Raw genomic sequence first — 103,393 nt, 5'->3', positions numbered from 1 at the left:
GTTCTTCTTCTTCTTCACAAATCTCCTTTGAATCCAAACAAGGATTCACACATATGCTAATTAAAGGTCCTTATCCCCACGAGTAATTCACGTCATCATAAATATATTATTATACTATCATATAATAATATATAGCCATCGCCATCGGATTCATGCATGTTTAGGTCTACACTAGGAAAGTTGTGCAGTCGTCTTTTACTGTTTGGAGCCATTTAAAACAAAAGAACCAATGTGTCCTATTAGGCATAACATCTCAGTTTTTTTGACTATGTCTTCCTTCAATATTAAATACTTTTCTACTCTTTTCAATTCAATTCAACTATGCACTATAATATAAATATTTATTATTGGGTCCAGCTCCCACTATAAATACCACTACAACCATGCCTATTCGCTAACAACAAACCACACAACCCTCAATCTTTCTTTGTTACCCATCACATCTCGTATGGCATTCACAGGTTTCATAAATATTTTAGTAAATAAATAGTTATCGCCATCTCCATCAGAGGGTCAGCTAGGAAAGTTATGCAGTCGTCTTTTACCATCAAAATTAGGCACAACATTTCTACATTGACTCTGTCTTCCTTCAATATTAAATACTTTCTCATCTTTTTTACTGCCTCCACCTCCCACTATATATACACCACTGCACCCGTGCCTACTTCGCTACCCTCAATCTTTTTAGTTGCACATTGCTTTCTGTTCATAAACAAACTACACCCTTTGATTTCGCAGCCACAAATTAAGCATGCAGATATCAGAGTCATCCGTTGAACAAATTCAGCCTCCAACTTATGGAAACTTGGTAACCATTCTTAGCATCGATGGTGGTGGCATCAGGGGCATCATCCCCGCCACCATTATTGATTTCCTTGAGTCTCAGCTTCAGGTATATGTATATCCAAAACCTAATTCATTACCCATCAAACTATACTAATTATTCATTAATCAAGTTCCATTCATGAGAAATGAAATTAACTGACATGTTAAATAAATAATGATATTGATATATACATGTACACGATGAAAATGCAGGAGTTGGATGGTCCAGAGGCAAGGCTTGCAGATTATTTTGATGTGATATCAGGAACAAGCACGGGAGGTCTTGTAACAGCTATGCTCACTGCTCCAGGAAAAAACAATCGACCACTTTTTGCTGCCAAAGACATCAGGCCCTTTTACTTGGAACACTGTCCTAAGATTTTCCCACAGCAAAGGTCATTGTCGTTCATTAATGTTGTTGCATCATGCATGCATCTCTGTCTTTCCTTATTCATTTTTTTGATCATTTAAATGTACTTGTATATGCAGTGGCCTTGGTGGGACTATAATAGCAAACTTGGTAAGATCTTTGGGAGGACCCAAATACGATGGCAAATACCTTCATCAGGTGGTCAGAGAGAAACTTGGAGAGATTCGATTGCATCAGACTCTCACCAACGTTGTCATTCCCACCTTCGACATCAAATCTATGCAACCCATTATTTTTTCTTCCTATCAGGTTAACCTTCCTCTCTCTTTCTCTTTTCTTTTCACTTTTCAAAGGAATTTTCTTTCCACTTTCCTGGTGTTTGGGACCTATATATATTTATTTGTTTATGGTTCTCGTTGGACTCCTGGGGTTGAAATTTTGACTAAACAATTTTCCCCTAATAAAACAAAAATAGTTGTCTTTCAGTTTTTCAAAATACGTTGATGATATCAGTTTAGGAAAAAGTAAAACTAAGTTGGTTCCGGTCTTTTATTTTCCCTTTTTTTAAATGTATATGTCAATGTTAATATATATATTAACACCGAAGAGAATTAAATTGATAGAAAGGTGAGAAAGAAAGTAACAGAGTAAGGTTTGAAATGAATTGATGCAGATGAAGATGTCTACTTGCTTGGATGCTAAACTCTCAGACATATGCATAAGCACTTCCGCTGCACCAACTTATCTCCCAGCACACAATTTCAAGAACCAAGATTCTGAAGGGAACATACACGAATTCAATCTCATTGATGGTGGCGTCTGTGCAAATAACCCGGTACGTATAACCATAATTATTCACTAATCAATTCTTGTTTTCACATTTATTACTGTATATTGGAATGTATCAGTAACTTGTTTTGTTTTCCGAATTTGACGATGATGCAGACCTTAGTTGCCATGAACGAAGTTACAAAGCAAATCATGAAGCAAAACTCTGATTTTTTTCCCATGAAGCCTATGGAATATAATCGGTTCCTGATAATTTCAATAGGCACTGGAACAGCAAAAAATGAGGAAAAATTCAATGCTAAAATTGCAAGCAAATGGGGGTTGTTGGATTGGCTAACCTACGATGGCAGCACTCCCTTAACCGATGTTTTTACTCAGTCGAGTGCAGATATGGTTGACTTCCATTTATCTGCTGTCACTCAAGCACTTCGCTCAGAAGATAATTACCTTCGAATTCAGGTAATTAATTAATATTTTTATGAGCATGCATGCATAATTGGTCAAATACTATATATATATATTATGAAGCTAATGGATGAAGAACATAAATTGCAGGATGACACATTGTCTGGAACGGATTCTTCAGTTGACATTGCTACGAAGGAGAACCTGGAGAAGCTTAGTAGAATCGGTGAAAATCTGTTGAAGAAAGCAGTCTCTAGGGTTAATTTAGAGAATGGTCTCTTTGAGCCACTCAAAAACGGGGAAACTAATCAACAAGCTCTTACAAGGTTAGTTCAAAAACAACAACATTGTTCATAACAACTACATTCATCTGGTTGGTTTAGAATGACATCGATTGTTAATGGTTTCTGGTTTTCAAAAATACTGTCGCAAGAGAGGAGGCTCCGTCAAATGAGATCCCCACACACTAAGAACCCCTTCTAGTTCTCTTCATCATTCTATACAATTTAATCACTCATCATATTTTTTTCTACTAGTTTTTTTGTTTGACATTTCTTAATAGGCTTTCTTGTTGAATAAACTTGTGGGGCTAGTTTATTATATTTTAGTTTTTACTTGGCTTTAGTTGTAAATCAACTGAAATAATATAAATTCTTTTTCCTGATTTTATTGATATTCATCCTATAACATATTTTCTTTCATTAGTCAAATTTCGTCATTAACTACAGTGATGGTAATAGTATATACACATAACAAATTCTGGCAATATATGATCCTAGGATTATGGTTAGCATTAAGACCCTGTAACAAATAAGATAACAGTTAATATGTTTATAATCATTGAATAACAATTACACTAAGGAAAATGTTTTTTTTACAATTCTCGTACCATTTGACAACCCACTTTTTGTATTTTGGTCATTAAAAGGTTAACTTCTGTATTTGTAAAGAAAGAAAGAAATTAAAGGGTAAAATAGTAGATGCAAAATGTGTATTGAGAGTCAAAATAATAGTACTCACATTAATTACAATAATTAACATTATTAAAAAATAATATTGAATGAACACATCTATAGGGACCTTTATTTTTTTTTAGTGGAAGTTTAACCTTAGCTAATTAAAGACATTCCATAATGTAAATACTATTAATCTATAGTAGAAGCCATCTCATAGTGATCGATATAGTAATTACTAAATGGTATTACTAATGAACCTTTTATCAATGAAATTTTTTCTGCAACGTTTACCTACATATTTTAAGTGCTTCTTTTTTAAACTTTGACTGTAGCTGAAGTTGGTTTTTCTTGAGAATTATTTGAATAAGTTATCGAGTAAATAATTCATATACATTGATTCGACTAAGTTCTTAATTTATTATCTAGTCATATAAATCATATTGTGTGAAGCCAATAATCAAAATGTTTTTGTAATAAAAAGTATTCTGAGATTTGTAGAATTAGTTTCAGAACTCAGTTAATTTCATGAATAGTAAAATTGAAGGTGTGGCATAGACTTTTTGAAATTTTAAATTGTGGTTCCATGTCCTTGTATTTAGATTTATCAGAACTAAAACGTCAATTAGAGATAAAATAATTTACAACATATAAATAAAGTCAATTTTATAGAATTGAATTAATTTTAAAATCTAATTTTAAATAATTAAAAAAGTCTGCTAATAGGTGGAATCAGAAGAATGTTAAATTTTGGCTAAATATCCCAAGTAGGAAAAATATTAGGGAGATGCAAAGATAGTGAAAGAAAACACAAGAGAAGAAAAAAAAATCTGTATATTGGGAACTGTATCAGAAAAGAGTTACAAAAGACCAAAAATGGCAGCATAAATCTGTGTAAGCCAACTCTGTTTTGCAGAAAAAACATATATATATATATATATATATATATATATATAGATAAGAGTTTTGGTACACTTTTTATTGATTGCGAGTTGTTTATTGCATTATTTTTTTATTTTATTTTAGCCACAAGTTGCTGTTTGGTTATTCTGATATTCAACTTAATATATATATGCCATGTTTTAAATATAAAATGCACTCGTGTAGTTGAAGGGCAGATTTAAAAATAAGATGCATTCGTGTACTGGAAGGTCAGTGTAACCCAAACGTAACCATGGTATAGACTTTTATTCATTACAAGAAACCAAAGAGATAAAGTACATAAGAATTTCTTAACCCAAAATTAAATAAACATTAAGTTTACATTCTTTAACATAAAAATTATAATTAAATACAAAGCGTTTACATCACATAATTCAAGCTTGCAACAACACTCAATTTATTTGGATTAATTACTGTTAACCTAAGAACACCTATGAACCGTTGACCCCGGTTCAAGCACCTAGGCTTAAGTCACATGCACTATATTTAACACAACACTGGTAATAAAAAAGATATATAACACAGTACAAATCATAATATCATATTCATCATACAACTGTCTTTTGAGAATTTCCATTATTTGCAGACATCTCAGATTTTCGAAATCGCTTCTGTTTGGATAGTCGTATCGCAAATCTGTAGTCAAGCATAAGAGTTAGACAAGCTCATTCAAAATATCATACTAAAATTCAATATTTTAGGTTTAATTATTCTTTTGGTACATGTTTCGTAAAAAACTATTAAGTTTAGTCTTTTAATTTTTTCTAGTTTCAATTTAGTTTTGATTTCTTAAAAATTGATATAATTTGATCTTTTTTATTAAATTTATTGAAATAGATAAAAAAAATTTCTGTAAAATTAAAAATGTTGATAAGACTAATTTGTTTTACCGATATAATTAACATAATTTTAGTGTCAATTTTAATAAAAATCTCGATCCATTTCAGAAAATTTATCCAAAAAAATCAAATTACTTTATTTTTTCAAAAATCTAAATCAAATTCAGACTATAAATAATTAGTGTACCAACTTAATATTTATACCTGGTCAAGGCTTCTTTGTTTGTTTCAGAGGGTCTAGCAGATTCGTAAACTCCAGTCTTCAAGTTAATCCTGGAAACTGGTTTATCCAACAATGATTCCCCAACGGAGACCAGTTCATTCAAATTCTCCTCAGTGGCCATGTCCACAGAAGATAAGTTCCCAGTTAACGTATCGTCCTAAGAAAGTTGAATATTGGTGAATATGAGAAACACTATTTGTATATATTTCATTAAGTTAAAATAAAATTGATGAGAACCTGGATTCTAAGGTAGTTTTGTTCAGAATTGAGTGCTCGAAAAACGGAGGAAATGTGAAAATCAACCATGTCAGCACTGGCTTGAGTGAAGGCATCAATTAAAGGGGTGCTGCCACTGGTTGTGGAAACCCAGCTCAAGATACCCCAATCAGCAGCTTCTTTAGCACTGTATTTCGATTCCTGTTTCTGAGAACCTGTTCCCAATGATAACACCAAAAACCTATCGTATTGCATGGCTTCCACCTTCAAGCTACCACCTTGCCCTTCGTGGGAAATTTGGTTTGTCACTTCTGCCATGGCCACCAGTGTCTGCACCACCCAGTTAACACCAGATTAATTTGGTTCATTAATTTGGTTCATGTTATCAGGTTTGTAGAAAGATTTTCGATACAAGGATTTGTACTCTACTGAGTTAGTTTTTTATTAGGTTTATATAAGAGATTTTACTGGAGAGATACAATACCATGGAGACTTGAGCTCAATCACAAGACATTCACACTGTTCTCAACCCAAAACTTTAAGAAAATGGATTTATAGATCTTTATTTTTATATAGTGTTTCACTTTTTTATTTTTATCCAATGTAAAACTTAGACTCAGACTTAAATTTATAAGACATATGGTTTGAGATTTTAGTTTTTTTGGTTTGAAATATAGTTAAGATTGTGCATGTACCGGGTTATTTGCTGCGACGCCACCGTCTATTAGGTCAAACTTTCCCATGACATGACCATGTTGGGTTTTGGTTTCGAAGTAATGTGCTGGAAGATAGGTCGGAGCTGCTGAAGTTGAAATGCATATATCCGACAACAATGCATTCAAATCTGGCCTCTTCCTCAACTGTTACATAAATATTTTATATGAATGATAGAAAAAGTAAGAGGAACAATATTAATGTTAATCTAAAGTCTTTCTTACAAATATGAAATCACTGTTACAACAAAAATCACTCTAGTCAACAACATAAAATATTGAGTTAAACCACAAAAACTAAGTAAAGTTTGGACAACAATTATTTAGACGTAGTCTAGGTGAGCGTAGCTGTAGGTAATAGGTAATGTTTTTCAATACGACAATAATTTTAGAATCGTTGCTTAAAATTCTCATAAAAGACAACGATTTTGATGTACGTGTTTTATAAAACTTTACAATTTCAATATTGTGAGTTTTTGCCATTTTCAACCTAAAATTAAAGAAAAGGAAGAAAATTAAATTTTTTCATTTTTGGAACTAAGTTTTGCGCTTTCAGAAAAAAAAAAGAATGAGAAAATATTTCTAATATAAAAACTTTAATTTTTAGTGTATTTTAGACCACACTTTTATAAATAAGTCCATATTTATATAAATGTTGTTTAAGATAATTTTTAAGTCACATCTAAAAAAAATGTTACCTTTGTTATGTTTAAACTATATTATTTTACATGTTGTCTTGTTTTTGGTTGTTTAAAGTCATTTTCATTGCCGTGCAAATTAAGTTAAAAATAAATAGAAAAAAAACATTAAATCATTGGCATTATATAACAAAAATGGGATTAAACTTTTTGATTTTCAAATAAAACTCATTTTTTCCACAATAAATGAGTAATATATTTGATATAATAAATTAATAGTGTTGCGGGTGGCAGCAATTGTCCTGTGACGGAGGACGGGTGGGCCGAGTCACAATCGAATCATGATGCTTGGACTCATAAGTAGAAAGAATTACGTTATGACTAAAAGTTATAACTTTTAACGAAGTGGTAAACATTTTAAAGTCAGGAGTTCAATTCTCAACTAGCTCTTAAATAAAAAAAGTTATAGTCCGATTCAAAACTAAGTCATTGATGAAGTAGTAAACACTCGGTCGAGCAAACAGAAAGAGAAAGAACCTGGAAGGTGGAAAAGATGGTAGGTTGAAGGCGTTTGATGTCAAATGTTGGGATGACAACATTGGTCAATGTCTGGTGCAACCTTGTTTCCCCTAGTCTTTCCCTAATAAGCTGGTGTAAATACTTCCCATCGTACGATGGTCCAAACATAGTCTTGCTGAACTTCATCACAGAAGCGATTAAATTCCAGCACCTATATTAATTAGATTCCATTAAACTTAATTAGTACATGTTGATTTTGGCATGAAGATTATGGTAAAGTAAGGAACTTTTACTTGTTCTGTGGGAAGATTTTTGGAGAATTTTCAAGGTAGAAACGCTTAAGATCTTTGGCTGCATACAATGGTCGATTATTTTCATTTGGAGCGGTAAGCATTGCAGTGACCAATCCACCAGTGCTTGTTCCTGCAATCACATCAAAGTAATCTGCTAATCTTACATCATCATCACCATCAAGCCTCTGCACACACCATAATCACACATTAATTTAATCTTAATTAAGCTCCAAGAAATAGACTAAACTTAATTGGGTTAAATACGATTCCGATTCCTTAACTTTCAGTCAATTTTGGAATTAATCAATTTTGAAATTTTGGATCAATTTGGTCTTTCATCTTTCGAAATATGTGTATTTAATCATTTTAATCAAATTTTATTAAGTTTATTTGATGTTTCGTATGCATTTTAGGATTTTATTTGAGTTGTTTATACTGTTTGACACATTTTTACTTTAATGTTAAGTCAAATACTATTATAAAACGCGCATGAAATGTTTAATAAACTTAACAAAATTTGATTAAAAGAACTAAATCCACGTATTTCAAAAGATAAAGATTAAATTAGTTTAAAATTTCAAAATTGATTAATTCCAAAATTTACTAAAAATTAAAGGACAAAAAGATATTTAACACAACTTAATTTATAGTTTACAATAAGTTGCACCTAACATAATACTAAATAGAATTCCAGAAGGTATAACAATCAACCAAAATTGTTGCTTTCATGATGTGATAATAATTAATTATATTAATATAGCAATAATGCACGTCGTTAACCAATAGCAGACTTTAGTTAGCATTGTATATGGAAGGGATCAAATCCCCTTCAATAAATAAATGAATATAAACTTTTAAGCTTAATTATTATAATTAATTTGGTTTTGGTTCCTCTGATGCGGACAATTTTGGTCCTCTGTTGGTTTAATTATTTTATTTTTATTCGTACATGGCGACTAATAATTTATGTCTCCATAGTTTTAAATGACCATTTTTTTTCTTTGCATCTTAAAAATGAACAATTTTGGCTTTACTACTGTACTTTTCCTTTCGGTTTTTCTATTATACGAAAATTTAATAAGCTAATGGTCCAAATCTCTCAAAAACATTATTAGCTGACCAGTAATGTTTGACCTAAAATGTCTGCTTTTTAATTTGTGGGCGATAATGGAGTCATTAAAACTATGATAATTAATTTTTTTTTTAAATATATAAGCCAAAATTTGAACAATTAAAATTATGAAAAGAAAAATTGATTATACACTAATCTAAAGGACCCAAAAGTGAGATTAAATCAATTTTTTTATAAAATATAGTTTTATAATCTATCAAATGTCATATATTGAAATTTATATTTACTCAAACCTTCTCTATGATGTTATTTATTTTGTCTGGTTAAATAACAAGTACTTCTAAAACAATACAATAATAAAAATTTAAAATAAGTCTTCTTATAAATTAAAAAAAATAATAATAACAAATGAAAATGTGAAAAATTCTCATATATGTAACTATTTTTGAAATTTAATATTTCATTTATGTATAATAAGATAGTTTTGAATTAGGTTGTGAAAATGTTTAATAATATTCTCCTTCTTTTTGACAAAAAATTTATCCAAAAACACACACATATATTTATTTATTTATTCATTGGTTGTTGAAGATATTAATTACCTGAAGCTCTGATTCGAGGAAACCAAGAATGATTCCTGGAATGATTCCCCGAATGCCACCACCATCAATACTAAGCACAGTAACAAGGTGTTTCTCATCAGATTCTCTTGGAACTGGAGATACATGGTTTTTCATTGCTGCCATGGATTTGAATATTATGAGTATAAGTGAGAGAGAAAGAGAGAGAGGTTGAACTTCTCTGCAAGCTTATTGGTACTCAGAAACCCTAGTTTTCATGGCTAGGTTTGATGAGGAGAACCTGTATATATAGACTAACCAAACTTCACCAACATGCAGGGAAATCCTTCTAATTATTGACTTTTTTTTTTATAGCGTGTTAAATCAATTTTCAAATAACATGGATAATATCATTTTAAACTAAGAGATATTGACGTTGAATACTTCCACACTTCATTTGTTTATTGAACCTGCTATACTATTCTCATTTTAATCATGTTTTTTTATAGTGTCCACTGGCCAATCCAGAAATGCATCGATTTCAAGGGATATGAATCTAATATTTAAATTAACAATGATTCATCTAGATAGGTACTAAAACACTGAAAACGTGTATCTTTTTAAGGCTTTCAACCTCATAGTAATTTGAATACATCGACCCTTTTGTTGTTGCCTTGTTTCTAATACACATAGAAGATATACATATACAGAGTAGTTCTTCACATGATAATCGTGTCTTTAAAGTGAAGATATTCAAGAGGAGATGCGTGAGAGAATATTAAACCATTAAACTTAGATTAGGAACATAACTCTAAGTCCAACTCAATCCCACAAAATTAGTTTGTAAAGTGAGATTTGTACTCACTATACTATAAACTCGTCTTATTTGTATATACCATTGGTGATCTGGTAGTAGTCCGATAATGGATAATATGATAGATCAACAAATAGCAAATATAGCGACAACAAATAATACAATAGACCCAACAGACAACAAATCTTGTTAGGATAAGTTTTAACTCAGACTCTTATATCACATTAAGAAGCGAACTTTGTATAAGGAGTTGTAAGATACCTCATGTGTTTCATCTATATATAATATATTATTTCCTGATAAAAAAAAAGTTAGTGTATAGTCACAATTCCCGCTGAGTTTTGATGATAATATAGTCAAATCCATCGATAAATCCACCAATTTGATTTTTTTTTCTTTTTAAATTCATTAATAATATTTTTTTAATCTGTTTGTAAATTTGTTAATAATAGAATGTTTTGATAATTCGTTTATAATTCAATTTTTTACAAATTTATCAATAAATTCGTCCATAAAATATGCACCAAAGTTTTCTCAATATTTGTTATAAATTAGTAGGAAATGGATAAAAGGTTAAAAAAAGAAAAGAAAAAGAGAAGAAAAGAATAAGAAAGTGAAGAAGGAAGAAGAGGAGAAGATTGACAGAAGCGACAACAACTTTGACAAAAGAGAGAGGAGTGAAAGGAGAAGAGGATAGATGATGAAATAGAAGAAGAAAAGAATGAAAAAAAAAAATCAAATCATAATATTTACCTAACACTCAAAATTTGTCATTAAGAGAGATAATTGCCAACAGACTTTGATGGTAACTAGTTAATACCGAATTTTGATCATCAATAATTATCGACAAATTTTTCTTAATTATTGTAAAAGTTTTCGACAATTATTTATTATTATTATTATTATTATTATTATTATTTATTTTGGAAATTTTATTTCCGCTTTATCAAACCCTTGCTTAAAATTTGGCTTAAATCACTTTTGGTTTATGAACATGCAACTTTCATTTCCCATTTAATATAGTACCTGTCGAATTCATTTTCAAAACAGTTGTCTATTTAATAATACTTATTTGGAACAATTGTCTATTATTTAATACTTTATTTGGCTAATAAATAAAATAAGGCATGCTTTTAAAATAAAATGAATTTAGGTATAACCCAAAATGATTACATTACAATCCTTTGGTAACAGGAAAACAAAGAAACACAGAGCGTTTACAGCACATGATGCAATACTGTAAAGACACTCAATTTATTGTGACTCAATAACACTATGAAATGGATCATCACTCCAATCATATATCATATTGACCAACCAACAAGTTTTTCAAAAATTCCCATAAGCAGACAATTCAGATTTACGATATCTCTTCTGTTTGGATAGTCGTTCAGCAAACCTGACAAAAAAAATAGTCAAAGTGTTCGTAAAACTGTGATTTGAAGCAATACATTGTTGATAAAACATCGGACATATTTTAACTACTAAATTTTAATAATTTTCTTTTATAACATATGTCATGATTTTTAAATATTGAGAATGAAAAAAAATTACTTAAAAAAATAACACTTAAAATTATAAAAAAAAAATTGTTAAAATTTAATAATTGTAATTTTTATTTTATAAAATATTACATCTGTGTTTAAGATTACGAGATATACCTCTTCAATGCATCTGCATTTGTTTCGCCAGAATCAACAGTTTCATGAACACCAGTCCTCAAGTTAATCTGTGAAACTGGTTTCTTTAACAATTCTTCCCCAACTTGGACGAGACCCTTCAAATTCTTCTCCGTGGCAATGTCAACCGAAGATAATTCCCCAGGTAAAGTATCGTCCTACAAGATTTGAATACAAAGAATTCAAATGAGTTTCGTTTCATTTGCACACACATGATGAGAATCACAGTAGGTATATTTTTGAAAGAACCTGGATTCGGAGATAGTTGTTTTCAGAATGGCGTGCTTGGAAAACGGAGTAGATGTGGAAATCAACCATGTCAGAACTAGCATGAGTGAAGGCGTCGATGAGAGGAGTGCCGGTGGTGGTGGTAACCCAGCTCAACGCACCCCAAGTAGATGCCTCAGCAGCACTGTATTTCATTTCTTGTTTCTGAGCACCCGTTCCCAACGATAGCACCAAAAACCTGTTGTATTGCATCGCTTTCACATTCATCTTTCCGAATGAACCTTCACTGCAGATATGGTTCGACACTTCTGCCATCGCCACCAGTGCCTTCAAAACACCAAATTAACTTATCTATCAGTTTATTATCATATTATATTCTCCTTAATGGCATTGAAAAATGCATAATTAAGAATAATTAATGAGAGTTTATACAAATTATAATACCGGGTTATTTGCTGCTACACCACCGTCTATGAGGTCGAATTTGGAAGTACCATCGGGGGTTTTGGTTTCAAAGGAATGAGCTGGAAGGAAGGTTGGTGCTGCTGAGGTTGAAATGCATATATCAGACAACAACCCATTCAAATCTGGCCTCTTCTTCAACTGTCACATCATAGTAATAATTTCGTTACACAAACAATCATATATATATTCCTTGTTATCTACGAATTTTCTTCAAATGTTGTCTGTTAAAAAAAAAAACTGCAATTTTTATTTTCAAGTGAGTGACTTTTTGCGACCCCATAATAATTTAGAGGGAGAGACGAACCTGGAAGCTGGAAAAGATTGTGGGTTGAAGGGTTTTTATGTCAAATGTTGGGATAACGACGTTGGTTAATGTGTTTTCCAATTTTATGTTCTTGAGTTCTTCCCTAATGAGCTTGTGTAAATACTTGCCGTCGTACTGTGGTCCGGTCAGAGTTCTGCCGTACTTCATCGCCGTTGCGATTAAATTCCAGCTACTGTATTTGGGAAAATCACACGGTAAATTAGTACACAGTGTATTTAGGTTTGAATGATTTGGTACGAAGTTTATGGTATATATTTACCTGCTCTGTGGGAAGATTTTTGGGGAATGCTGAAGGTAGAAGTTCTTAAGATCTTTGGCTTCATACAAGGGTCGGTTCTTTTCATTTGGAGCAGTGAGCATTGCAGTGACTAATCCACCAGTGCTTGTTCCTGCAATCACGTCAAAGTAATCTGCGAGTCTTGCATCAGCACCATCCAGTTTCTGCATATGCACCATTATTAGTTACTTTCCTGCATTAATTCACATATAAACGTTTTCTCTTGGTTACCATAGATTATTAATTACCTGAAGTTCTGATTCGAGGAAAGCAAGTAAAATTCCGGGAATGATTCCCCGAATGCCACCACCATCAATACTCAGCACAGTAACCATGGGTCCATCGTCACTTTTGCTTTGAGCTTGAGATGCTTCCATGGATTTGAATTGATGACTTACTAAGACGAAAGAGAATGAGAGAGATGGAATGAACTGAGCTTAGGAAAGGGCAAAGAAAACTATGAAGTGTTACACAAAGTTACTCAGAAAAATCTGATTTTCATGGCTTAGTTTGATGAGGAGAAGGTGTATATTTATATATAGCTAAACCATGGAAAGAATGAACAAGTTGACGATTGATTATTGCCTTGTTCTTGGCGCGTTGAATTAGTTTTCACGTGACATTACGGTGTTTGATGATCACACGGTAATCAATAAATCTATGAATTAAGATTTTTTTTTTTTTAAACAACTGGTAAAGATTCTATATTGATCCATTTTGATCTTGATCTAGATTATAACTATTTCTTATTCAAAATTTTAATACAATTGAATTTTTTTTTATTAATTTTTAACTTATTTATTTTTATTTAGTATGAGAGTCGGAATTATATTTAGATTTATATTTATAAGAATATTTTGGTCAAGTGGGTGTCTTTTATTTATTGGTATACATCTTATAGCAGAAGAGGTATTTTAAGTTAAATATTTTTTACTTTTTATGTCATGTAAGACTTTGATATAAATGTACGTGAAACGTAAACCTTACGAATTTATATTAGACTTGATTGGTCCTATATAAATTGATGTTGGAATTCAACATAAACTTTGGAGATTTTCCTTCTTTTTAAAATTTATTTCGTTTTGGCTCAAAACAAACATAATGAAGTATTACAAAAAAATTTCCATAAAATATGATTTTCAAATAAAATTTCAGTAAAGAAGTATCATTTAAGATAAAAATGAGTTAAATAAGAAAATAATCTAAATTATTTTGTATAAGCTAAAGAGGAGGATTGTCCTTTATCCTATATGACTTAAATAATCAGTGTATTAATTTAAAAATAAAATAAAGATTTAGACCACTAATTAACTTCAATGAAGAACGCTAAATCACAATCCAATTGGACAGAAATATTTCTCATGCAAAATTACTCACATAAATAAAAGAAGAATGTCATTTGACTTATCGATACAAGAAAAGAAAAATGATGTCGAAATCGCGAAGGAAAAGTAAGAAAGAAGAAGATACTCATAGAGAATATAAGACATTTATGTTGAATTTTAAACTTTCTCATGCAAAATTACTCACATAAAAAAGATTGATTTTTTTTGTAAAAATGTCACGACCCATTTTTTAACCCTTCAAAATAAAATGTTAAATCTATGACCTAAATGAATCTTTTCTCATCCATTAATGATTATCTGAAATTTTAAGTACTTACATAAATAATCAATTATTAACTCGATTAAAAAAATAAATCATAAAGATTCTTCGTAATAAAACATGGGCTCATGTAATTATCCAAAAATTTTAAAAAAATGGATTGTATTTATAGTATTAAACTGATGCCACAGAAACTTTTTTTTTCTTTTATTACCAAGAACAAAACATATAAAAGAATAGATAAACATGGAAATGGAAAAACTATTGACATTTGAAAAAAAAATTCAGATTATTTTAAGGAAAATGGTAGTTTCACAAAATTTGTCTTAACAACTTTGACAAATTACCTATTATTAGATAAAAAATTATTATTTTATTATTTTATTATAGTTAAAAAATAAATAAAAAATTATTTAATTCTATTTATGAAAATTTCGTGAAGTTTGTCCATACAAAAGATTGTCAAAAGATAATTTTCTTTATTTTAAATCGTTTTCACGTGTTACTTATGTTTTTCTTTATGGTGACAGGACAATGAGTAAACGTATGGAATTTTTTATATGTTTTTTTATTATAAGCGTGGAATTTTTTTATACGCTAGCTAATACTAGAATTCAAACCGTACATAGAGAAAGAAAATAATAAGTATTGTTCAACCTTAGGCTGCTAAAAACAGTATCTTTGACCACACAGCTGAATCATTTTGAATGCTTAGGGCAACCCTTGTGTTCTTGTTTTTGCACTACATAAAAGGAAGGTTTTGAGAGTAATTTTTCACATTGTAATCGTGTATTCTAGAAGAGTGGAGAAATAATTCCAAACAACCAAACCCTAAATTCAAAATCTTTCTTAAAGTTGTTGTGTGTTTGGTTCGTCCCTAGATAATTAATTTTCCAACACAAAAATAATAATTAATTATTTTGAACATTTTTATCTTTTAACAGGTAGTGATTTTGTGTTATAAAATCAATGGTTAAATATGTTTTTGTCCATCAAATTTCAGTAAATTTTAGAATTAGTTCTTTTTCTAAATTTTATATCAATTTAGTTATTCATCTTTTAAAATGTGTGAATTTAGTCATTTTTACCAAATTTTGTTAAGTTTATTTGACATTTTAAACGCATTTTATAATAATATTTGAGTTAATATTAAAGCGAGAATGTGTCAAATGGGGTAAACAATTCAAATACTACCTGAAATGTGTTTGAAACGTTAGATAAATTTAACAAAATTTGGTCAAAATAACTAAATCTACGTATTTTTAAAGATGAAGGACTAAGTTGATCCAAAATTTCGAAAAAAAATTAATTTAACTTTAAAGACTTTAATTTGTCTTTCGTTAAAACTTTAAAAATAAAAAACATATTTAACTCTAAAATCAATTCTAATCAATTTTATATCACGCATAACCAAATAAACATTCTGTTAAATATACTATATATACGTGTTTATGTGGTAAATCAAGTTCTTGATTAACTCCACTTATGTTTTGTGACACAAGTTTTTGTTTCAGTGTCTTTTTTTTTTTTTTTTTTTGATAGAGTATGAAGATTACTTATTTCCATAATAATAATAATAATAAAAGAAAAAACTCATCATTAACGACAATAAGTGATATTCATTGTTAATACCTACCATCATGGACTTGAATCAATGACGAGTCAATGAGTCAATGCAAATACCTAAAAAATTGGAATGAAAGTTACAATATTCCAACCATCATTCATTAACTAATTTATTGACTATTATTTTATAAGGCGCGTGCTGGGATAAAGGACTTTTTAATTCTTGTTTTCTGACTTGTTTAAATGATAACTAATTCATTAAATTCTCAAGAATTATTGATTATTGGTTTATATTTTTTCCATCGTACTTTAATTTTATACACAACAAACTGTGAGTTGAAAAGACTAGTAGTCTTGAGGGAAAAAAGAAAGAACGGTTGAAAGCAAAATAAATATTGTTCTTATAACATGCAAGAATAAATGTCTTATCATGTCAATCCATCAAGTTTAATTAATGACTTTTGGTAATTACATCAATTATAATCACATTAGTATAAATAAAGATCAATTTTGACACAAATGTAATCATTTGTAATTTTTTAAAACAGTGATGAATTTAAAAGTATCAATCAAAAATAAAAATAAATAATACTCAAACTATTTTCAAATGGATCTAAATACAATATTATCTCTATCATAATATAAAAAGCAAAATTATATTTCATTTAAATATTTAATAAAATTGATACATAATACAAAAAAGTTTTATGTCCAACACCTCTAATCGGTTTAAATATTATTATGAAATTTCATATAACAAAATTTGATAAAACTGATAATATTGAATTAAAAATATTATATTCATTAATTAAAAAACTGAAATGTATTAAAATTTTGAATAAATATGAATTCAAATTTAAAATTTAAAATTACAATTTACCTATAATTGTCAGTTTTTTTTCCATGTAAAGCAACATTTTCCAACATCTATAGAGTTACTTTATCAAAATAAAGATAACAATAAAATTTCAAAAACAAAACAATATTATCCCAACGGTCATATGAAACAGCTAGAACTAAAATAATGGCCGATTTGAATTTTATGTTTTTTATTAAAAAAAAATATTGAATACATATAACTATATTTGTCGTCTCGTAACAAGTTTTAATTTTAGATACATAACTGTGTAAACATTCGTAATGAACATATTTGACCCCCGAAATAATTTTAAAAAATGTGAAATATAACAAAAAATAGGGTTAAATATGTTTTTGTTTTCCAAAATTTTAGTGAAAATTAAAATTAATCTTTTTTGAAAATTTTAAATCAATTTAATCTCTCATCTTACAATATATGTGAGGATGTAGTCTTTAAATGATATTTCTTTTAAGGTGATTTGATGTTTCATACGCATTTCTTAATTAACATTGCATATAAAATATGTGAAACATGTAAACAAACTAAAATACTATAGTAAAATATGTTTAAAAGTCAAATAAACATAATAAAATATTATTAAAAGTACTAAATTCACGTATTTATAGGATTGAGGAACTAAACTAATTTAAATTTTTTGAAAAAGATTAATTCTATTTTTTATTCAAAATTAAAGTTAAAGGAGTAAATGTTAGGTCGTCGTTCTTCTTAACGGGACACGCTTACCTGACCCACCTGACCCACACTGTCAGGAAGACTTTCGATACTAGGACCATACTGGTACTGCACTCGTCTAAGCCAATATTAATCATCGGTTTTGATACCACTCTCAACCCAAAACCTTCAAACAATGGGTTTATGAGTCTTTATTCTTATATAGTGCTCTACTTTTTCATTTCTGGTAAATGTGGGACTTAGACTCACACTTAGATTCCTATCAGTAAAAATATAGTTAACCATATCAAAAATATGTAAAACTCGTAACAACAAAAATGTGTTAAATTATTCGAGAAAGTATATACTATCTAACCTACATTAAACTCTAATGAAAAAATAACTAAATATAAGAAATTAATCTCGCATATAATACATTTATAAATGTTATTTCTTATATGATTCAATACTTCCTTTTTAACCGAACATATTCTTATTTAGATTTTCAACAATATCAACAAAATTAACTAAACATAAGGATTTCTTTTATAATGATATTATTACGTTATATTTTATATAGTGTGTTAAAATTATAAAATTTAATTATTTTTCTTAATTATCACACTTAAATTTTCAATAATGTCACACATTTATTTAAAATATTTATAGAATTATTATTATGCTATACTTTTTATAATATATTAAAATTATAAAATTATAAAATAATATTGACTTACATTAAAGAATATATGTTTATTAATATATATATATATATATATATATATTATTTTTCATGTTATAAATAAATTATTTTTTCATGCTATATTACCTATATATAATTGGTTATATTATAAATGTGAAAAAAAAACTATTTTTAATGAGTTTATTTAGATTAATAATATAATAAATTCACATAAGTGATATATACTTTTATGTAAAATAGTTTGATAAATAATAGACCAAAAGCACAAGGTAAATTGTTTGAAAGAAACTTTTAATACAACTATAATTATGTAAACTATTTTTTTTTTCTGGAGTATGGGCGTATAGAAACCCAATTCATATGAGATATATAACCCGATAAAGTAAAACCACTAATTACTATTTTAACGCACACGCGTCTTGCATGGTGAGTTTTATTAAAATTAGATAAATACACTAGGCTAATATATATATATATATATATATATATATATATATATATATATATATATATATATATATATATATATATATTTCTTCTTTTTCTGTACTTTAGTCATAATCCAAAGGGTTCTAAATAATTTTGAGTTGATTAATGTGTTTGGATAGATAGTTCTTTCGTAATTTTTAAGAAATTTAAATTATTTAATTTTGAAATATTTTTTAAAATAAGATGATTTAATTTTATAAATTTTAAATTTAATATCAAGATAAAAAGAATACTAAACTCAAAATATAGTTATTTCTATTTTGCATAAGTTATCATCAATAAAAAAAATATTTTTATCAATATTAGTTGAGAAAACGGTAATAAATAATAATTCAAAATAGTTAGTCATGTATCAACCGACATATAATCTTAAAAATATTAATCAAAAGATAACTTATGCAAATTGTTATGGGACTTCTTTACGAAGTCAGAAGAAATCCAAGATCACTAGTTTTGGGATTTTTATATTTTGCTTAAATATAGTTTTTCTTTTTCCTTAATATTATATGAATAGTCTTTTTTATTTTCATTTTAAACTAAATTAGTCTTAAAATTTTTTTATTTTAGTCATTTTTAATCAAATTTTTTGTTAAATTTATTTAAACTTTTGAATTATTATTAATAAATTAATATTAAAATATAAAATTCACACATTTATAAAGTTTGATTATTAAATTGAATTAAAGTTTGAAAGAAATATTAATTATAATTTTACTGAAAATTAAAGACAAAAACATATTTTACCATGTATTTCTATTCACATTTGGATAAATTAAAAACATATAAAATATTATTATCACCTTTTTCATTGGTTTTTCTTGATGGAAAATTATGACAGTAATTAAAAACTTCTTTATTATTATAAGATTGACTTTGCAATAAAATTAGATGAAAAAAGTTGCGGATACTTTTCCACTAACATACATTTAAGAATTATAAAATTAATTTGATGGAATAAAAAAAATGGTAAAAAAATTATGAGTTTAATTCTCCCACAAACATAATATTACTAACAAGGAATATTTATTGATTAAAACAAAGTTTTTTTTTCCTCGAGTCACACAAAAAGACGTTAAAGTAAAAGTAAAAGAGTGATCACTATAACAAAGAATTTAAAAATGATGATGTTTTCAAGTTGAAATTTATTTTAGCAGTAAATTATATAAGTGTGATGATATTTATGTGATATATATTATCTTTATATGTTAACCACAATGATTATATATCCTAGGTTTTTTTATTGTACTAGGTAACTTTTGCTAGTGAAAGTAGATAGACTTGTCTTGTTCTATATAAAGCCAATGTTGTACTTATTTATTTGAAAAAAATTTAGTTGGAAAATAATCCAAAACAAGACATAACTCCAACTTATCCTAAAAATTATCAACATTGTTTATTAAAACTCCCATCAAAATCAAATATATATATAATGGAGCTAAAATAATGGGATGGTGTGCTAGCACACTTATTTATGTATAAATATATACAATAATGCTATTTTTTAACTCATGAATGACAACTTGTGGAAAGCAACTTGTCTATATTATAAGTTTAGGGCACGTGCTAGATAAAATTGTTTATAAAAACTTCTAGAAGGAAACATTAACAGAGTAAAATTAAGTTATATTTAAGTAAAAATATAAAAATTTATTAAATTATGTTTAAGTAAAAAAATTAAAAAAATATGACAAAATTTGTAAAAATTAGTTATGAATAACGTGTATAAAGTTAGTTTATGTTTCCTTGTGGTTCATGTTGTAAAAGTTTATTTAAACATAGTTTATATTTTTTTTTTAAAGGACAACTCATGAACAACCGAAGCTGTGTCCTATGTTTATTGTTTTTATTTATAAGCTTATGATAGTTTCATTGATCATTTTTACAATTAAGAAATACAAATAGCATAGTATACGTACTAACAAAAAGAACATTATTATAATATATTGATACACATTAATTATTGTAAGACAAAAAGATTAGATTAAAATGAAAAACCTTTAGTGCATATAAAACAAGTAATTTATTCCCAACATTATTATATATTTTTTTTATCATTTCAAAAGTAAAATGAAACGTATATAAGAAATTTAAGCAATCGTGTACGTAGTGCAAATGCTCCATTAAGATGACTTTTTTTTTCTTTCTAAGATGTTGTCAATTATATATACTAAAATATCGAATGTTTAAATATATCTTTTACTTCAAATGTTTTACATTTAACTCTTCCAATTTTTTTTCACTTTTTTTGTGTTTGTAAAGTTTGTTTTTGGTTTTAGTCTTTAGTGTTTAATATTTTTAGTTTGTCTAAAATATTAATTTTTTATTTTTCCCTTCAATATATAAATTGTTTTCCTTTTTGTTTCTATTAAATGTTTGTCAAAGAAAATAACCTAACAATATAAAAACCATAAAGAAAAAATAGGACTAAAATAAAATAATAAAAAGTTGTAGATCCAAAAATAAAATACAATAATATTTCAAGAACTGAAACTTGTTATAAGTCTAACATAGACCAGTGATAATATCAGTTTAGAATACATAAATAGATGCAAACCTACCTAATAAAATATATTTGTTGGGATTGAATTAAACTTAAAGTTCATTTTTTTAACATCATATCAAAACTATTCTAGAAAAATTTATTGTTTGTTAGACAAATTGGTTCACCTAGTACTATCAAACTACTAATCAATGTCTAGTTTAATGTATATTATATCGGAAGTTACACTTCTTAACCAAACTTAATTAAATATAACATTGTCAAATTGTATATATTCAAGTCAATAAATTAAAATACACAGTAATTATTATTATTATTATTATTATTATTTATCTTATAGAAATTTAAATACAAATTTTAAAATTAGTTATACAAACTTGTATTCATAAACTTAAAAAACTCGTCGCTTACAATTAACTCTTTCTTTATCAACTATTTTTGTTATCATTAGTAATTTCTTTTATTAATTTTAATTCTGAACTACTTACATCTAATATTATTGTTTTATTATTAGCTAGAGTTTTGGTTAAGTTTTAAAAGAAAAAGTTTATTATCTTTAAATACAGACACTACAACAAGAATAGTCTTAGGCAACAAGAGGTGGAAGCCCAGTGCTCATAATTAACACAGTTAATGCTCGGTGATTTCTTTCCGCACCCCGTAGTTTCCATGTGCATACAATATGTAGTTAAAAGACCAAACTGCCCATCGTTGCCACAATTCATTATCGTCGCCACCCTCTTTCTGTCGGTGCCTTCATTCATTGTCATCGTCACCCCCTTTCTGTCAGTTCCTTATTTCCATTGTTGTTGTTCTTGTTTGTGTGTTGTGTTTGAGATAAACTCAAGGAAGAATGCATTTACGAATTGTGCAATGTAGATTATGTAATTTGAAAATAATTCTTTTTGTAAAAAAATATTTTTAGATTGTACTATTTAAATTTCTTTTCACAAAAAAAAAATGAATCTTACCATTCCGAAGTCAAGTACACCTCGAAAGATTTATGCTATTTTAAGTAAGGAAGAACACTTTCTATTTTATTTTGTTGAACATAATGTTGTATGGGATTTTTTTTTATTTTTAAATTGCTATCATTTATGATGTAAATTGAATTAATATAAAAATACATTTTATTTTATGTAAGTCAGACCTTATTTTAATTTAAAACCAATGATAAATTAATTAGTGGCAACTTAGTTGACCTTGGAAATTAATACCAACGAATTAATGTTTCATAATTTTAGAGTTTCACCCAAGTTTGATTTGAATTTGACTCTAATAATTAATGGTGTCAACTTTTTACCAACAATAAATATATTTTCTTAAAGGTTATGTTTTTCTTCCAAAGTATTAGGATAAGATTATGAGGAAAGTCCAACGTTAAACTTCCCACCTTTTACCATTGAGAGTGCAACTAAGGACGAATATAATTAAGGAAATAAATACAGGCACAACGGTACCTGAATTTTTATCAAAATTAACTTCAAAATATATTAAGGAAATGTGATGAGTAGATGAGAAAAAGTTAAAACAAGATCCATATAGATAAGATATTTTTAGCATAAGGACGAATCATTTTGCAGCCTGTGAATTCTGTGATGAACATATATTAAATGTGGACAAAGCAATGTTATTATCACTCCATTTCTTTCTTTTTCAAAAAAACTCCAAAACCTATACCTTCTTTCATTCAATCCTTACTTAAAATTTGGCTTAATCCATTTCTGGTTTATTAACATGTAATTTTTATTTTTCATTAATAGCACCTTTTAAAGGGTCGATGTATATTCATCTCGTACGTGTTTACTAGTATAGGTTCTAACCTAACTTTGATTTCATATTAGAAATGGGTTTAAGTCTAATTTAATCTCCATAAAACTGACTTATAAAATAAAGATTGCACCTATTTATATATTATGAATTAGTCTTATATCTGGTCTTGTCTGTATATAAATAAAATAAGGCATGCTTTTAAAATAAAATGAATTAGAGACAATATAGTGAACCAAACTGATTACATTGGTAAATGAAAACAAAGAAACACAAAGCGTTTACAGCACATGAGATTTAATATTGTAGGGACACTAATTATTGTGATTCAGTACAATGAATATATCTTCACTGTAATGAACACTACGAAATATAAAGAAAAATATATAAAATTAAGATAAACACTACACCAATCATTTATCATATTGGCCAAGCAACACGTGTCTCGTATATCTTCATCTTTCGAAGATTCCCATTCTACGCAAACGTTTGAGATTTCCGAAATCTCCTCTGGTTGGATAGTCGTGCCGCAAACCTGATATAAAAAAATAGTGAAGTGAAGTGAACGTGAAACTGTGATTCGAAGAAGTTACAACTCAGATATGGATTTCGTTTGATAAAAAATACGTTGTTAATAAAACATTAGTACGATGAACACATGATGTTTTTATTGTATATATACTTTAATTTCTTACACAGTTTTTCTTAAATTCTTTCCATTATCATGTGTGTGTATGAGTAGGGTTTTGATATATATATACCTCTTCAAGGCTTCTGCGTTGGTTTCGTTAGACTCAACAGGTTCATGAATACCGGTCCTCAAGTTAATCTTTGAAACTGGTTTCTTTAACAATGCTTCCGCAACTTGGACGAGGCCATTCAGATTCTTCTCCGTGGCCACGTCCACCGAACCTAAGTCCCCAGTTAAAGTATCATCCTGCAAAATTTGAATATAAAGATTGAACTCATGAGTTTTCATTTGCAAGCACGAGAATCATTGAAGATGTTTATATATATGTTCGGAAAGAACCTGGATTCGGAGGTAGTTTTGTTCAGCATGGCGTGCTTGGAAAACGGAGGAGATGTGGAAATCAACCATGTCAGAACTAGCATGGCTGAAAACATCGATGAGAGGAGTGCCACCGGAGGAGGAAAGCCAACCCACAAGGCCCCATGTCGATGCCTTATCAGCACTGTATCTCATTTCGTGTTGCTGAGAACCTGTTCCCAACGATATCACCAAAAACTTTTTGTATTGCAACGGTTTTACTTTCAAGCTTGCACATGACCCTTCATTGCGGATTTCGTTCGACACTTCTGCCATCGCCACCAGAGCCTGGAAAATGCCAGATTATAACATATCTATCACCTTCTTCTGTTATCGATTAAATTTATACTTGTTAATTATAGTGTTTGTGTGTGTGATTATGTTATGAATGATTAAGATTAGTTCTGAGACTGTATAATACAATACCGGGTTATTTGCTGCTACACCACCATCTACAAGGTCGAATTTGAAACTAGCAGTGCTGGTTTTAGTTTCAAAGCAATGAGCTGGGAGATAGGTTGGTGCTGCCGAGGTTGAAATGCATATATCAGACAACGCCGCATTCAAATATGGCCTCTTCTTCACCTGTGACATCATATTCGAGAGTAATAATTTCGTTAGAGAAAAACAAAAAGCTGCAATTTTTGCTTTCAAGTGAGTGACTTTTTGCAATTGAGAGGAGGAGGGGTGAACCTGGAAGCTGGAAAAGATGGCGGGTTGAAGGTTTTTGATATCAAATGCTGGGATAACGACATTGGTTAATGTGTGTTCCAATTTTGTGTTCCCTAGTTTTTCCCTAACGAGCTTGTGTAAATACTTGCCATCGTACTGTGGTCCCATCAGACTTCTGCCTTTCTTCATCGCTGTTGCAATCAAATTCCAGCTACTGTATTTGGGAAAAAATCACACTGTAAATTAGTACACAGTGTGTATTTAGATTTGAATGATTTGGTACGAAGTTTATGGTGTAAAGTGTGGTATTTACCTACTCTGCGGGAAGATTTTTGGGGTATGCTCAAGGTAGAAATCCTTTATATCTTTGGCTGCATACAAGGGTCGATTATTTTCATTTGGAGCAGTGAGCATTGCAGTGACTAATCCACCGGTGCTTGTTCCTGCAATCACATCAAAGTAATCTGCGAGTCTTGCATCAGCACCATCCAGTTTCTGCATATGCACCATTATTAGTTACTTTCCTGCATTAATTTACATATAAACGTTTTCTCTTGGTTACCATAGATTATTATTACCTGAAGTTCTGATTCGAGGAAAGCAAGCAAAATTCCGGGAATGATTCCACGAATGCCACCACCATCAATACTCAGCACAGTAATCAGTGCTCCATCATCAACTTTGCTTGGAGTTTGAGTTGCTGCCATGGATCTGAATTGATGACTTACTAAGTCAAAGAGAAAGAGAGAGACACACACAGTGAGAAAGAAAGAGAAAGAAAGAGAGATGGAATGAACTTAGGAAAGAGCAAAGAAAACTACTGAACTCTTACACAAACTTATTCAGAAAAATCTGGTTTTCATGGGTTGATTTGATGAGGAGAAACTGCATATTTATATATAAAGCCAAACCGTGTAAAGAGTGAAGATGTTGGTGAGTTTACTTGTCTTGTTTTTAGCGTGTTCAATTAGTTGCCACAAAAACAGGGAAATGGATAATATGTTTCCATGAAACCTATTTAATTGTCGAGAGCTTCAACATTATTTTAGTCCGTTTTCAAACGTGTTACTTATGGTGTTTGTTGGTGTTCCAGGAGTTGGTTTTTTTTTCTTAAGAGGGATTAAACTAGTAAAATTAGGTATAGTTTGTCTAAAACCTCAGTTAAAAACACTTTCAATGAATAAGAATTCTTCACTCACTTCAATCATAATTAAGGTAACCTATATAACATCATCTCCTATACCAAAATCTTAGCACCATGTTAAGTTAATTACCACAAAAACGTCGAAATGGATAATATCTTTTTTCTGTGAATAATATTGAACGTTCAGAACTTCTATGCTGACGTTATTTTTATCAGTTTTCACGTGTTAGTTATGGTTTTTTGATGGTGGGGCGATCAATAAATGTATGGAAGAGTTGATAGAGAATGTAATACTAGCGTTCAAATCATATAGACACAAAAGACAAGAATTACTATTGTTGGATGTATAATAGTAATATTCAAATCATATACACACAAAGTGTTTTGGACCACAGAGATTAATGAGATTGAATGCGTAGGGCAACCTTTGTGTTCCCTTGTTTTTGCAGTGTACATACTAGGAAGGTTTGCAGATCTGTGTTAAAGTCTCTGTTATGAGTTATATATGGTAAATCAAGTTTTGGTTTAACTATACTCATTTTTACTTATGTTTGATTAAAACTCTGCTTTTAACGGTCACATTTTCTCATGTTAGTCATATATACCATATATAAAATACATAAGGGGTGACAATTAGGATCTGGCCCGTCGGACCGGCCCGTAAATCCGCAGAAAAACGCATGGATTAGGTAATGTAAAATATGTTTATTATTATTTAACAAATATTTTGGACACACATTAAAAATTTCACTTTTAAATTTATTAAATATGTATTTTCTTTACCTCAAATTTTATTTTCACTTAGTTTTGATTTATCCCATGAGTATGTCCCATCGGTATTTCTTTCTCGATACAAAAATTTGTCTAAATAGACTATTAACCTTCAACTCTAATATGTATTTATGAGTTTTCATCTTTATATGATACTCAACTTTATATTTTTTTATTTTTTTTAGTGTAAGACTTAAACTTATATTTAAATTTTTAATTTTTTAATGAACAACAAGTTACTTTAAAATATCATATTTCAAAATACTACAAAGGTATTCTTTTGCAATGTAATTATCCATTGTTATAATATTTAGTATAGTTAATTCACCTTCAATTAATTATTAATAAAACCCATTTTTCCTGGACAATATTTTTACTTTGATAGAGTATTAAAATTATAAAAATAAATTATCATAGACGACAAAAGGTAATATTCATTGTTAATAGATGGATAGCAATGAACCATGTGTCAATGAGTCAATGAGAAAATATCTAAATAATTGTGTCAATGAACATTCCAACCACCATAATTAATTATTTTATAATAGCATGACTATTATTTTATGAGGCACGTACTAGGTTAGAGAACTTTATAATTTTCTTGTCTGACTTGTTTAAATTATAATTAATTCATTAAATTCTCAGAACTTTTCAGAGTCTCCTTAGTTATTATTATTGTCACATTCCCACATACCTACTTTAATTTCATACACAATAATTTCAAAAGACTGTAATTATAAGAAAATACTTAGAAAAGGATAAGAATGTCATAATTGCGTTTGTTTCTTTATTTGTCATATTCACGTATGCTCTTCACCACTATTTCAACCACAACTTAAAAGCATAACCATCAAATAGTAGTTGTAAAGTACAAAATTAAGGTTTAATCGTATTATTATTATTTTTTACTTATCTAAAATATTTAGAAAATATGAAATTTAAAAAATTAATTAAATTGTTTTATGTTTAAAAAAATGTTAAATTGAAACAAAATAATAAATACAAGGATTATATTAAGACTTTTCACATTCAATAGTGACATGTGGTACTATTACTGTCACATCACATTATCTCTAACATGTGACACAATGTCAGATTAACACATGATAATTTTTTTTTATTTTTTTCAAAAAAATTATAAAAAAAAATCACTTGCTGACACATGACACATAGTTAACATCGCTAGTGTAGTACTAACGAAAATGATCTAATTGCAATGAATTTTCCAAATTAGTAACTCAATTGAGTCAAATAAAAATGAGAAAACTTATTTGAGATTTCACTACAAAAATGAGAACCTTTATTTATTATTGATGCAATGTATTAATAATTAATTGACAACTTTTTTTTTCTTGTAATATAATTCACTATATATTTTTCTTCTTTGTTATCATTTTTCTATTCACAGTACTTTTAAGAAATTGAATGTAATTTTCATTCATTTATAAACGTTATTTCTAGTGTAAGTACCTTTCTTTAATTTAAAACAAAAATAAATGTTTTAGTATGTAAAAGTTATATATAATGTAAAACTAATTCACTTTTCAATTATCTAAACTATTTTATCTCTATAAAATACAAAGTAAAATAAAAAGTAGTTGTTTCTTATCCTTTCTTTTATTAAAGTATGGGGAATAAAATTTAACAGAATATAAGAAAAGTTTATCTTATTAAGTTTTGGTTTTGAGTAAACTTTTTATTTATTTTTTAAACTTAAGGCTTTTTCCTTATTTTGGTTGCATGTGAGATATTGAATGGTCACATTTGTGATTTGAAACTTTATAGGAATCTTTATTAATCTAGAATCGTAATGATATATTTTGAACGTGAATCAAATAATTGGAGAGTAGGTCAAGTATTTTCTAACTTCCTAATGTATTATATTTTATATAGAATTTGGAAGTTTATGTGGACCTGATTTGTTCTAAAGAACAGAATTTAGGTGCATAATTGAACCTTATAGGATCAATAATAGATTTTGGAGATTAAATGATAACTATTTGGAAAGGATTATGTGATAAAAAGTAATAGTACAAGTGTACATAATTGATGAATAATTTGTTTAAGTAAACCTTTGAGCTTTTGTGATATATAGTTTATTAGTTGAATTGTTTAGTGTTAGTTTGATTTGGTTTTCACCGGTAGAATATTTAAAAGGATAATACAACTTTATTTTTTTTATTTTTTGAAATATTTTAATATGGATCGTTGATTATTAATGTATTTTTATTTCTTGTTTTGAAAAATTATAATTAATATTAAATCACGTAAAAATAGTGGAAAGGAAAATAAATTATTATTTTTTAAATAAATATTTACTATAACTTGCAAGAATAAATGTCTGATCACATCAATCAATCAAGTTTATAAATGACTTTTAATAATTAAATCAATTAAAATCACATCAATATAAATGAAAGATTAACAGAATTATTTTGATACAATATAACCATTTATTATTTTTTAAAGCAGAAATAAATTATAGAAGTACAAATAAATAAATAAATAATACTCACTGGAATTACTTTCATCACGATGAAGATAACACTAATACATCAAAGCATTAAAGACGACATTAATGACACACGTCAAAACAAAAACAACAAAAGCTTAGATAAAGAATCGAGAAACACGAGGATTTCAATATATCCGTTAAAATATTAGGTACATAATTTATTTTTTTTTAAAAAACTTCCAATAAGAGTTAAAAGAATACGCATTTTCGGTAACTTTTATACTACTCTATTTATTAATTTTGATATTTAAACTGTTCCGACAACAAGTCTACAATATGATTAGGATTAATCACTATAAATGTTTTTTTTTTTTCATAAACGGTTAATATTTCGACCATAAGTTCAGTAACAGTATTATGATCAATGCCGCTGCGGTTTTTTGTCTCTATAGACAACAATAATGTTTAGATCACGTTTATAAGGTATCCTACGTTTTAAAGCGTAAAATTTAATTTTCACTGCCTTTCCCAGTCTAGAAAAACGCGGATTTAGATGCACTCAATGGAATTCATAGTTACAGGAAGAAGCCTTGTCAAATAGGGATTTTTTCTTTCGATCATTTTTTGATTGTTAATACACCATATAAGGACCGTTACTACAAAAAGTATTACATACTTGATCGTGAAATATCGATTGTTTATTGAACCTTGTGAATTACGTGAAAGTAGGATATTTCAAATTCGGGAGTCCAAGAGTTTTATAAAACTCTCTTGATGGAAAAAAATATGAATGAAAAATCCCGCTAAATTGAATTGGGTCCATGAATCTATTTGTTTTTAAGAATAAAGTTATATTCTAACGGTAAGTTAGACGACATTCTTAGAATCAATTATTATGTCTATGAGATATTGTTTATCTTAAAACATAAAATTCCGTTCAGACAATAAAATTTTAAAAGACGTTTCAGACAATGAAAGGAGTAAAGAATATTTAACTGTGTTTGACATCGACTCATGTACATAAGGTATATCAAAACAACAAATAATTATACAAAACAACTAAAACTAAAATAAAATCTTAAAATTTTGGACAAAGACAAATTTCAAATTCACGTTAAAATTATATATTAAAATTGTATTTAACTCTTCTTTTATTAATTGTTAATAGTGAAATACTTAATATTAACGTTTTATTTTTAACTAAAATTTTGATTAATTTTTTTTAAAAAAGTTTAATATCTTAAATTTCCAAAATAAGATGTCACAACCAATTAATTACTTATTTATTAACATTTTATATTATAGTTTTGAATTAAATTATAAAACATATTTTCATAGTTTTAAATATTTTATTGAAGTTTCTACGTAATCATCGAGTAATTTGAGTTTACTAAATTATTAAAACTTTTTTAAATGAAATCACAAGTTATCAGAACTTGTATATGCAAAATTTCACAAAGTTAAAGAATGTCACATTTAATCCTAGGGCCTTTTTCAGCAGATTATTTTTCTATTTCCTTAATAAAACTATATCTCCTTTTTAAATATTTTATTTTACTGTAATTCATATTTATATTTACTATCTTTGCTACTTGTGAATGTATGACAGACCAAGATATTTGACGGGTTTTTCTTATGCTGGGAAAATAAGATACTTTACATTTAATTAGACTATTCTTTTTAATAAGGCTCGATGCATCAAATAAAAAAAAAAGTGGCCTTAGCCCAAACAGCACAAAACCATAGCCTGATATAAATTTCGGGCATTTCTTTCTACTCCTCCATAATTTCTTCATACACCTCCGTAATTATTTTATGCACCTCCCTAGGTCAACTGAAAGACCATTTTACCCATATCTTATTCCAATATTCTTCCTCCTTGCGCACCCCTCTCCTCTCTCTTCCTTCTTCTTCACCCTCTTTCTCCTTATGCATTTTATAATATATTTTTTATTTTAGATTATGAATCGTGTAATTTGGAATACAGATTTTGTATTCAGGATTGTACGAGATTGTGTAATTTTAAAGTGTTGTGTATTTGAGGAAAAGAATATTTGTTGTTGTGAGAATATTTGTTATAAATTCTAAGGATAAAACTGGAATTCTAAAAAAAAGGGGCAGGTAGAAATGGACGAGGGTGGAGGTGGAAACTGAGGGGGTGCAGAAAGTAATTTCGTAATCTGTATCTACCTGGACAGAGACAAAATCGAAATCATTCCAAAGCATATTCCTCTAAGAAATTGCTTTATATAGAAAATTGAATATCATCCATGTACCATTTTTTTACGAAGAAGTGCAAGATATGCTCCCGCCATACTCGCCGCTTCCACCTTCTAAATCATCTTCGAGTCTTCTCTTTCTCATCCCTTCTCTTCGCAATACGCGAAACCAAAAATAATTATAAAAATTAAAATAAAATGTTTCGAATCTGTAACAGAACGCGATCACTTCTTCGCCACCATCTTCCTCGAACCATTTCTTCTTCGACAAAAACTTGCAATTCAACGAAGAAAAGCGTAGAGAATTCTCAAATTGCAGCAATCCACGATCGCAGCCACAAGCTCTCTCCTATCGCTCAGCATTCTTCCTCTCGTGCTCCCGTCGTCGCGCTCTCCGCCGCCGCCGCCATTCTCACCTCCGCCGCCATCCTCAACTCCGACTACGTCCGCCACCACTCCGATCGCGGCGGAGAACCCAATCTTCTCTACGAGAGAGCCGAGAACGCCACGCGCAAGGCGGCGGACTCCTTCGACCGGTTTTTCCACCACGCCAGGCGCACGGGCGTCGCGGCTGCGGTCCTCTGGCACTCTCTGTGCTCGGTGCTGTCGTCAGCAAACCATGAGGTGCGCTCCGGATTCGAGATTCGCGTCGCGGCCTTGCTCGCCGATATCGCTGCCGCGAACTCCGGCCGTAGAGCCTCGATCGTTGGGGCCGGTGGCGGCGCTGTCGTGGACTGGCTGCTGGAGGCCGTGACAAAAGAAGGCGGCGGCGGCGGCGGCACTCAGGCGGAGTCCGCCAGGGCGCTTGCTTATCTCATTGCGGACCCTAACGTGTCTGCGGCGGTGCTTGGGAGACCTCACGCGGTTCCGAATCTTCTGAGGTTCATCTTTTCGTGTCAGCCTCGGCGTTCTAAGAATAAGAAGGTAAATGATTCCTTTTGTTAATTGCTCTTTCTGTGTGAGTTGTTGTGCTCGCTTATTTTGCATTCGCATTTGCAAACTGAGCAATCAATTGGACTTTATTCCTAGTTTGCTTGATTATAGAGCCTCTTGTCTCATAAATAGGGTTTAATCTCTTAAATGTGATGAAAGATTAAACGAATAGTATCACGTATTTCGGTTGCGAATATATTAAATGTTGTACTTCTCAATAAATACATTTAGTTTGTTTATTTATTCATTGAGGATATTTTGTAAGAAGACTGAGAAGTTATATGCAATCCTTGGAGATGTCTTTTGAACTATCTTTCATGCACAGCGTGCCTAGAATAAAGTGTATGACCGTCCTTTTGTATATTTCAGATCTCCTGTTTAACATAATGTTGTTGCGTTTGAAATGATGTATGCCAAAATCTGATCATTGTTTTGTTTTTAGCTTGTATTTTCTTAGGGGTAGTGATGAACGTACCCCCAATTGGGGACCCGGGGGTGGGGGGTTTGTAGGTGGGAAAGAAGAGAGCAAGTAAAAAGAAAAGGGAGAGTAAGTAACAAATGTGATAAGTGATATGATAGGATAGAAGAGAAAGCGAGTGTATCACAGTAGAGCTATTGTTCTCTTAGTGCTGTGGCTATTCTAGATCTATTATATAAATGCAAGCTTCATTGAAGATGTTGACGATAGTGTCTTTTTTTTTATTCTGGCATTGGTGACATTATGCAAATTTTTGTGGCAGCAGCATTCAAGACGTAGTGCATTTGATATTTCTGATTCTTTGAAAGGCAGGAGCATGCTTGTGGCTGCCATTATGGATATTGTTACGTCCAGCTGTGACAATGCACAAGACGTGTCTTTTAACCCATCATTGCCTGGAAATGCTGAGACTAGAGACATCGCTGCTGCCCTACAAGTAATTGAGGAAGGGTGTTTGCAGTTGGATGAGCCACCTGAAGGTGAGGATGATGGTGGTGGGACAGGAAAGAAAGGGATTGGGATCAAGATACTTGAAGGTACCTCTGTTTTAGGGCTTTCAAGGACCAGCAGTGATTCCTATAGTGAAGAATTGAAGCATCAAACTCCTAAAACTATCACATATCAAAATAAGTACGACAATTCTCGGCAACAAAATCATGTATCCTCTTCTGTTGTTCCTGGTCTCTGGGACGATTTGCACTGTGAACATGTTGCTGTTCCTTTTGCCACATGGGCATTAGCAAATTGGGCAACAGCATCGGAATCAAATAGAACACATATTCAGGAACTGGATCGAGATGGACAGGCAGTCATGGCTGCTTTAATGGCACCCGAGAGATCTGTAAAATGGCATGCAAGTTTGGTGGTGCGGTTGCTATTAGAAGATCGCAATACACCTTTGAATGAATCTATTTCTGAATGGGCTTCGAGTATTCTTTCTACTATATCTCAGGCATCCAAGAATGAAGATGTTTCTTTGGCTAATGTAGCTTTATCTGCTCTTCTCTTATCTGTTGAGAGGAGCCCTGCAGTGCAGAATATACTGATGGAGAATGGTCTTAACCCAATGAGAGAAATCGCCAAACAGATGACAAAACATAAGCAGGTGCAAGAAGCAATGGCGAAGGCATTAGAGCTACTTTGTACTGGAGAGCTGCACTTGTCGCTTGAAGAGGGTCAAAAATGGTCAGGCATTCTTGTACCTTGGGTTTTTGGAACATTTTCCTCTGATACTATACGGTCTTCAGCCATAAAGATTCTTTCTCAGATCATGGAAGACTACGGTCCAATATCTGTACCACTTTCTCAAGGATGGTTAGCCGTGATGCTATCTAAAGTGCATAGTTCTATCAAGAAATCAAATGATAATGGAACCAGTCAACCAAAAAGTGATAATGTAAAGGTATGCAAATATTTTTTCTCATTCTATCTAAATGACCTTTCACAACATCTGATAGTGCTACTTCAATTCCAAGTCTTCTTTTGATGCACATTTTAGCTGTGTTAACCTTTTGCAGACCTTAATCAATAATGCGAATATTGCTTCTGCTGCACAAGTTGCCAATCAACTGTCCACTGCTGTTGTTAATCTCGCAGCTAAAAGAATGGGAGTTGCATCTAATTCTGGGGATGCATCCCCACTGGCAGATTTTCTGTCTCTGGAACCTTTAGCTGGACCATTTAAAAATTTAAAAAAAGATAATTTCCCTAAATTAGATGCTGCAGATTCTGCTGTGGCAACGCTGAAAGGAATTAAAGCTCTGACCGAAGTTTGTGCTGAAGATTCTGCTTGTCAGGACATGATAGTTGATTTTGGGATTTTATGTTTGCTGAGGCGCTTTATGTTGAGTGATGATTATGAGAAACTGGCTGCTATTGAGGCTTATGATGCATCATCTAGAGCACATGAGGGGAAGGAGCGGATATCAAATGTAGATGGCAAACCACCTGTATCAGATGTGTATAATTCAGCTAGTGTCCGAGTTCCACCCACTGCTCATATCCGCAAGCATGCAGCTCGGCTGTTGACCATCCTCTCACTGCTTCCCAAAGTCAAGAAGGTCATCACAGCTGATGAAACATGGTGCAAATGGCTTGATGATTGTGCTAATGGGCGAATTCCAGGTTGCAATGATCTTAAAATGCAAAGCTATGCTAGGGCAGCACTTTTAAATGTGTTTTGCAATAACCAGCCTAATAATGGAAGGAGTGGAAGTGGAGGTCCTTCTGACGGTGGTGTAAAAAGTTATAGGAATGCATGTCCTCGCTATGATGACATGATATTATTAATAAATTCTCATCTTCCCCACTGGAAATGTCCCAAAGAAACAGATCAACAAGAATCATTCTCAAGTATATCTCTGGCTCCTTCTGCTGATACTGACAATGGAACAGAATCCTTGAATAACAGCAACTGCTCTATTTCTAATGATTCAACTAAAATCAACCGAGATAGAAATTTGCCTCCACTAGACATAGTTTTTGTCCATGGGCTCCGTGGTGGGCCTTACAAAACTTGGCGTATAGCTGAGGAAAAATCTTCAACTGCATCACATTTGGTGGAGAAGGTTGACGAGGAAGCAGGAAAGCTTGGAACCTTTTGGCCTGGTGAATGGCTTTCTAGCGATTTTCCGGAGGCTCGGTTATTTACCCTAAAATACAAGGTTTGCCTTAGTAAAGTTGGGGCATATTTGCCTTAGTAAGATGAGATGTTTGGGATATGAATTGCATTCTTTTTGTGATGTTAGTTCTATCACCTTTTCTAGAGTTTGTTTCATGCGTGGTTCCCTTTACCTCCATCTAACTCTTTAGGTGAATGCTTTATGCAGACTAATCTCACACAGTGGTCAGGAGCTAGCTTGCCTCTTCAGGTTACAATTTTAAAACACCTCATTATTTATTATCCAGAAACAGCATTAGCTTTTATTTCTCTACCATGCTCTGCTTCTTAGTCATATAGGAGGTTGCTGATACTTGAATTTATAAAAACGGATATGGGGTCTTCATACTATACGAGTCTCGTTAAGGTTAAAGAAATTTATCAATTTTTAATGCTACAGTCATTTCGACCTGCATTACCATACAGACTTGCAAATTGCAATTTTCACATCTTCGTGCCTGGGGGCTGAAGCACCATTACACAGATTGTATGATCAGTATTGTTACCATTTTATGAAATATAAATACAGACATCATACTAACATTTAACCTGTACTTAAATGACTGTCAATGAAAGCTGTGCTTAAATGAACTCTTACTAAGTGAGATTTTGTGGATGAATATTTTCATGTTTCTGGTTTGCCTATTAGGGTCACGTATCATAGCTCTTAAAATTCTCTAAACTATACATTTATAGATCTACAATCAAATACTGAAATTCCTCCCTGCATATGGTTGTAGTTGACAATTTCTCTTGCATCCATACCAATACTTTCCTTTCACTTACCTACTGCCAGGCCTCTTTGTTTTGTAGTTGATGATATACTTGTTTATTTTGAAATTTGCAGGAGGTTAGTTCTATGCTATTGGAGAAGCTTGTTGCTGCAGGAATTGGGGATCGACCTGTTGTTTTTGTTACTCACAGGTTAGTCTAGCTTCCTAATATCTATATATGTATATGTGTGTGTGTGTGTGTGTGTGTGTGTGTGTGTATCTAAGCAATCATGAACTGTTAGATTAGGGAATTCATGCATCTCACTTGATTATTGCTTGTTTTCAGGTATATCATCTTAATGTTTTTTTGGTTTGATATGCTTTTAGTGTATCAATCCATCTAATGAACTGTTACATTGTTGTATCTTCTTCTAAAACTATTTTCTTAAAATTTTCCTGCAATATTCAATTCTTTGGCATTTTAGTTTCTGCCTATACTTGGTTTTCATTAACAGCTAATTCAGATATCTTGTACTGACAATCTCTTTGTACAATTTTTAGTTTTATCCATGTAAGCATGCCTTTTTTTTATTTTTTTTATTTCAATTTCTTTGTCCCTGAATCTTTAGCCACACCAACCGTTAATAGTAACCCTGTTTAATGACAAGGACTAATGCTAAAAAATTGAATATCACATGTAAGGACTATTTAAAAAAATTTAAAATACTGAAATAGGAAAAAGTAGTTACGTTATAGGACCTAACTCATATTTAAGGCATGCTTTAATCATAATTTGTTCTTCAATCACTCTTTCAATGGCACCACCGCAAAATCTTGAGGTTACTTTCGTTAGTGGTTATATACAGAAGGGTTTTAAATTTAAAAATTTAATATCATGATGATTCACGATCATACAGAGTTTTAGTTTGCAACATTTTTTTTTTTGATAAATATTGATAAATATAAACATGTCACATACTTGTACACCTTGCTTTGAAATAGAAGTAGCAAAAAAGATGCAGAACACATTAGTACCTGTACGTGTTGGTATGTAATCTATTTTGTTCTATTTTTGGAAAGAATTGTTGTGAGGTTGATGGATGTAGACGTCACTTTGTATGTATTAAGCACATGTGGTGACAAGTATTTTTGTGGTTTGTGTCCCAGCTGTAACTGCTTTTATCTTTCAGTATAGAGTTTAGCCTAGAAGTCCTTTTGGACAATGACAAAATTAATTGTCTATTTATCTATATATGTCGTGTAAATTGCATTTTTTTTCAAATGTCTTTTAGTCACCAAGTTATTTGTTTATTCAAACTTTACCTCACTTTGTTTTGTATGTGTGCTTTCCTATTGTTTGCAGTTTGGGTGGTCTGGTTGTGAAGCAGATTCTTCATAAAGCAAAGGAGGAAAGATTAAATAATTTTGTAAAGAATACAATGGGAATTGTAAGTATTGATTCTTTAATTAAATATATGCTTAAAGTATGCAGGTTTTTTAATGTTATTTTGGTTGCAGGTTTTTTATAGCTGCCCACATTTTGGTAGCAAACTTGCAGATATGCCTTGGCGAATGGGCTTCGTGCTTCGTCCAGCTCCCACGGTTAGTATTTGAAGTTACATACCCTTTTTCAGCAGTAGATTTTGGTTAACGGATTTCCTATTTCAATAATAATTTCTACAATTTGAAAGAGCGTTTTTCTCTTGGTTTTTAATGTTTAACAGATAGGAGAGCTGAGAAGTGGATCTCAAAAACTGATAGAGCTTAATGACTATATTCGTCACCTTCATAAGAAGGGGTTGGTTGATGTTCTCAGCTTTTGTGAGGTAATCAGCAATTAAGCTATTTGCTAGTATCTGTTCCGATGTCTTTTCATGACTTTGACTTGTCAGTGACTGCTTTTTGCAGACCAAGGTAACCCCAATAGTTGAAGCTTATGGTGGATGGGCCTTTCGAACAGAAATTGTACCAATTGAGTCAGCATATCCCGGATTTGGGGACTTAGTTGTAAGTATATTGTGAAATTCTATCTCATTTTATAAGAAAAAGAAAATGAAATGAAGATGTTGCCAAAGGCAACTCTACTACTATGATACGGAAAAAGGTTGCTATGTATTTTGTTTTCCTGATTTAGCGTATAATTTTGCAACAGGTATTGGAGTCAACAGATCATATAAATTCTTGCAAACCAGTGAGCCGCTCAGACCCTTCGTATACGGAGACGTTAAAGTTCTTGCAGAGATTAAAAACATGCCTTGACTCAGCTTATACTTCCGGAGAAGAGCTTAGCTAGGTGTTCCGGAGTGGTATTTGTATGTGAAAAAATGCATGGGAGATCCATGCCTTCAACTTGACTCATCTACAAGTTTAGCATAGTTAATGAAACTTAAAGGTGGACTAACATGTGCAAGCCTTGTATTAGATATGGCTTGCCTTAGCTTGTACAGTTTCCCATTCATCAACCATTCATTTTCTATTCATTTTCTCCACTCACCCCTCCTAGGGATTCTAATCAATCAATGTCCCTTGTACATAAATAGGAAACCCAAATGTAATTACTTTGTTGTATCTTCTTCTCTCATACTTACGGTTGACAACAAATTTATTATGTGAATAAACTGATTTATAGACTCATATTTACAAACACTTCGTTCAAGCACTTTCTTTTACGTGTATATTGTTTTTGTTTTATTATAAATTTAATTCAGAATATTTTAAACACTAAACTTTTAGTAGAATTTACAATATAAAAGTCAAATAATTAAAACTACGTGATATGAATTTAAAGTTAATTAAGAGTGACAGTGCAATTGAACAAGAAGATATTTATAAGATACAGTTAAAATTTGATTAAGAAAAAGTTTAAATCCAATCTGTTCTATCACGAACTTCGGAAATGAACCAATTTATTTATATTCATTTTCAAATAAAAAAAAAATTGAAATTAGCAATTTGTGATAGGATTAAACAAATAATTATCATTTAAAAGTCATGAGAAAATGAACAAGCATATTTAAAACTAAAATGAATATAAAGATGAAAATAATGAATACAGAATAGGGATAGTGAGTGGAGTTTGAAGGAAGAAGATGGGGTTAACAGTGAAAGCGATGCCACAGATACGATTCTCACTCCCAATCTCAGTCTCAAATAAGAGCAATTGCATTTGCAGGTTTTCCATAACAGCAACAAGCTCCACCAACACCACTCTCACTCACTCTCACACTACAACTCCAACTCCTAAACCCAAACCAAAGTCCCCGCTCAAGAAGAGGAAGAGATATCGGAAGTTGTATCCCGGAGAAACCACCGGCATCACCGAAGAGATGAGGTTCGTCGCCATGAGACTCCGCAACGACGCCGTTTCCCACGACCAACCGAATTTCGACGAGTGGCACGCCTCCATGGAAGGCTTCATCGCTTACCTTGTTGACACTCACCTCATCTTCGCCACTCTCCAGCGCATCGTCGACGAATCTGACGACGTTTCGTGTGAGTCCAATTCCAATTCCATTTCACTCATTGCATTGCATTGCATTGCACCTTCCTTTTCAGATTATTGTCTTCAAATGTAATTTTTATACTATTTAGTTACTCTTTCTTTTTCAAATATAAAGATTCATTATACTGTTCATTAATCAAAATTGAGGTTTCATCTGGATGATAATATGTGTAACAAAGGTTGACGTTGAGAGTCAGAGGTAGTTATCCAGGGGAACTTAAAATTAATGCCGAAAATATTTGTTCTAAGTAAACAGATGGTAATAAATGTTATATTTGAACTTTTAAAGGTCGGAAACGAATTATTTCTTTTTAGGTGGACAGATGAAAGGTGAAAAATAGAAGGATACGTGATTTGGATTTGAATTTGTTATGATGAGAATTTCATGAATTTGCAGATGCATACATGAGGAAAACTGGGTTGGAAAGATCAGAAGGGCTTTCGAAGGATCTGAAATGGTTGGAGGAACAGGGAAATGTGATTCCAAATCCCAGTTCTCCTGGGATTACATATGCCAAATATTTGGAGTCACTTGCAGAGACAAGTGCACCTTTGTTTCTATCCCATTTCTACAATATTTATTTTTCTCATATAGCTGCTGGTCAGGTGATTGGAAAGAAGGTGTGTACTCACTTCCTGTCTTACAAGTTGTTTATGAGGGAATACTATCACATGTCCCATTTTGGTGTTTCCTTTCTCTGTCTATCTAATTGAAAAATTAAATGCCTCAGCAAGATATATACGTTGTCGTTTGAAAGAAAAATGTTTTTTTTTTCTCAGCTATCATTTTTCAATCAGAAATACAGACAAATAAAGGAGATAGGTCAGGAGATAATAGAATAAACATACTGAATGATAGCTTGGTGTTCAATTTGTTCATAAAAATATGCTTGTAAGTGTTAGGTTTATAGAGGGAGTTTCACTGGGGAGATACAACACCAAGGAGACCTGAGTCCAACTACATAAGGAATTAACACCACTTTCAACTCAAAACCTTAAGACAATGGATTTATGGGTCTTTTATGGTGTTGAAGTTCTGTATTCAACATTGAATTAGAGCTGAAGAATTCTCTATCCAAAGAATTCAATTAAGTGCTTTTTGTGACAATCACCAGGGGTTGCTTGTGATTCTATTATTGTTGCTTTTAGGTTTCTGAGAAGCTATTGGAAGGTAAGGAGTTGGAGTTTTACAAATGGGAAGGAGATGTGCCTGAATTGTTGAAAGATGTCCGCGATAAGCTGAACCAGCTTTCCGAGGTTGATTACAAAGAATCCTACTATTGTGGCTTTAGTGTTATATTAGATGCTATGCCATTATTTTTATTGATGTGAGATTGTTGTTCATGCAGCATTGGTCTCGAGATGAAAAGAATAGATGTTTAAAAGAAACTCCAAAGTCATTCCGGTTTATGGGACAGATTATCCTTCTTCTTGTCTCATAAATGGACATTTTGTTCTCCTTTTCTTTTCCGAACTTCTCTGCCTTCTTTGATGGTAAGTTTTCTAATATTTCCTTTTCTTTCTTTTAACTTCTCAGGTTCGTGGCTTTTAATTGATCCGGTGTATGACTTTGATGGGACAGATTATTCTTCTTGTGTCATAAAATAAACAATTTAGTTCTTTTACATAAAATCATTATTATGAGTGTGTATTCAGTCCCTAAACCCTAAATTGGTTTAGTGTGAAGCAAACTGTTCTCAAAAAGTGATCCGGTTTGGATTTTTCTAAACGGTGTGTTTTTTCGCACACTATGTAAGGAACCAAAACAAATAGTTATCAATGTTATAGATCCTTAATATTAGGGCTAAAATGATTGATAATTGTTAACTTTGAAAGACTACTTTTTTCTCATAAATTTTTAAACTAAAATGACTGGTGATTATAAGTCTAGGGATTATTTGATGGTTTTCTCTGACTATTACTATTATCATGTCTCATCACTACACTAGTTTCTATGTTTTGTAGCTTCCTGGCCAAGGTGCCATACACCTTTGATGGATTTGCAGTCTTTTTTATAGGATTTTTGAAGGGCATAGCACAAGGGAGAGAGACTCGTTTTTTTTTTTTTTTTTCAATTAGAGATGTAGCATAGTAGGAACTACCTCAGGTTCATGAATCTGTCTTAATGAAATACTAATGCCTTCCCTCATATTGTATCCATAATTTTCTACCATTCTTTTTCTGTACCTGTTATTTAATACATTTTTTTTAACAATGCTTGAAAATCATTGTAATTTAAATACTATTCGGTTATGAAAGTTTCATTTTAGACATTCATTATGATCCCGTTAGGTGGGAGCTTGGTATCCATGAAATTTTCCTCAGTAGTTTTTGTTCTGTGTAAAATTGGCTAGGTGCTTTTATTCATTTACTTGTTTTATCGTCAACATCAAACAAGTTAACCGTGAACCTTCCATGGTGGAAAATATTGAAAATTTTGGAAGATTTCTGCGTTTACGTGTTGCAACATCTGTTGTTTATTTGACTTTGTTCGTGCTCCATTACGAGGAAATTTACTTAAATCAACTCCAAATTCTTTGAAATATTAAATACTTGGATCATATTTTCATTGGTTATTTAAAATTAAAGAAGAAATAAGCATTTGACCCAAGTCACGGTCAATACATGGTGTGACGTTTTTCGTGCCAATTACTTATTTTAATAAACCAGAACATAGTATAATTTGTTCAAGTATCTTAACTGTATTTTACGTTTTAAGTCAATATTACGCGAGTTCAATTATAATGTTTCATTAATGTGATGATTCTTTTACACTCTCAATGTATAAGAAATTATCTGTAATAATTATTTAAAAATAATTTTTAAGTGGCTCTCTGTGTAAGATATACATGGAAAACAGAGGTAAAATATTTGTTTCCTCAGCATCGAAAACAGAGGTTGATTCCTGATCCACATCGTGTTACTAAGTCAATGTTAAGTTTCAAAGAAAGACTATGGACCATTGTTTTGTTGTTTCACTTATGTCATGTTATTCATCATCTTCTATACTTTTTTCTGCACACACAAACAAATATATTTAAATCTTAAGATACACTCATGGGCGGATTTTAATGGGGGCAGGGAGGTGCCCGCCCCCCCCCCCCCCCCCAATTTTTTTTTTAAATTTATAATATATAAATAAATATATATATATATATATATATATATATATATATATATATAATTTATTAAATTGTAGTAGTATACTTTAAATATTGATAAAAATTAAATTGTGTATTTTTCCATTTATTTTATAAAGTAGTTAATAGATAATAAAATAAAATTAAATATAATAAAGAATAAAAATATTTAGGCTTAATTTTTTTGTTCCTTTTTTGTCAAAAAATGATCCTATAATAATGTTAATTACACCAACAAAGTAAACCATATATTAAGAGTTTCTATTTTAATAAAAAAAGTCATTAATCTGTTTTAAAAAATTTAATGAAATTTATCGTAAAAGATCAAATTGTATCAATTTTTCAATAATTGGGACCAAATTAAAACTAAAAAAACTGGAGGATCAATTTAACATTTTTAAACCAAAACATGAATCAAAAGAGTAATTAAACCAAATATTTTTTTAAGATAATTTTTATTTTCTTTCTTATTATCTTTTTAGTTCTTCACAAATTGTAATAATTTCTCACTCTAATATTATAATCATTTCTTACTCTCATATGTTTTCTTTCTGTTCTTGAAGAAAAAAAAAAGTTAGAAACAACCTCATTATTTTTGCTCTCATTTCTCATTTATCACATCCTTTTCTTGTTTCTTGTCTCAATAACGAAAAATATTATTTTTTATCTCATGAGCTCTTTTTGGTATATTCATTTTTTTTATGAATATAGAAGAAAAATAAATAATGTATTATGTGTTTTTTCATAACCGATTTTTAATTATGACTTGATTATAGTATATTTTTATTTTAATAAGTATGTGTCTCAATTATAAAAAAATACTATGATAAATTATTTTTTATTGTTATTTACAAAAGAAAAGTATATTGATAAAAATAAAAGAATAAATTCATTTTTTAAAAGTGATAAAAAAGAAATTATTAGTGAAAAGAAGATAAACTCTATCTCTTCACATATTTTGAAGCATTAGACTAATTATCAATTCAGTTAGAGAATTCATTTCTTAAAACATTATACTAATGATCAAATCTAATAATCTCAAAATTATATTACTTTAGTCCCTCCAACATTTTTTGTCAAGATCCGCCACTGATACACCGACACATACTTTAACATAAAATAAGCATATAATAATCTACACGCCGTGTAATTTAAGTTGCAGATGAAAAAAAAGATGCAAAGAAGAGAACCACTGCAAGACCATATTGCTTGAAAAACGCTGAATTTCACGTGGAAACTTCGAAACTCTGAAAACATAGAGAAGATGAAGAAAGAGATTATGGACATATAAACAGTGAAGGGAAGAAGAGGGTCTTTGTCGTTGTCCTTCATTTCCGTGAAACATGATTCAACAAATATTTGTCCTCAAGAAGGTGAGAAAACTAGGTGCCATCAATCATTGCTATTATCATCTTTCTTCTTTTTTTTTCTTTTTTATACTTTGTCTTGAATCATAATCACATTAGCTTACAATATCAGTGTGACATGTGTAACTGCATCATTTTTCAGGACTCCATGGACATTAAAGCTACTAAGAATTTTCCAGCAACATTGAGGTTGGTAGTTTTAGTCATGGCTGCAACATGTGGACTATACATTTGCTCAGTTAATTTAGAGAAACCAACAAGGGTTCGTGTAAATACCAAGTTGTTGGAACAGAAAGTCATCAACCATTCATGTCATACTTCTAGTGTAGAAGAATGGGAAGAACCCTACTTGCACTACCCACAACCCAAAACATACAACAGGTATATTTTAATTTAGTTATATAAATTCGTGCATATATCGGAAGATTTTTTTTCCGTAAATAAGTTGCTGCTTAATGATTATATATATAAAAATATAGTTTGAGGAAGAACAAGTTTTCAATTTGCCTCAGATATTTGTTATGTGGGTTTGATTATTTAGCTGTATAGAATGAATGATTGGTGGATGAACAGGGAAGAGTGTGCATGCAATCCTGTGAGATTTTTTTGCATATTGACAATGCAAAGATCAGGGAGTGGATGGTTTGAGACTTTGTTGAACAGTCATATGAATGTGAGTTCCAATGGGGAGATATTTGTTGTGGCCAAAAGAAGGGAAAATGTAACTTCAATTTTGAAGACAATGGATGAAGTGTTCAATCTTGATTGGTTCAGTGGTGCTTCCAAGAATGAGTGTTCTGCGGCTGTGGGCTTCAAGTGGATGCTTAATCAGGTAACTGAAGAGAGTTTCAATCTCATTGGATTTGGGTTGGTGATGATGATGATGATGTTGTTGCTTAAAGAGTAGATGCATATATTTTTGCAGGGTTTAATGGATCATCATGAGGAGATAGTGGAGTACTTTGAAAGGAGAGGAGTTTCTACAATATTCCTTTTCAGAAGGAATTTGCTTCGCAGAATGGTATCTGTTCTTGCCAATTCCTATGACAAAATTGCAAAGCCACTGAATGGAACCCATAAGTCTCATGTACACTCCAAAGAAGAGGTCTTTCAAAATCTCTCTGTTGCCATTTCTTTTTTGTGTTTGGATAAGACTATTGTATGCATTGATCATTGATCGCATTACTTAATTTACTTTCCAAAGTTATTGTGAGTTTAGACCCAAATGCAGAGGTTTTGGTTGAGAAGTATCTTTTACGTTAAAAAAATGAAGACTGGACATGTGCATTGATTGCAAATGTGAAGAAATGGTTGAATAGTTTTTTGTTGGCAGGCTGGAATTCTGGCGAAATACAGGCCATGGATCAATTCCACGTTGCTGATGACAGAGATAAAGCAAACAGAGGAGACAGTTGCAAAAGCTCTTCAATACTTTAAGAACACTCACCACATTGTTCTCCACTATGAGGATCTTGTTAAAAATGCAACGGTAAGTGTGAACCATGTGTTGTGCCTGCACCATCATAGAATTTTATATTATATTTTGATTATGTAATTATCATAAACTATCTATTAATTAAAAAAGTTTGGATTTTGAGTTGGTAATTCAATGTTGGATTTGGTTTTGGATGTCCAGAAGGTGAAAGATGTTCAAGAATTTCTGGGATTGCCGTTGAGAGATATGCACAGCAGGCAGGTGAAGATTCATACTGGTCCATTATGGAAGCAAATTGGAAACTGGGAAGAAGTGCGGAAAACGCTGAGAGGCACACCATATCAGAATTTTCTCTTCCCAGACTAATCAAATATATGATAGCTGATTTTGACACTAAAATACAAAATTCTTTGACTGGCAATTGGATTACTTTTCGTTCACCAGAGCCACCACTTGGAAACTTTAACCACAGTGCGGAGGAAGATTCAAATTAGCTTCTTGTATCTGAAGTTGATATTTTATGCAAGAAAAATGCAAACATAAGTGACAGAGTGAAAGCCTTTGCATGTGAAATGAATTTCTTCTCTCTCCTCTCGGTCACACATGAAATTAGTAATTACAATCTCAAATCAACTATAAAAAAGAAAAAAGAATATTCTGTCAACACATCATTTTCACCAAGACTGACGAAAACAGTTAGTTGATATCAATAAATCGAAACAAAACTCTTGTGTCTAACACCACAGCTATTGCTGAGGTCTATTAAGTTGTGCCTTTGAGCAATCCCAGTCGCTAATTCATATTTCCAATTACAAAGTAATCACAAAATAATCTTTTAAAGTTCTTATACTTTTCAAAAGAAATATTATTAGAATATACCTTTCTAGAATACCGTTTAAACCTTCTCGTAAAGCTTTAAATTTTACTTTTGAGGAAAAATAATACATAATAAAACACATTTTAAATTGTTTCATAAACATTCCATAGTAACAAATTTTAGTATAATATGGAAATGACTAAAAATCAATTTCCGATTAATACATTATTTTTAAAATACTTCCAAAACATAATTTAAAATCAGTTGACTCCAGTATTTCAGAAACTCGAATCTACAAAATTTCACTCATACTAATTTTAACATTAATTCAGCTTTACCTAATATGAGTCTTATTTTCCACATTTAGACATTTGAAGACGTTTAATTTACCAACTTAGATGGAATTAAAGATTACCACGTGGGACGCTCAGCGGCACCCTCGTCAGCGACTGCAATAAAGACCAATAGAGGTATTGAAGTATCGGCCCACCTAACTTTGCAGTAATAGACAAATATGCAGACACTACCATTCTTTTTTCTTTCTTTCATTACTTCAAATTGCTTCCTAAATAATGTTACAAATAGGATAACCAAATCAACAAATCATATTATTGAACTGGCCCGTTAAATGCAGTATCACAGTCAATGTTTTCAGTCCGATGAATAACGAAATGGTCAACAATTCTGACCGTCTGTACTGGATCCTGGTGGGCGGTGACTGCCCTCCATTTGCTGGGAAACCTTCTAAAATGACTCAACTCTTGTGGATGTTTCGCCTCTCCGTCCCAATCCGGATCAAGCTTCCACTCCTTTGGAACCTACACATTCAAAATGATAGCACTGAATAAGAAACAGAAAAAATTAATCAAATCCCAGCACCACAGCCAAACATTATACATATGAAATTCAATTTCTTTCTTCTCAAAACGCCCAAACATAGTTGCAGTCATCATATCTAAGCAGATCATTGAGTAGTTGGGCACTTGAAGCTTTCATCATTAATTTCGAAGAAAGAACAGTTGCTATGCATGTCTCTTTTTTACTAGAAATATGCTCAACTTTTCACTACACAAAGGAAGTTATTTAACATATGCATACTCAATTTTCTTAAATTTATTAATAATATTATTATTGAGACGTTCTCCGGCAGAAGAGAAGGGGTGTAAAAGATTGAGCCAAAAGTAAAGAGTTACCGAAGAATAGTTGAATAAGTGATGACTTCCTACCTTATCAACAGCCAGAGTATAAACTTCAAGATCACCATCATAATTGATGTGAAATCGAGTGAATGATTTGTAATTAGCTATTCGAAGGGACGAAAAGGCTTCATCAAAGTGTAAGTGAAGCCAGTTGATGCAAATGTATAGGTAGCTCCCAAACACCAAGGAAACAACAGGGGTCGAAAAGACCCAAAAATAAAGGAAGACAGAAGCGTAATATATTACAGCACCCCCCCGGGAAAGAGATTCTAATCCGTTCTTGCAAATATTGCTCCGAGAGACTGCCATGACCTGAGAAAATAATCTCTACGTGACAGGGTCCGTTTCAAGAAAAGTCAAAAATAAAATAATACAGAGAATTTTCTCACCTCTGGCACATCAAAAGCAGACATTAAATACTTGATACATGCCGGATAAAGTCCAAATGTCCATTGTTCAATTCGAGCTCTGAGTCCAGTTGGATCGGGGAAGTGCTCACTTTCCACTGATCTATACCACTGATATAAAGTGTGATAGCCTGAATTACACGCCAAAAGAATAACTCAGACATTATAACCCAAATATCATCACCATCACACAGACACAAGTTACAAAGAATTGAAATATTTTTCCATAATATATTTGTGATGAGCAATAGCAGATAGTCACACAGGATCCTGACCAAAACTCAGTAAATAAAGAGCTTTATCAATACCACCAGATCTATGGTCCAGCAGTTAGTTACAGACCTATTGAATCTAGCTCCCAGCATTGAAATATAAGCAATGAAACATGCCCTTATGGATATGTCAATATGAGGTGAATTACAAAATTGAAATTTTGTGAAACTAAAAGAATCTACAGTAATTAAGCTAAAATAAACAACTTGAGTGTAACAAGTTAACCAACTTTATATCATCATATAGAAAAACCAAACCTGAAGTTGCCAGCAAGTCATGCTGGATGCATATTTCAACGCCTATTTCAAGAAGCAACATAAGAATTAGTGCCGCAGCCAGGTGAGCAGAAACATGCAGAACTCCAATTATTGCTCGTTTCTTCCGTGTCAGTTTGGGTGGAACAAAAGAAAATGCCGCAAATAGTAACAGTATAAGTCCCCCTAGTGACACACACGAGTGCTGCAGAATATAAATAAATCCATTCCACACAGTACCAAGGAAACTCTTTATGTGGCCAGAAAATGTATCATCTTGGAGGATGTGATTCAGCTCACACTAGAAAACAAGTACAGAAAACAATCGTGTCTTTAGCATATAATAACCGATGACTGTACCTTAACAGATAAGCAAAATGCTAATCTCTAATTACTCTATGGGCCAAAGGGAAAAAGCAAGAATTAACATCTCAAAATTATAATTGGACATCAAAATGAAAGCATAAAAATAAAACTATAAATAAAAAGATATGGGGGAACTCACTTGTGGAAACATTGAAAAGACTAGCACAAAATATATAATGCCACCAATAAAATCAAATTGCCAGTTCTTCTTTCGAAATTTAAGAATATTTCCCAATGCAATCTGCATCAAATATAAAAATATATATATATATAATGAAATATATATATAAACAAGGATATGACTACAAGTTAGTTATTAACATTCTACATACCCTGCTCGAATCTTCAAAGGAAGGATATGCAGCTTTGCACTCATAGGTGACACCGTGAAGCTTGTTAAATTTACTGAAAACATGGGTAGGATGTAGAAATGCTCCACCACAACCATTGACGAGAAGATGATGTACATGTACAGGCCCATTTGACTTTACATGAGAATGACGCATGTAATGATGCAAGTCCCCAGCCATTCGAAGCTTACATCTTCCTTTTAAATAATCACAAATCAAATGTGAAATATTCTTTCCAGTAACATCATTCCAATACCAGTCAGTGATCCAATTAGGTTCATGAGTTATAAGAATCACAGAGTCATCCTCTCGAACCTAGACAAAAAAATGGTCACAGTAGATGTTGTGATCAATCAGATTGATTGCTGCAATTACTTCAATAGTCTAAAGACAAACCGTGAATCGAAAGAACAAAAACACCGTCAACAACGGCCAAAGACAGAGTTACAGTGATCCAATTAGATGTGAAATATTCTTTCCAGTAACATCATTCCAATACCAATTGATGATCAAATTAGGTTCACGGGTTAACAATGATCCCAGAGTCATCATCCTCTCGAACCATGATAAAAAAGATGGTCTCAATAGATGTGGTGGTCAATAATCAGATTGATAACTGACATTTACTTTAATAGTCTAAAGGCAAACAGTATGTTAACAAAAAAATCACGTGGCCATGAAAAACACTCGGAGACACAGCTAAAATATAACAAGATTTCAGAAAATACAGTTCAACGAATGAGTGTAACAGTCTGGGTGTTAAAGTTTAGTGTTAGGTTCAAGCTATTTTGAAGAAACCCGATTACTTTAACAAATTCCTTGAGAGCTTTTGCAAAATGAGATTATTTCCCATTTCCCCATAAAAGCATTACTGCACAGTTACTTAGATAAAAACATGGGAACAAAAGCATTAATGATGTAACTTCACAATTTCATAGAAATGAAGAGACAATAGATAACAGGCAGGATATTTACTTTCTTCGTTATCAATTCTGAAAAGAACTTGAATTGGTACACATCAATATCACCATGAAGAGCTAGATCGAGCCCAAAAACCCACCACCGTTTAGGGAGTTGCAAAGCAAAATAACTCTTCTTCTGGGGCATGAGCCATCCACCTAACCAATTTCTATGACATATATACCTCATGAAGGTCTGGAGTCCATCAAACCAGTCTGAGAAGAAAACAATTTTATCATTTATTAACCGCATTGGCATTAGGAAAAAGTGAGATGACGAAAAATAACAAATACAAATATCTCCTTGAAAAATAATAGATACTAAAAAAAGAAAAATATCTCCTTGAAAAATAACGCATGTAATTTGATAAGGCCCAATGCAGGAGCTAAAACTAACCATGGTTTCCAGGAATAACAAAACACTGAGGTCCATTGTACTGTTTTAATGGAGCTCCATAGGGTACCTCCGGCTTGTTCACAGCTATCTGCTCTGCTTTATACCAAGGAGGAGGTTGAAGAGCATACTCGAAAGGAACAAAAAGACGCCTCTCATATGTGAATGCTGATGGATTTGGATACCTACAACAGAAAAAAAAAAAAAAAAGTCATTCAAGGAAATATAGATATAGAACATTGAGATTGCTAGTTACAACTTTAAATGATACTACAAAGAAAAAAAAAACAGTTTTTATCTAAGATGACCTTTCAAACATATTTGGGAAATCTATCTAAATATTATTTAAGCCCCACAAGTATGGGTTATAAATGAGTTAAATTATGCATGAATTATTCAATTTCACCTTTTTAAATGCATAATCAAGCTCATTTAACAAAGCTAAAACAAACAACCCAAGCTTAAAGTTATGTTCCATTAAATGAACCAGCTTAAACTTTGCATAATTGACATTAACAGCCCATGATTGCGATGTTATTTATTTCATTTACCAGAAAAAAGAAAATATTATTGTATCATACGTATCATTTTCATCAAGATTGATATTTTAGGGGTATCCATAAACTAGAAAAATTATCATTGTCATCATTAAAAGTTTCATTCCAGTCTCAAGTCATCTTTTTTTTAATCCCTCTAAAAAATTTGAAATAGCTATTTTTGGTTCTTATAAAATGAGTAAATGTTGGGTTTAGTTTACGTAAAGCATTTTTATAATTCTAAACTTCGATACATTTTGCCTTCAATTTGTACACCATTACTTAATTAAAAAGTAGTTGCCGGGTAATATAAATGGAACATGATATCGCATCTGGTTGGTAGCCCTCGGCAAAAATGTAACGAAATGAAGTAAAGACTTGGAATTTCAATTTTCATGATTTAACTTCAGACCTTGGTATCCAAAATTCTCAATCAAGAACCATGGCATAAATGGTGTCAATGGTGTCAACTTATCATTCCAAAGAAACTAAGAAATCATAATTGACCAAATTATGTGATAATAACCACAATTTACAATAATGAGTGCAGCCAACTTACGCAAGATCACCCCCAATAAGTAGCAAGTCTCCACGTGGTAAGGTAAGCTCAGCATCATCTTTCAGTGTTCGAATGAAAGGCTTGGCAAGTAGTCGTGCAACAGCATAAGATGAGTTCCCACCATCACCAGTATCAGCCATAAAGTCAAACCAAAAATCTTCCTTCTCACTAAAATGATCATATAGAAGGTCATGGTGTTGATTTCCATCACTAACCCTACTCATTGCTGCCTGTCAATGAAAATAGACTCATTACTAGTGACATACAAGCAAAATGAAATTCCAGCAACAAGACTAAGGATGAACATAAGCAAACTTCTTCATATCATAGGAGAATAGTTGACTAATTTAGGTCTAATGCTTGTAAGTTAGTAATTACCATTTACTTAGTTTTGCCAATAAAATTGTTACCTGCATCATGCGCATGTCAAAACGCCCAACGAAGACAGTCACTGATACGAGGAGATCGAAAACAGTTTTGAATAAATCAGCAGATGTTCTGCATCATTTAGCAAGTGTAACCACACATTCAAAACAACCTTCAACACCCCCTTTGCAAGAAATAAAATTAAAAAAATAACTAGAGTAAAGGTATTTTACAAATACGTACATACCCAGAGTACCAAGGAACCATGTCTAAAAAGTCAGGCTTCATTTGCTTCTTCTTCAACTTCTCGTATTCTTTAACAGATAATGGGTGAGTAAGAGCCCACCTGACGATTTTTCAGACATATAAACGAATAAATTAAGAAAAACAATGGGGGAAAACAGTTGATACTCAATAAATGTAATTTGAAAATATGATACCAGCTATTATACTTTCAGTCTTATGGCACTGTTGCACCAAGTCTCATGGCCCCTTTGCACATTTATTTGTGCAGGGAAATATAAATATGATCTAGAATATAACAGCATTACAAAAATAAAATAACTAAATTACCAAAACAGACTAGTACATAAGAAAACTTAACTTGTGTTTTTTTGTTCTGAAAAATATGTTTGGATGGCTGAATAGAAGAAAAAATAATGTTTGCTAAAATGAAAAAACATACAAGAAACAGATGAAAATTTTCAATGCCAAGAATAAAAACTGAGTAATTTCCATTGAAATTTAAGATCAGAAAAAAACATATACTTTGAACAATTTAAAACATCAAACGTACTACAAGTAGGAAGATAAGAAAGTTTAGCACATCATAAAATCAACTCACCCTGTTGACCTCTCCACCACATAATTTGCAATGTAAAGGCCAATAAATGTAGCCCAAAGTGAGTAAATGGGAGAAATTTCATCTGATGAACCATGACACGATCCATTGCAAGCTATCTAATACATAAAAATAATTTTGGCATCATAACTTTTGTGTGTATACACACATACATACATATATATATATATATATATATATATATATATATATATATATTAAGACTGCAGACTTTATAATCAAATAATTGTTATTATAAGTACCTCGCCATAAATAACCCATTTTGACAAGAGAGGATAATCACTCGCAGAACCAACTGGAGCAAACCAAGATGAGCAAACCTGGTCTTTCAATTCATTCATCCGAAGAAACTTTGCAAGCCAGGTGTTCCCATCCCCTTTCTTCCAGAAAGAAAACCAGTTAGAATTTTTTCGGTCAAGTGTTCTCTCTCTTTGCATGGCACGGTTACCACAATGACTGTAAAATACACAGCATGCCACGCTAAGTACCTATTATTCATTAAAAGAAACAGCATCAGAACAATATTGCAACTTCAAAGGGCACAAGCAATCATCTCCAAAAACTTACTGCACAGTTTTGGAGAATCGTCAAGATCTCTGGTCTCTTTCCGGCTACACGTGAAACAAGGCCAATATACCATAGGCCAAGAAATATAATGTGGAAGACAAGAAGAAACAAGATGGAAGAGAGATATATGGTCAAAAACAAAGATAGGTTCATCCTCATATCCACTCCCATTGACTGAAAGCTAGGAAGATGATACACAGCTGCCACTAAAATCCAAGCAATGTACCTGCACAAATGGATGCCTAATTATTTCTAATTTTATAAAATGTTTCATAAAGATACACAATGGCATATACACATAAATGGCAACACATTCACCAAAGAAACTCACCATCGACTGAAATTTGAATAGCTCGGTTTGAAAGTCTTGTGTATAAATGGTGATGAAAAGAAATAAAAGAACCCAAACAGGCAGGCATACATAGACCACCATTTAACATTGTTGTCTAATTTTTCTACAAGAGTATGTATATTGTCAGATGAGATGAAAAAGAGGCAACCGATAACAACAGCTATTACAGCATGACGGGAATGCTCGTGAGGGTATGGATAAGTGTGGGTTAGAATAGTTCTAACCCTCTCCATTTTCAACGTATCAAGAATACGAGCAGACTGCTTGCTAGAGCCCATTCCTATTAAATTTTAAAAAATTATCTAATATTATGTATCAAATTTCTAGCAATGAAGTTCACTTTCGGAGCTCCAGAAAACCATAGAGAGCAGCACGAACAGAATCCTGCACCAAAAGTTCAGAAAAAAAAAAGGCAGTAATATCAGTATTTGTTGCAAAAGGGTAACCACATCATCGACATCAAGAGGAACAATAAAGCCATTCAATAAGCAATTAAACGTTCATTCCAGTAATGGCATAACGAGCAAGCATAAGAGGCTGAACAAAAGCAATAAAAACTTAGTGAAAAAACAAAAAGCAAAAACTGAAAATTGTCGTTTTCTTGTTTCAACAACAAATCAATCAATTCACGTTCACCACCATGACAAACTCTGCCTCACGTCTTCGCCACCCATCCTTCTTCTTTACCCTTCCTTCATTTTTCCTAATAATAATTCATTTGAATTCTATCGCACTTCCATATTCAAACATTCTCACACGTGCATGAACTTCACGCTTCTCATATGATCTCAGCACATGCGCAGAACCCTAACCGAAGTCATCAATATCAAATCAACAACACGAACCGGCAAAACGCAAAGTAAGAGTTACGAAAACCACGAAATCAACCTTATCAAGCAGTTAACTGAACTTCTCCGAATAGTTTATATATAGTTCAATGAATCAAATTAGGAAAGAGAGAACGAAGCCCTAATCTCAATCTCTCTCTGTTTTTTCTTTCTTCTTTCTTATTCTCTCCGTTATCGTTTTCCTTATCGTACAATATTGCGGCAAAGCAGCCAAATAAAGCAACACAACATATAACAGAATATTCAAACCACAAATATACGACGCGAAGCAAAAGCTAATCGAGGAAAAGCAACAATTAACGAAACCGTTGGAAGAGAAGTTGCAGAGATAATCAATTGCAAGCGACGTTCCCAATGTTTGAACGACGAAAAATCATTAGAGAGAGAGAGAGAGAAGAGGTACCTTGAATGGCGAGAGAGAGCGAAATGGAAAAAGGATCACAGGAGAAGAGCGTGCAACAGAAAGAAATGAAAGAGAAGAAAACTTAACAGGGGCGTCTATCTATCTATCTCTATCTCTCTATCTTTCTCTGTTTCTCACTCAGACCCACTTGGCATCTGAGAATGTCTGCGAGGAACATCGCAACGGCATATTCTCTTAAAAACCGTTAATTGCACGTTGACCCCAAACACGCCGCGAAACCAAGCTACTTTTTAATTTTACACATTGGACACGCCAACCGCGATTATTTCTTATTTTAATAACTTTCATTTATTTGGGATAAGATGGGAAGTACAATATAACACATTGTTTGGCTTCGCTTTCCCAAAATCAATCACACTTTCCATTCAAATCTTGTTCAAACTTTCTGCGGCTTCGTTCCGCGTCTCTCTCGCAAAGTCACAACTTACGTATTGCGTTTTCCTTCTTCCATCACCACCGTCCTATTAATTCATTCGCTGAAAATAAAGTGTAAAGCTTTCTGCAACTTGTAGGACGTTAACATTCTCTATTTGGGCCTTTCAGCCCAAATCTTGTATTAGAAGGCCCGAATTATCAACCCATATGCACATTTGTTTATCTCATACTTATATTTCAACAATTTCTTTTTCACCTTCATATATACTTTAACTGTTATGCTATCAAGGGAAAGTGAATATCCTCAAATCACTTTTATCATACTTATTTATACAAAATTTTATTTTAACTATTATTAACTGTAACAAGAATAGATTATACAAACGATTCATTATTAAAATTAAAATAATTCAATTTTTGCAATTATTCAAAGCACACCCATAGTCTATATATACCAACTTTCACTTTACAACTTATATATTAAAATAAGGAATTTTATCACGTCTTAGTCTTTATGTCTTCATTTTTTGTGATAGTTTTTCACATCACCTGACAAAAAAATATAGAATAAAATATAAAGATTAAAACAAAAGGCTAAATCGGGTAAAGAGAATTAATAGTTAATCAACAACAAAAAAATAATAAATGTAAAATAGAATGCCCAAACAGAGCCCATATCCTTTATTTTGATTTTGTCCTGGGCCAAGTCCAAGCCCAGATAGGTAGATCCAGAAACGAGAAAACTGACGGAGGTTCAATTAACAAAAGTAACATAACTTAAAATATAAAATATTTTAATTATAATGTTTTCTAAATATTATTGAAAATGGTTATTACCAATAAATTAATGAAATATGTAACATAAAAAAAGCTGATTAATTCCAAATTAAAGAAACAAAATCTTTAATCAAATCAAACCAAATCAAAACTCATAATCCTTAAGTTCAACCAACAAAACCAAAGCTCTTGAATGGCAAAATACAGAGATAAATACATAAATCATTCTTTCTCTTCCATGTTAATAACATTGGACACAACTTTCCCTGAACTTTCATTCAACACATTTTGACAATAAGTATCCGAAATTGAAACGAAATAATAAATTGAAACAATACAATAGTATGATCAAAGTCAAATAATTACCCTGAAGAACAAATTCATTTTTCTAACTATAAGTGAAGATAATTGCTTTCACAAGACAAAAGTCAATTCTTATATTTGTTAAGTATTTGAGACTCAATGCTAAATGAAGATTCAAATCTCAAAATATTATTAAAATGCTTAACATGTCTTTAACCATTAAAGATAAATTAGAAAATTTTTGACTATTATTTTTTTCACCATCGTAAAATATTTTGGTGCTCCAAATATTTGGTAATATTTTTTTTTCAAATATTTGATAATAAATTTTAAAAAAATATGAGAAGAGAAGGGGTGATATTTGTTCACACTCAACTGAGTGGACTTATATATGAACGAGTTACTAATATATATGATTTGAATTTAACATTATTAAAAGAATCGTAATTCAAATATACCAGCAAATCAACCCTCAAATTGTAAAGTGTAATCACAACTTTAATATTATTTGATTTGTTTTCTTAATAAAAAAAAAAAGCAGAAAACCTTAAATGAAAATTCCTTAAACCCTTCTAAGATTATTACAAAACTAATATCACAAAAACTAAAATCATGATATTGTTAAACTATTTTTCACTTTGTTACTTCTAAGTTCATTAAAATACAATCTCAATATTCTAATTGTTTTGTAAAACTATTTTTTATGTAACAATTTTAATTCTTAATATAAATTTCAAAATTATACTTTATAGTTTTAACTCATTTTATATTATATTATATTTTTTTAAAAATCCTTTAAATCATTTATGATCAATAATAATAATAATATAAAACTTAAAGTTTTTCTTTTATCTTTTATTCATTTTATTTTACAAATTAAACCATTATAGTATTAACAAATTTTATTCTTAACTATATTACAAAAACATAAAATAGGCTAAAAATTATTAATTATTATACCAATTTAGATATTAATTTACAAAATTAAAAGTTTTTTTTATTAAAATCAATATAATATTTAGTCACTATTAACCGATATAATATTTTCTCCAAATTCGATTATCTTTATTTTCCAATATATATATATATATATACATATATATATATATATATATATATATATATATATATATATATATATATATAAAAGAATTAAGCGAAGATAATTTATAAAAGATCATCTTGAGAGCAATGTTAAATAGAATTTGGTCAGTGTTCATGAATCCCAGTGTTGTTGCTTTGCGTTGCCCTAACCCTAGCATCCCTATAAACTCATTGATGTTGTTGCAAAATGATTTGACTCCACAAACATGAAACAGTGTCCACTCTCTCTATTCGGTGGTAAACGAACTTCCCTAGCTTCAGGAACCAACCACGAACTTCTCATGTGTCCTTAATGGACGGAGAAATCACCTTCATAGTAAACTCAAATCATCATCATATTCATTTGACTATATATGTATAACAATTTTGGTTTCTCACAGAAAAATCCTCATATATTCATTCTCAACCCCACAGGATCTAGTGGGTTTCACAAGTGCTTATACCTTTTCCTACCATTTCGTTTTGGTTTTTGCTTTTGGTGCGCAATTTGTTAAAGATAACTTGCACTTTTATAGCATATCTAGACACTGGGAGGACTAGGACAAGAATATTCTAAAGGGACTGTAGTGGCATGTCCATTCTTTTAACATAAGGAGAAATACTTATTGACAAGTAAATTATTTACCTAATTAAATCCGTCAAGAAAATTGTAAGAAGCTCCAAGTATATATAAGTAAGAGAAAGATTTTATAAAATTTTATAAACTAATAGAAAACCTGAATCACGAATTGAAAAGGAATTAAAACTGGTGCTATGTATTTATGATGGATTTGAGTTATAGTGCATTAACCATTAGTGCTCGACAAAATCAAGGTGACGAGTTTTACTAATTAATAACTTCCTCTACATAAGCTCTCCAGAAGAAGATGCTTTGGTCGAATTGCTTCCCGACAAATCTTTACTTAGATTCTCTCATAATGCATAATTAACAGTCAATTAGAGAAGTGTGTTTACGTCATCATAATTAACTAATAACCATGATATTATAACAATTATGTAAATGAAGTATGATTACCAATCCCACTAGCACAAACAAATGTATATCAATAATTAAATTAAGTAAATGCACACCTTCAAATTCTAAGAGAATCAAGAACGTAGAATTATTTTAGACGTATCGAAATAATATTGATGAAGAAAATTAAAGATTTCAAACATGTGAAATCCAGCAACAATGACGAAAAGATTGACACAGGAGGAGTCTAGTTTCTCTACTTCATGTTGTTTTTCGGTAAGCATTAAAAATACACTGTTATTGTATTTTAAAGATAATTTTAAATATATTTTAAAATTAATGATTATCGGTGTATTTTGAAGGTACATCACAGAAACAACAGTAAAAAATTCAAAATCGCACAAAAAATTTCACATTGGTTGTACGGTATCTTTCTCGGTAATTTCTAATTTAAAAGGAAAAAGTTAGTTTCACATTGAATTAAAAAAAAAATATTCATTGTATACTATTTTTAATAATATATATAATAATACGTACAAAGGATCTCCTCTTTTGTGTTCACATTTCCAAATATCAATTTTATCCTTTAAAATATAACTATTTATTAAATTTTTAAAAACTGGCCGTTATTTTTATAAACTTTTAAAAAAAATCGTCTATCTTTGCTTCTTCTCTTTTTCTCTATTAATCAACAACAGTTATTCGCTCATCTGATATATTTAATTTAATTTTTAATAAATATAATTTTATTTTATATATTAACTTAAAAATGTTACATTATCATCACCTACTAATATAATATCATGCATATTTAAAAAATGCATACACACAATCGTTGTCGCGTCTATGTGTACGCTAATATATATATATATATATATATATATATATATATATTAATTTTATATTAAAAAGTGATATATTTATAATTAAAATATTATTAGTTGGAATAGACTTTAATTCATAAGTCCAATACCAGATTAATAAGTGAATTTTAAATTTGACTTAATCTTACCAAATCAGTTTGAAAGATAAGATTTTCATCACACTTATATATTATAAATTGATTTTATCTCTGTTTGATAACATTTATTTTCTGGATATTAAATATCTTGTAATAAGACAAATTAAGCTAAATCACGATTCAACATTAAACGTACGTGAACGCCTATTCCAACAATGACTACATTCCGAACACGATTCTTCATGATTTTACTAGAAACTAGTGCGAATTGTGGTTTTGTTGACGTAGGGTTTCGTAGTGGAGTGAGTGGAGGAAGAGAAATTAGATGGCACTAACATGATGTACCATAATAGAGAGGGTTATGAGATTAGCATTTTGAATAGTTAACCAGCCAAATTGGAAAATGGAGGTTGAATTAAACTTGTTCAAAGTGTGTAGGACACTAACACTTCTCCATTTCTACACTTGTTCACTTGGGTGGCAATAACACGTGAAGTGTGATGAATGACATAGTTACTTTCAATCACAACTTCACTCTCTCTCTTCTCACTGTCTCCGATCTTCCTATGGCTGCCAACAATTTGGAGTATCAACTTGGACTCCCACCAGAAACGTCTCATCAGACCATACCATATAGTGGGGTGTGTAGTGATGTCCTACACTATTCATGGTGAATCCATTTTTCGTATTCTTTCTTATAATTTACTTTCTATATTTTTTTTCAGATTTCATCATTATTGCTTACTTAAGAATCAAATTCATTGAATTTTGTTAATGGTTGAAAATTTCGTTTCGACTAAAAATAAAATTAATTAAAATATAGGTTTAATTAGTCGGATGGTACTCATTTTTGTTTACATGTGTCAGTTTAGTACCCCGCTTTTAAAAATGTGTCAATCTAATCTCAACTTTTGAAAAAGTGTCTTAATCAGGTCCCTCTCAGACAAAAATTACTAAAGTCATTAACTTAATTCATGACTTTTACCACTAAATTTTAATATAAATATCATAATTTTGTAAGTCATTTTAAATATGAATATTGTTAACGATGTTAATAATTATTTACCGAAAAGGATCCAATTGAGACATTTTTTCAAAAGTTGGAACTCAATTGACACATTTTTAAAAGTAGGTACCAAATTGACACATCTAAATGAAAGTGAGTACCATGTGACTAATTAAACCTTAAAATATATAAGTGAGTGTTAACTTAACTTATATTTGTAAAATTAAATTAGATTTATAAAGTTTACTTATATAAATTTACCGTGGCAGATATATGTGTACATGAAGGTGGACAAGTGCACCCCTAATTTTTTAAATTATTACGAAATATCTTTAAAAAAATTATTTTGTTCCCGTTAATTCTTTTTTCTTTTATGGAGATTAAAAATATGTTTAATTTTTTAAATTTAAACTTAATTGTAAAAGATTGGTCACAGAATCAAACTCCACTTAATTGCACAAGACATACCTAAAATATTAGAGCACGTCATGCAAAAGAAATATTCAAAATAGGAAGAGTTGTACTGAAGATACTCTAAAAAGTGGCACCAAAAGAGAAAGTACCTACTGGACTTTTCAGTCAATTAAAGTATATTCTCCTTACATTCCTAATTATTATATAGGCTTAAATTATATTTCTTTATTTATTTGAAGGTTATATATTAATGTTTGAAAATTTTATCAACGCGAACTGCTATTACATATTTAAAAAATTACACTTTCAAAAAATTATATATATTCAAAATTTTTATATAAATTATATTTGTGAACATACACAGTATTTCACATAATTTGATAGTTTGAACAAGAAGTAAACTTGAATCGAATAATGTAAATAGATTGAATTGAATACGCAAAAAAGTGGGGTAACTGTGGTCTCAAGTTAGAAGATTCGCCATTGCTAAAGAGAAAGAATCTTGAGGGAACATAATGATGTACAAGTTTACATTCACCACCATTATGAATATTCTCTCACCGTATATTTCCTACGTTCACATTAAAAAAAAAAAAAAGATAACTAATTAATATTAACAACAATAATATACGGAAACCTTAATGGCCTATAAATAAAGACCCTCACACACAACATTTTGCAACCAATTCGAATCTAAAATAACTCTACAACAGAACCTCTCTCACTCTTTTCACAGCTCAATGGCCAATTTGAAGCACGTGTTCATGATCACTTATGTTCTTCTATGCTTGGTTTTCCTGAATGGAATTGCTTCAGCTAAGGCGAGGGCACTGAAAAAGGAGCACGTGTACGAAATGGGTGCAGTGGAAGACAACATTAATCTCCTGTGGCGGCGCCGCATGATCGAAAACGCCGCAACAGCGAGAACAAGAACCTTAGATTCTCCGAATAATGCTGGTGGATCCGACAACTGGATCGATGATTTCCGACCAACGGATCCTGGTCACAGCCCTGGAGCTGGTCATTCTTCCCCTACACCAAAGCAAGCTTCTAACAATGGTGCCCCAAGGCCATAGGAGTATATATATCATTATTCTCCTGCATATATAAAATTATTAATATTATATTATATATATAATGTTCATGCATTTATATTAATATTGCAGTATTTATTATTATGCAATTAATGTGGCTGATGAATATTAGTCATGTCACAGAAGATGTAGTTTCGATGCTTTGTGTGTGTACTATGTAAATTATGTCCCTATTGTTTGGAAAAGCAGTAGTGTTGCTGCTATATATAGGTCTTCTCAGCTGAATATTTATGTAAACATAACATATGTGATGTGTTAGTTTAATATTGTGTTCCCACTTCTTGGTGCAGTTTCAGCCGCAAGATTGAACTTTATAAAGATGCTTTTATAATAATAGACTATTAAAGATGAAAAAGAAAACAAAAGTAATTGAAGATACACGTGGGTAATAGTCCCAACACAGTTTCGTAAAGCTAAAAAGTTCCCATCAAAATAACTTCAAATGTCCTTGTTGGTAGATATTTATAATTTGAAATTATTTAGATACAATTTAATAGCTTGTATAACATTTTATTGTAATTTTTTTAGTACAAATATATAATTGCCGTGTTCCAATCCAATTAAACGTAAAATAATAATAATAAGCAAAATAATAAAATTTAAGTTTTTAAAAAAAAAAAACTCTTTAAATTTGTTATTGTTCTTCTTTTAGATTTTTCATTATTAGAATATTAAAAGAAAAACCAGATGAAGTGAAAATAGACTTTAACACTTTTACACTGATATATATTATAATTTCTGAGCTCGAGGCTGATTTGTGGTAAGATAATTTTTAATGTTTCTATAATCTATATCAAAAGTTGGATCTATTCTCAAAACCTATTTACATAACTTATTTTTATGCAACATTCATTAATATTCTAAACTTAATTAAGTCAACAAGCTATATATGTCCTACTAAACAATTTAATTACCTATATATATATATCAATTTTATTATATACTTTAACTATAGTTATAAATATAAATTAAGTAGACTTGATTATTTTTTCGTAACTTTCACTGTTTTGATTGGACTGAAGGCTACGCACGTGGTTTTTGTTTCTCTGGACCTTCACGTCTTATGGAGTTGTGTTGGGCTTTTTTTTCTCTGTAGTTAATTGATCTATGTTATACGTTCAGACTGGACCAGGTTTTCCTATTTGCGCCCATCTTTTCATTTCGTAATCTCAAAATTTTAAACATTTAACAATTTAAAAATATGGAATGAGATTTTAGTTTCGATCCTATACAATAAAATGGAATAATAAGTTTCGTAGTGCAAGACATTATAGAAAATAGTTTTCATTTTATTTTGTTAGCTTACAACTTTTTTAACAATGAAAGTACTAAAACTAAATCTAAAAAAATACACCTCTAAAAAATCTTATATAATTTAGCAAAACACTTTTTTTATATTAAAATAACAAAAACATTGACAAAACTTATGGAGTTGTGTTGGGCTTTTTTTTCTCTGTAGTTAATTGATCTATGTTATACGTTCAGACTGGACCAGGTTTTCCTATTTGCGCCCCTCTTTTCATTTCGTAATCTCAAAATTTTAAACATTTAACAATTTAAAAATATGGAATGAGATTTTAGTTTCGATCCTATACAATAAAATGGAATAATAAGTTTCGTAGTGCAAGACATTATAGAAAATAATTTTCATTTTATTTTGTTAGCTTACAACTTTTTTAACAATGAAAGTACTAAAACTAAATCTAAAAAAATACACCTCTAAAAAATCTTATATAATTTAGCACAACACTTTTTTTATATTAAAATAACAAAAACATTGACAAAATGATTTATTTTCCAATTTTAAGTGTGAACCAAAAAATTCATAAATCACCTCAACAAAATGCAAATACATAATATCTTAGAATCGAGCATGACTGAAAAGACTATCAATCAAATCCATAAAATATTTATCATACACATTTTTTTAACCTTGAACGTAACTAAAAAGATTAGCAATTAAGTAAACGTAAGCTCTAGTAATACAAAATCAATATGGTAAATATATTTTTCCAACTTTAGATTATTAATAAAATATTTTTCTTCTATCATAGATCTTTGGTCCCCGTAAAAACAATTCCAATGGAAGAGATGAGAACTAAATATTTCGAGTAAAAATATAAAAAAAAATACAAGAAAATATAATTATTTACCCTTAATATAATATTTTATATAAATATTAAATAATATTATTATTCATTAATTAAAATTAAAATTCAATTAAAATCAATAATATTATTAAATATAGTTTTTAAGAAATATAACTTATTCTAAAATATTAATAAATACTTATTCAATATTACTTCTTTTATTATTGACTTATACATTGAAAACTATACTATTTAATAAATATAATTACTACAACGCATAAACATAATTAAATTAATAAATAGTGTTATTTATTGTATTCCTTATTTAATATCATCTTCACATATGTATTTAATTTAATATTAATATATGAGTTTACAAAATACATATACATTTAATATATTTTACAAATATATTTAATATATCTTTCTTTTTTCGTATTCGATCTTTATTAATTTTTTTGGTTTATTGAGTATTTATAATTTCTATATTCGTCCCATAATTTTTTTTCTCTTTGTCCATACGTGCTGAGAAATATCAAATTTTATAAATAACATTAATCATGATTAATATAAAATAAATGAATTTTATTATTTTAATTAATATCATGTTGATAATGAGATGATCATGTCATCACCTACAAGATTAAGTGATTCTGAGCTTCACCACCATTAATGTAGGTGACCATGATGATTCTTTATTATTCAACTCTTCAATAAAAATAATAAAAACCATTTTGTATTTTACATAAACAATATTGTTTTGTGATTAATTAAGTTTATAGTAATTGATAATTTTTTGTTATTTTCATATAAGTCCCTATTAAATTTTATTTGCTTGTTGAATACTTAACATTTTTATATTCTTTAATTAATTTTGGGTTAATGTAAACCGACAATTTTTTTATTGTTCTCATTATTTTTGTGGTGACAAAAAACTATAATTGTCATCGTCATTGGTGTGACCCTTTCTTTCATTTAACATTGTAAAGAAAATAATAAAAGTCACAGTATCTACCATATTATTTTTACATTAAAAATATAACTTCACGTTACCTTAACATGTGGAGACAAATAAATAAAATAATCATGACACGATTATGTTAAAAGAAAAATTAAACATAAAAAAATCAATTGAAAAAAAAATAAGATTTTTGAATATTTGATCTAAAAAATCTAATGAAAGATTAATTGAAAATATAATAAAAATTAACTTAAAATATTAAAATTTTGGAAAACTTGAATCTCAATTAAACTTTTGTTTAATCGTGACTAATTTATATGTTTTTTTTAAGTGAAGTTTCTCATCCAAACATAATCTCTTCTATTGTTACAACATGTAAATATAACTTTAATCGACAAACAATTCTTATAAATCAATAGTCGTCTATTAATTTGATAGAAGTTACTCATATAATTGATATAATAATTATTTATATGATTCAAATGATTAATAAATATTTATATATTTGTAGATATTAACATGGTTGATATAATACTTACTCATAAGATTGATATGAAATGATGATATATGATTAAAATAAATATTTATGTTAATTATTGAATTTGCAATTTTGTATATAAATGAGACTTTTCTTATCAATAATACATACAAAAACATTGTTTCCTATTTTTTTATTATCAATTATTTTTTTCTATTTTTTTCTATTATTAGCTTTATTTTATAAATAATGATGATATTTTTATATTTTTAAAATTTATTAATTTTATATAGTCAAATGACGCTAACACTTTGTTGATATACTATTTATATGATTACTAAATAATATTACTTATCATATTTAATATAATATTTATGCACCCAATTAGTATTATTTACATATACGTATTTAATATGCTTTTAATCACTGAATATAATAAATACAATGTTGAATTTTTTTTTTCGACAATGATATTTAAGTGTTGGTTTCTGGCCATCTCGTTTTCTCTACGTATATATCACACACACAATTATAAACTAAATAATATCAAAAAGTAATAAGATTAAATTATGTTTAAATAATTATTTTTTTTGTTAAAACTGATTCATTTATGAAAATTACACATATTTTTACAAAAAATTTAATTCTTAATATACTTTTTGTTAAATTAGTGAAGACTGAATTTAACTAAATTATAAAATCTATATGTTATTATGTAACTACTTTATATGATGAAAAGTATATAAGATTTTTTTGAAACTATAACTCAGAAGATATTTAAATAATCACTATTTAATTTAAATCCAAGAGAATAATAATTTAAATTAGTGTCTCACAATAATTAGTAACCTTTTCTTAAACATTATAAATTTTGTGAAATTGGAATAATGATCGATATAAATCTTCTTCTGTAAATATGTATTAGAATAACAACAAAACTCTGACCATTATGTATGCATATAATTCATGCAAGCTTAACAGAAAAAACATTGACCTTAGGTGAATATGTCTGAACGTTAACAACACTGACACCAGATGCAGTACTAAAGATAACAAAAAACAGTAAAAACAAATTTAGATGCAATTTTTTTTATGTCAAAGAAAAGACAACCGAAACGACATTATTATCTAATTAATGAATCTATATATTTTAACCAATTTGTTTATGATGATGTCTTAATTTTTAAAATTAATATTAATACATATTTATTTCATATTATTTTATTTAAATTTAAGATATTACTCAAGCGATTTAAATTTAAATTCAGAGGATAGAAAGGGATTTGACGTCGCGTGTTAAACAGGATCAAATATATAGGTAAAGATATGAAAGTTATATCTTTCGCATATAGTTATAGGTAAAAATTAATTAAGCTGCATTTGATGTCCTTTTAATCTAATATTAACAATTTTTATACAACATGTATTTTTTTAACTTTTTTTTTCATATTTTATTCCTTTCAAGAAAAGAATACAGTTTTGTGTTATATTATTTTGGTTTAACCTTTTCCTAAACCTACACTATTATTTTAAATATATATTAGAATAATTTAGTTAATTAAAATACGATGATAAAATAAATAACTGTATACGGAATTAAAATTCGAGGCTAAAATTATGAATATGAATTTTAAAATTCGTCTATAATTTAGTTTTGATTTTCTTGCTACAAAAGATTAAAAGCAACGGAAATTGCAATGTAGCTATATATATATATTATATTAATTTAAAGAAATATAAGTTTGGATAAAAATGATAAGATGTTGGATAAGAGATGGAAAAAAGAGGAAATAAATATCCGAAGAGAGAAGAGTTAATTAGGGAAAGAAGGAAAGGTGGCGGCGGCACGGAATGAGATAGAAGAGAAAGCATAACAGTGTTGCATTCCAAATCCCTCGTAATTAGATCCAACGGCTGGCATCAAACCCAGTGGAGTGATCGAACGGGGAAAACGAGAGCCGCGTATACGAAGCCAACCCAGGAATAAGAATTCTTCATCCTCTTATACCCTTCCGTGCCGCGCCCACTTCTCTCTTCTTCTTCGTCTTCTCTCTCTCCTCGGAATTCCAGATTCGTTGTTTCTCTCTCTAGAAACCACCCTCGCTCGTTTCTTCTCCTTTTTTCCGTTTTTAGCTTATTCCATATTTGGCCTTCGACACTTCACTCACATCCATTTATAGAAAAAATAGACAGAGAGTGAGAGCGAGCGAGAGAGAAAGAGGAAGTGTTCGGTCACCGTTTATTGATTTTATCGATTGATTGGTTTTTTTCATTCGTCGATTTAGGATGCATCAGTCCAACGGTTCCGATTCCTCGTTGCAGTCGCAGTCGCAGTCGCAGTCGCAGTCGACGGAACAGAATGTTCCGCGGCAGCCGGCGGGGTCTCCGGCGATGGCGCGGCCGCAGCAGTGGCTCCCGTTGCAGTATCCAGCGGCCGTGGTAATGCCGCACCACATGCTGCCTCCGCAGCACTACGCGCCGCCGCCGTACATGTCTTTCCATCACCACCAGTACGCGCCGCCGCACGTCCCGCACCAGCAGCATCAGAACGGATCCAGCGGCGAGAACAAAACCGTCTGGATCGGCGATTTGCATCACTGGATGGACGAGAACTATCTCCATCGCTGTTTCGCCTCCACCGGCGAGGTACACACATTCATACTCGATATACATATAACAGACACGCAGAGAACGAATCTATGAGTACTGTTATGCGTAAAATTGAATGGAGATAATTGCAATTCTTTGTAGTTTAATTTTGATATAATGGTGTTTAATTTCTGAAACAGATAAAATTGCTTATGTTATGACATATATTTATATATATATATATATATATATATATATATATATATATATATATATATATATATTTATGTATGGACATATATGGGTTATAGGTATGATAATGCATTCGGATTTAATTCCTGTTTGTGTTTATTACGTATGCGGATGATTTGTTGTAATTATAATATCAAGTAAGAGTTGTAGTTAGCAATGTTCTATACGAGTGTTTTTTTTTTTTTTTTTTTCTTTTTGGCATTCCTCGTTATCAGCCGATTTCGATAATGTTGGAAAAACTCAATTTGTAACGTAATTTGATTTTTTTTTTCGTCTATTCGAGGGTTTTTAAAATTTAATTAGACTTTTATCTCGATTTAAGTGTCAGAGATTGTATCAGTGAAAAAAATCTAAGGAGTTCATTGAAGTTTTTTTTTTGTCTTTTTTCTTATTTTTTTGGTTGGATTTTGCTGTGTGATTTATTTGGGATGTTTGGCTGGTTACAGGTAAATTACATGTTTTTCTTTTTGTGGTTGGTGCTTGTGTGGGGTTTAATTCCTGTGTTACGCGGTACTATACAAGGTTGTCAACGCATGCACGTTTGAAGTGTCAACTTCATTGATATATTGAAAAGGAAAAGTTCTTTTTAGCACCGAGGGTCTGACTAATAACTTTAACTTGTAAATTTTATATATAAATTTACCAGTTATGTGATATTTTGACTTCTACTAAAGCTATGTATGGTTATGCTATCCAAAATTGTTTTTAGTGGAGTGAATGAAAATTTTTCCTTTGCAGGAATAAAATAAAATGGTCACACACATAATTGATGAATTTAAATTCGTACTTGTTTAATGGATGAAGAGTGGAAATAGAAATGAGGATGTCATTTATTTCCGTACTTGTGTCTACGTTAATGAACACTCATTAATTAGATAAAAAAATCTGCATTTCGTAGGCTTAATTTGTTAGGACAAAGATGTGGCCTGTGCTTCTCATATCCAAGCTTCTGACTTTTATATAATTTTACAGATTTCCTCCATCAAGGTTATTCGCAATAAGCAAACTGGCCTATCAGAGGGTTACGGATTTGTGGAGTTCTATTCACGTGCTACTGCTGAGAAAGTTTTGCAAAACTATTCTGGAATTGCGATGCCCAATACAGAGCAAGCATTCCGTCTAAACTGGGCGTCATTTAGCACAGGAGACAAGGGTTCAGATAATGTTCCTGACCTTTCTATTTTTGTAGGAGATTTAGCTGCAGATGTTACAGATAGTTTGTTGCATGAAACTTTTGCTAGTGTGTTTCCTTCTGTTAAAGCTGCAAAAGTTGTTTTTGATGCCAATACTGGCCGTTCAAAGGGCTATGGTTTCGTCAGGTTCGGCGATGACAATGAAAGATCCCAGGCCATGACTCAGATGAATGGTGTTTACTGTTCCAGCAGGCCTATGCGCATTGGTGCTGCAACTCCAAGGAAATCATCTGGTCATCAACAGGGTATCCCAAATGACATCACTTGCTTCTGATTTCTGATATATCTCTTTTCATTTGGTAGGGTAAAGGAAAAAATATGTACATAATGCATTCCGTACAAAAAAAATGCTTCCAGCCACTTATACCATTCTAAATTTTCAGCTGTTCTTCGGTTTGAGTACTACATTTCTTGCTCATATAAACAGAAATCAATGTTTTGTGCTTTAGATGACGATTTCAATGACTTTCTAAATGGCTGTAAATTCCTTGAAATATATGTCATATGTGATTTTTAGTTTTCACAGCAAAAGAAAGAAAAAAGACAATTACTATGTTTGTTTACTAATGTAAATGAACGTCAAATATGTTTGATGGTTTCATTAATAGGAGTCGGGGCAGTTAAAAATCATCCCATTTATTCATAGGTTCTGATTGTGTGAAGTGTACATTAGGTCCATTATGGTGTGCATGATATTAATTGCTTTTTTAAGCTTCAAACTAAACTATTCCAAACATATACTTGGTCGTTAATTTCCCCTTTTTTTTATTTAGACCCCTTCAATTTCTTTTTGATAATACATCTCCCTCTATTTTCCTCCAAATTTGTTTTTGATTCATGTTTAGATCCTCACCTAAGTGAAAAATTTTAGGTTATTGTTGATCCCACTTGTAGGAAAAGTCTTGGTTGTTGATGTTGCTTTTGTTTTTTCCATTTCTTCCCATGGCAAGAGTTTGAAATATTTCTACCAGCTTTGTATTTATTTTGTAAGTTTCCTTGTTTAGGAGGTCAGTCAAATGGCACATCCAGCCAATCTGAAGCAGATTCTACCAACACAACAGTGAGTTTTCCAGTTTTATTTGATAAAAATTTGCATTCTAGTGATTTGGTACCACTTTCCAATAACTAACCAATGTCTCGTTATAGATATTTGTTGGAGGACTCGACCCTAATGTTTCAGATGAGGACCTCAGGCAGCCATTCTCCCAGTACGGTGAGATAGTCTCTGTAAAGATACCTGTTGGAAAGGGATGTGGTTTTGTCCAGTTTGCAAATAGGTACAAATTCTGGTATTTTAAATTCTTTCCATATTGACAGATAACATACATAATTTTAGAGTCTTTATTCGTGTAATCACAACAACATTATTCTGATAAACTTTCTCAGAAATAATGCTGAAGAGGCATTGGAGAAGCTAAACGGGACAACAATTGGAAAGCAGACGGTCCGACTTTCTTGGGGCCGTAATCCAGCAAATAAGCAGGTAAAACCCTCGATCAGATAGAATCCCACATTCACCTTATCATTTGTCTGTTTATCTAAAACAAGTATTGTTTGATGACCAACAAATTATCCTAGTAAACGCCGTTTATTGTATCTCTTTAAAGAAAGTGGTTTCTATTGGCCTCTTATAATCATTTTAAATATAAATTATACCAACATCATCAATGAATTTAAGCTCAGTTTTGTGAATTTCATTTTCCCATAAAAAACTTTGGAAGTGGTACTGTACTGTATTGACTTCATGCTGCATGTCATTAAATTACATTTGTGATGATTCAATCTCAATTGGTATTTCTTTGGATTGCAGTTTAGAATGGATTTCGGCAACCCCTGGACAGGGGCATATTATGGGGCCCCTATTTATGATGGTTATGGATACGCATTGCCTCCTCGTCATGATCCCAGCATATATGCTGCTGCTTATGGGGCTTACCCTCTTTATGGTGCCCACCAGCAACAAGTAAGCTGAATGCAATGCGGTGCCATGCCGTGCAGTGCAACAGAGAAGTAGCTTTCACAACAAGTTACACAGAATCACTCTTCAATGTGCAAATTAACTTCTCTCCCTTTGTAACTTGCCTGATCTGTTGAATTAAGAATCCCTCCTAATTGTGGAGTGGAAATGAATTTTGATAGCCTGAGTTAGCGCTGTAGGGATTCAATTAGTCATTTGTTTAGGCCTTGTAAGAGTAATGACTAAAGAGGAGCTTAAACTTATTATAGGAATAATTGTCTTATGTATGACAGCTTGTGTGCTTGCGTGTATTTTATTTGTTTTTGACATTGAAGCTTTGCTTTGTTAGCTTTCAAGGGTCATTTCGTTTCTTATTTGCCAAATTTTACTTGCATGTCTGCTTTTCAGAAGCGATTATAGAATTCGAGTTCATCGCATGTAAGAGTTTCTGGATGTGCTTATGCATTATTTGGTTTAGTTTGAAATCTATTTCAAACTAATGTGGTTGGAGAGTGTCCTTAGGACTAGTTAGATCTTCACTTTTGGGTCCTCTAAAATAATTTCATACTCCTTTATTTGATTGTATTTTTTTCTGTTTTCTCTGTATGGTATAATTTGAAGTGCATCATTTTTTAGTTCTGCCCAATCCATGTCCAGAAAGTTTTGACGTTCCATCTCTACACCAAAAGATGGAAACTGTGCGCATTTTTTGTGGGTCAAGTCTATATATTTTTTGAGCATTTTTCCCCACATACTTGAACAATTAAATCACATCTTTAATTTGCATTCCGGAATGAAAAGAGGTGTGTCTCAGATTATTTTGAGGTGCCAGAAACCCCTCATTTATTCTTTCTACAGTACATGGAAATATGGAATTGTTCCACCTTTAAACTTAGAAGAAGTAAAATGGACATTGGCATAAATTTTTGGCCCTTTTTCATAACTCCTTAGTCCTTCTCTCCCACTAATTTCATGTTTATTTGGAAAGAAAGGGGACGGAAGAAGGCAGTGAAGACTTTGTAACTGAGTTCCTTTAGCTTAAACAGTTTAAATTTGGCAGACAAAAGTTTCATATTTTGCTGCTCGAATATTAATAGTTCATATAGGAATAAATGAAGTATTTCTGCAACTTACATAAACTTATCCTTGAATTTTTTTACCTTTATAAGAATATATACTGATCTTAGGTGCTATATTATTTCCTATTTAGAGGCGAAAATCTCATTGATGAATTTGTATGAAACTCATAAAATTTTCGCATCTATTTTAAGGATATTGAGACCAAATAGACCTAAGAGTTCAATTCGGGAGGAAGTTCTCCCCGAAGAAAAAACGAGATCATGGTTAACGCTCTCTTTGGTTGGTAACTTGGAACCATGTGCCCAGCTCCTCTTACAGTGATGAGGGTGAGTCCTTTGTACCCAATCAAGTATCCTCCAACCTGCATTTTGTATGTTGTTGATTACCTAGATGCTCTGCTTGAAATTGTGATTATATATGGTAAATGAAAATGCTTATTAAGTTATTACCTCATCTCCAGAATACCAGGGACGCCATGTTGTCTCCACTGGAAGTTTCAAGGAATTTACTGAATACCTAGATGATGTTATGGGAACGCGCCCATCTGTATCTCCACTGCATTATAGAACAACAATGTTACATAAAAGCCATGACAGTACTGTCTTGGATGTAACAAAGCAATTTGTATAGTGTGTATTATCTATCACCTATATATCCAGGTTCTTATGCCACTTGATATTATCCGATTTATAGTGGGTAGAACTGTTGCTGGGCTATCTGTCCATCCCACTCCACTGAACACAAGCGTCACATGCATATTGATTCAGGAAATACAACAGTTACAATTCACTCAGGAAAGTGTATTAAGAAAACAACACAATCAGAGAATTTTGTGTACCTGCAAGGAGACCATTCTGAGAGTTTTGCATGAAGAGCCTCTTGTACTTGAGCGATGTTTAAGTAGGATTTGGTATATTCGTCAGAACAAGGGTCGAAATTGCTGTCCTACAATGTTCGATATTCAAGAGTTTTATGCCTTAGTTTTCACCCAAATAATATTACTCCATTCATCTTTGCGTTCTTAATATTTTCTTAGTTTTCTTAATATTTTCTTAGTTTTCTTAATATTTTAAAACACTAATCTCAAATGAACTGTCTGTCAAATATTCACAAAGGCAATATACACTATATTAGATTGTATAAGTACTCCTCATTCTCACTATAGGTATAGGTAATTCCTCTGTATATTTGTATGATTAAATTTGTTTATTAGATATTTAAAGTTGCTTTAAATGTATGTAGATAGTTATCAATGTCAAATTTAATTTACATTATTATGGTTGACATAAATATAATAACCTTTTTGAAATTAGTTCTTTGTAAATGCCTTCGTTATATATCATCTTCATCACGCAAAAACCAACAATCAAATAGATGAATAAAAAATACATAGGAGAGGAAGAGCCATGGAACTTACAGAGTTAGGAGCAGAAGTTTGATGAGATTTTGTGGCAGTTGAATCACAAGGGGGACCATATATGTCATAAATGTCAATGACTCCAATCTCATTATCCCCTCTTATTTGGTATTCGTTGCATTCACTTGTCATGTTCCCACTCTCAAAGTCACAATGCCTTTCAATTCCTTCATGGGTTTCATCTGAGTTCAAAGCATGGGTCCAGAAATAGTCATACATTCCCTTTGCACATATATTATCATCTATCCAACCATTCCCAATCTGCATCAACAATATAATACCAAAACAAATGAATTATGGAATGATCTTATGATCTTCTTGGTCTGTCAGAAGCACTTCCAAAACGCAAAAAGTTGACTCACTCACCGCAATCCCTTTGAGGTTGATGACTGTGTGATTTGTAAGCTTATTATTAGTGAGAATAGTGTGAGCTAGCTGAGGAACATAATGTCCAGCATAGCTTTCTCCAGTGATGAACAAGTCTCGAGATTTGTAGTGTGGAAATCTGTGAAGCCAGTTTATAAGAAAAGTGTAAGAGTCCATGGCTGTGCTCTTGTCTCCAGTGTTTGTGTAGTCTGAAGAAGTGTTTGAATATGAAAATCCAACTCCTGCTGGAGATTCTAAGAAAATAACGTTTGCCACTGCCAATTGTTCAACAAAAAAGGTTCATTACAAATGAATAACATCAATTAGAAAGAGAATAACATCATGTCATTTTGTATGTAGTATATATGTGTGGAAATGCTTACCATTGTTCCATGCATATTCATTTCTGCGTAGTGTTCTTCCGTCACTGTTCACTCTGAAAGGTCCCAATTCTTGCATGCCTCCATATCCAAGGGATGAGCAGCCAGGCCCTGAAAATCACACGTTCAGTGATCTTTCCTTTTTCTTTTTCATTGAGGCTTTTGTTCAATTCTAGAAAAGGAAAAGATTTCCATTTTTAAGTTTAACTTATAATTCTTTTCTTGTTAAAAACTCATGAATTTTAATGTCTTATCCAGATAGATTCTACAGGATTCATCGATCCTTTTTTTTATATAAAATATATAATAAAAAAAAACGGAACAAAACCAAATCAAACCGATAAAAGAAATATAAAGCAATTTTCTAAAAAGTATTTAACTTGTAACTTTTTAATTAACTTTTTTTATTTAGTATTAAGTTATTTATGTTGAAGACCTTACACCGAATAAAGATAAATTTATGAATGGGTGCAAATCTTACTTTATAAGCGAATCTTGTAAGATTGAATCCATTTTTTAATATCATATCTAGCGAGATTTATTTTTGTTGAGCTTATTGTGATGGATTGTTATTGGGAGTTTGTTCTTTGTTGAGTTTATCATATCATTCACTATTAGACTTTTATTGGATTAGGGGTGTCAAAACAAGTTTGGCCTATAACAGGACATGTTACAGTTTCTGACCCATTTTTTAGTGACGGATAAGCTTGGTCCAACTCGTTTTTAACGGTCAACGGTGGAACAAGCTAAAATGGACCAACATTTCTATATTGGACAACTCATTATTATCTAATTTCATTTTCTATATATATATATATATATATATATATATATATATATATATATTAGTACGAAAGGTATGTAGAAATCTTGTATCAACTAAAAACAAAAAAAATTACAATATATAAATAGATGAAAATCTTACTTTACATGTTAATTTTATAATATTGAATTAATTTTAATAATTTAGTCTATTAAAAAAAGATTTTTAACTAAGTAATTTAGTTTAATTCCTCCACAATTTTTATTTTTAGTTTACTGTAATAATATAATAGATAATATGTTATGAAATGATGAGAGTGATAAGAATAAATACTAAAGATTACTGTAGTTTTTATGATATTAAGATTGTTGATATAATAATATATTCTTTAGTCCTGATTTGGACTTTCCGTATGAAATATATGAAACATGTTAACTTTCCGTATGAAACAAATAAAAAAGTTGTAAAATAGGAAATACATCTCAAATGGATATTTCCATTGAAGACATTATGACATTCGTGCTTCCAATGTCGCATGGACACTTATAACAATAAGAGTTTTCTAAACTCAAAACTTTTTTGCTAATTAAACTGCTAAATAATTTAATTTCTTTTTCGGTGGCACTCATCAACTATGGCTTCCGTGTTAGAATTCCATTACAGTGTATATATACAAGTTGTGTTGTCATTGTTGGAATCACACGATTGATTGAAAATATTAATCACCAATAAAAAATATTAGCATATTTAAAAAGAAAAAAACAAAAACCCTAATTGCCACCTTTACTATTTATTTCTACAAAGGGTGGGGTCATGGTGTCAAATTATTCATCATAATTGAGTCCACTTTATTTTTATTGGGGGGCAAAAGGAATACTTTTAAATAGGCTTTTTAGATTTTTTTTATTTGTTCATCACATTTTTTTTCTGTTGAAATATTCATTAATCATCTCTTCAATATCATGTCACAGAAATTACCATTTATATGTAATTTCTACTTATTACAGATTTCAAAAAATCTAACCCCTTAACAGAAAGTTGATTTTATTATTATTATTTTTTTATTACAGTAATCTTTCATATCTTGTAATAAAACTTTTTCTATAAATGTTTTAATAACTATCTTACCTTTGATTATTTGATACTATACATAGCATATTCAAAGAAAGAAAAGAAATAGTTATTACCTCCATTGAGCCATAGAAGAAGGGGCTTGTGAGAAGCATTTTGAGGTGACTCTACAAAGTAATAGAACAATCTTCTTCCTTTTTTTGCATCCACAGTTACATAGCCACCATATTGATCAAAATCAACACCTTCTGGTTCTCCTGGTAAACCCTTCACTTTGTCTTCTTCCATCAACACCACCCTTTCTTCTTCAACCTTCCAAAAATCTTCATCACCACCACCATTTTTGGCCACCATTGAAGCTTCTTCTGATGACACCACTTTCTCATCACCCCTCTTTGATCGAATCAACCTATACAGATATTCCCCTTGTTGGTTCCCCTCACACGACCAACACAAAAACATCAACCACACAACAATTTTTGTTGACAACATTGGACTCATCTTTTACGTTGTTTTCTGAGTGTTGTGTTGTGTGTATATATATACCTCTTTCGGGATCTCAAATCCATGACTTTAAATAACATTTTGAAAACTTGGTCCATACCCTTAAATAGTATTTTGAATAGAAAAAGAAATAAGATTCCGATTAATAAAAATATCTATCATTATTTGATAATGTATGAACAAAAATCAATGTATATCATTCATGGCAACTTGTCTGTTTCTCTTTTGCATGTTGTCCATGTAAAGAAAGGTGGTGATGAGAAAGTTATACTCTTGTGATGTGTTTGCGTTGTCAACTAAATAAAGTGATGTTACATGTATTATTATTATTATTATTAACTCTGTTTTTGTTGTTAGAGTATTATATTCAGCATTATTCACAACTTTTTTTTCTTTTAAATTATGCAAAACCTTTTAATATATTTATCTCTATTTAATAAACAATCATTAGTATTTAATGGAAGGCAGTTCAAACTCTGACTTTGTGCAAATACTGTTATTATATATCTTTATTATTTGGTAAGATGAAAGCATATATATAACTAATGAATTTAAATGAAAGCATGTCCCCATTGTTTTCAGTCTTGAACGTAAAAATTATAAAAGTGGTGTATATGTATACATCAATTAATTAGTTTTAAAGTTAATTTTTTAACATGTATTAAATTCATCGGTTAAAACCTATTTTAATAAGGTTTATAATTTGTTAAATTTATTATGTCATACGATATCACTACTAAAAAAAATTCATATTTTCTGTCAATTTTGTTTTAATTTTTTTTTGTAAAAAATACTTACAAATTTTGTTGTGAAAAAAAAAATTATAAGAAATTGTTACCAATTTTTTTACAAAATATTTTGTATAAAATACTTTTCGCAACAAATTTGGTAGAAAATACTTGTAAATTTTATAATTTTGTAGAAAATAATTACCCACGAAGGAATTACTTACAAATTAAAATTCTTAGTAGAAATGACAAAAAAAAGTATTTTCTTACAAATATTTTAAAGAAATTTGAAAAAAAAGTTTCATGCAATATAAAAATTTCTAATAACATATTATACCATTAATTATCAAACTATTTATTAATATCTATATATATATATATATATATATATATATATATATATATATATATATATATATATATATATAAAGTGTAAACATTGACGTGAAGCTGATATCATAAATTTAGGTTTTCAGTTTAGGCTTCTTAATGTTGAATATTCATATGAAAGTGCCATTCATTATCCAAACACAGTGCATTGGTGTCAAAAAATAAACCAAAGAAAATGAAAATTGCAAAACATTAGGCATATATACATGAATTTAGTTTCTAATGAAACCATTGTGTTTATTTTTGTGTCTTCTTTTTGTTCTAAACCTAACTGATATAATAATAATTGAAATAGAAAATGGATGAGAAATCCATGCATCGTGTATGTACATGGACACTATCTGTCCCATCAAGAAGAAACATTATGACTCCAGTGTTTTAATTTTTAAAGAAGAGAGTTATCTTATTATTATCTCAAAACTAATTTCGATTCTACAATATTATGAATTATATTATAAATTGAGTTTAAGTTAATTTATCCTCACATAATTAATTTGTAAGATGAGTATATTGTCCTTATTCATATAACTTGTAAGATAAAAATTGTCTTTTATATTCTGCAATTTAGTCTTATATCTTATAGATGAAATCTTCTAATCAAATTCACATTATTTATGGTAATATCATTCAAGTTTTCTTATATAAGAGTGATACACGTTTTTATTATATGAATAAGTGTTTAATTAGTATACTAATTCATCGTATTATTTATGAGTGATTTTGTCTTTTTCAAATTTTGAGCTAATTTTTGGTAAGCAATTGTTAGTGGAAGATTTGAAAGAGGTTTTGAGATGGGTATGATGATGTAGGCACATGTGGATATGAATATTTTTGGTTTAGCGTCTTTTAAAAGAAAGATTCAATTATTAATCACTTGTCTGTTTTACTTTACGTGTTTTGCTACTTTTATTTTAATGTAAAAAAGATTTATTCCTATTTTAATAACTTTTTACTTATATTTTTTATTTTTTTGAATTAAAAATAATCTTTTTCATAATTGAAAGTCTTATTTAAAATCCAGAATCTCAAATTTCACATTTTCAAATTTTGATACGGTAACTTGCCAAATAAGCTGGTTTGGTTTGGGCTCCAAATAACTTTTTCTTTCGGCCCGAATGATACTTTTATTAATGTTTCTTACACTATATATATAAGTATCTGCCTCTTTCTATCTATCTCTATAATTTATTATACATTAAAATAAATTTGTTATGTATTGGTTCATAAGATTTCTAATTTAAAACATAGAAACTAATATTTTTAAGTATGATACCATAGTTTTAATGATTTTACTTTGGATAAGACATTTCTAAATTTTACTTTGGAACAATTTTTTTTTTCAAATTTCAAGTCATTGGACGTTTGAGTGATAATGATTTATATTTACAATAAAAATTATCACTTAAAGAATGTCGAAACAACTAAAGAATTTTCAATCAATATGTAAAAAAAATTAGTATCTTACACAAAACAATTCTAAAATCAATTATACTATTTTCATATATTCTAGCAAGTTTTATTCTTAAATTAATGTAAAACATTCTATTTAAATGTCGTCATAATATAGTTATTGAATGAATAATATAATAAATGAAAATAGATGGAAGAGGATGATGAAATTGCATGAAAAGGGGAAGAATTACATTATTGGGAACGAAGTTTAGTGTGAATTGTCTAAATACATTTTAATATGATATCAAAATTATAAGTTAGGGTCTATGTTGGAAATAGTTTAAGTGTTAGTCAGAGTCTCACATTGGATTGAATAGACAAAATTAAACAATAGAAAAGGACACCCTTGAAGGAAGATTGTTAGGAATAGTCTAAATGTAAGTCGAAGTCCCATATCCCATATTAGATAGAATAGACAAAGTTAAACACTGTCTAAAAATAAAGACCCATAACACCGTTGCAGTAAGGTTTTGGAAGTAAGAATGGTGTAAAATACCTTATATGCTTATATGTGTAAAACTAATATATATATATATATATATATATATATATATATATATATATATATATATATATATATATATAACCACAATCTCTCGATGACCAGATGACTACAACCCTTACGAAAAAATATAACCCAACAAGTTTACTTTCTACGTAATTGATGAAATTATGTTTGAAAATTACTTCTCCATAAATTTCAGAAATCTTGTTTTAAACTATTTTTGCATCAAGTAATAGAAGTGAGTTTTATGAAAGATAAAATATCATTTTAAAAATTAGGGGATACAGTCAGAAATTATAAGGGTGGAGGAAGAAAAGGCCTAAACTTATTAGTTAGTTCCATTTTTTGATTCATTGGCCCAATTCCTTTTGAAGTACTACGAGGTCCAACCTGCAGTTTCTTTAGCCCAAAAATATTTTTTGATATGTTTGAGTTTAATGAATTGCTTCTATTGGCAACAAAACAACCTATTACTAGCTTACGAATTGAAAATTAAGTTGATGATATTTTTTTTAACACACGCAGTTACCAAAATTTAAATTATGTACAAGTAATTGCATGTCATTTTATATTATTTAAAACTTTTTAATTGGCAAAGTCGATATTACCCTGCTTTACTAAACATTTTGTTTATTATTACAAAAAAGCACTTCTTTAATTAACTAAGTCAATAACTTCAATATTTTACCTCTTTCATTTTTATTCAAAAGATTCTTTAACTTTGTCATAATCTCTTACCCTTTAATTAATAAAAATAATTATAAATGCTCAAATTACAAAACAACTTCAAGACGAACCTTTTCTTATCTAATGCAAAAATTACACAAACACGAGTTAGTTATTCTATACTCATCAAAGTTTTTTCAATATCTAATTTCTAAAATTTTGAAATTTTACAAACTAATTTAATTGATTCTAGATGAAAACAACTCCTTGGTTAACCAGCACCTTTTTTTTTTTAATATCAAACATGTGTCATGTTAGAAAAATACCAAGATACCTAAAAATGAATAAACACATAATAAGAAACGATGGTGAGAATTCAAATCCTCAAACTAAAGATCCATACACACAGAAAGACAAACGAATAATGTTTTTGTAACATGAACAAACAATTCAATCGAGGAATAAAATAGTGTGTTGAACCAAAAAATAAAGGTGAATGGCCTAACCACATAAAATTTAAGGGTGTCTTTGTTGATTAGGGTTTTATATTTTAACATTCAAAGTGTGTCTTGAGCTATTGACCTTTTCTGGACTTAAGAAAAAGGGGACCCTCTTTTTGGTTGTCCCAAAATAAAAGCTGGCAAAGTCCAAGGTAGACCCATACACAAGCTGACAACCAATGGTCTCACCACAAATTATCAAACTTGTGTTCTATTTTCTGTCGCTTTGTCTCATTTAACAGTCTGTGCATGCCCCCATATAACAATTATCATTCTTATTTAACAACTTTTTAACCGGTATTATATCGATTAGAGATAAGATAGATTTATAATATATAAGTGAATGAAAATATCACTTAATAAGTCGGTTTTGTAAGATTAAATTAGACTTAAAGTTCACTTCTTAATATAGCATCAGAGTTATGAGTTAAAAGTCTATCATAACGGAATTTTTGGCCAGATCGTTCTACCGACTATCAGATCATTCATTAATATTTAGTCTCACTATACATCGACATGAAGTAGGTATATTGAAAATCTCGTGTCGATTAAAAATAAGATTAATTTATAATGTATGTCGTAAATAAATATATGTTTAGAACGATTTCGTTAAGGGGAGACATATGGTTAATGGTTAGGTAGATGAATATGATTAAGCTATATATATTGGTCACTGAATATGGTACAAAACAATAGATTGTTTACATAAATGAAAAAAGGTGATGTTTATTATTTAACATGTAGTTTGTTTGTTAATGAGCTTATTCACCTAAAAGTTGCATCTTGCACATGAAATTAGTTAGTGAACACTAAGTATATGCAACTCCTTTTGTTAAAAGTTTAGTATTATATATAATTCTTTGTTTGTTTACTTCCATGTTTCTCAACTTTTCTGATATATAAAATTGAAAGAGAGAGAGAGAAGGTGCAAAATCATGGATGAAAGTGAGTGATGAGGACAATGATTTTGAATGCACAACGATTTAACTCATATCTTTGTCATCAAATCAGTCCCTACCAAGCCAGAAAAAGTTTCAGAAGAAAAATAAAGTATAATGGTTCAGTTTTTACGACATATATGTGTGGGGTATACTACACAGAAACTCTTCACTTTCACTGGCATAGAACATGTAACATGAATCGAGATACCAATGTTGGGGCAATAAAAATAATACTGAGAAACTAATTTTATTTTAGAATCATCTATTTTTTTATGTTTGTGGAAACTAATTTCTGTATTCATTTACAGATTTTTCAGACACCGACACAAATCAGAGTACGCAAGAAATCCAACCAATACTATGTTTTCTTAATATTAAGGTAGTAATTAATATTTTGGAAGGAAATGGTAGGATGGATTAGGAGGTGAAAATTAAGTTCGTTTAAGTTGACTGCAGAACGAGTGAAAGGAATAATTTGTAGGATGTATTATTTTTATAATTCCATTTATTGGAAGCAGATTTGAAAGGATTGTTTGAGCAAATACTCTTTTATTCTCGAGAGGGATATGATTCATGGACATTAGAATCGATCTTGAAAGAAATTTGTGGAAAAGGATCCATGCACTTTGGAACCAATCCACCTAGAGGTTTGTGACCTGATCCCATTTGATGTTGGAACGGATCTAACCATGGAAGAGATCCAATCCAACTTTCTACATATCCGATCCCATAGCAATATTTTTTTTACAAATTTATTATTAAAAAAATTAAGAAAATAAATGTAACTCATACAAATATCAATTTATACTACTTTTTATTTAAAGGACAATATGGTAATATATCTATTACTTCTACTAAAATATTTTTTTCACAATTATCATATCAATCAAATTACTCACAAATTTTTAGAAATTTTACTTTCAAATTCATTCATTATCAACTCTAAATCTCTTAAGAAAAACAACACATCATTTATTTTCAAATTCACTCAAATCCAACCACTCCCTCTCTCTTAAACTCATCCACTTATGTGAACGCAACGTTAATATTGTAATTGAAATGTGTTTTTACGCAATAAAAGGTTTTTTTATACAATATATTATATATTTGATTGTGAAATTAAATATTTATAAATAATGGATAGTGATCCTATAGTAAGAATATAAGACTCAGCAAAATTGTTAAAATATAAATTCTTTTAACCTATTAAAATTTGATATTTAAATTCAGTCCAATTATACATAAAGATCTATTTATGAGACGATTATCTTCACTTTTCATTATTTTGAGTATATTTGTAATTGATGTTTAACTACAAATTTCATATTAGTTAAGAAACTTTAAAAAAAAGTTGCATCAATAATTTCCTATTCCACTATATATGAAAAAACTTGTGATTAATTTAAAAATTAGATTAACTTTGAGCTCACTATTTCTTCAAACGAGATAAAAAAAATATAAATATTATTTGAAATTGGTGTTTGGAATTTCATCCCTTCTTCCAGTATTTTTATATATGACAAAAAGTAGAACTTAAACTATTACTTGTTCATTAATTCTGAATTAGTATAACACAATGAGGAACATTTATATGTGAACTTTTAGCAAGTATTTTAATTTAAACTTTTTCTTTTTATTGAATTAGTTGCATCAATAATTGCATCAACATTTATAAGTAAGTTTGACATTACTTTCAAATTCAGTTAAAAGCAATATTCTCCTCAAATTCCAATTACTTTAAAGTTATAATAAATTACTTTTTTTATCACTTTTAATTAAATTCAACCAAACTTAATTTTCATTTAAATCCAAAAGTTTCCCCATTGTGGCCACGTAAAGATGACAATGAAGAGGTGATATTGGTGGGTGTCAGTGTCATCAAATGTGTACGAAATAGCATGCTAGCAGGACAATGTTTTCTCTTTATATATATATATATATATATATATATATATATATATATATATATATATATATATATATATATATATATTTTAAACTTAAAAAAAATGGATTTAATCCTTCTAATCTATCACTATCAATTTTCTTTTATATATTTTACATATATTAAATGATGTTATAAATTGATATTTGAATTGTCAAATAATATAGATAGTTCAATTATTAGTCTGAAACATATAAAAAAATTTATACAATTGAATTTAAAAGATTTTATCTATTTATTTTTAAAATTTGAAAACCCAAAATATTAAAATTTAGTACAGCAACGAATTCCAAGTTCAGAGATTAAAAATTATATTAAATAGTGTGAGCTACAACTAAAACTAATTTCTATTAGTTTACAAATTGCAGAGATGGAAACGATTTTTTTCCCACAATGGTGTAATTTATTTATGCAATTATCAAAATGGTGCAATTTTTTTTTAAATTTTAGTGAAGGGTAAGTCGTGCCAAGATGGTGCCGTTTCACAATAAAGAAGTCGTGCCAACATTAGGCGATTTTAATTAAAATAAGTTGAAGTCGTACCAACATGGAGAGACTTCTGTGTTGTTGAGAAGTCGTGCCATATCGAGACGGCTTTAATTAACACTCTAAGCAAAGTCGTGCCAATATGGGAAAACTTCAGTATTAAAATATCAATGAATAAGTCTTTTCATATTAGAGAGACTTCAGTATTATATTGATAATGAAGAAGTCGTACCATATTGGGATGACTTTAGTTTCGCAGACTAAAAATTAAATATTTTTTAGTCATATTAGGACTAAAAAATTTTTTAGTCATATTTTTTAGTCTACGAGAGTTTGTGCCACAAGGAGGTCTTCTTCGGTATTGTCTAGGTCTTATTTGAGGGATCTGAACTGGATCGTCATCATTATCATTATCTTCATGTTGTTATCTTTGGTTTATATCTTCCACCATTTGTGGCGACATTGTAGGCCGATAATATTGCTGGAAGGATGTGGGATATGCGGATGGAGGTGTTGACGAAGAAGCTGCAAAGAAAAAATTACCGACTTTGTTGTTCACTTTTATTTTAATATATATCAACCAAAAAATTATTGGATCTCATATATTTGTTATTAAAAAATTCTTTTCTTTTTCTTTTCTTTACCTTTGTATATCTTGTATAATTTATATATACACAATAAAAATTTTAACTTCTTTATTCAATTTAATATTATCATAACCAAATAATTTTTTCTCTTTTTTAACTTTTATTTTTTTTCTTTATTCACTTTTATTTTACCTACTTGCTGCATTTGTTAATATTAACAATGAAGTCGTACCATTATGCTAAGACTTTCTTTATAGCCCAACACACTAAAGTCGTGTCATAATGGCAAGACTTTTTTTTGATAGCTCAACACACTGAAGTCGTGCCACTATGACAAGACTTTCCTAATAGCCCAATACTAAAGTCATGCCATTATGGTAAGGCTTTCCTAATAGTTCAATACTGAAGTCGTGCCATTATGACAAGACTTTCCTAATAACCAAATATTAAAGTCGTGCCATTATGGCAAGACTTTCCTAATAGTCCAGTACTGAAGTCGTGCCATTATGGCAATACTTTCCTTGTTATGAAATCGTTCCATTATGGAAAGACTTTGGTTCGATAATAATTAATTTAAGTGAAGTCGTCTTTGTTTGTGACGACTTCATTAAATATATTGAAGTCTCTACAGTTTGGTATGACTTCAACACAATTTAATCAAAATCGTTTCACTTTGACACAATTTGTTTAGGACAAAGTTGTGCCATTTTCACACAACTTACCTCTCTATCGGGAATTTAAAAAAAAAAAAACGCACCGTTTAGAGAAGGAAAATTACCTCTTGACAAAGAAACTTTTGACAAATTTAATAAAGTTTCTAAAAATAGAATTAAAACAGATTATATTTTTATTTTTTAATTAAAATAAAATAATAAAATAATGTTTTTTTACTTGAATAGGAAACTTTGTCAAAAAGTTTGTTAAAAAGTTTGCTAATCTATCATAACTCTTTAGAGAAATAACAATTAAAATTGCACCATTTGGGGGAAAAAAACCGATGGAAACAGTAGGGTCCTTAATCGTTATTGTTACATATATAGTGATGAACAGTTGTTATATACAGTTGATAGAGTTTGATTCTATTTGCACAGCTACAGTGAAAAGTGATACCCTACTTGTAGGTTAATAGACTTTGCTTTGTAGGGAAACTATGCTACATTCATTTAGATTTTCTTTATACAGAATATAATAAATTTGAGAATTAAATATATTTTTGTCCTTCAAGGTTAATAAAACGTAGAATTAGTTTATTTTTAAATTTTTGATCAATTTAGTCATTGATCTTTAAAAATGTGTAAATTTAGTTCTTTTAATCAAAATTTGTTAAGTTAATTTGACGTTTCAAAAATATTTTATGATAATAATTAATTTAACATTAAAGGAAAAATATATCAAACACGGTAAACAATTCAAATATTATCATGAAATATGCATAAACATTAGATAAATTTATAAAAATTTAGTTAAAAAGACAAAATCCACACATTTATAAAAATAAATGATTAAATTGGACAAAAATTTCAAAAATAAACTAATTTTAAATTTTACTTAAACTTAAAAACAAAAAACATATTTAATCATAAATTTTATTCCAAACTACCCAAAGTATATATACATGCATTTATTGGCTTGATTTGTGAAAAAAAAGAAGATAAAATAATATATAAACATTTTCTTATGCATGCAGTAAATGTTACAGATCTTCATTATTGGGGCAAATCATTTTTCTGCAGAGGTACAGATAAGAGAACTTCAGAAGAATTAAAGACATTGTCAATGCACAAGGAATTCATACCATGTAATCATACATCACTCAGATATTTAATATTCATTAACTGTGAAAAATGCAAGTATTTTTGCTTAAATCACTCGGAGGATGAAGTTGTGAGTTTTTTTATTATATTATAATTCAAATTTCTTATTTTCATTTAACGTGAGATTTGTATTTACACTAAATTTTTTAACGTGATATAATTCATAGAGATGTTCAAAATAAATGGTAAAAATTTAAATTAAAAATTGAACAATTTATTTGTAAAACAATTAATTTCGAACACGGAGTATTCTTTTATTAGATAATTCAGTTTGTTTATAAAAGAATACTAACCATGCATAATCCAGATAAAATAAATAAGGTTTTTCTAAGGGCAGTTTTTTGGATTTCGATTTCTAAAAATGAGTTCTAAATCCATAATTAAAGCGAATATGATTTAGAGCATAATGATTGGTGATCCATATTTGCACATGCCTACAAAATTTATTCTTCGTATATTTGTGTATGTGTCACCTATAAAAATAGATATATTGAATGAATACTTACAAGTAATTTAAATGTTTTTTCTATATATGCATTTCTAAACAAAGTAATAACCTTCCAATATCCATTATATACATTTGCTTAAATATTTACTAATATAAAGTTCCTATGAGAAAACTATATTTTCAAGAATTATTTCATTATTTAAATTGGTGTTTTAGAGAAAATAACATTTGAATACTTTGAATAATTTATGAAGGTTAATCAATCTTTCAAAAAAAAAAAATACAGAGATTCAACACCAATGAATCTAAATCAACTTATATAATAACCTATTGTCATTTTCTATTAAAAATCTTTAATGTAATATGATTATGAATTTTATTTTATATACACTTTTGATGTGATTCAAACTCATACTTAATTACCGATAGTATCTGAAGCACTTTTCAATTATAATCTAATTAGTGGATATCGAACAATAATTTTATGTACTAAAATAATATATTTAAAATCTATATATTTAATCATGGTCACTAATATAATAAAAATACATAATTTAATATTAAAATTTGTATTTTTTTTTTGAAAAAAAAATAATTTTGAAGTTATAACATGAATCTTGTTTCTAAATAAGTTTTTCTAATTGGTATAGTACCCAATTTGGGACTAATGTGTCAAATAGGTATCCGGTTTTAAAAAAGTGTCAATTGCATCACAACTTTTAAAAATTCTTTCAATTAGGTCCCTTTCAGACAGAGTCTCAAGGAATTTTTAATTATTTTTAATCTTATAAAAAATGGATTACAGAAATATTTTAATTATTAAAAAAAAATTGGGACAAAATTGAATTAGATACACATACTTAGGTACTAAATTGAAACAAAAAGACATATATGTGGACTAAATCGAAATCAACACAATGACATATGATAGTAACACTGACACGTGGCATTACAATGCCGCACTAACAATGTCACGTGTCACACACAGAGACTTGACACGTGACATTTTTAATTTTTTTAAAAAATTAAAAAAAAAGTTTAAAAATTTAAAAAAAAATTAAAAATAAAAAAAAAACAAAAAAACCACAGATTGACACATGGCACATTGACTAACGGCGTTAGTCAACTCTGTCTGAAAGGGACCTAATTGAAGCAATTTTCAAAAGTTAGGATGCAATTGACACTTTTTAAAAATCGGGTACCTATTTGACACATTAGCCCCAAATTAGGTACTATACGAGTAATTATACCTTTCTAATTTTATGTTTCTATTCATTCGATATGTTCATATATTTTAAAGACAATAATATGAGATTTTTCATATGTAATTCTTTAAATCTTGACGAGATATTCCTCTATTCGAACAATTAAATCTGTTTTGTTTTTATATTGAGATATAACTTTCTTTTATTACTTCTAAAAAATGAATTTCTATTATTTATCAATATACATATTTAAATATAATTCAAAATTTAAAAAATAAAATTTTAAAATTAAACACGGATTATGAAAAACACATAACAATTAACTTTTCCTCTCATATTCATAAACGATAGTATATAAAAGACTCATTAAATAAAAAAAAACATCGTATTATGAAAGTATACACGAAAGACTCATGCTTAATGACTAAATATATCTTTCTCTTCAATAATGGAATAAATAAGAAATAAAAGCAGAATAATAAATTTACATTTAATTTTATTTTTTTACTCAAAAACAAAAGATAATAAAAATCAGAATAACTCAAACCATAAGTAACTCAAAATTTAAAGAAAATAAATAAACATCTTAATTATTTTTTATTATATTTAATTTTATATTTTATTATTTATTAACCTTAAATGACATACATTTATAAAAATAAAAAATAAAATAATTTTCATTGTAATTCACATATTTTGAAAATTTGAGGAGGTCAAGACATCCCATGATGCTTCGTCCTACTAACACCAATTTTATGATATTTTTTTTCCATAATTTTAGTAGCAAACCTTTCATTATTATTATTTTTTAATAATTTTGAAGATAGAGTGAAATTATGTGCTCTTAACTAACTAATAAATAATAGATTGTGGAGATGTGGCATGAAGAATAGAATTTCACCAAACAATTAAAAGGATATTATAAAATGAATGTTAAAAATGTGTTAGTTGTAGAAGAGGAGGTAGCAGCACCTTAATCCACCTACAAAATTGATATGATGAATTATTGATGAAACTTTGATTAAGAAATCATATGAAAAAGACAAGGAAATTACTTTTAACCATTTTCTTTGTTAATTATTTAACGTCATTTTCAAATGATAATTTGGTGATGGAAAATTCATCTGAGAGAAGTGTGGAGAAAGATTTTGTTTGATGATTAGGAACCTCTCACCACCGTATTCGGACCCAACCTGTCTTAAATATCATATTGAACATTACTCAAATTTCTAAGTTATAGTCAATTCGTGAAAAGACTTCCAATACAATAATTGGTTATAATTACTTTTTTTTATATATATATAATTTGATTTATCATGCGGTTTGAGAGGAGATAGGTTAAAATTAGAACTGTCAAAATGGATAATCTGACTCGATCCGGTTTGATTTATTAGGGATTGATCACTTAGTGAGTCAATCTAACCCGATTCACTTATTAACGAGCCAAAAATATTTAAATTCGGTCCGGTCCATTGCGGGTTAGTGAGTTAAACGGGTTGACTCACTTAAATAAAAAAATATAATTTATTTATTTATTTTACAGTCAAAACTAAATTATAATTCTAATTAAAATCTAAATAAACTTTAATACAATCCAAATACAAACCTAAATCACAAAAATACAAATCATCTGTGTGTTGGCTAAAAAAAACAACCTAACATGATCGACCCAAATGCAAAGCTCAACTTAACAAAAAATACTTGTGCGATCCTTTATTTGCGGGTTGGTGAGCCAACCCGACTCGCCACGGGTTCAACTCTGGTGAGCGAAGTCAAAAATCGACCCGTATTGAAATTTGTAAAAAAAATTTAACCCAACCCAACCTGAACCTGTGGTGAGCCGAGTTGGCTCGCGGATTCCAACCCATTTCGACAGCTCTAGTTAAAATACTTATTTTATATTAATAATTATATTTAAAATTATAACAAAATATAAAAAATACACATTTCATCATATACTCCATGTGTACTATGATTTATATAGAAAACCATTTTTTTTTCTTCATATTTTTCTTTCTTAAAAAGTTAAAAACTTCTATGGTAAAACTCGTCTTAGTAAATGAACGTTTGGTAGAGAAGGAAAATCTTTATAGCTATCTATTATCATTTCTCAAAAGTCCTAAGGAAAAGGAAAAGAAAACTATTTTAAAATAAACTTTTTTAGTATGAGAATAACCCCAACACTATCATTTGGCCACGTAATTACTATACATAGAGAAGCAACTAGTTAGAATCATTCCAATTAATTATAGTGTCTAATTATTTCTGAGTATTGAAAATATCTTTCATCTAACCATAGCATACATAATTAACCTTCTACAGTCAGAAAAAAAAAGCAAAAAAGAAAAATCAGATTTAATGAGAACAAATTAAGTTTGATTATTATTTTTTTTTTCAAAATTTAACTCAATTAGCTTAATGTGAAACTGCAAACTAAAACCATTCTAATGTATAAACAAGGCTGAAGTTTCCAAAATCTTGATTATTACCAATTAAATAAGCTTAATTAGAGAAGAAAAATTCAACTGGCACCTAATATTTATAGAAACTAATTAATTTAAGAATTAAATTATGCTTATAGTTCTTTGTCTTCACTCTGCTAATTTTGTAAATAATCATCAAACTTCATTTTATACTTTTGAATCAGCTGTACTGAAAAGGTTGAAAAATAGTGTCTTCACAAAAAAAAAAGCTGCTTTTAATTTCGAAGATTAAGACCTTACATATATAATTATGTGTGACTAGGACCTTTTTGTGTATTTTATTTTTGGGTAAAAGTGTTGATTTTTTTTTTCTTTTCTTTTTTTAAAATTTATAGAGATTCTTTACATGAATAAATCGAGAGTAAATTATAACTTTACATTAAAATACAATTATAACCTTAGATAAATATATTTTTTATGCACTTTCTACTTATCTATTATTTTTATATTTAACATGATGAAATAAAGGATATAGAAGGAGAAGTTTAAAATTTATAAAGTTTTTCTTTTTCTTTTTATTTATCTAGATTTTTGTCTTTCTTTCTTCTTCGCTGTATCTTGAGTCAACCAATAATTTTTTTTTTTTTCTGACAGGAGCTTCGTGAATCCAGCATGATTTCATATTTTAAACAGTTCAGCTGAGTTTTTCTTATTATTTAGTAATTATTTTATGTGAACCTAGTGGAGAATACGGATTGAAATAAAAAAAAAAAGTTATTCTTTTATTTAGCACTATGCTCAAATTATTCTATTTCTTTTATATCAGAATTACCTCCAGTAAGAAAAATTAATTATAAAAGTAAAACAAATAAAATTACTGTGTTCAGTATTCAATAAAATTCTACATTCAGAACTTGAGTTTAAAATTCTGGATTAAACTGATTAATTTTTCAGTGGGTGTTGGTTTACTGTGTTCATCTCTGATACCATGATTCTACCATTTTGGTTCTGAACTGAAAAACAAAACAGTGAAAAATACATGATAGTTCATTCAAAATGGATTCTTAATCTATCAGATACAAGAAACAAAGTTGCTACTCGGAAACGCATGTGATTTGTGCAGCTTTTGCCTGAAAAACCAGCACCCCATAAACTTATGTACTGCATAAAATAACTGCAACACATTATCCACAGTAAAAAGTAATCAATCCCCATCAAAATCTGCTTTCTAATGAGGCTTAAAAGCACCATGAAAGAAGGTTAATCATTACTTTGAGTGCACTAATTACACACTCACACACCATGTGAGGAAGAGAAGATGTTAAAAACAAAGGGTGAAGGTGAATAGTTATGAGTTAAAGCGCGAAGATTTTGGAGTTAAAAATTGAAGACAGGGAAATATGCATGTCGGTTCATGATGACATAAGCTAAGATTGGAGGCTTTTCATGGAATTGATAATTGAATCTGAGAAGCTAGCTGTGTCTTATTCTGCATCCAGGACCAGGTTGGAATTGGAAGCTCTTTTTTATCTATCTCTATTTTCTACTCTTTTTCACACAACCAGCCATTTCTTCTTTCAACTTCCATTCACCATAACCAAACTAGTGTACCTCCATCACACATCTCTCTCTTTTCTCTCTCTCTCTCTCTCTCTCTCTCTCTCTCTCTCTCTGTCCTACCACTCCTCTATAATATTCTTTTTATCTCAAGCGGTGGAACACTCTTCTCCACCACCATCCATCATTATCATCATCATCTTCTTCTTCTTCTACAGACCATGAATAGTATTTGACAGAGTTTGGCTTCTTCTGATGGTGTTTCAATCTCATTCTGGATCACTGAGCTGGTTGGTTCTCTTAATGCCAAGATAAAAAAGAAAAGGTTTGATCTTTAATCAGCCGGGGCAATTGGGCACAGTTTCAATGAATCTGGCTATGGAATTTACTAGTGGGTATGAGTGAGTGGTAGTGTCAGATTTTTAGCATAGGTTGAGAACATGAACATCAACAGAAGGGTCGGGACTAGGAAAGCTCGAATTCCAATAGCGCGAGAAAAAAGTAATTGAAGTTTGCTAAAACTCAGAAGTCAGAGAAGGGTACATCCATGTCGTTTCTGTGTTTGAAAAACAGTTTGCACAGTAATAGCTAAAGATCACTTTTTTTTATTATAAAAGTGTCTGAGGAGCGTAACAGCTTTCTTCACAAACTTTTGGCTTCGGTTTCGGTGAGACAAAAACAACATGACACAGATCATTTAATGGTGTTAAAAGAGGGTGTGTTAAGAGAAAAGAAAAGAAAAAAACTGTTTCATAATCCACGATTAGTTATTCGTTTAAAAATCCATTGTTTCAGCCTCTGTTAGCTTTTTGGATTGGATTTGATTTGATATTTGCTCTTGTCTTTTCTTTTTCTTTGGTGGATTCTGACTTGTTTTGCATTGAATGAGAAGGCAGATGATGCAGGGAAGCTCGAGAATCGCAAATAAATGTGGAAAAGCCTCAAGCAGAGAAAGAAAATTGGCTTTGAAACAAGATGTAATGCAATGTCACTGTTTCTGTTCCTTGTCCTTGTTCGGGGTATGATTTTGTGGTCTATTGTAGCTTGCAACTGAGCTGAATTCTCCAACTTTTCAGGTGGATAGGTTGAAGAAGAAGCTTAGGCATGAAGAGAATATTCATAGAGCATTGGAGAGGGCTTTCAACAGGCCATTGGGAGCTTTACCTCGTCTTCCTCCATATCTCCCTCCATGCGTTAGTATATGAATTCCTCAAGTCCTTTTTCTGAACACAAGCATTTTAGTGTTTTGATATGTAAGAAAGAGATTGGAAATGAAATTTGAGTGTTGAAATTTGATGTTGAAAACTATAGATACTAGCTCTTCTGGCTGAAGTGGCGGTTCTGGAAGAGGAAATTGTTAGGCTTGAAGAGAAAGTTGTGCATTTCAGACAGGATTTGTACCAGGAAGCTGTCTACATGTCATCTTCTATGAGGAAACTTGAACATTCAGTTTCAGCTCCTCCAAAGAAGTCAAATTCAACAATGGATAGTCCCAAGTTGGAAAAATTGAAGTTTCAATCCCAAACAGTTGGTAATTCAGCAGCATCATCTGCAACTATGCCTACCACAACTCTCATAGGTTAGAAACTCAATTATGTTTCACCGGTTTTGATTAATTAATTGCTGCTTCAGATTTGATTCTTCATTTAGTTCAGTTTGTGCTGAAAAGAATTAGTCAGTCTTCCTCTTGTTTTTTTGGATTGCCAGAGGATAAGGAGAATCAAACATGTCGCAATTCTTCCAAGAGCAGGAATCAATCATCCAACCATATGAACAAATATCCAATGAAAAAACTTCACAATAAATCCCCACAGAAAAGGTTGGATCATCCAAAAATAAAGGTGTGTCATGTTTAGTATACTTTATAAATAATTTTGAGTTGTGTGATATTGAAGAACTATTTCTAAGTCAATGAATGTGAGCTTTCATTTCACAATGTGCAGCAAGAACCAAGGTTGAACGGCCAGCAAATTGCAGATTTGAGAAACCATAGTACACATAAAAGTTCATCAGAAGCTGAGCGACCAAATATAATTTCAGAAAATATTGTGAAGTGCTTATCAAGCATTCTCTTGAGAATGAGTGCTGTGAAGAATCCAGGTTCTGCTTGTGACATTCCACACTTATGTGATCTAAGAACTAAAAATTGTGATGAAGGAACAGAGTTTGTGGATCCATATGGCATCTGTTTGGAATTTGGGAAGAGGGATATCGGTCCATACAAGCAATTATGTGAAATTGATGCTAAATCGTTCAATCCAAAACGAACTGCAAATACTTTGTTTTTACAGCATCGTTTGAAGTAAGTAAAATTTTTCTATTTACATTCAAATACCATGTCTACTTTTTCCATGACATGAATTTGATATTGTTTGTGAAATTAGAAGTTTTAGTTTTTTTACTCTGTGAAATTTGCAGACTTCTTTTCAGGAAACTAGCCTCTGTCAACCTAGAAAACCTCAACCATCAGGAGAAGCTCGCATTCTGGATAAACATCTACAACTCCTGTATGATGAATGTATGTAGGCTATGTTCATTACAACAACATTTAGTGTAATCTGTGTCTATTTTTTTTTTCTTACACAATTTCAATGATCTAAAGTGGTGAACTTAATTACCTTCTTAAACCATAATAAATGATGGTATTTTAGTTCAACTTTGCTTCAGGCATTTATAGAAAATGGCATACCAGAAAGTCCTGAAATGGCTGTTGCACTTATGAGGAAGGTATACTATGAACAACTATAGTAGTTTTTGTTTCTTATTTTTCTTCTTCTTTCATTTTAGTACAACATAGCATAAGTGTGTTGTTATCAACAATTTATGTTGTTCTTTTGTTACTCAGGCAACAATAAATGTGGGTGGACACGTGCTAAGTGCAACAACCATAGAGCACTTCATTCTTAGACTTCCTTATCATTGGAGATTTGTAAGTGTTGTCCATTTCAACTCTAGCTTTTCCATGGATGAGAATAAAGAGTTAACCTCTAAGTTTTCAAACAGACATTTTCCAAGGGAACAAAAAACCATGAAATGACAGTAAGAAGCATGTATGGACTGGAACTGTCAGAACCCCTTGTTACATTTGCTCTCTCTTGTGGAACCTGGTCCTCTCCTGCTGTAAGTTTACACAGAATTATGTAATCTTTCATAGCCCCACATTTGATGCTGTTCATTCATGATTAACATTTTTGTCTCTTTGCATCATTAGAAATTTGAAAACAAGACTAATTTCTACTCATTTTTTATAAAAAAATCCATCTTTGACATGACTTTTAAAGCAGACTTATAAACTCTGATATACTTACCATTCAACAACTTTGCCATTAGGTGAGGTTGGCAACATGCATCAAACAAAGTCACAGTATCATGTTAATCATGTCAAGATTTGACAACTTTATCCCCTTTTTCAATTTATAGATTTTCCATGAACTATTCCAAAAATGCAGGTGAGAGTTTACACTGCATCTCAGGTTGAGAATGAACTGGAAGTGGCCAAAAGAGAGTTCTTACAAGCAGCAATTGGATTTTCAACTTCAAAGTTTGTTCTCCCTAAGCTTCTGGATTGGTATTTACTGAACTTTGCAAAAGACTTAGAATCATTGCTGGATTGGATCTGCCTCCAGTTACCAAGTGAACTTGGGAAACAAGCCATAAAACTCATAGAGGAAAGAAAAACTGAGCCCCTCTCACAATTTGTACAAATAATGCCATATGAGTTCAGCTTTAGATACTTGATATGCACATAATTTCCCTTCAGTTCCATTCCATGTACATTGCTTCACTGCAACTCTGTATACAACTGTAGATCATACATACAGACAATGTAGATGACAATCTGTTCTTCTCAACCCCTTTGGGTAGAAATGCTCAGATTCCTTCTTAACTAAAGTGAATAAAAAATACAAGCCATGGAATTTGAACTATGAAAAGCGTGTATCTTTTCCAATTAAACTTGAGTCAATGTTAAACCAATATGATATCAATCACTTAAAACTACAAGTCCTGTTATGGGACCAAACTTAAAACCTGAGTTGAATGCTCTCTCTCCCTTGAGACTCTTGAGATGATTTTTTTGTGGGCAAGCAAGCACATGTTGATCCCTGGCTGCATTGAAAGACATATAGGGTTATGAGGGTCTGCATTAAACCAATCTGTTTCATGTCAATGAATGAACAAAGGTGCGTTCGCATGTACTGAAGATTATAGAGTCCAACATTAAAACCAATATACAAACACCTTGTGGTCCACTTCATGGCAGGTTAGTTATGGTGAGGCAGAAGAGTGATCTTCAATTAATGAGTATACTTTTGATACTGCAGAGTGCTCTAACTGCAGTTCCATTATGGCATTCACCATGCTTTCATTGCTTGGCAGCAGCAAGCATCGTTTGCCACATAAAAAGATGAATCATTAATTGAGTTTTCTCTTTGTATTCTTGTGTTTCCAACTACCAAGAGAACCCCTACTACATATGGATTCCTTAAGATTTAACTGGTCCACACCCACATGCTTTAAGATGGAACCAGACCACATTTTTTTATCTTCTATGAAAATTTTTCTGTGAAGTTGTAGTCATAAACCAGACCATAATTTCTGTTCTGCTTCACACTGGTCCCCTCTAGTTGTACACACACACACACACGAAGGAATCAAAATTCAGAAACCAAGAGTTTAAAACATCGAGTTAGAGTAGGAAAGTTATAGAATAGCTTTGGAGATGTTTTGTAACGAAAGCATAAAAAACGAATAGGTATTTATTTATAGACTAATAACATAACATGTGTTGTGTTGTAAAGTCATCACAAAGCATTAATCAAATATACAATAATGGATTAGTGTTTAGTGTACTTAATGGTTGGTTAGAATCTATATGAATATTTGGGAAAAAAAATCAACCATACATTGATTACTACTATGTTTACAAGCAAATGATATGTCAAAAGATTAATGAAGACCTCATTTTTAATATTATAGTAAGATATGGAATTATTTAGTTTGATTCTTTATCTCTTATGACTTCATATTATACTAACGTAAACATTTGAGTTAATGCCCATGATGATTCTTAATTGACCAATCTTATAAGAGTTTTCAACATACCCTATCATTGTCCATAAAAGTCAAAACACGTTGTAGTTTCCAAAACTTAGAAGCTAAATTTTGTCTCAACGAGTTATGCTAAATATATGATAAGAAATATATACTAAAAATTATGGATGCAAATGATTCAATATTTATGTTTCTTAATAAAAGATTAAGGTTTCATATTCACTTGAAGAATGGATTATGATTGAAGGTACCACTTTATTCTAAATTAAAATAATTAGTAAAAAAAGGTTAGTTGGATGCTTATTAATTTTTTTGATACATCTTAAATGATGATAACAAATAAGTGAATATTAAGTGGTCCTTATTCTCTTTTGCAACAAAATCATCTCTTAATGTTTACAAAAGAACTTGTGGAATGAGTAACTTTTAACCTATTACTCTAATCATTTTTAAGTCATCACATAACATTATAAAAAAATCAAATCAAAATAGATAATTTAATCAAATCAAATCAAAATAGATTAATGTACGTATTATACTTGCCTTATAATGTATATTGTCATGTAAAATATAAAAATAGTTTTATACTTAACTTAAATGAAAATTTAATTATCAATATATTTAAAAATAATTTTAAATAAAATAGATAATTTAATTATTTATTATAAAATAATTTAAAATATTTTAATAATTGAAATTTTGAAATTTTGAAAACTTAAAAAAATATTTTAAATAATTTGTGATAGTTCTAAACCATTAAAAAGTCTTAAATATAATTTGTGAGAATTTTTAATTATTAAAATATGATTAAAGATTATAAAGTGAGAATAAATTTTGTGACGGTTTTAAATTTTTAATTTTTTTTTTTGTTTTTCTTAGAAAAAATCACCGGTAGTTAAGATATTTTTGTACCAGACGGTTTTTCACATAAAGATTATTTTAATTGATAAAAAAATTATTTATAATGATTTTTAATCGCTAAAATTTATAATTTTAGCCATTATAAATATCACCTTTTTATTTAATGACATCATTATTTTTTATTTGTAATTTAGAAATCCCTTAATTAATTTTGAATCTAACTTAAGTGCATTAACTAGGTTAAACAATTTGAAATGAATATTTTAATTAAATTACAACTATTAAAAAAATATTTTTTGTTAACTTTGTTTTGAAATTTTTTTTATAGGAAATACTTATAAATTTTATTGAGAAAAAATATTTGCAAGAAATTGCTATCAATTTTTTTGAAAAATATTTTGTATGAAACACTTTTCGCAAAAAATTTTATAAAAAATACTTGCAAATTTTATAATTTTGTAGAAAATGATTACTCACGAAAGAATTACTTGTCAATTAAAATTTTTAGAAAAAATGACCGAAAAAAAATGTTTTTCTTACAAACTTTTTTTATAAATTTGCAAGAAAAATCTTATGTAATATGAAAATTTCTAATAATGTACTTAAAAGAAAAATAAAATAACAATATCGAAATAGAAAAATGTAACCATTATGTCTGGTTCTTCCATATGTTATTTGATAAAAATTAAATATAAATTTTGACTAAAAGAACAAACTAGTGCATAACTTTGAATAAAAAGTAATGTTAAATTATCATGAACTTCATAAATCTACATTTGATTCAATAAATAATTACCAACTTAAGTATGACAGACAAATGAATAAAATATATTTCCATTAGAATAATAAAAAAAAATCATGACATCTCTATCACATTTCACTGACGATTGCCTTTATTTTTTAAAAACATTTTGGTATATCCTACCTATCATATAAGATATGTAAGATTTTCCAAACTAATTAATAGTCAATTAATGTCTAAACATTATAAAACAAAATTACATAAAATAGTACGGGAAATCTTAAAAAAAGTTTAGCAATGAAACTAAAGTAATATTATACTTTACCACAACTACATACAATTTTATCACACATATATAGATTAAATATGTTTTTCTTTTCAAATTATCGGCTAAAATTATATTTTGCTCAAATTTTAAAGTATGTACCAATTTTGTCTTCATACTTATAAAAAAATGTAAAATATTTCGGAGCAAATGATAACTAACATGTTAGTTTCCTTCCTACAACTCTCACTCCTCTCTTTAATGTAATTATGATATAATTCTATTTAGGGGAGAACAGGTCGTTCCTGAATTTGAACCATCAAGAAATACAACAAAAATAAATCAGAACAAAACGTGGAATAAAACATGACAAAGGATTTCACAACACAATCTAGCATATTGACAAGTCAAGGAAGATTCGTCATAAAGATGTCAATCTTTGATAAGAACCTAAGGTCTAAGTCAATAACAAAAATAATCATTTCTCTAATGAAATAAAATTCAATATAACTAAAAAGTATTTAAATAATATTTTGGTACATCTATATAAATCTATATATAAAGCACAAAACTTTAATATCAAAAGTGTTTGCACTTAAGACTACGCATCTTCTATCCTCACCCTTCAATAGAAAATTTGAGAACTTGCAGTGGAGAGAGAGTAAAAGCAAAAAGAGATAAAGAATTACAGGAAGGATGGAAAAACTTTAAGATCGTTAATTGTCATTCATTAGTCATAATATTTTACACTCTTTATATAAGTGAAATAAAATATATTTATTTTTCAAAATAGTTAACTTAAAATGGGCAGAATATTATAGAGAGTAAACGAAAATATGTTACAAAAGCTAAACTAAAATAGTACAATGATCATTTAACTATTTTTTTATAAAAACCAATACAAAAGATAATACTATATTATACAGAAAAAAATATATTTAAATATTAAATTATGTTCGTTCATTTGTTTGAACACGTCTTAATTGTGGTTGGTCTACACCAAGAGTGGTCAAAATTATGCTCAAAAGTGATATTTTTTACACACACGTTCTGTTACTATATAATTTATTATTACCATTTCAAAATGTGCCAAAAAGAAAAGTACTAAGTTGTTGATTTTAATTTCTTTGCACGTGCACTGCAAACAACTTTTGCAAGATTAATTAATAATAATTTGTTGATTTTATATAGTATGACTTCACAAACTATTTCAATTCATTTATGTAATCCGTTAAAGTTCTAAGGAAAATGATGAATTGAGCATGTTATAGTTTTTGATATATATTGAATAATTGGCTTATTTGTCCTTATTTCTTTTAAATATTTTTTAATAAAAATAAGCAGAATTATATTTGTATGTGTTGGTATATCAAGTAGTAATATTGTTTTAAGTAGAAATATCAAATCTTAATAAGTTATTATTTTAATTTTATAAATAAAAAGATAATAAAGTAATAAAAATCAAATTTAAAATTTAAGATAATAAATATAAACTAAATTATCAATTTATTAAATTATTCAAATTTAAACAATTATAGTCATTGCGCAGTATATAATTAACTCATTATATTACATTTCAAGAGTTATTAAATAAGTTTGATTAAAAATAATCTATTTCTATCATTAAATTCAGTTGGATGTTCTTTCCAATATTTTAGATTTTAAACATTACGTTAAAGAACAATACAAATTAAATATCACTTTGATCAATTTTTGAGTTTCATTACATCTAACTTTAATAAATAAATAAATAGAAACATTATTTACTCATAAAAAAAATTAAGAAATTAAATTGATTTGTAATTAATGTTTGAAAAGATGTTTTCCTACCTTCGCTATGAGAACTTTTAAATTTATTCTGTTTGTCAAAAGTTATATCACACATAGATTTTCATTTATAATAGTTTTATTGGGTTCAACTGCTTTATTTACTCATTTTTAACTGGATTTTAGGATTGTTTGAGAAAGAAAAAATGCAATAAAATTTTTAATATTTATAGTTTTTTTATATATATATTAATTACATTACAATATGTAATTAAAGATTTTTTCGATGAAAAATAAGGGTATAAATACAAAACAAAAAAAAGGAACTGATTGGATAACATTATCTTATTGAATATTATCTATTAACCTTATTTTATCTGTTTTGTCTTACAGTTTCAACAAATTATTTAAATTGTTTTACTTATTATTTTTTTAGATAATAAAAACCCAAAATACTAAAATAAAATATATATGTTTAATAATTCCAGCTAAAAACAGGATTATCAAACATAAACGACCTCAAACAGTTCAAATATTAATCGATGCTTCTTTTTTTCCTTTTTTCTTTTAAGAAACATCTTCCGTAAAAGTAATTTTCAGAACATATTAAAATTTTTACATATTCTATAAGTTTAATACATTTTAAAAAGTATATTTTCGGAATGAGTTATCATTTTGATACTTCCGAAAAGTATTTTCTAATATGTGTTGGAATTTTAATTGTTTAAGGTATTTTTTTCAAAATATATATATATATATATATATATATATATTAATAAAATATAGAAATATAAAGAAATTGAAGAAAATTGGGAAAAATCAAATAGTTCCTACAAGACCGCAATACACACATGCTGCCCTCTTCTAGATTACCAAATTATGAGAAAGTCCAACCGTTGACTTTGACTTGAACAATTCCACACCAAGCACATTGCACAACTAGTTCTAATTTTTTTTATATCATCAACTTTTTAAACTTTATGTTAATTGTTGTTAACCACCCTCTTAATTTTATATTTTATGCAATGTATTGTGATCTAAAAAAAATAAAAACAATTAAAGATTTAACTAAAATTAATAAAAATGAAAAAGTTAAATATCCTAAAAAAATCATAAATATATTGTTTTAAAATTTTGAATTAAAAAATATGATATTTTGTATAAAATTAACTCAAGTTTCATTAATACTTATCTATTAAGTGAAATCCTTGCTAAATTAAACTAAACTTGTGTATATATGCTCCAACTTTTTTATTTAAAAATAAATTATTTGATACGATTAATTGATAGATTTATTAAATGAAATAATCGTTATATTATAGGTTGATTTTGTAGGAATAAATTAAATTTAAACTTATTTTCGATATAAATCGTGTTAGTTTGATAATGACTTTACGTGAATTAATCAATGTTATTATTTTATTTGTTTTCTTTGTAGATAAGATGTAATGTTTGTTTTGCACTCACTACAAGTAAGGGGTCAATTCTAGAAGGTTTGTTGTGCTGAACAAGTCATGTTGAGCCATTAACCACACATGTTTGTGACCTCTAAGGTGGGAACGATATTGTCAAAAGCAACACGCCACACAAC

The 103,393-nt window shown here is 29.9% G+C and overlaps 12 protein-coding genes across 23 annotated transcripts; 7 read left to right on the top strand and 5 right to left on the bottom strand.

The window, feature by feature from the left end:
- Nucleotides 1–659: 659 nt before the first annotated feature.
- Nucleotides 660–2,870, top strand: LOC114194125 (patatin-like protein 2). Its single transcript, XM_028084191.2, has 6 exons — nt 660–892; nt 1,039–1,220; nt 1,315–1,504; nt 1,869–2,030; nt 2,141–2,443; nt 2,540–2,870. The coding sequence occupies exons 1-6, from the start codon at nt 752–754 to the stop codon at nt 2,744–2,746; spliced, it is 1,185 nt and encodes a 394-aa protein (XP_027939992.2). The 5' UTR covers nt 660–751; the 3' UTR covers nt 2,747–2,870.
- Nucleotides 2,871–4,500: 1,630 nt separating this feature from the next.
- Nucleotides 4,501–9,672, bottom strand: LOC114193125 (patatin-like protein 2). Its single transcript, XM_028082828.2, has 7 exons — nt 9,400–9,672; nt 7,726–7,910; nt 7,451–7,643; nt 6,258–6,422; nt 5,584–5,892; nt 5,328–5,503; nt 4,501–4,920 (listed from the first exon to the last, which is right to left on the bottom strand). Exons 1-7 carry the CDS (start codon nt 9,541–9,543, stop codon nt 4,833–4,835), a joined length of 1,260 nt encoding a protein of 419 aa, XP_027938629.2. The 5' UTR covers nt 9,544–9,672; the 3' UTR covers nt 4,501–4,832.
- A 1,630-nt stretch (nt 9,673–11,302) lies between these two features.
- On the bottom strand, nt 11,303–13,664 carry LOC114193620 (patatin-like protein 2). Its single transcript, XM_028083489.2, has 7 exons — nt 13,394–13,664; nt 13,128–13,309; nt 12,848–13,040; nt 12,523–12,681; nt 12,100–12,405; nt 11,833–12,008; nt 11,303–11,570 (listed from the first exon to the last, which is right to left on the bottom strand). Exons 1-7 carry the CDS (start codon nt 13,520–13,522, stop codon nt 11,501–11,503), a joined length of 1,215 nt encoding a protein of 404 aa, XP_027939290.1. The 5' UTR covers nt 13,523–13,664; the 3' UTR covers nt 11,303–11,500.
- Nucleotides 13,665–23,537: 9,873 nt separating this feature from the next.
- Nucleotides 23,538–25,881, bottom strand: LOC114193730 (patatin-like protein 2). The gene is made up of 8 exons (XM_028083640.2): nt 25,862–25,881; nt 25,608–25,752; nt 25,343–25,524; nt 25,051–25,243; nt 24,784–24,942; nt 24,340–24,645; nt 24,071–24,246; nt 23,538–23,844 (listed from the first exon to the last, which is right to left on the bottom strand). Exons 2-8 carry the CDS (start codon nt 25,734–25,736, stop codon nt 23,787–23,789), a joined length of 1,203 nt encoding a protein of 400 aa, XP_027939441.2. The 5' UTR covers nt 25,737–25,752; nt 25,862–25,881; the 3' UTR covers nt 23,538–23,786.
- Nucleotides 25,882–31,677: 5,796 nt separating this feature from the next.
- Nucleotides 31,678–39,047, top strand: LOC114194412 (alpha/beta-Hydrolases superfamily protein). Of its 5 annotated transcripts, none has more exons than XM_028084604.2 (10): nt 31,678–32,542; nt 33,295–34,431; nt 34,547–35,692; nt 35,858–35,899; nt 36,536–36,612; nt 37,765–37,849; nt 37,920–38,003; nt 38,126–38,227; nt 38,310–38,408; nt 38,554–39,047. In XM_028084604.2, exons 1-10 carry the CDS (start codon nt 31,817–31,819, stop codon nt 38,692–38,694), a joined length of 3,639 nt encoding a protein of 1,212 aa, XP_027940405.1. In that variant the 5' UTR covers nt 31,678–31,816; the 3' UTR covers nt 38,695–39,047. The 5 variants fall into 5 exon arrangements, 4 of the variants coding, with proteins under 4 accessions (XP_027940405.1, XP_027940404.1, XP_027940407.1 ...); XM_028084603.2 differs by having other exon boundaries at nt 33,292–34,431; XM_028084606.2 differs by having other exon boundaries at nt 32,404–32,542; nt 33,342–34,431.
- A 401-nt stretch (nt 39,048–39,448) lies between these two features.
- Nucleotides 39,449–42,180, top strand: HO2 (heme oxygenase 2). 5 transcript variants are annotated; one of them, XR_003606277.2, is made up of 5 exons: nt 39,449–39,893; nt 40,301–40,524; nt 41,053–41,160; nt 41,253–41,397; nt 41,922–42,180. XR_003606277.2 is itself a non-coding variant. In XM_028083336.2 (4 exons), the coding sequence occupies exons 1-4, from the start codon at nt 39,491–39,493 to the stop codon at nt 41,343–41,345; spliced, it is 828 nt and encodes a 275-aa protein (XP_027939137.1). In that variant the 5' UTR covers nt 39,449–39,490; the 3' UTR covers nt 41,346–42,180. The 5 variants fall into 5 exon arrangements, 1 of the variants encoding a protein (XP_027939137.1); XR_003606278.2 differs by having other exon boundaries at nt 41,910–42,180; XR_003606275.2 differs by having other exon boundaries at nt 41,869–42,180.
- A 2,036-nt stretch (nt 42,181–44,216) lies between these two features.
- On the top strand, nt 44,217–46,671 carry LOC114194071 (uncharacterized). The gene is made up of 6 exons (XM_028084114.2): nt 44,217–44,416; nt 44,553–44,791; nt 44,984–45,242; nt 45,336–45,515; nt 45,744–45,899; nt 46,047–46,671. The coding sequence occupies exons 1-6, from the start codon at nt 44,387–44,389 to the stop codon at nt 46,209–46,211; spliced, it is 1,029 nt and encodes a 342-aa protein (XP_027939915.1). The 5' UTR covers nt 44,217–44,386; the 3' UTR covers nt 46,212–46,671.
- A 506-nt stretch (nt 46,672–47,177) lies between these two features.
- LOC114194070 (uncharacterized) lies at nt 47,178–55,811 on the bottom strand. Its single transcript, XM_028084113.2, has 16 exons — nt 55,358–55,811; nt 54,086–54,490; nt 53,755–53,980; nt 53,430–53,675; nt 53,170–53,285; nt 52,573–52,671; nt 52,370–52,457; nt 51,960–52,189; nt 50,868–51,049; nt 50,487–50,686; nt 49,494–49,826; nt 49,301–49,402; nt 48,799–49,096; nt 48,251–48,399; nt 47,889–48,173; nt 47,178–47,480 (listed from the first exon to the last, which is right to left on the bottom strand). Exons 2-16 carry the CDS (start codon nt 54,382–54,384, stop codon nt 47,271–47,273), a joined length of 3,063 nt encoding a protein of 1,020 aa, XP_027939914.1. The 5' UTR covers nt 54,385–54,490; nt 55,358–55,811; the 3' UTR covers nt 47,178–47,270.
- Nucleotides 55,812–61,945: 6,134 nt separating this feature from the next.
- Nucleotides 61,946–62,644, top strand: LOC114195460 (uncharacterized). The gene has a single exon (XM_028085940.2). The coding sequence runs from the start codon at nt 62,014–62,016 to the stop codon at nt 62,347–62,349; it is 336 nt and encodes a 111-aa protein (XP_027941741.2). The 5' UTR covers nt 61,946–62,013; the 3' UTR covers nt 62,350–62,644.
- A 5,060-nt stretch (nt 62,645–67,704) lies between these two features.
- On the top strand, nt 67,705–72,221 carry LOC114193053 (polyadenylate-binding protein RBP47C-like). The gene is made up of 6 exons (XM_028082754.2): nt 67,705–68,542; nt 69,710–70,175; nt 70,935–70,990; nt 71,077–71,207; nt 71,317–71,413; nt 71,741–72,221. The coding sequence occupies exons 1-6, from the start codon at nt 68,183–68,185 to the stop codon at nt 71,900–71,902; spliced, it is 1,272 nt and encodes a 423-aa protein (XP_027938555.2). The 5' UTR covers nt 67,705–68,182; the 3' UTR covers nt 71,903–72,221.
- Nucleotides 72,222–72,896: 675 nt separating this feature from the next.
- On the bottom strand, nt 72,897–77,547 carry LOC114193052 (serine carboxypeptidase 1-like). The gene is made up of 8 exons (XM_028082753.2): nt 77,081–77,547; nt 75,134–75,241; nt 74,751–75,025; nt 74,385–74,645; nt 73,806–73,912; nt 73,615–73,701; nt 73,417–73,522; nt 72,897–73,328 (listed from the first exon to the last, which is right to left on the bottom strand). The coding sequence occupies exons 1-8, from the start codon at nt 77,463–77,465 to the stop codon at nt 73,179–73,181; spliced, it is 1,479 nt and encodes a 492-aa protein (XP_027938554.1). The 5' UTR covers nt 77,466–77,547; the 3' UTR covers nt 72,897–73,178.
- A 15,548-nt stretch (nt 77,548–93,095) lies between these two features.
- On the top strand, nt 93,096–96,982 carry LOC114193248 (uncharacterized). Of its 4 annotated transcripts, none has more exons than XM_028082971.2 (11): nt 93,096–93,405; nt 94,008–94,092; nt 94,192–94,308; nt 94,427–94,694; nt 94,823–94,956; nt 95,059–95,417; nt 95,534–95,633; nt 95,783–95,842; nt 95,961–96,044; nt 96,119–96,235; nt 96,565–96,982. In XM_028082971.2, exons 1-11 carry the CDS (start codon nt 93,371–93,373, stop codon nt 96,862–96,864), a joined length of 1,659 nt encoding a protein of 552 aa, XP_027938772.2. In that variant the 5' UTR covers nt 93,096–93,370; the 3' UTR covers nt 96,865–96,982. The 4 variants fall into 4 exon arrangements, with proteins under 4 accessions (XP_027938772.2, XP_027938776.2, XP_027938774.2 ...); XM_028082975.2 differs by having other exon boundaries at nt 93,096–93,440; nt 94,012–94,092; XM_028082973.2 differs by having other exon boundaries at nt 93,096–93,654.
- Nucleotides 96,983–103,393: the final 6,411 nt, after the last annotated feature.

Source organism: Vigna unguiculata, chromosome 8 (assembly GCF_037176805.1).
Source record: "Vigna unguiculata cultivar grain cowpea cultivar isolate G323 ecotype 2 chromosome 8, ASM3717680v1, whole genome shotgun sequence".
Classification (NCBI taxonomy): Eukaryota; Viridiplantae; Streptophyta; class Magnoliopsida; order Fabales; family Fabaceae; genus Vigna; species Vigna unguiculata.
This window is presented reverse-complemented; position numbering and strand designations above follow the sequence as displayed.

Coding starts and splice junctions, on each gene's coding strand:
- LOC114194125 (XM_028084191.2), top strand. CDS start 752: ATGCAGATATCAGAGTCATCCGTTGAACAAATTCAGCCTCCAACTTAT. Junction 893..1,038: donor TCCTTGAGTCTCAGCTTCAG/GTATATGTATAT, acceptor ATGAAAATGCAG/GAGTTGGATGGTCCAGAGGC. Junction 2,031..2,140: donor GCGTCTGTGCAAATAACCCG/GTACGTATAACC, acceptor ACGATGATGCAG/ACCTTAGTTGCCATGAACGA.
- LOC114193125 (XM_028082828.2), bottom strand. CDS start 9,543: ATGGCAGCAATGAAAAACCATGTATCTCCAGTTCCAAGAGAATCTGAT. Junction 6,423..7,450: donor CCATCTTTTCCACCTTCCAG/GTTCTTTCTCTT, acceptor TTTATGTAACAG/TTGAGGAAGAGGCCAGATTT. Junction 5,504..5,583: donor AAAACTACCTTAGAATCCAG/GTTCTCATCAAT, acceptor CAACTTTCTTAG/GACGATACGTTAACTGGGAA.
- LOC114193620 (XM_028083489.2), bottom strand. CDS start 13,522: ATGGAAGCATCTCAAGCTCAAAGCAAAAGTGACGATGGACCCATGGTT. Junction 12,682..12,847: donor CAATCTTTTCCAGCTTCCAG/GTTCGTCTCTCC, acceptor ATGATGTGACAG/TTGAAGAAGAGGCCAGATTT. Junction 12,009..12,099: donor ACAACTATCTCCGAATCCAG/GTTCTTTCAAAA, acceptor CAAATCTTGTAG/GACGATACTTTACCTGGGGA.
- LOC114193730 (XM_028083640.2), bottom strand. CDS start 25,736: ATGGCAGCAACTCAAACTCCAAGCAAAGTTGATGATGGAGCACTGATT. Junction 25,525..25,607: donor TCCTCGAATCAGAACTTCAG/GTAATAATAATC, acceptor GTGCATATGCAG/AAACTGGATGGTGCTGATGC. Junction 24,646..24,783: donor GTGTAGCAGCAAATAACCCG/GTATTGTATTAT, acceptor GGCATTTTCCAG/GCTCTGGTGGCGATGGCAGA.
- LOC114194412 (XM_028084603.2), top strand. CDS start 31,817: ATGTTTCGAATCTGTAACAGAACGCGATCACTTCTTCGCCACCATCTT. Junction 35,693..35,857: donor TATTTACCCTAAAATACAAG/GTTTGCCTTAGT, acceptor TGCTTTATGCAG/ACTAATCTCACACAGTGGTC. Junction 38,228..38,309: donor ATGTTCTCAGCTTTTGTGAG/GTAATCAGCAAT, acceptor TGCTTTTTGCAG/ACCAAGGTAACCCCAATAGT.
- HO2 (XM_028083336.2), top strand. CDS start 39,491: ATGGGGTTAACAGTGAAAGCGATGCCACAGATACGATTCTCACTCCCA. Junction 39,894..40,300: donor CGAATCTGACGACGTTTCGT/GTGAGTCCAATT, acceptor ATGAATTTGCAG/ATGCATACATGAGGAAAACT. Junction 41,161..41,252: donor AGCTGAACCAGCTTTCCGAG/GTTGATTACAAA, acceptor TTGTTCATGCAG/CATTGGTCTCGAGATGAAAA.
- LOC114194071 (XM_028084114.2), top strand. CDS start 44,387: ATGATTCAACAAATATTTGTCCTCAAGAAG. Junction 44,792..44,983: donor CAACCCAAAACATACAACAG/GTATATTTTAAT, acceptor GTGGATGAACAG/GGAAGAGTGTGCATGCAATC. Junction 45,243..45,335: donor TCAAGTGGATGCTTAATCAG/GTAACTGAAGAG, acceptor ATATTTTTGCAG/GGTTTAATGGATCATCATGA.
- LOC114194070 (XM_028084113.2), bottom strand. CDS start 54,384: ATGGGCTCTAGCAAGCAGTCTGCTCGTATTCTTGATACGTTGAAAATG. Junction 53,286..53,429: donor AATGGGTTATTTATGGCGAG/GTACTTATAATA, acceptor TTTATGTATTAG/ATAGCTTGCAATGGATCGTG. Junction 52,458..52,572: donor ATGGTTCCTTGGTACTCTGG/GTATGTACGTAT, acceptor TAAATGATGCAG/AACATCTGCTGATTTATTCA.
- LOC114195460 (XM_028085940.2), top strand. CDS start 62,014: ATGGCCAATTTGAAGCACGTGTTCATGATCACTTATGTTCTTCTATGC.
- LOC114193053 (XM_028082754.2), top strand. CDS start 68,183: ATGCATCAGTCCAACGGTTCCGATTCCTCGTTGCAGTCGCAGTCGCAG. Junction 68,543..69,709: donor GTTTCGCCTCCACCGGCGAG/GTACACACATTC, acceptor ATAATTTTACAG/ATTTCCTCCATCAAGGTTAT. Junction 70,991..71,076: donor CAGATTCTACCAACACAACA/GTGAGTTTTCCA, acceptor GTCTCGTTATAG/ATATTTGTTGGAGGACTCGA.
- LOC114193052 (XM_028082753.2), bottom strand. CDS start 77,465: ATGAGTCCAATGTTGTCAACAAAAATTGTTGTGTGGTTGATGTTTTTG. Junction 75,242..77,080: donor TCTTCTATGGCTCAATGGAG/GTAATAACTATT, acceptor TGTGATTTTCAG/GGCCTGGCTGCTCATCCCTT. Junction 73,702..73,805: donor TCAGAATGGTCTCCTTGCAG/GTACACAAAATT, acceptor GCTTGTGTTCAG/TGGAGTGGGATGGACAGATA.
- LOC114193248 (XM_028082971.2), top strand. CDS start 93,371: ATGGTGTTTCAATCTCATTCTGGATCACTGAGCTG. Junction 94,309..94,426: donor CTCCATATCTCCCTCCATGC/GTTAGTATATGA, acceptor TGAAAACTATAG/ATACTAGCTCTTCTGGCTGA. Junction 95,634..95,782: donor ACAACTCCTGTATGATGAAT/GTATGTAGGCTA, acceptor ACTTTGCTTCAG/GCATTTATAGAAAATGGCAT.